The following is a 144,179-nucleotide window of genomic DNA, read 5'->3' as shown; positions in this document are numbered from 1 at the left end:
TATAAAAAAGAAAAGCTAGATTAATGGACGCTTTTGCCTTCTGCATTCTCCCGTTGGTTATTAGTCCAACCATGTGGGTTGTTTAACACTGGGCAGGACTTTCAGAAAATTGTGAGAACTGAGGAACGAAGTGGTGAAACAATGTTATTGTTAACTCATAAAAGAACATATTCTAAGCATCCTGCTTGGTGAATTTGCCAGAGATTCAATTCCTGGGCATCGTTCTCGAGATAAAAAATACCTGATGTTGACATGCGAAATTGAAGTAAAAAATGGTGTGATTTCATAGACACACACACTGAAGAAATCTGTTTTTCTGTAAACTTATCCAATTTTCTTCACAACTAAAATGCACTGATAGCAACTGAATACTCAGGGGCGGCGATCTGTTTCAAATATTGGGGGGACATTTGCTTGGATGCAGGCGAATTACTATCAAAGTGGAGCGCCACCATCGGTTGGCGCGCAGCGTACAAGAAAATTTCTGGTTTTGATACCCCCCAGATCACCGGAAATAGCACTTCTCGGGCTTGAAAATGACCAACCAGATGTACACTTTTGCCTGAGAACCAAGTTTTTCCTAATAGTTTTTTTTTTTTCATTCATAACCTTTTTTCAAGATTGTCACCAGTCACACATCATGTTCGACCTCATTGCATCTCCTGTGGATCATTGCTTTTGTAGGTAATTCTACGTAACGCCCCACAATACCCGCCAGCCCCACTTTTCAAGGTTTCAAGCCTATTATTTGTTCAGAATTTGAATAATAAATTCACTTCAAAACATACCCATAATGTTGCACAAAATTTCATCTATGGACAACCAATATAGAAAAAAAAACCCTCAACCCCTAACAGACCGGTCAAAATTGCACGAGTAGAGGGAAGTATGATGAAGAATGTTGGTCAAGGAATTTTCGAATATTCAGACACAGTTAAATTATTGGTGTACAAATATGAAAACCTCTTATAACGGCTACTATATAAAACTTCGATATCATAGAAAGTACCCCAAAAATATGCTCGAGGGGGAGGGCGGTCTCCACCCTTCACCCCCCCCCCTTCACCCCTCCCTTGGCTACGCACCTGCGGTTAGAAATCTTGTAGGAAACAGGCCAAATGGAAACCCAGTGAACCCATATCGATGTGGATCATATATATGATTGTACGTACTTACACTCATACACAAGATACAAACCAAATTTCATTACGGATGCGGTCCGTCTAGCTATTCATTTCGAGAAAAAAAAAAGTAAAAACTACTTTTGGTCATATATAGTAACAAATTGTGACACGGTTAGACAGGCGCCTTGCGAGGAATTTGCCAAGGGAGGGGCAAAGCTTGTACCCAGACTTTCTAAGCGTAGCGCCACCATATAAGTTGGCGCGAAGCGCAAAAGAAAATTTTGGCCGAAAATGCCTCCCAGATCGCTGGAAATGGCACTTCCCAGGCCTTGTAAGTTGCATCTAAGCATTTTCTATTTTGAAATTACTAGCGATATCATAAAAAAATACAAAACATATGCTTAAAAAAACTATGCCACCAAATATTGATTGGGGGGGGGGGATATTAGATACTATATCCCCCCATGATCGCCGCCCATGTGAATACTATATAGTCAACGGGCTAGCATTTGATAACATAATCAACTGATGCCAAATAGGAATCCTGTCCAATAAATTGAAAGAAGAAAAAATAATAAGGAGAGGCTAGCCAAACATTTGCTGTAAGTGTTTTACTATGACATCATACATGTTTGCTTCCAGTCCTATGGTACAAGCCGTGACAATTTCAATATCAGTATCTCGAAAATGCATTGCACAAGTTTCACCAGTATATGCTTAGTATATGTTCTTCTCAAATCAAGTAGGACAAGTAAGCTTTAGTCCCCATCAAGGATCGAATATGAAAAAAAAGACAAAATGAAGACGGAATTTTAAGGAGGAAATAAACACAGGGCCAACCGGCTAATAATGATTCCTTGTCGTATTTCATATGAGAAATTTTAAGGAAAATGCAGACGACATTTCAAACAATCAGATTTATTGGACTGTTTAATTATTCACAAAGTTTTTGTACTGTGACGTCTGTTGACCTTAAAATGACCTTTGATCCGCACAAAAACGTTAATCTTTTTAGTGATCAATTATAGGTGGGCCTGTACCTACCAAATTGGTGATCGTCCAAGTTTTACTTTAGGAGTCACTGTGTTTAATGTTTATCTCTCTCTCAAAACTTTAACCTCTTGTGACATCAAATGGCCTTTGACCTCTACAGAAACTATACTTGGTTCTTGTAATCAATAAGCTGAATTCCATATTTTAAGTATCAAGTTTATCACACAATAGCAATTAGCCTCTTGGATTTATTAAGTTTGCAAGGTTTTTATACTTATATGTACGGTGCCAAACATTTGAGAGTAAAGTCAAAATTCGAAAATGCACATGGTACAGACTATATCATCAAAAAGAATAAAAGTGTGTTAGAAATCTCGCTAAACTGAGTCTACGATATAGGCTCGTAAACGTATAGTTATCGTGTTAACAAGTATTACAGAATTTGATCAACGTAAAAAGGAATAATGATGAATAATGAAAAAGGAAAAGGTTTACAACCAGCTCAGACAACAATTTCAATTAATTCAGAACCCTAGGTGAACGGAAGTTCTAGTGAACATTTCATTTATTACAAAATGTCTGCAACTTAAAAGTCGTTGAGCATAACTGCTTATATTATATACTGTTTGTTCTTCCGAACCTTTTGTTCACATTAAACCACATCCTAAGCTACCGGCAAAACACGTATAGCCAACGAGAACGATGGATTACTTAAGGATGACGTCATCACAAAGTGTTATTCTTTGGTTGATGGACACCAAGTGAAGCAAAAAAATTAATTAAAGTTCTCTCTTGTGTTGCAATCTTTGGGTCACTGACACGTTAAGCCATGTAGCCGATTATGGCACATGATTATAACTCGGCACAAGTCAATCTACGTCGATAAAACCGTTTGAATGTTTTTTTATTTAGCTAGTTGTTCAGTTTACTCCGATACAGGGGCGCAACCACGTATACATTTTGTGTTTATATATATATATATATATATATATATATATATATATATATATATATATATATATATATATATATATATATATATATATATACATATATATATATATATATATATATATATATATATATATATATATATATATATATATAAATATATGTGTATATATATCCTCATTTTTATTTTTGTAATTGTTTTATTTACCACATCCTAAGCTACCGGCAAAACACGTATAGCCAACGTATATAGCCTATAGTCTGTAGACCCATTAAAATGACAAAATATTGTTTCTTTTTTGTTGATTAATCGTTTGGAAATTTAATCAACTTGAATTCGATATTTTTTTCATATGAAATGTTTTTTGAACGGTAAACAATATTAATAACTTTTATTTTAGTCAAAATTGTTTCGGGCAGGGTGATTATATTTTTGTTAAAATTATTTCTGCTTCCGGCCCCTCGTCGATCGTATGAAATGGTTCAGGTCTAGGGATTTGTGAATTTTTTTCCTTCAATTTTCCGCCGTGAATTTCAAGTTGGTTCCACCTATTTAGGTTGATATATTTGAACAGAACCACAAAGTTAGTGCGGACCCCCCCCCCCCAAAAAAAAACACCGCAGATTGGTTCAAGGGGGTACTGTAATACTCAACTGAAAATTAACTCATAACCACGCCCCTTGCCCTAAGTAAAACATGATCATATTGTTTTTAACGTATTTAACTGACAAGGAAGACAAACAAACTTAAACAAACACCGTTTTTAATAGCTTTAATTGGTAAGACTCACTTAATTAATAAAAACCTTACAAAACAACATGGAACTCATTCCTACTGAAGTTCACATTTGACTCGCGTTATAACCCAATGGATGTTTTGAGTTCACAATATGCAGGGTTTTCCCCTTGAAAGACACCAACAACGAAACACAGAAATCAAACCGAAACTAAAAGAACACCCCAACAACTAAATAGGAAAGCATATAGTAGAAAACGTATGGAACACAAACAAAGCATACATATGACAATGTGTCGGTTATCATTAACTACATAATTATGGCATATGTAATACACCGTAGAAACCTGTTTGTGTGTGTATACGTTTAAGATGGACTTGTCGGGTACTTTTTGACAATATTTGAACCTAATGTTATCTTCCACTGTTCACTGTGTACGAGAGAGCCTAACGTTAAAATGTACGAGAAAAAGAGTTCTTGATATTTCTTAAATACTATTTCGTTTATAAATGAAACACCATTTAATAGCCATTAAATGATCATATAAATACATTAATATTGAAAACCTAAGATAGAAAGGAAGAAACAATGTCATGAATAAGAAATGTAATCGGAAAAAACGATGTTTATACGGAAGCTTATTATGTCCATTATAGTTTACATGTTTAATTTGGCGGACGGCTAACCCTGTTAAGCTACTTTTGTTGCGTATGTGTATAGCTATGTTTCTTCGACGGATAATCCCAAATTAGTGAACGGGATTGAACCAACTGTGAGGAAAAAATGGCTGCTGGTTGGTTGAAAAGTCATGGTAGTTGAAAAGGGTGCAACAGGAATGGAGTTCTTCCTCACCTCGGCTTGTCTTTCGTCGGTGAATTGTAAATTTTGTCCTTGATCATTCATGTTTAATGTCAAACCAAAATCAATCAATTTAAATTTTGAAGTTTGGATTTGACTCGGTAGGATATATGTGCTGAGTTGGTTCCCATGATGCAACACTGTCGACGTCATCCCAGAGGTTCTCAGTGTCGTCTACGACACGCGATGTCTGAACACAGAATGTTGTCCGATTTGATGTCACAATGCAACCAATATCTGTCGTGCATGTCCCTCGGAGCCAAAGAGATATCTATCGCCACCTGTAAAGAATTATCTTTCGTGATAAGACGCTTGTCTGTGGCATCATAGAGTGACGTGACAGTGTACGATTGGCCGTTTGTGACGAACTCTTGCACTATGGCTGGAAAAGGTACATCATCTGGGACGAAGTCACGCCGAAAAATGTTGGAATGTACTCTAAGCCTTGTAATGCTTTCAAAACTCTCACCTCTCGTGAAAAATTCTGAAAAGAGACGAGGATATTACCATACAACGGGGGGGGGGGGGGGATTATAACAGCTTTGTACTCAATGTTATGAATGAAAAATGCAATGAAAATTTTCTCAGGTTGTAAGAGCATCTATCTTCCAAAAAATCCATAGCAGCAACAACAGCAAACTTGTCTCAAAACTCCTTAAATTGTTGTATATTTTGTAAATTATGACTGATAGCCAGTGGGAAACTGCCTTAAGAAATACTTTTTAAGAAAAAGTCACCCAGGAAAGAACCTGGGCACGAAAACCAAACTACCAAACGACTGATCCGCTCTCAGCCCCAGTCCCCTTGCATCGGGACTGTGACTGTGTGATCATCGTCAGGTGTGTATCACCATTCCCTTAAGAAATATTTGATGAGATGTTTTGTCATCTTATAATTGTATTGGCATTATGACTGGTATTATTCACGCTGTTGTGTTAACGAACCCAACTTTACCCCATCGTTGCTGGCCTAGACTAGTCACAAACTTGCCAATAGGCCTAGCCAGGTTTGTTCGAACTGTCCCATAATCATAAACGTGACGAAAGACGAACGATACTTTTATGGCCTAGCTATGCTGAAACAGGTCGAAGAGACTGCATAACTTGAGATCAGCAGCCGGTCCAGACTCAGATCGTGAACTCAGTACCAAACTAAGACCGTTTTACACAATTAATTCGCATTGAGTTTGGTCATGGTCAAAAATCTAACTAGGCGACAGTTAAGTTTCGTAAACGGCGCATGGTCATTTCCCCAACGTATAACAATATCCAAACGTGAAGTTTTCATTTGGCAGTGAATCTTGACAACTTCGAAATACGAAAAACTTCCAACAGCACCGATCTATGTACAAAAGTACACCTTTTTTGCACGCAATGTATTATATATATATATCATGTTTGATCTCTAGAGTAAGGCAAAATATGATACCATACAAGAATGTAACAAGTTCTGTACAAGTTTCCATTATGATCGATACTGTATTAAAAAAAATATAGACATATGCTACCATGTATAGGCCTACCTGGAATATAAATATAGATAGCCTACCTGGAAGCTCATTTATAAGTTCAAGATGAAAACAATTTTATGCATAAGGCCAAATATTTGAACAGTAACAATAACCCTTTGGCATACCTTTAGTTTTGGCTTAACGTTAGGCCTATGCCTAAATAATTGATTACTCCTTGACTAATCTAATTAGCCTAAAGCATAGGCCTAACATACTTAGGGGCATAGCTATACATAATAGCCTAGCCAAGGACAGTTTCTGCTTCGAAAATAATTAGGCTAGTCCCTTATTGCCATTAATGAACTAATGTAACTTACCGTTGATCCCGAACCGTCTGACTCGCACAAACTCCGGATTTGGATGGATTGTATCCGATCTATACTATATTTAGACCATGGGCTAGCTACGTACGTAACGATCGACGTTTACGTACTGCTAGCGATACGGCCGAAAGCGTAAAGTTATACTGTAGAGGGCGGGCTACTCATCGGTATAAGATACCGTACAGTGCAATATTGGTAATATATATGCATTTTCTTGATTGTTTTCTTAGAGGAGCTAATTTATTCTTCCTTTTGGTAGCATGTTTCATAGGGTGATTTTATCAATAAATATATACATATCGATTTTCATAGAAATGGCCTAAACTACAATGTTTCCGAAAATGCTATTTACTATATCAGAATGCCTATCTTCAATGTATATATCCTACTTTACCAAGGTTTAATTAATTTTAAATGAATGCTAATAAAAAGAAACACTTCTCATTTCCCCTTTACTCTATTTTCACAATACTTGCAGAATAAATGTATGGTTCCAAATTAAAATAAAAAGCAACTAGAAGGGGCCAAAAGACTTTTGAGTACAAAAATAATAAAATGGATCCATGAACATTCATATCATCCAGGTAGAGTTGTTAGCAGCTTAAATGTTATACTCAAAATAAGGAAATTCGCTTTTATAAAATAGTAAGAAGTTCCATTGTAGTATTGATAACGATGTTCTCTACTTGGAATGAAACCTAAAACCAATGTTTAATTGACGCTCTTATTTCAATTCCATCCATTTATCGGATAACTACAAAAATATTCTTTGAAGTTTCAACTTTTTTACTAATATGATAATCTTTTGTTGCCCCTCTCTCCTTTTCTCAAGAATTGCTATCTTAAAATATCAGGTCAACATAAGACATTTATTGAAAGCCGTTATACAACTTGTTGATACGCGGCACGTTGATAATCTGGATTTGTATACCTCTCTAAGTGCCATGGAAATATATATAAATATTTTAAATTTTGTGCAGTTTATACATAATTCTGGCAACAACAGGGTCATTAAAGTGAAGTCATCATGGTAATAATATAGTGTACAAAGCCTTATCCATTGAGCATAAGATGATGACATCACGTATACGCTGTCAACCTAACCATTAAATTGAAACAACCGTATTAATAGAGTTAGGAGCAAGGTATTGAATTTAGGTTTTCAACTGACAATGAAGAATGTGTTTCTCTTCCATAAAAGTGTCTCAGTGTCCGCCACCGCAATTGCATGTGTGTTTCCGATTGACCGTTGTTCTCCAAATTATTCGTAAGTGTAAACATAACGAATGGTCGCCTTCTAAACATGAAATTCGGATTACACAATAGCTACTAATTTAGAAATTTCATCCCTACAACAAATTAAATATTATTACTTTATTATTATTATTATTATCAACATTATTATTAGTATAAGGTTTATCTTCCGATGTGGACATTTCTAGACAGTTTCATCGAAGTATCGACAAATTAACTTAACTTCCTTTTTTTATTACAGACTTTAACTCTTGTGTTCCATTGTACATTAATTGGACGTACATTAAAGGAATCAAGAAAGCGGCTAACCATGCGTATAAACGTCTAAAAAAATTAAAGACTACCACTATATGCATACGCACTATCAGCTCGATATTATTATCTCGGATGCCTGCCCCGTGACGTTTTTAACCTCCCTGCATTTGCTTTGAAAAATGACGTCACTCGATGAGGCTTTGAAAGATGTATGGCCACTGCATCCGATTTTGGAGATTTAACATATTTTCTATCTCTCTTTTCGAATTTACGGCTGTGGTGCATTGTCACACCGATACGTTTAGCTAATATACCCATGAAGACGTCCTCCAGGAAAAAATATGGCAACGACATGGATTCCTCATAAAACAACCGCGGTAGATCGCCCGACATGACGTAACCTAAACCACACATATAATCGGGGTATACGGGGGCGATATATTGCTCTTTCGAGACGAACCATTTGTTGTTGGTGTCACGGACTGGCTTTGATTCGTGGTATTGCCATCCGATCATTATCTTCACTGTGGTGGTTAATCCTTCCAGAAGCGCAACCAGTTGAGCTAAATCCACGTATACGTCATCATCGACCTTCATTACCCATGATGCATTGTTGCAATATTCACTTGCCCATTTCATTCCCATTAAAACTTTCAAAGTCAAGTTGTTGTAAGTGTCGTCAAAATCCTCCATTAAAATATCTTGATATTGTTCCTGTTCTGCTTTGATTTCTGCTATTAATTTCTCTTCTTTCGGTTTTCCCAGGAGGAAAACGCTGCGAACATTTCTTCCTCGTGCTACTTTCACACTTAAACACGATTCTCGTTGTGCGTTTCTTTGCGTAATAGAAGACGCTCTCGATAACATTAAAACCAGAAGATATGGTCCATCATGGTTTCCTTTGTCGAAACGAAAATCGGCAGGTCTGTGTATTATTCCGAAGTTGTGGTTGTTGGCGGCTTTCATGGCTGGTGCAAATGGAAAATATGGGATACTTTGATTGAATTGAAAAGGAAGTTTCGTGCCGTTTCCATTTTCATCTTTGTCAAAAGGATGTTTCTGTTGTTCATCCTTTTGTAAACCTTTGCTGTTGTTTGCCCTGGTATTGGTTACGTTCGAAACGTACAATGCAGATGATCCGCGATCAACATAACTAGTTCGTATTACGTTACTCGAAGGGTGTTGAAGAGTAGTAAAAGAGAAAGTTGCCACCAAAGCGCTGATAGGGATAAGAAGAATGAACCATTTTCTTCTCAAAACCATCATGTGTTAGGATCTGCAAGTAAATGATAAACGGTTTCTAGATAGCGATAACAATAAGTTTTTGTTTACAATAAATATATATATGGAGAACAATGAAGGTGAACAATGAGTACAAGAACAATGGAAACAGGGACACTGAGTATAGGCTACACTATAGCCTAATGAGAACAAAAGTACTGTAAAACGATAACATTGAGAACAATAGAAAACAGGGATACTGAGTATCATGAGACCATTAGCACATGATGAGAATAATAGTAACTGAAGAAAGAACATTGAGAAGACCGAAAACAACAAAAACAAACCGATAGTTACAAAGATACTGTCGGGTAAAGACAGCGATAACAATGACGCTGCGAAGACAAACACAGCAAAACACTGCCAATAGAGAGATAGAAGGGTAAGGACATTACAAGAGAACAATGACGCTGAGTAAACAACACAATTTTGTACACAAATTTATATTGCGCTAAATTATACATTTGACCTTTAATCTTGTGACCTTTGACCTCGGTTCCAGTAGAGTACGAGAGTTTAGGACACTTAATTCGTTATGCAAATGGGTATATTGTTTACGGATTAATTTTTTTATTCATTATTTTGTTTAAGGATTAAGTGTTAGTGAATATTGAAGAGGGAGGTCAAATACTGGAGGACATGTTCTTTTTGATTTCTTTGTTGTTCTTTTGTATAAGGAAGTTGATGAATATTTATGAGGGGGAGCAAATACTGTAATTCCAACAAATCCAGTTTTTTTTGGGGGGGGGGGGGGATTACACATATCCTCAGTTCTTACTGTAAACCTAATAGCAAATGCTACCGATTTGTCAGCACGATCCAGTATTTACTGTGGTACACAACTTTAAGATTGACAGTAGTCATTGTAATCTCTGTGAGAATCGGCTGCACTTAGGGGCAACGTCAAAATGTAAATAAAATGTTCACTTGCCGTTCTCTGTTACAATTTACGAAGCTCTAGAGAGGACATGGTAATTTTTTTTTTTTTGATTACGTACGTACGTAATAATACTACGTACGTACTTAATAATTATAACGTACGTACGTAATAATTATCACGTACGTACGTGATATTTATTACGTGCGTACGTAATATGCATTTCGTACGAACGTGTTAATTAATACGTACGTACGTAATAATTATCACGTACGTACGTGATAATATTACGTACGTACGTAGTATTATCACGTACGTACGTACGTGATAATTATTACGAACGTACGTAATAATTACTACGTACGTACGTGATAATCACTATGTACGTAATAATTATAGCGAAGGTAGACATATGTACGTGTTTTTATTACGTGATATAGCCTATGTTAACACTTGTCTGACGTAAGCGAGACTAAGTGATAAACTGCGGGATTCATTTTCATTCAAAGATGGAGAGGGATGAACTTGTCCAGATTTTTTTTACGCTTCGGCGCAATCGTTAAACTAAGCTTGAACTCTGTGGTTGGATGATTGATGATGCGAGGTACAGTGAACGAGAAGTATTATTTTATCATAATATAGTGAAACCGTACAGTATACAGTACTTACAACGTACGCAACTTGCATATTAGTATCTACGTACAGTGGCGTAGGAAGGCACTTTTGAGTGGAGGGGCTGAAGACTGATGGCCGGCCTGGGGGAGGGGTCTAAGGGGAGGGGTTGCCCCTCCTTTTTTTTTGCATTTCCAGGTGGCTTCAGATGCAATTTGGTGCAATATAGCACACATCAACACCCTCCATTTTGTAAATAATTTTTCATGGCCTTAGATGCAATTTGGTGCTCCAAATGAGATTTTTTTCTCATTTGGAAATGAAAAAGGGGTTTTCTGACTTGCGGAGCGGGGGGGGGGGCGGAATGATACTTCAGCCCCCACATTTTTCACTGGGGGGCTGGCGCCCCCAGCCCCCCGGTTCCTACGCCCTTTTCTACGTACTGCTACTTCTTAGGCAGTGAACGTTAAATTATCACGTACGTACGTAATAAATAGTACGTACGTAGATTTATTACGTACGTACGTAATAAAATGATTTTTTCGCATGTCCTAGCTAGAGCTTCGTACCATTTAACTTCCTACTATCTTGTGTGGGACTTCGCCGTTGTTAATCGGAAACTTAGGAAAAACGCATTATGAACAGCACTATATGCAAAACCGCACGCACTCAGTGCTATAACAGTAGCTACATTTTGTTTTGGAATTGCTCCAAAAAAAAAAAAAAACCACAATGAAGTTGAATGAAAAAGCGAGGAGTTGATATGTATGAACAGCACTATGCAAAACCGCACGCACTCAGTGCTATAACAGTAGCTACATTTTGTTTTGGAATTGCTCCAAAAAAAAAAAAAAACCACAATGAATTTGAATGAAAAAGCGAGGAGCAGATTTTAAAATGCAAACGTAGAGTATAATGAACTGATATAGCTGTGTGATGACGTGAAGGGGGATGGTAGCCTAGGGACAGTAGAAATTTAATGTTAAGCCTTAGTAAAATAGTTGGAAGCAAAAGGTATAGGCCGATGTTGCAGCAGAAAATAATATATATATGATATAGATATATATGAAGTGGAATAAATATGGTATATATTTCTTTTGGACAAATTATGGGACCGAGCATTTTAATATGTTGATATCTGTATAAGAGTGACATTACCATTGTATTGTTGACGGGTATGAAAGTTAAATAATAATATAAATAAATAATTTGGAACCGAATATATGACAAGGGTGCAATTTTCCAATCAGAAGCTAGTAATTGCACGACACATTAAATAATAATGAACATTAAGAAGTATGATTGGTTTTCATGGTCAGATGTAAAATTGAGCCAATGAGGTTTGAGCAATACGTTGAAGTCATGGTTGCTTGTGTTTCATTTGGCTTCAACAGCCGTGACACAGTGTATATCTGTCTGTCTAACTTTCTGTCTGTCTAGCTATCTCTTTGTCTGTCTGTCTGCCTGTATATATATATATATATATATATATATACAAATTTTGATTTTTGCAACCAAACCTCTACTCAGAGTTTCATGCTTACTAGCAATCGTCAGGAGGAGTACACCTCCTGACGATTGCTAGTAAGCATGAAACTCTGAGTAGAGGTTTGGTTGCAAAAATCAAAATTTGCATTACGCTCTTCTTCATAACGTGGAATTGAGCACTCTATCGTGTTCTACTTGGAACATTTTATAAACTATATATATATATATATATATATATATATATATATATTGTAGCGGAAAGCTACGACTTTTCCTTAGTGAGATACGTTTCGTTCCCTCAGGGGTTACATCTGTTGCGCTCCGCGGAGGTAACGAGAGATGTTTATCCGGAACAGGAACTGATTACGTAATTTTGCTATATCGATGTATTCCCGTGACTGGTATATAATGAGGTGGCTTAGCAATAATTTTGGGGCTTAACGTTACTGGCCGGACAAAAGTGCCAAATTTGGCATGGAGTTTCTTTTCGACCTATCTATCGATTTTATCCGTGGAACCCACTTTATCGGTTCCGATTTTTTAAGATGACGGCCAAAATCCAAGATGGCCGCCAGAAAAAAAGGAAATGTCATATATCTGGCTGTAAAAATCGTAGATGAACAAATGAGGGGTCAATTCAGGTGTTTCCGGGGTCACTGAAACAGATGATGATAATGGCATGTTGCTTGCGTAACCCGCTTCCAAGATGGCGGCCAGAATCCAAGATGGCCCCCTGGAAAAAAAGGAAATTTCATATATTCAATCCCCAGACTGTGGCTAGACACTGTCGCAAAGCCCGTTATTGTATGGGAGTTACGAGTGTCGTGTAAGACTGATAACATTGAGTCAACTATATAATAGGATAACTTGAGGGGAAAACAGACCAGATGTGAATACCGACTCATTGAGGGATTTTGTACGATTGTGCACCCTTCATAAACACAACGTCAATTGTGCGAACAACACACGCTAAGTCAGGTCACTAGTCATATGAGGTATTTGGTCATTCTTTTCGAGCCTGTATTTCAGGGCTGCTATTAGCGAGGATCTCCAGGAAGACTTGTTGTCTGGTATAGACAAGCCCCCCCCCCCCTTCATAAACACGTCAATTCTGCGAACAACACACGCTACGTCGGGTCACTAGTCATCTGAGGTCAACCAATAACACTAATAACTAAAACAACAATAACAACCAATAACACCAATAATGAAGGCGTGAAACCATCATTCCCACACCAACCGGACAAAGGGACACTCCAGCAAAAGGTGTTGCATAGTCCTGATGGCTTTACAGCCCACACAGGGACAAATCCCATAACCTAATCGCCACCTGACTAGGCAAAAATGGTTAGTGATGAGGACCCCATGTGCAATCCTCCTCGCCAAGTCCCGGAGACGGCTATCTAGTGAGTTACAACACACAGAACACCACACATCTGGAGAGATGGCGGTTTGGCAAGCCGATGGGGCCACGTTCAGCAGAACATCTGGCCCACCCTCCTCTTTGATTCTACGAAGTGAGTCACCAATCGGAGTATACACCCCCGAAGCCGGTTGTTGGAAAGGATCCGGGCCAGTAGTGGCGAAAAAGAAAACCACCCCAGAACCTACAAAAAAGGCAAATGAGGGATTCTCAAACGGAACGTAAAAACCTTTCAAAAGGAGAAAGGGCAGTTAAGATGGTAGGTGGACCAAACCATGCCCACCTGCTCAAGAGGGTCTTTTACAGAACGGTCCTTTTGAGAAAGTTTGGTTAGCACTTTCCCCAAATGAAATAAAAATGATCCTCTCCAATCGCACCAAGGCATAATCTGGTGCAGCGATCACCGTACCAGGATACCAAAGGAGAGGAACAATAAAACGATTGACAACTGTAACCTTCCCAGGGAGGGAGAGTCACCTCCGATTGAATGTGTGGAGCCTTGCCTTCCCCTGGTCAGCCTTCTCGGCTCAAGTGGTGGCCTCCGGGGCACCATAACCTAGCCAGATGCCGATTACCCTGATCATGACATCTGACCAAGTAGCATCGAACGGGAGGGATTGGCCACGCCAACCTCCTGAACGCAGCCCTTTGGTCTTGGACTTGTTAAGTCTGGCACCAGTAGCCTCTTGGAAGGTGGCCAAAACCTTCGATAAAGGCTTGAAGGAGAAGAGGTCTGACACAATACAAGTGACGTCATCGGCATATTGCATGCATTTAACTCTAGCCCACCCGGTACATTGAAAGGCCGAAACCCCAAGCATCTGTTCAGCGAGGTACTGAGCGTTTCGCTGAAGAGAACATACAACAACTGGGAGAGGGGACAAACCTGACGGACTCCCCTTCGAACCGGGAAGGGACCAGAAGTAAATTCGTTAATAGTGACCATGCTCGTGACGTCCTTACATAGTAACGAGACCCAACGAATAAACATTGAGTTCAATCCGAAGGACTCGCACAGCGCAAGTCTGGAGAGGACCTACAATATCCGGCATCACATCCGCTAAGCGATTTCCTAATGCTTTGGCCAGGATTTTGTAGTCCCGATTTAACAGCGTTATTGCACGCCTATTAGGGTCTAAAGGGTCTCCCGACTTTGGGAGGAGAACAATATTTTCAGCCCTCTGTGTTTGGCTCATGTAATTCAACTGGAAAGCGGTAGCGAACACGTCTCTAAAGTCCCCACCGAGAACCTCCCAGAAGGTCCTATAGAACTCAGCATGGAGGCCATCGGGACCGGGGACTTTCCCTTCTTCATCGCTGCTACCGCTGTCCAGAGCTCACCAACGGAGAGATTCGAACCCAAGCTATCGTTTTACTATGAGGGGGGGGGGGGCCTTGTCTATACCAGACAACAAGTCTTCTTGGAGATCCTCGCTAACAGTAGCCCTGGAGTACAGGTTCGAAAAGACTAAATACCTCAGATGCCTAGTGACCTGCTTAGCGTGTGTTGTTCGCACAATTGACGTTGTGTTTATGAAGGGTGCACAATCGTACAAAATCTCTCAATGAGTCGGTATTCACATCTGGTCGGTTTTCCCTCAGGTTACCCTATTATATAGTTGACTGAATGTAATCAGTCTTACATGACACTTGTAACTCCCATATAATAAGAGGCTGTGCGACAGTGTCTATCCACGGTCGATCACACCTCAAAGTTCCCCAATAAGTCCTAAGTGGCTTCCTGAACCAAAGTGACACAATTAGAATAGCAGCAATAACAAATAATCAGGGTGCTGGCCCGGTTTCATTTACACGTTTGAGGATGGAAGGTTTGATGGTCCCGATCAGAAAAGGGCACAGAGGTCTGGGGAATGAATATATATGAAATTTCCTTTTTTTTCCAGGGGGCCATCTTGGATTCTGGCCGCCATCTTGGAAGTGGGTGGCCCAAGCAATATACCATGACCATCATCTGTTTCAGTGAGCTCGGAAACACCTTAATTGACCCCCCATTTGTTCATCTCCGATTTTTACAGCCAGATATATGACATTTCCTTGTTTTCTGGCGGCCATCTTGGATTTTGGCCGCCATCTTGGAAGTGGGTTACTCAAGCAACATGCCATGATCATCATCTGTTTCAGTGACCCCGGAAACACCTGAATTGACCTCTCATTTGTTCATCTCAGATTTTTACAGCCAGATATATGATATTTCCTTTTTTTCTGGCGGCCATCTTGGATTTTGGCCGCCATCTTGAAAAATCGGAACCGATAAAGTGGGTTCCACGGATAAAATCGATAGATAGGTCGAAAAGAAACTCCATGCCAAATTTGGTACTTTTGTCCGGCCGGTAACGTTCAAGTTGCTAAGCCACCTGACTAATAGGCAGGCACGGCGGTGGGTGTGTGAGTCAATCCCATTGGTCGCAGCTCACCGTAGTTATATACAGGTAGTCCCTGATTGGTCTAAGCCTTTTTTACAGTTTATGTACGGACGTGTGTAAACGGGGGTTATTTCCGGGGTATTTATTGAAGGGTTCTTTCGTAAATGAGTAAGTCGGAGAGTCGGTCGAGTGCAAGACGAGGAACTTTCCTTCCGGCGGCTCGTGGTAAAACCTTTGATATTTGCCTAAGTCCAAACAAATGTGTTTAAGCATTTTAGAGTGCCCGCATTTCTGCGCTGCCCGAGTCCAGCGGATTGCCCGACACCTGCGCTGCCCGAGTTCAGCGGATTGCCCGAATCCAGCGGATTGCCCGACCCCTGCGCTGCCCGAGTCCAGCGGAATGCCCGACGCCTAGGCTGCCCGACACTGGTGGATCACCCGAAGCCTGTGCTGCCCGACACCGGTGGATTGCCGACGTCTAGACTGCCCGACCCTTGCGCAGCCCCAGTGTTATGCCTGCGTATCCTTGGGTTGTGCCCGACCCCAGTACGTTATATTGGGCAAATGTAAATATTGTATATTACACTGTAGATATAGAACGAGATGAGAAATTATACTTTTATTAAACATATAACTCTGGTGCCTGCCTATTGATTTAGAGTTAATCTGTACCCGTCCCTACCTCCCCTACCCTCCTCCAGTTGGTTTCGAGACAGGTTTTACACTACCAGACGTTGGCGGCGTTACAATATATATATATATATATATATATATATATATATATCTATCTATATATATATATATATATATATATATATATATATATTTATTTATATATATATATATATATATATATATATATATATATATATATATATACAGATATAGATACAGATATAGATACAGATATTTATTGCGTGAATTGTGTTTTTCCCCATACCCATGTTTACATATTACACTGCATGTTCATGATAAGCTTCCAGTATAAACTTCATTTAGCGTTATATACAGCCAGTATCAAACTGTAAACTACTGTTAGTTAGTTAACTACTAGCGCGAAGGGGGAACACATGTGAGGACGAAGTAGGTTTCAATATAGGACTTGACTGACGTTTATGGATAAACATTGAGACCTGTAAATGTCAAGATCAAAAGTAAAAATTTCGATATGAGCCGTTGAAATTTCATAGAACAAAATGTCTGAACTTTTTCAATGTCCTTCTGGTACACCGTAATTTCGTAACGATAAAGCAATAATAGGCAAATTGTTCACATTGTGCTGTGAATCCCTGGTAGAAATTCCAGTAGAACCCAGTTAAAAAATCAACATAGGTTCTACTAGGGCCTACTATGTTTAACTGGTTTTTAACTGTGTTTAACTGGGTCTTACTGGGTTCCAACTGGACTATGCTGTGCATGAGCTAGGTTCAACTGGTTTTACACAATGTTCAACTGGGTTTGTTCAGGCCCAACTGAATTTGAACTATGATCCATTTGGGCTTCAACTAGGTTTCACTGGTTTTTGCACTAGCCCAACTGGGTTTGAACTATATGTTGACTGGTGAACTTGCCCTAATCGGGGTTGAACTAGGTTTTTTTTATTGGTTTTGCACTGGCCCAACTGGGTTTGGACTATTGGCTGGTGTACTGACCAAGCTGGGGTTTAACTAGGTTTCACTGGTTTTCACAAGCCCAACTGGGTTTGAAAACTATGTTTACTGGGGAAATTGCCCTGTTGGCGTTGAACTAGGTTTCATTGGTGAACCAGTTGGGAACCCCAGTTCACCCATTTCAACCTAGTTCAAATATGGGACAATTTCCATATAGAAAATTCCAGTTGAACCCCGGTTCAAAATTTCAACACGGAACGTCACGCGTGGCATCATTTTAAAAATAAATATTGTTTTCTTTACATGCATAAACGCAACTGTGATCGGGTTTTCCATAGCCTGTTACCATTGTTCTATTCCTTATAGATCAATATACAACATTTGCAAGAAGGAAGATTACTCCCTTATTGTTTTTCACCGTGTTCATCCAGCGTGTCCCACACGTTTGTGTGACGGAAATATACCGAAATGACATTGTTTATAGTACAGGTTAAATAAGTTAATTCGCTCAATTCGAAACTGTATTCTTTGAATGTGTTATATTGTCTACACTAGTTTAACCGCATCCTTGTTAAACTGTTCAGTATTCTATCATTCTAACACGAAATGACAATCACATCATTATAGTTTTGTAAGAGGCGTTGACTCAATAGGTAGCAGTCCAAACCACAACTTTTTATGTATCAGAGTTTGATTGTTAAAAGTGCAACGGTCGTTGCATGACGCTTTGTTTACTTTGGGTGGGACTTCGGTTGAGGGGAGAGGGGGGGGGGAGACGGGGACGGGAGATAAGCATCATACATATAAGGATATGTTAATGTTCCTCGAACGGTATACATCTTTAGAGTTAATATTTTTTGGGTTTCCTATCCTAGGGTTCCAATTCATTGACTATGGTTTGACCACATTTCAGAGTGGAAATGGAAATCAATACCCCAGCATATAGCCTAATGTAGAGAAAGACTCAATATCTGGTCGCGAATACATCCGAATAATGTTGGTTTGTTTTATACTGAAAACAAGGATGTGTTTGTTGAATTTTGTTCTCTCGACGTCTGCGAAGAAGTGGCAATTTTGACAAGAAAGTACATCGTCATGATTGTGTGATTATGAGTATATACGCAAACCAGAAAAAAAACACAGAAAAAAGATTGCTTAGAACATCAACATTGAATGCATAACGAGGCTTTAAAATAATTAGGCCCTGCACTGTCGTTATCGAACTTGGCCTTGAAAGGACCATTCATTATCAAACATTGCTATAACCATTCTTTTTCCCCTTTTCTTTCTCTCTTGGACTATAAAGTATCAAAACTAAGAATATGTCCAAGGTATATTACTTTATGCACAGTTAGAGGAAGGAATGCAGGAAAACAGTCGTATTTAGACTACCATCTTTAAACTTTGCTCATTTTGTTCAGGCAAGCAAAATAATGACGGAAAATATATATTCACTGGAAGAATTAAGAATTACACATATACCAATTTATGGATCATATAAAGGGCATAGAGAAGCATGGAAGTGCTGCTTCCATCATGAAACCTATATATTCACATGAATTCACCTGCAGGCTCTGAAAGCTGCATGCCGCATGTAAATCCTACTATGAAAAGGCTGCACATTTTGTCTGTGCATGAAAGAGGGCTGCCTTAAAAACAAAACAGGGGAGGGATGGGTGTGAGTTGTTACCCGTGTTAACAAAAGGGCAATTAAATTTATATAATGGCATGATCAAAAACTTGGTGGCATTTTCGCACCCTTCCTACCCCCCCCCCCCCCCCAACAGCTACGGCTTCGTCACTTAAATTTCATCAAGAGGGCCGTTCGCACTTTACCAGATAGCAAGCCTTCTTTTTAGTTATTTATTTCTTAAGAAAGGGGGAAAAGAGTATATTTCATCAACCGAAACAAGCTGTCAATGTGGAGGACGTTTAATTTATGGATTAAGGTGCAGCAGACCTGCCGCTGGGGAAACGGGCGCCAAAGGCTACGTTATCCTCCGGGTGGTAGCATCGCCCCACCGGAGGTTTTCACAAAAGGCGGCACTACCCTATGCGTCCCTCCTCCTGCTTCGGTGCATGTTCATAGTTTGAGCATTCTGTTTGTTCCCAGATCATTGCTTATACGTAATTCCCAGTCTTGACACCGTGAAAGTAGCAAGTTTTACATTGGTTCTTACGTAACCGATAAATATAACCTTGTGAAGATCACAGAAGAATCCATTGGGTTCTTCATTAATTGGCCAAACATATATCTTTATTAGTTCATACAATAAATTTATAGACGAAATATTGGCCTGGTGTTCCTTGAAGTACACATTGCAATCATTAAAATGAAGATAATTTTGTTAAATACACATCCTAAGAAAATCATTAAGACATATACTTTAAAAAAGACAGCCAGATGTGCAGATAACGATATTTGTTCTAAGGCCACTGCACATCTGGCTGTCTTACAAAATATGAAAGTTTAAATTGTCCGTCAGTTTATTGTCAAATGTATTAAAGTCCAAAAATTTCACAATAAACCAGAATTATCCTACAATAAACTTGCTACGTGGATACAGTAGTTCGTAATGTGTATTATTGCGTGGGGTTATATGCCACTTTGAATGCCACAATACTATGTTTACACCTAGCACCAATACACACTGTACAACACATGCAGAACAATTATGTACTGTACACACAGTATATAATATATATTGTTTGAAATTCATTTATAGTAAAGTCTTTTTATTAAATGAACTAAAGCAGACGAGTAAATTGCAAATAGTTTATACGACATTGAAATCTGCACAGTATTGAATTGAATGACCTTGAAGTACAATACCCAGGCTCAAAACATGTGGAACATCAAAACAGGCAAAAACTCTGGTTAAGCGAGTAAGCAACTGAGTATAAGTTATCTGCTTGATAGGCTACATAGAATACTAACTACAAAAGCTATGTTAATGTAACAAAGGTGAAAACAACAAATTTTCAACAAATTATATTCGACGACATAGTGAAATTACCAAAAAAATACAGTGCTCCCCCCCCCCCCTGGATCCGCCCCTGATGACGCGTTTTGAGTTATTGGCTGTCAAAGACGACCTCTTTTGTACATCGGAGCAACTTAACAATTTCATAAATTAATATTGAGAATAGCTAGAACCCAGAAATTTGTCAAGGTGTAAGAACTTTATACTTATCATTAAAGGATAAAATCCTTACAGCTCTAACATGGTTACTTTGGTAAAAAAATGGAATAAAAACCCCTTCCTCCCTCATGCTGAATCGCAGCATGAAATAGCAACTTGAGAGCTGCACAACTTGCAAATATATTATAGGAAAGCATTGTAATTATTATTTTGTATTGCTTGTACTAGACATAATAACCTCTGAAAGAATCAAGTACCCTGAAGCAATGATTTAGGAACAATTTATCACTAAACCTAGCACATTTTGTAGTGACAAATATAAAAATCGAATATTTTGACACTCTTAAATTGATCCAACTCCACAAGACAATGTTTTTGTAGCCTAATTATTCTTATTCGTGTTTTATGGGATAGACTCTATAGGCATATGTGATAGAAAGGTAGTAGAATGTTTAATTGCTGAGAAATGAGACGTCAAAAATCAAGAAAAAGCCAAAATACACAGTGCAGAACTAATGTCTTTAGAACAACTACATACCCCACATATACTGTGGTTTGGTACGTTCCAACTTAGTCGTTTCGCCGTTGCTTCGCGTGGTCAGAAACAGGTTCCAAAAGATACAGAAAATGCCACTTTGGAGGTATTATTTTCAACCGAAATTACAATAAATTGAATAAAGTCTTTCGAAATTTACTGAGAAGTATTTTGAGTTGAATCTAACAATAACTCAGGATATCACGATAAATTGAAGACAACAACAACACTACTTGACTGTACATTCACCAATGTGTGCCGAGTGCAGTACTGTCACGTCATGTCGATTGAGAACAAAGGGAAACAAAAGGAAATATCCCTCCCATATATCCCATAATTGCTTTTTAATTTGCAAATTGGCGTAATGTTCTCATTGGTCAATTTAGTTAAGAATCGGTAGAAAACGTTATGAATATTTATAGTTTAATTCACCGTTTGAACTGGGATTATAGGACTTCGCATACAAAAGTTACGGTGCCAAATAGCACCCACAGTGCAGAAAAAACTAGTGTTTTCAAGTGTACTCTCATTGAAAATGTCCTAAAATCACTTTTTTAATTAAAAATTGGCGTAAGGTTACCGAAATATATATGGATTAAGGCATACACCACCTGAAAGCTAACAGTTTAAGATTTCAAAATGTGGATGGTCCAAAATGATTGACTAATACCCATGAAGATACAGGTCAAAACACAAAAACAGGCTCTTGCGCTACACAGTTAAGGACCCTCTTGGAGTGCGTGAGCGCTATGTTCCGTTATGTAAATAAAATCAATGGCGTAGGAAGGTACTTTTGAGTGTGGGGGGGGGGGGCTGAAGACTGATGGCCGGCTTGGGGGAGGGGGAGGGGGAGGGGGAGGGACACCCCCTCCCCCTTTGGAATTTTTGCATTTCCAGGTGGCCTCAGATGCAATTTGGTGCAATATAGTACACTTCAACCCACCCACTCCATTTTGTATATAATTTTGCATTTTCACCTGGCCTTAGATGCAATTTGGTGCTCCAAATGAGATTTTTTTCTCATTTGGAAATGAAAAAGGGGTTTTCTGACTTGCGAAGCGGGGAGGGGGGCGGAATGATACTTCCGCCCCTCCATATTTTTCACTGGGGGGCTGGCGCCCCCCAGGTTCCAACGCCCTTGAATAAAATAACGCAGCATGTTATATTTCGTAAATCAGCTTGCATCTCTCGATGGGTTATGGCCAGTGGCGGAGCGTCCATACAGCAGTGGCGGCGGAACCGGGGGGGCTTGGGGGGGCTCAGCCCCCCCAATGAAAAAGTTGAGGGGGCAAATGCATGATAAGCCCCCCCAATATTTACCAAGGCTCCGAAACGTGCATCTGCCCATTTTTCAATGCATACTTGTCGATCTGTCCGATGCACACGTATACTTTATAGGTGTAATAATTTTAGTAATTGCTGGGGGACCCTGGTCTCTCAGCCCGTCCCCTGGCTATAGACCACATTGTCACCCCAACCGCGTCTTCACGCCCCGTGAAAAGTGGAAGCAGTGAGTGTGAGTACCGGTAAGCGTAACACAACTTCGTCTTAGGCCAATGACTTGCCTCATTTCAGCCAGTTCTCCAACATCCCCTTACTTAGTGGCGGAGCGTCCATATATACAGTAAGGGGGCGGATCCCCCCCCCCCCTCCTGACGGACTCAAATGGACTGCTGGCGCCCTTTTCAGCTTTTCACTACTTTTAACTTATTCGCGATTATTGACTATTTTATTGCGCTCTCATATACAGTACCTATTGACATTTGTCATATTCTGTTGGTGTAATTTTCCGACAAAATGGCGACGACACCTATTTATTCTCCGTTTATCTGCAAATTAGCAAGGCCCGGAAAGGGTCATTTCCTGCAATCTAGGGAGTAACTTTACTCAAAAATTTTCTGTACGCTCCGCGCCAACCTGTGGTGGCGCTCCGCTTAGATAGTGTCAAAAGCGCCCCTACAGACTCCATTCTTGCCCCCCCCCCTGACCAATACCCCTAGCTCCGCCACTGCCCTTACTACGCTCAAAAACGTCTTTGCGAGTACACTACGAGTAATAGCTACTCTCTTAAAACACCATCGAATATACAAATTACAATGTTTTTACAGACTTTTACGTGCAATCTGAGAAATTGCAGGCTTGAGACCCATATTTTAGGGCTAGGTATTCGCAGCATAAAACACTCGGGAAGTGCCGTTTCCGGCCATCTGGGGGTTTGAAAAAAACCAAATTTTTTTCCGTGTACGCTCCGCGCCAACCGATGGTGGCGCTCCGCTTAGATAGTCTCCACACATTAGCCCCCCCCCCCAATAATTTTTCCGTTCCGCCGCGCCTGCCATACAGTTCGAGGGGGCGGATGCAACCCCCCCCCCCCCCGACGAACTCAAATGGACTGCTGGCGCCCTTTTCAGCTTTTTCCACTTTTTACTTATTCGCGATTATTGACTTTTTTATTGTGCTCTCATCTACCTATTGACATTTGTCACATTTTTTTGGCGATGACACCTGTTTATTCTTCGTTTATCTGCAAATTAGCAAGGCCCGCAAGCGAATATTTTTTTCCCAAACTGAGCATACGCTGAAATTATTTCCTCGATTCTGATTGCGGAAAGGGTCATTTCCGGCGATCTAGGGAGTATCTTTACTCAAAAATTTCGGTACGCTCCGCGCCAACATGTGTGGCGCTCCGCTTAGATAGTGCCGGATGCGCCCCTGGCAGACCATTCTCGCCCCCCCCCCTTGACCAATACCCCTAGCTCCGCCACTGGTTATGGCACAGCAGGTACAACGTCGGTAGTTGGAACAACCATTTACGTAAATATTGGTACTAATTTAAACATTATGATAAACTGACCAAGAATCATTAATTTACTTGAGCACCCTTAAATATGTTCTTTCCATTTGAGACGGTAAATAATTAATTTCTCTCAGATAAATAAGCCTACTTGGCTTCAAATTGCATGGCAGAAGTTCAGTCCCACAGGTGCTAAATTATAGGTACAACACTTGGGTGGGCGTTGGAGGACATGGCCCCACCACCCTCATCGTCAATCGGGCTCAGTCAGGGGGATTCTGTTTTATATTTTAGCCGGGAAAGAATAAGAACACTGCTACGGGTAAACACCTTCTCAATCACACATGCAAAATCAAAAAGTTGAGTTTATATCTAATTATACACCAAAATGTTTGTATAACTATTGGGGCGCTGGTGTTAGAATTGAGTCGCCTGAAAACCACATTACGTTGCACCCATTATTGACGCAAGTATGGCGAGAAGCATTCAAGTTATGACCTGCGAAAAGCTAAAGGAATATTACTAATATTAAAGGTTATTAAGCTCAAGATTCCAATGTCAGCTCTAATGACTGCGTGTTTTCTAAATGATACGAGATAACATTCACGGGATATATGACATTTAGAGGTTATGTAATCCACATATGATATACTGTTATAACACGTTATAACATTATATCGATGCAAACATGCCGATGCCAGTTTACACAGCCATTACCCCCCCCCCCCCCCTTTTTTCTCTCATCTACCTTCCTCATCAATTTGAAGTCATCAAGGTTACCACTCGATGATGTGATTTCCCTTGGCCATTTTTAGGAATATGATGGATGAGTGTACTATGCCAATTCTGGTAGCAATTCACTTTCTTCTAGTCACCTGAGTTCAAACATGAACATATTGTAACCGGGTTAACTCCAAACTTTAACCTTGCAGGAACTTTACCATTTCGTATGATAATACACGTAGATTCACATTAATAAGAACAAGAACCAGGTTGTTTTCTGTGAATGTCAAATGTCAATTGAGTAGTGGGCAACTTCTGAAACCTTATTAACGTGATAACTTTAAATTTAAAGCTTGGACGAACTTCAAATTTGGTATGTGGATCAAACTTCTTGTTTACATGTAGTTAGGAAACATGAAACATGAAAGGGAATCACCACGCCTGTTGGTTTCCGGTTTTGATAGCCATTTATGTTTTACGCTGGTAATACCTACCCCCCCCCCCCACCCCCTCCTCTTGCCCCGAGAAATCCTGGGTCCTGATTTAATGATGGTGGTGTTATGCCAGTGTTTATAGTATACTACTATTCACTCCTTTATGCAATTTTGTCTATATTCTCTCTTTATTATGCCCCATTCCAAAACTTCCTAATCTGGTCTACAAACTGCAAAATTCCATACATGGGCAGCCTACCTCTAACATACAGACACATGCACACACATGCACACCCATAACATCATGGTTGCAAAGGTTAAGATTTGCATCAAAAAATTAGAAATGAATAAAAATATACCATTAAATGTCATAATCATATATATTTGGAATGGAATTTTAATTATATACTCAATAAGAATAACTATTCCACGAGTGTTAACTTTCTGATTTCCAGATATGACTGAGTCAATCTTGCAACATTGAAGATACAGGAAAATTTTCTTGTTCAATCACACAAGTCTGTTTTCAAGCAGTTTGTGGGCAGTTGAAATCATGCAATTTGATTTACAGTAACATAACAGACACTGAAATAATGAGCAGAATAGATTTAACTCAAAATTTACGTTATTTTACATGATGCAGATTTTCATCTTCGGTGGCAGGCAAAAATATCAGCAAATAGTTGAACTGACTTAAAGATGAGGAAATTCTGGTTTCTAGTGGGTTTTACACCAGGAAAATAGTAAATGTTCAGCAGAGAATGTAACCACTGCAAAACAGTTCACCTGTATTAGTGAATGAGTATACTAGGAGTTGGAATAATTACAAAGGTTTCCATCTTGAAATGCAATATTTATACCTAACTGTAGTATGGTGTAATTAAAGCAACCACAGTTTAGAGATAATTGATGCAAAAATACAACTGCTGGAGACAACTATAGTGTAGAGTACAAAACTTTACAAAACATTACAAATCCAGTCTCCATTTGAAGCAAAGTACAGTATAATCAGTAAATGGTTAACACCCTGCACACTTTACTCTCGTCATTAGAGCAGACATGTTGGATGTGGTATACGCTATTTGAAATGAAGATAAAACATGTGTACACCGATATGTAAATTTTTTTATGAAATGTAATTCCTTGGAAAAATAGGAACAGAGACAAACGAAGAACAAAGTTTACAAGAAAGTATTAAATATTTCAACCTCGCCTGGGTTGGTTAAAAGAGATGAAATTCCCATCCCCCTCCCTCTTTATGACCCCTATTCATTGCACTTTCCCACTAACTTTCCACCTCTTTTAAACTTGTGACATATCCCTCGAATGCTGTTTACTCTGTACCCACTAGCAGTATATTTAGCATTGTCTGTTGTGTTTCTAATATAATTTTAATAATCATTACTGCAGATGAAACCCCGGTTGAAGCAGCAATATTTGATACTTTCTTGTTAGTTTCTGGTTTCTTTTTCTAAGGATCTTCATCTACTGTAGTAAAAATAATAGAACTGTGTGTTGCTACTGTCCCATCATTGGTCAACTCCAGTCACATGACCCATCCTTCCAGCCGTCCTTCCATCTCTCCTCTACCTTTGAACAATCAAATTCTGGTTTTCCTAGTTTCACGTTGACTATATTATGCATACGACACATCCATTGCTGCAGATTACTCCTGCTACTGGTGTCAGGTGGATGCGACTTCAGACTGCACGAAGATAAAACAAAGCAAAAGATAGAGCATCTAATCATTAAAAGTGGTAAATTGTTTATTGATTCTACAATGTGCTGTTCTCAGGAGAACCATAGGGTCTACTTTCTAGATGGTCAATGAAATTTGTTGGTCCTGAATGGACAGACGAGTTGTAGACTGACTGTCCAACGACACATGACGTGGCATCTTGACGGAAATTATCAAACTGTTTGTACGCATCATTTATTTGATTATGTATAATTTATGTATCATTTTATTTACGTATCACTTATTTACTTATCATGGACGTTAAATATGAATCTAAGAGACTGACTTTGGTCAGCTTGCGGCTTTGGTTAGCCAATGAGACTTCTTTGCGAGTTCCTGCTTGTAGGAGGATCTAGAATACATACATACATGTATACATTAACAGGTTGCCAACTTAAGTACAGGCAAATCAGCAAGTCAATAATTTGACAATTTTCATCAAGATGTAATTTCAGCATAACTTGCCACCTTACTAAACATGAAATTATTTCTAATATTGAAAACTAAATATTGAAAATTTAACTTGTTCAACTTACTCTTGCCTAAGATCTGCTGCACAAAAGTCACATGGGTAAAACTTTGAAAATAGATGAATAAACTGATTCATATCTGTCTGCTGATTTCTACTTGGTTCATCTGGATAGTAGGCCGCTGTAGTATGTAGTAAGGACCAAGTGTTACGACCTAATTCATCCTTGTCAAGAGGACATTCTCTGGTTGGTTCCTTTGGTACCTATTTAATGTGAAAGAATATGTTATAAAGAAATCTAAACTTTACAGCTGTCAAATTCAGGCAGCAAAATTTCTCCTCTAGATTTGATCATCATCTGTAATACCCACTGATCTCAATCGCCTAAAAGTTTAAAAGTCAGAATTTTTACACCAATTCTACAGACTTTAAGGCTGTTTGGCACATATTGATTTTTTTTTGGAATAATTCAAGAATATCCCTGAAGAATGGTTCTTGAAATGAAAGTCCTTTACAATTAAAGACCTGCCAACCTGTCTTTCATTAAAATGGGGGATTTTCAAATTTTTCACAGCCAAAATTGGGAGAGTGAGTAAAAATTGGGAGGAATGGGCAAACTGCAAGTAAAACCAGATAGTGATTTGAAAAGTAACAATTACTTCTTCATTAATAACGTGGGCTACATAAAGTAAATTCTCTAGTTAACCCCATACAAAAAAGTCCTGCAGGAATCTCATAGGATTCCTGTATATGGAACAGGAATCCTTCCAAACGTACAAGAATCCTTCATATGCATGCAGGATTCCATGATGCATGTACAGGAATCCTTCATAAGCATGCAGGATGTGGCCAAATCCTGCAAAAAATCCTGCAGGATCCTGCAGGATTTTATGCAGGACTTTTTTTTGTATGGGATACATTAGAGCTGTAAAATGCCATCAACATTCTATAAAAAGTAAGTCCCAAAATAGGTTTTAGATTTTCTCCAAGTTCCTAATGCAGTTAAAACATATGTGCAGCAGATTTCTGATTAAAAAAAGGAATTAAAAAATCAAATATGCAGGGAGATGAGCAAAAAAGCAATAAAACCTGAATAATCATGTTGACACTTCTACAGAAACCTGCCTTTCCCAATGTTCTTATCTTTTAGCAACCAACTTGGCAAAATTTGGCAACACTGTTCACTGAAGCATTCAACAAAGATTGCCTAACTTTAGACAAACCCTAACTAGGCCTATAGCCCTAGTAGTTTTGACATCTTAACTTTCGATTATCCTATCACCATTTCATTTGATACAGCTTCAGTCAAACCCACATTTATGCCTAGAGCTCTGTATGTGCAACTGGTAACTGGGTGGTCATAGATTTAAATTTAGGATAGGAACGTTATTAATAATAGCCCTGATATGTAGGAGAGAATACATTAATCATTGTTAAGCTTCTCGTTAGGCCTCTAGCCTAACCATTTTCCTGCACGGTATAACGTTAGGTCTAATGGGGGTAACTTTGAAAGACAAGTACAACGAACTTTCTCAACTGGTGTATCTGTCGGCATTATGACGCCTCGAGCTTTCGCAAAACTTTTAAAATCCATGCAAGCCCGACATGGTTTGGTCTTCTTTCCTGCATTCCCTTTTGCGTTGTGTTCTCGCTCTGACGCGAAGAATGCATCCATGGAAGCAGCCATTTTCTTATTGCGCAATCGTTTCCATTGGACGCCAGCGTTGCTACAAGTTGGCGGAGATCGTGACCGATGTACGGAGAAAGCTCGTTTGGTACCCGCTTCGAAACTGTGATTTTAATCATTTAAGACCAATATTAAAAATTCGGACCTTCTTCAATTCAATTAGGTCTTAAGAGTACTGAATGATTAGAAACAAAACTAACCGGAAAGAGACACATGGTAGGATCGAGGACGATTCATGTGTTTTGCCTATACTAAAATCCAAATGTGGGAAACATATACACCATAATAATCATCAATTCCTCAGCAGCACCCTCCCCCACTTTCAAAAATGAGTGAAATAACATTTGTCTTTGGTCCATAAATAGGGGGAAAATGCTACAATGGTCCAATTTGAGTGCGTTTGCACAAATTTTGCTTGCCTGGGCAAACATCGTGGCGGAATTGATTAAGGAAGGAGCTGGGGGGGGGGGGTGGTGGGGCGATGATAGGAGTTGCCAGGGTGGTGTTAAAAAAGTTTTTTAAAATTATTATTAAAGTTTAATATTTGAGCAACGATCTTCACTTAAAAGTAACCATAGAAACAACCAGGCGCGAGGCCAGCCTTTGTGGTGTGAAGGACAAAGCCAAATTGTTGTCACCATTTTTTAAACCCTTGTATTGATATGACTTTTCATGCATCCACTTAGGCTCTACCTGTAATGAATTCGAATTTTAGGAGGGAAGGAGGAGCAGGGGTATAGTAGTTACAAATTGGTGCTACCATTTCAATCATGTTAACTACATCTGTGTGCACTTTGTGTGTTATCTTATGTTAAACATTTGGAAAAAAAGTTTGTGGGATGAGAGGAGGCACGTGTCCCATGCTCCTAAATGGCTACAGCCCTGTATCTTGACAATATCAAACATTTAAAAATACATACTAGAACGTGTTGGTAGGTATTTCATATCTCTATATTGACACAAATGGCAATCAAGGAACTTTGACATAAGTTTCATCACTGAATCAAATGTTACTCGTTCAGAGAAATCTCATTCTATGCTTAGTATGGCGAAGGAGGAGAGCATTCTGAGAAGCAGATCAAGCAAGTCCCAAAAACACAAACTTCAGAGAAAAACAATCTCTCTGAAAGAATTCGGGCAGAGACTAAGAAACCTTTCAGGGAATGGTCAAACGTTCTGACCAACCAACAAGATGTGGATGTTAAGTTCAGGAGAGTAAATAAATGAGTTTAAAAATTGAATAGTGCATAATTTTAATTTATCATTTTGTGCATTGCACAAAATTTGGTAGAAAAATTGTATTATTTGGGCACTAGAGTTCTGCAGGCAGACCCAGTCAAAATGACATATTTTATTAAGGCCGAACAAGTCTCCAATTTGAAGTTGAAGTTAGCTTAGAAGAAAATAAATATATAAACTTCATCCAGTACCATACAGTATATATCATATCATATTTTGTCAATTTTTGGGCTGTACCCATTTAAGCCCTGAAAATTTCTGTGGTGGTGGGGGAGGTGGACATTGAATGAAGAAAAATATGATGCTCTCAAATTTACTTGTATATTTGTAGAGTCATTTGCTATCTTACAGACATTAACAAAATATTGAACAAAAACTTTACTTTTTAAGAAAAGTCACCCAAGATAGAACCTGGGCACAAAAACCAAACTCCTGCTTGACTGATCTACTCTCAAGCCCCAGTCCCTTTAAATCGAGACTGTGACTGGGTGATCATAGTCAAATATGTATCTAGAGCACCTTACAAAGTGAACAGATACTACCCATGATCTTTAGCCAACCTTCACGTGGTAAAGCTTCACTAGAATATGGTTCCATTCCGACTTTCAGTACAGCCGCTTGTAACGCTTACATATTAAAAGTATTTGTATTCTGAAGCATCCACTTTTGAAGTAGAAATATATAATCCAAATTTTCAAGAAAAACAAAGCATATTAGAGTAGCTGTGTATCTATAGCATCACAGTTACTGGCTGTTTTTCACTGTTATTACAAAACAATACAAATGTCAAATGAACATTTCTCAACAGGTGGTGCATGTAGGCAACTAGGCATGGGACTGGGAATTTCACCGGGAAGCTTAGAAAATAAATAACAAAATAAATTTACTTCTGAAACATCACTTAAACTATGATAGAGGAGTACTGTACATGGTACAACTTCACTGTTAGAATATTTTAGAGAAACTAGAATATAAGAGTACTTTGTTACGATAATATAGTACTTTGTAAGAAGCATAGAGTACTTTGTGGTAAGGCTGTCTTATTGTAAATTAATAAGCATCATATGTAGGACAACCAATATAGAAGAGAAATGCAAGAAAGTAAAGCAGGCAAAAAGACAGTAATGAAATATCACATGATAATTTGTTAATATTGTGCTTAATTATACTACTCTCTGTGCCTTGTGGACAGTTGAACGGTTATATTGCATTGAAGACTCGCCCCAAACCGTGTGCGACCATCTGAAAAAGTTAACTTTCCGTTGCTTGCAAATGACGTTTTGTTCGTGCCGTTACAAAATGCAGATAGTAATGAAACGTGATACCTTGTAATCTTTTATCTAGATCTGAGATGTCCATCGCTGCTATTATATCTTCACTGTGTTGTGGGTATTGACCGTAGCTGTATGTACTGACTGTGCACTAGTGTCTAATAACCGACGGTAGCAAGCTGTGTGTGTATTTTCTGGTATCGATGGTGGTGTCTAACACTTCTGTTACACCTCATTCGAAACTAGGTCAGATTACAGGCATGAGACGTTTCTTTGTGCGCAAGTCTTCACACCCTATAACCCTATGAAAGTTCAACAGTTTTATTGTCATATTGAGAAGATATCCATTGAAACTTGCAACTGTTTTCATTACCAAGGTGAAAAATGGTCCCAATAAACCTCTTAGGAGGGGACACATGAAGGTCAGTCTATTTACTTAAGGGGTCAAAGTTAAGCCAGTTTAAGTGACCCTGTTAAAAATGAATAAGCGTGCTGTGTTGTGTACTTATAGAGCCTTTATATGACAAGCAACGAGGAAAAGAAACTGCATTTCAACTAATACTGCTAACAATCTGGAAATTATTGATAGGTGAAAAAAGCCATTTCAATATCAAGTGTTCTTACTCTAGATGTGGTATGTTTTTTTCAAGGCTACTCATATTTTGCCAAATCCTTCATAACTCAGACCGACCGGTCACAATCTCATGTTCTTCTAAAGCTTTTTATTTCCTGGTATGATCTTGTTAATGTTGTGCTTGACATGTGGAATACTCACCCACATTATGTATAGCACCGAGTTCAACCCCTATAATCTAACATGTCATTTGTTCTGTAGCTTCAACAACAACATTTCAAGACGATTTCCTCAAAGGGTGGCCACATTGATGTCGACATCTTGCTTGTATTAGTTATTGAGCTTGTAACCATGGTTGCCTGCTATCAACAGTTCGACACAAAACAACACAGATTGGTTGTGAACACAATCGCTACTTTTGCAAAGAGATATCAAGTCCCTGTAACCAGGTCAGCCAGGCATCAATGGACAGGTACCCAGGTCAGTCAGACATCCAGGGACTAGTGGCCAGGTATCAAAGCCCTCTGTCCAGGCCAGTCAAACACTAAGGGCTCTCCCTTGGTTTCACTTTATCAGGTAACTCGTCAGTCAGGGAGTAGATTCAAGTTAAATAGATGTCTCATGGTTGGTCGGCCATGTGGACAATTCTAAACGGAAAAAGGACAAAAATTTGTTTTTCGTAATGAAACCAAAACGTAAAATATCTAAAGACTACTAAAGATCCAGTCTTTCTTGACAAGAGTTAGTGAATAAAGATACAAAAAAAATGTGCATACCAACCATTAATTTGGTCTATTCCAAGGAAAGTTAAACAAAAATTGACTATTTAATTCAGGACATCAGTCACAAGACAAGAGTCTAAAGTAGTTAACAGTCCAATTTGCATGATATTAATGGCATATCTATCTATTCCCTGATGGACCCTTAGACCCCGGTTTTCAAAGTGGGTGTTCTCACCTTTTTTTCTTCTGGTACACAAAACAATTTTACAGGGTTTTCCAAAAGAAAATTGGGAGGAACAAAAAAGTAATTGTAGATATTTGTAGAATATATAACAACATTTTGCAACTAAGCATCCTAAATCATATTAAAAAATTCTCAAAGTGGAGGGGTTATTTCCTCCCCGGTTGACACCTTCCTCAGGCCTACAACATCCACAACTAGAGGATTGCCAAGATGAAGATGGTGAATTTTGGGGTCACCAAACAAAAACGGGGTGGAATACCTGGGCTTTAGAAAATGCCATTTTTGAGATGAACGCAGCATCTATACTATACAGGTAAACTACAGACTTGATACATCCACCCACAGGAGCAAGAAGTCAATTTTTGAGTTACTGTGCAAATGAGAGACGTTTCATACAAAATTATCAGCCAGTATTGTCACATTCAAAGAATAACATCTTTATTGGAATCTACAAGGAGGCTAACCAGATATTGAAATTAACCTTAATCTCATATCTTAGGTTTGCAGGTAACATTGATGAAGTCAACAAGAAAAAAAAAAATCTAACATACCCTTAAAAATAAACCTTACAAGATTTTTACTTTTTATGTTTTTGTGTTTGTTTATTGATTAAATTTGATTACTTGTTAGATGAGACAAATGACAAACAAATGACTATTATGATATAATATCTACAAATTCTGTTGTTTTACCTTACAGCATAAAATGACATTAATAGCAAGAACATGTCTGACTCACCCATGGTTGCTCAATCTCACCCATGTGCTTCACTAACTAAATATTAAAAAGAGAGAAAAACAGTCACATTATTAGATTCAATATTGCATTAGAAAAAGGAAGTTGATATGAGTGGAAAGTAGTAGTAAGAAATGTGATAATATAAACAAAAAAATAACAAAATCAACAAGTGACAAGGAGTGAAGAGAAAACACACTGACTTGGACAGATTTTGTGGTTGAATCCAGTCACAGCTGAAATTTTAGAGTTTTTACTTAAGTACTCTACCAAAAAGATCTGAATTTAGTAATGTTGACAACCATTGATAGATGTGATTGCCAGAAACAGGACAATAAATCGTCCAGAAATATGCCGAATGTAGCAAAAACATGGGAAATGTTGCTTATTGTGAGTTGAAAAAGTGAAAAGTGAAATGGGCATCAGAAAGGGGTTGGAGCAAGTAAGAGATTCATTATAATCAAAATTTTCAAAACAGTTACCAGGTTATTATCACAATATAACTAGATGTATTTATAAAGATGGTCTATAAACTTGAAAGTTAACTTTGATGTAAACCACTTCTAAAACTTTGATGTAAACCACTTTATGTAAACCATTTCTAAAAAGCAGCCAACAATCCAAACCCCCTCCTCCCGCTCACAAAGAAGAAAAAGCAAGAGACAATACATGTAACCTCTAAAAATATACAATAGTTCTAATTCAGATGCGGACTAACGATAATACTACTGAAGTACCTTTGTCATATCCGCTCTGGAGAGTGCTGTGCCAATCATTACAGACTTGCGGCAAGCTCGAGAAGCGAACATCTGTCTCACCCTCGACGGACGGCAGTGGACTCCCTAAAAGTGATCGTGCATAGAGTATTGAGTTAGATACCTTTACATGTAGTGCAGTTAGATTAAAGTATTGTTACATGAGTAACATGACCATAAATGAAATAATATGAGATCAAGAGAGTAGCATCAAATGACAAATTATTCAGATTATGCAAATATCCAGAGATGTGATAGGAATCTTGATCATACCATTTACTACTGTAGTAATGTTCATAACTCATGTTAATAACCCCCAGTCACAACACCATTTCTAAAAATGAAAAACACTGCACACTGCATTCCTTGAGAATGGCTCGCTCAAGTCATCACTTTATTAGATTGTTAGAATACACAGAAACACATGATATAAGTATGTTGAAAATTATGATTGATGACTGCCCTCCATCCCTAGATGTCTACCTGCCCCCCCCCCCCACGGAGTCAGTGTTATTATCCTCAGATTATTTAAAGACCTATCAGCTCATCAAATGACGTTAAGGTTTATCAAAGAACCTGTTAACCCCAGATGTCTACTTACTGGGGCATCGCTGAGCATAAAGATGAGCTCATCGACATCTTCCTTACTGAACGTCCAGTTTCTGCTGACCGGTACAGATGTCAGCTTTACTTTCTGAGTGGAGGGAGCTACAAGGATCAAAACATCACAAATATCACCGTTCAAGCAGCGTTGTAACCAAATCATCATTAATGATCAAATCAAGTCACAAGTCATTTGATTTTATCACAAATCAATTCAAGTCAACTTTATTAAAGTCAAGTCACAAGTCATTTGATTTTACCACAAGTCAATTCAAGTCAACTTTACTCAAGTCAAGTCACAAGTCATTTGATTTTATCGCAAGTCAACGTTTCTCAAGTCAAGTCACAAGTCATTTGATTTTATCACAAGTCAACTTTACTCAAGTCACAAGTCATTTGATTTTATCACAAGTCAACTTTACTCAAGTCACAAGTCATTTGAATTTAAAACAGGTCAATTCAAGTCAACTTTACTCAAGTCAAGTCACAAGTCATTTTTGATTTTATCGAAAGTCAATTCAAGTCAAAGTTTCTCAAGTCCAGAAAGGTCAAGTTACAAGTCATTTGATTTTATCGCAAGTCAATGTTTCTTAAGTCAAGTCAAGTCACAAGTCATTTGATTTTATGCAAATCAAGTTACAAGTCAGATAGAAGTTGGGAATCCATGGAGTTGCAGATTTCATCCCAAAATGTTGGTATATGATCAGTATAAGAGTTCCTTATCACTCTGACTCACAAAGTCTGAATTCTTGAATTTAACTGACCTGACTTTTGACACTTCATCTTGATACGCTCTAAACAGTTATGCAAACAATTCAATCATACAGTCATTACTTCCTATATGGATCCAAGCACATTGACTCGAGTCAACAACAACACTGCCCTTAGGGATCGCAGAATTGTAAGAAATGTTGTGTGAAGTGTATCAATCAATTACAGAGTGCTGAATACACAACAACAAAGAATAACCACAGTTACCTTCTTCATTGATTTGGAAGTCAAACCCATTCTTCTTAAATATGTTGATGTTGTCCAATAGGATGGATTCATTCACAGCTGTTAGTTCTAGTGCCATTGGCCTGTATCAGATATATATATAAACAGATCAGGAATAGATTAACAACTCTGTTATGGGTTTAGGCGAACTATGTGATTCAGCATCGTAAGTAAAAATTTCAAGCTGAGGGTTGATAAATCAAATACAATAACTCTGTTTCTTATACAAGAGGTATCTATAAATTTAGTGATTTACACCCATCAACTAATGGAAGAACATTTTCTCATATAAAATAAAGTATGTGTGGAAATGATGAGTAAACTTACTGAATAAGTTTTTGTCCTTGTAAGACTGTATTTTTCTGCAAAGTTTCAAAATTGTATTTTTCATCTGTAGCATGCTGACAAGAAGAAAGAAGATAAAAAATATTAAGGTTAACCCAACAATTTACTTGCACCCCCCTCCACTCACCCCCCCCCCTGGCTACCATGACACTTTTACCTTCATGATTACACAGTCAAACAATCACAACCAATTCTCCATAGACAATTGCTTATCCCTTAATTTCATTAGCTCTAATTGCACATACTAATGTCATAATACACATAGAGGCAATAGCATACTGTAGTATGCAACAATGGCATGAACCAAAATAAGAGATTTCTCCTAATATTAAAGAAAGTTTAAATACCACAATTGGTACTTTCAGAAAGGCAATACTGCTGTAATTGATAGCATTTTCAATTGTAATGTCTCTTTGAAGATTAAATTATCATTTTTTCAATTTATAAAATAGTGCAATATAGTATAGCAGAGTGTATGCATGTGCCATTCAAGGGCACACTAACCATGGACAGACACTATTATTAACGTATGTATGATTAAACTAAAATATCAATAAACCTTATTGTTCTGCAGATCCTTACCTGATCAATAATAAATAAATCATCGGCTAGTCTGGTGATGATGAAACCGAGGTTAAACTGACCAAGAATCTCCATCTTACCAAACATATCTTTGCTGGAAGAGAAATAAAGAAAGACAACAGCTAGCCATAAAAACACAAACACAAACTAAAACTTTCCTCGAGGACGACCCGTTGGCATCCGAGAAGGATATAATCATACTATCGATGACTTTAGATGGTACAGCTACATTTTCCATTAACGTTGCTACAACACTGTGTTAGCATACAGGAATGTCTTCGGAAGATAAGGTAATTTAGAGCAATTTGCTAACCGAAAATCTTACTGGTGAATAATTAATTATGCGGAAAAGGTTTCACGGCTTGCCAGGGAAAGACATTAAACACATTAAATTGTGGGGTGCAAAACTTTCTGTATTCAAAATTCTAAATGGTTGTACTGTTAAAAAAGCGGACTATCTGATAACTCATGACCATGAGGAATTCAGGTCTGAAGCACCACGACCTTGCGGCACCTGCAGTGACTTGGACCCAGCAGTACACCAGTTCCCAAGCCGGTAGGCCAATCCACCTGTGACTAGTGAGGTGTTTGACGACTAACCTTATTTCCTTTCTGAGTTCATTCTCTGCAGATGCGTTATCAGAAGGGGCAATCTTGGCCTTGAAGTTAATACCTCTAACGACCTCATCGTCAGAATCTGGTGAAGAAAGGAACGGAAGACTTAAGCATTAATTAAGCATTAATTAATGCTGATGACTCAACATTACATCAGGATCATGTAAAAGAAACACACTGGCTGTAGCTATGCCAGCTGGTTTCATAACAAACTTTTCACTCGAATCCTTTTGAAAGAATACCCTTTTGAAAGAATACCAGTTTCCCCTATTTTTTCTAAATTTCTTATTTTAACCAACTTGCAGGTTGAACTTTAATGTATCTGGATCCTGGAAGTTTCCATTAATTTCGACAAGACATATCGCTTATTCGACACCACAGGTAAAATGATATACGAGTCTGATATCTAATTGGAAATGTTACTGTCAATATAATAATATTGAGGATTTATAAAACGCAGATATATCAGACATATAACGGTGCTCAAGGCGAATCACTATATTACCCTCGTCAGCGATAACCTGTCAAACATAGAGACAATCCCTCCACATGGCAGCAGCTAAACAGTGCCAAACTGACAGTTTATCTCACACGTCCCCATTTATAACACCTGGGTGAAGAGAGGCAATGGCGATAGAGTGCCTTGTTGAAGGACTCAACACAATGATATGGCCAGGATTTGAACCTGCAATCCTTACATCACAAGTCCACTGCCTTAACCACTTGACCACAACACTCTCAGGAGATGACTCCCTTAAAGCTATATGCTGCATTGTATTTGCTAAGGGCAGGACAAGGTACCTGAAAAATATTTTGATACATAATAAACTTGACCAAAATCCCACCAGGAATGGTATAACCATAAAAGTACCCATGAAAGAAATAGAAGACTACCATAATTATGTGGGACACAGAAATTTGCTGTACTGCACTACACAGGGTTAGCCTGACTTATTAAGAATACATGATATTACCTTATATGATTTAAAATTAGCTAATGGTTAATTCTTCTTTTTCATATTCATGATGGTCCCCTCCATTCTGACTGATCACTTTAATGTTTAAGATATGCAAACCAACATACTCTCTCTACTCATTCTTATCCAATTATAGCGTTTTTAATATGCACTCGCTGACCCCTTCTTGCGTGGGTTACTTTTTCTAGTAGCTAGATTTTATGATTTGGGTAGAATTCTCTCGGGCAGGACAAGGATGAGGTCGTGCTTGCAGGACCCTATTGGGTGTTTTTCATGTAATCAACGCCTTCATCTCATCATCAATGTCTTTCTGATGGAGCTCCTAAATTCATCTATAATTGTCATTTCATTCCCAAAAATATCTGTGTTTCGAACTTTTTTATTTCATTCTGACTCCTTGAGGCCTTTAGGTGACAACGCTACTTGACCCAAACCCTGAATTCCTGTTATTACAAGAGATTATTTGAAGAATGGGCGTGATCCAGGTATGAGCCAATACGACATGTCTTGGTCCAGGTGACACAAAACCTACTACCTAACAAATGCAAAAGACAACTTGAGCGCATCTGATGGAGCTAGAGAGCTAATTACTATATTTTACCTTTTTCCTGTCTGTCCCTAAGTGACATCAGACCTGCGACAGAAAATGGAAGGCAGACTTCCTTCCTCTTAGTTGTTGCCACATCCTCTTCTTCATCCTATGGATGAGTGAAAAAAAATGTGTCTCTTCATTCAGTTTAATCCAATGTTATAAATCACACAATTTAATGTAGTGTCCAGAGTGATAATTTCAAACAGCTGCAGGAGTGCAGGACTTTACTGTCCAGTCAAGCCAGACTCTGTGAATATGCTTTATGTATGTATAAGTAGCACTAGATACCATAGCAACGATAGACCAAAATGCCTGTTGCAGTTTAATAAATTGGTGTGGTAAACAAGAACTTTATGCAGAGACTTGTGATGTAAGCTGAAGACCTTCATTACGTTGTTGCAAAACCCAATCAAATTAGTGCTAAATCCCTCTCATACTCAGTAAATATTTGCAAAACACATCTGACCCTCCAAATCCCCCCTTCTCCCCCACCTCTCTCCCCCCTATCGAATCCCATTGAAGGTCTATTAAAGGCATTGAGGACTCGCCCCAAACCGTGTGCGGCCATCTGAAAAAGTAAACTTTCTGTTGCTTGCAAGTGAAGTTTTTCTCTTTTCGCTACAAAATGTAGACAGTAATGAAACGTGATACCTTGTTATCTTTAGCTGGACCTGAGATGTCCATCGCTGTATCGTTTCTACACTGTGCTGTGGGTATTGACCGTAGATGTATGTATTGACTGTAGACTAGTGTCTAATTACCGACGGTAGCAAGCTGTGTGTGAGATTTTTTTGGGATCGATGGTGGTGTCTAACACTTCTGTTACACCTCATTCAAAACTAGGTCAGATTACCGGCATTAGACGTTTCTTTTTGCGCGAGTATTCATACCCTTTAAAGAGATTGTGCAAGCCGTGTGGCCAGGGTAAGGTTGAACCAATGAGTTTCATTTTGTAATACTCTGAGTTACATAGTGATACATAGCTTTTAACCTGGATTGACACAGCTGTGATCCTTTCAGAGCTAGCAACTGGTTATAACTGGCAGTATGACTTACCGTTTTGTGTATTTTTATCCTCTTGACTGCTGGATCACCTGGTAAATTGCAGCTTGTAGCTTCAGTTGGCAGATGGAATTCAATGTTAACACCACAGTCTGGACTCGCTGAACCATCAGACTTTTCGTTAACCAATGACTGTTCCTGACTGGAATCTATGGGATGGCTATCATGGCTTCCATATCCACTACTCTCTTTTTCAGTTAAGTGTTCTGTAACCGTGGTTACATTCCCTGTCTGTTCTATTTCGGTTGATTCATCTCCATCTTGCCTGGTTTCACTGGTCGTATTAGAGAGCAAAGAATTAACCTGTATCGTTTGAACGTTAGACCCATCCATTGATTCGATTGGCTCAAAGGTCAAAGTTGAACACGCAGAGCTCTGAAGTTCATTGGCTGTCTCATCACCGCAGGAATTACTAGTACTGAATTGACTAATGCTAGAAGGCTGTTCATTGCTATCATTGCTTGTTTCTGTTTTAATCCTCTTTGAAATGAACCTGTCCAGCTTTGGTTCTGAAAATCAAACAAAAAAAGAGATAAAACAAATATACACAATGAAATACAAATGTGTTTACTTCAAAACAGGTCTAAATACATAACAGAACATATTCAATGCCCTACTAAACCTAAAGTACCTAACCTAATATACAAATAATGAAAGGCTATGAGTGCAATAGTGCAAATATTTCATGAGTTGAAAGATGTAATTTGTTCCATTCAACTTGCACGAATGGAAACCATTCATTATTTGTTTTATACAACATATTATATTAAGATGGATAAAATGCACTCATGCAACAGATTGTTTTGAACAGAAAGGTTTCTCTGCTCTCTTACCATTGAAAAAAGTGCTACCAAAAAAGTATAATCCATGGTTCTATTTCATAGAGTGTAATAGAGCGGATTTTGCATGCAATCAAAGAGCAATTGACCAATCAAATGACCAGAATACAATTAGGTGTTGTATAATAGAACATATTCAACGCCCTACTAAACCTAAAGTACAACCTAATAGAACATATTTAATGCCCTACTAACCTCAAGTACAACCTAATAGAACATATTCAATGCCCTACTAAACCTAAAGTACAACCTAACAGAACATATTTAATGCCCTACTAAACGTCAAGTACAACCTAATAGAACATATTCAATGCCCTACTAAACCTAAGGTACACCCTAACAGAACATATTCAATGCCCTACTAAACGTCAAGTACAACCTAAAAGAACATATTCAACGCCCTACTAAACCTAAAGTACAACCTAATAGAACATATTCAACGCCCTACTAAACCTTAAGTACAACCTAATAGAACATATTCAATGCACTACTAAACCTTAAGTACAACCTAATAGAACATATACAATGCATTACTAAACCTCAAGTACAACCTAATAGACATATTCAATGCCCTACTAAACCTTAAGTACAACCTAATAGAACATATTTAATGCCCTACTAAACCTTAAGTACAACCTAATAGAACATATTCAATGCACTACTAAACCTCAAGTACAACCTAATAGAACATATTCAACGCCCTACTAAACGTTAAGTACAACCTAATAGAACATATTCAATGCCCTACTAAACCTCAAGTGCAACCTTATAGAACATATTCAATGCCCTACTAAACCTTAAGTACAACCTAATACAACATATTCAATGCCCTACTAAACCTAAAGTACAACCTAATAGAACATATTCAATGCCCTACTAAACCTCAAGTACAACCTAATAGAACATATTCAATGCCCTACTAAACCTCAAGTACAACCTAACAGAACATATTATATGCCCTACTAAACCTCAAGTACAACCTAATAGAACATATTCAATGTCCTACTATACCTTAAGTACAACCTAATACATTCCATCAAGTAACTGCTCTTTTCTCATCTCAATCATTAGCTGTATAGAAATTCTGTGATGAAGGACAAGCTTCCCCTCTCCCCAACCCCCTTCCCCTATTACCCTCCCACCTTGGATAAACCCAAACTGTTTCATTCCCTATTAGCTGACACTTCTAATCATGAATCACTTTAAATATTCAAACCCTTTTTTTTTTTGTAAGTACCATTATGCGTAGTTCTAGATCTTCATAACAGAAAGATTAACCTCGAACATTGCTGTTTGATTTTTGACCTGCAATTTTCTTCTTTTTTTCTTATAGCAGGATGAAAATAGTTCTTACTTCACAAAAAAATTCTACTGTACATAGGAAATAACCACTGTCATGTGACGTGGGGTTAAACCAAAAATTGTTCTTACGTTGCCGTTCGCTGCTTTGGCCTGGTGTGTTAGTGACTCTTTCATTGGAATAGAAAGCAGCATTTGGATTGGAAAAAGATCTGTGTATGAAATCAGGAAAAGTTACTTTGATTAAAGTTGAATGAACAGCTTGTATAAAGCAAGGAAAACACTTAATTCTAATATATGTAATTAAAACAAATAGTGTTTAAACTTCTTGGGCAAAGTTGGCTGTCCTGACTAATATTGTATTAAGTAAATCATCAATGAGTGCTTGTATTGCATACAAACTGGCCATCTATCAGAATAATCATTGATAATGTTGGTAATCCAGGAAGACACACATATCTTTTCAGACCGCCAAACAAAACTTTGTCCTGTACAAGTATTCAATTTTTCTAATTTAAAAATATCTCGGAATTATTTTGGGATTTGGGAAACTCTGCAATGGAGTACGTTCGAAACTCTTTTGGAAAAATACTGATGACCCTTGAACCTTATCAACATCACCGATGTATATTGTTCGAAACTCTTTTGGAAAAATACTGATGACCCTTGAACCTTATCAACATCACCGATGTATATTGTGATTCAAATCTATCTAATTCCCTAACCAATTGCTGATCCTCTCAAAGAGGCATCTGTGACTATTTATAGCCACAGCTAGACTGTAATGACCAGACATTATGATCAAACTTATCGCTAATAACAGCACCACTCTTCTCTAGACTTAAAGTAAATCCGTTACCTTTTCAAGCCTGCAAGTGTGTTACTGATGCAAGCCTTCTCTGAAGTGTTGTTGTCAGCCTCTGCAGGGGAAGAAAACCTCCTAAGATCCAGATTAGTGTCTGACTTTGACCTCGAAGGTAACGATGAGAGTACGGTCTGGTTCATCTGATAGGCAGATGCACGAGGTGCAAAGAGTGAAACCAAAGAAGACTAAATAGTGAGAGAAAAGAAAGAGAAGAGGAATTGGCAAGACTGAGTCTGAGGGCAATAACAAGTCTGTGGGAATGACAGACTCAGTCTGACAGCACAGGCAGACCGGGTCTGAGAGAAAAGACAATGACAATATTTAAGACAACAATGCATCACAAGCCAGGCAACAGGTTAAATATCTTATTAACATCAGTCAGACTCAAGTAACACTTGTTGAATTAATGAAATTTGGAAATGATGTGACATCCCTTTAAATATACCTAATCTCTTTGTTTTGGGTTAAGAACTAGAGTAACTAAGTCTTTGTTGGGATATTCTCAGTATTTACAACTGGATAATTTATAAATAAAAGAGTGAATGGTGACTTGAGGGTCAAAATTGCTAACTTAATTATTGATTTCACTGTGGTCCATTTTGTGCAGGCAACAGAAAAGTTAGTCATATTAGGAAGAGACTATATCAGGTTATAACAACAATACTACTTTCTGGTTGCTACAATCACAACGTTGGATTAGTTTGGAAATTATAATAGTCATGAAACTATACAAATGCAATAGCAATCATATTTAAGAAACATGACTTCAATTACAGGATTGCTAATATTAAAACAACACTATCACAAAAGCAAAGAACAATAGTGCAGACATCTTTGACAGCTATACTACCAATACACAGGTCAATGCATTGAAAAAAAAAAAACAACTTCAAAGCAAAAAGTGCAAGCAAAACTTTTCAAACTGACATATTCATGAGATAAATGATGACTCACTTTAACAGTTGCTAAGAGCAGTTTTTCTTCCTGAACCAAGACTTTCCTCTTATCTGGGGTTAAATTGACATCGACTGCATCTGTGAAAATAGAAGGAAGGTAACCATAGAAACAACCAATCACAACAGCTGTTTTTGGTAGACGGGAAGAAATGTAAGGAGACGATTTTAGTCCTAAAATTTAGAAAACATTCCAACTAAGTGGTGTATAAAATAAACCATTATGCAAGAGATGAATAGATATAATGACAAAAGACAAAATCCATACCATGTTACTTCTATTCTTCTGTTAAACAGAGATTACCGAAAGTAGGCTAATTTACAGGTTTTTCAGCTAGAGGTAGGTATGGAAGGTTATAATATATAATAAAACTCAGGGGAAAGTTATCTTCAAGAAAGACAGATACAAGTGACCTACAGTACTGTTTCAAACTACATTCAATGCTCTACAACTTACCTTGCGATAGTGATATATCCAAGACACACATTGGGTATTGATGTCTGTTATAGGAATGGTAAACCTCATTCACAAGTTTGGTTAGCTGTAACAACACAAAAAGACAGTAAATTATAGTCTCATACAGATTGTATTATGAGAGACTTGCCTCTGAATAAATCCCTGTTTCTATGGAAACATGCTCCCATCATGATTTAATACCAAACACTCTTAAGGCCAAATTAAATTTACAGTCCTAAAATAGCCTCTATCCTTATTATGCACTGCAGACATATGCCACAGTGATGTCCATACACAGCAGGCATGCATCGCAGGAAATTAATTTATCCAATATCGCATCACTAAATGCTATACAAAATGGTCAAGCTGCTTTACAAGTGTAAAGATGAATATCAGTTTTCTACAAAGGATCTACAGTGTTCAATGAGAGATACAGTTCAGAGCATTCGAAGATGCTAAAGAATATTTGAACATCCTTGAAATCTCTATATCAGGGGTTGCATGAACCCCCCCCCCAGGGGGTGCGTGAGTCCATCCCAAGGGGTTTGTGAGACCTTTCTGAAAGTCAAAACTAGAGTACTTTTTGTTGAACTTAAATCTGATATATCAATTTAGTTATGTACAAAAGTCGTACCTATTGACAAACGCTTTTCACGTTCCATACGCATATGTAATTGCCATAGTAGTACCCTACCGTGCATGTGATAAATAACTGAATTATGAAACAGACACAGGCTGTTATGCGTGTTATAGTATAATAATGACTCAGATCGTGTCTCGAAAAGCTGGGGGTTCGTGGACAACTCTGACATCCACAGGGGGTTCGTGGGGGGGGGATAAAGTTAGGGAAACCCTGCTCTATATGGACTGTCCATCATGTGCATAATGACAGACAAGTTCTATACAGGTGTTGTCAGTGCACCTTCAGTCTTTTATACAGCTCAGCAGTGGTATCTATCCTTCTTCAGGCTTGCTACTGGTAATATGTACTAAAGACATCCTCAGGGAATTATTTGGAAACCAGTTTTGGCAGTATATCACCCATACCTGATCTTATTAGGTCTAGAATATTGCTTAAATTCTGAGATCTGTTGAAAGGGCATTTGTATAAAGTGCATATGTACTCAAGAAATGCAGGTTAGTACTTATAAAATAACTTTATGAGAAGTATCCCACCTTTGGGAAGTCACATGGTCGTTTATTGATGAATAAATACTGCCGGTCAGTGCTGCTCCTTCCTTGACCGTGGTCAGGCTGTGATATATATCCTGATATCCTAGAATACAAAAAATATAACAAATATCATAGCTTGGTGTTGTCGGTTAATAAATATTTTCATATCCTCGAAAACAAACAAATAACCACATCCGATATTTGTGTTATTGGTAAATATCTGATATCCTAGAACACAAACAATCAAAAAATGTTTGTATTATAAGTAAATATATATCCTGATGATTTGATACAAAAAATCAATAAATATCAGATATTTGTGTTATCAGTAAATAAATATCTTGATATCCTAGAACACAAACAACCAATAAATATCATATGCTTGTATTATCAGTAAATATATATCCTGATGATTTGATACAAACAATCAATAAATAGCAGATATTTGTGTTATCAGTAAATATATATCTTGATATCCTAGAGCAAACACAATCAACAAATACCATATGCTTGTATTATCAGTAAATATCATATCCTGATGATTTGATACAAACAATCAACAGTATTGGATATTTGTATTATCAGTACTACCTGTAAGCAACAATGCATGTAGTCAAATGACCACTATCACAAGTGACAACATTTCAAGATGATTTCAAAACATGACTCAATGTTCGTATAAATATTATGTGTTGTTTGACTTATAATTGCAAAATATCTTATGGGTTTGATTTAAATTCAACAGAATATTTCAAAACCAATCTTTTGCAGCACCCATTACATGATACATAAAAAAAATTGGTGTATCAAAGGTGTATTACACTCTGAGAAATTGAAGGCAATGAGACACATGAAGAGAAACATAACCTATCCAGAATCCATTCTTCCAAATAGTCCCAACAACAGACTTCAGCAGTTCTTACTTTAATATCTAAACAAATGTTCATTTTGCTTTACCTGAAGAGATGAGAGAGCTTGTCCATTTGTAGATTGTATTCTTGGCAAACTTCTTCCAAAGGTTCAACTTGAGTAAACTCCAATAGTTTCTGTATCTAAAAGAGCATCATAAATAATACCGTACATGAGCAAATCAAACCAAAAAAGAATACTGACAAGAGTTTGATGCTATCATGACATCTCTTTGAGGTGACCAGCGATAGTTATCTCAGGTTCAAATAGCAGGCGCGTATCCAGGGAGGGGGCGTTGGGGGCGCGCGCCCCCGGGTAAGAGAAAGAGGAGAGAAAAAAAAGAGAAGAAAAAAGGGAAAAAAGAGGAGGAGAGGAAGGAAGGGAAAAGAAAAGAAGAAAGAGAGAAAAAAAGAGAAAAGGAGGAAGTAAAAGAAAAACGCCAAGACAACTGGAAGAGGAGGAGAAACAGTGACATCATTACAGCGATGATCCCTATTATATACACAGGGTAGCCAGTGACGGATCAAGGATTTTGGAAGGGGCGTGCGCCTCACTCACCCTACCCCTAACATCGTCAACTCCATTTTTGACGTTTCCGTTTTGTCCTCTCTCACTAATGTATATGTACATATATACTAAATATGGTCTATCATAACGCGTGTGTGTGTGTTTATGCAGGCGCGTAGCCAAGGGGGGGCAAAGGGGGCAGCTGCCCCCCCCCCTTGAGCATATTTAAAAAAAATTTTTTTTAATGTTTTTATGATATCGCTACTATTTTCAAAAGAGCAAATGCTAAGATGCAACTTACACGCCAGGTGGGAAGTGCCATTTCCAGCGATCTGGGAGGCATTTTCAGCCAAAATTTTCTTGTACGCTTCGCGCCAACCATGGTGGCGCTACGCTTAGTTAGTTTGCAATGCCGAATCTACAGTTTCGCCCCTCCCTTGGCAAATTCCTGGCTAAGCGCCTGTGTATATGAAACCTGCTATGAAACCAACTGTGGCTGGTCTCAAACTCGACCGTGTCGTCAGGGAACATGACGCATTTCGGGAAGGGGGTGACCGCCCCCCCTTGAGCATACTTTTTTATGATATCGTTAGTAATTTCAAAATAAAAACTGCTTAGATGCAACTTACAAGGCCGCGGAAGTGTCATTTCCAGCGATCTGGGAGGCATTTTCGGTCAAAAATGTTCTTGTATACGCTTCGCGCCAACACATGGTGGTGCTACGCTTAGATAGTTTGCCTAGAGGCTTCGCCCCTCACTTGGCAAATTCCTCGCTACGCGCCTGCTCGAATTTGTAAAGCAAACAGCAGATATCACATCATATGAATGAGCATGAAAATGACGTTCCAGGATGAACAGCCTCAAAACTGTCTATGTGTGAAGTCACAGGCATAGGAGCACAATTTGATTTGGGGGCTGTAACGACTTGCCCGAAAAAATAACCAAAAATTTTCGCGGGCCTCGCGCGCGTTCAGCATTTTAATGTCAGTATTATATAAGCCAGCATCAGTTATTACATCGCATGCAATCGTGTACCGTACGATCCGTGAAAGTTGCACCGCGGGATGCTAATGTAAACAACGTAATGTCTTATGTAGATGGGGGAAACCTTGAAAAGTGGGGCTGACAAGTATTGTGGGCCGCGAAGTAGAATCACCTACAAAAGCAATGATCCACAGGACATGCGATGAGGTCGAACATGATGTGTGACTGGTGACAATCTTCAAAAAGGTTATGGATGGAAATAAACTATTGGGAAATACTTGGTTCTCAGGCAAAAAGTGTACATCTGGTTGGTCATTTTCAAGCCAGAGAAGTGCCATTTCCGGTGATCTAGGGGGTATCAAAACCAGAAATTTTCTTGTACGCTGCGCGCCAACCGAATGGTGGCGCTCCGCTTAGATAGTAATTCGCGCCCCCCGGGTCAGAAAATCCTGGAAACGCCCCTGAATAGGCTGTGTTTATACTGTAGTACGACACATACTGTAAGTAAATTACATTGGAATATGCAGACTGCAACCACTAAAGATATCCTCATGTAGATTAAGAGGCCAGACAAATTTAAAAATGAACTGTTTTGGGTACGGATTTACAAACTCAAAGAATCGGTCAAAAATTCTTACCTGTTTGGAACCAAAGACACTGGATATATTTTCCCTGAGTGATGTGTTCCCACTGGTTGCTACCACCGTTGATTTTCCACTAACAAATAGGAGATATGAGAGAATGAGAAAACCTTCAGCAATAGGAATGAATACATACATGTACAGTACAACATGGGAGAAGGTTGACCGATGGTGTATCTTGAATTAACGATGTCAACTTTTACTCTTTCTGGATTCAGCATTGATGAATTTCCACTGGTGAGATCAACATGCACATTAAGTTACTGGTTGTCAATGCAGAACTTGACATGTAAATAATTTTAAATTATATTTTTACGACTGGAGGCGGGGGATGGGGGAGTAGTGGGGATTGGGAAAGACTTTTGAACCAAATGGTATAATATAAACTCCTTTCTGATCCAAATATGGCAAGAAACTGGAGGACTTTGCGTTGTAGATGATACTTTATAAACACAACCTGTCGCTATGACGACATACTAACCCTTTATTTATTTGGTTGGAACAGGTCAGTTTTACACCCTGAGATATTATGCAGTAACCCTGGAGTATGTGAACCATCTTGGCAAACTCCTGAAATATGTGAAAGAAGAAAGACAGACAGAAAGAATTACTACTGGACACTCACCAGAGTTTAGCAACTGAATAAACACTGAAAATCAACATATCACAGCTGAGTCTCAATATAAGCAGGTTAATACTTTCCTGCGAACACTTCTGAATAACACTGCAGAATCTCTTGCTTTTTTTGCACATCTCCACAACGCTACTGAATGCCTGTCACGTTAACTTCTCCTGCGAACCGTTTCCATAATTACTAATTAAATATATTTAAGTAAATTAATAATTAACACAACAAATGTATTTTAAATCATAAAGCCAACTCACAAAGAATGACACACATAAAAGCATGCGATTCAACAACAGAACAACATTAAACCAACGAACCCTAAAAGGCTAAAACATAACAGCCTGTTTAATGTTACAAGATGCACTGCAGATAATAGGACAAAAAAACAAATACATAGTAAAGAGATAGGAAGGGATTACATATGAAATGATACACTACTGACCTTCTTAATGTTTCGTTGGAACTCCTTGTACCGCACAGGAAGAGTTGAAAACAAATTTATCAACGTAACTGTCGTACCAGTCTTCGTGGAAGGAGAATAAATAAGAACGATTGTGAAAACATGAGCTCAATAAAGAACTAACAGATGACATTAACAGGAGCACTGAATGATCTGAATTTAATTAAGATATGAGTGCACAGCGTACTGTTATGTTACTTTGGAACATATTATATGATTATTCTGCATGAGTTCAACATCCAAAATATGCCTACTGTAAGCATAGGTAGATCTGTTTTATAAGTATTGATATTTCGTTTGGAAATGTAATTGATATTCTCCACATTTGCAATAAACCATGAAATAGACTCACAATCCATGCTGTTGCTCGAGGGGAGGAGCAACAATGCAAACACAACGAGGCGATCTCAAACCAAAAGACGAAGACTTACTTGACGTGGACAGGGAGTCTGCTTCATAATTTTCCCGTCGTGGTCATATTCCAGCCTGGTTCCAACATTAGCAGATTTGTGGTAAGTCAAAATACTCAGATTACTAGAAGCAAAGTATTAAGAGATTGACAAATTGTAAGTTTCAACTCAGTTCCAATATCTCTATACATGTGAATGGTCAATTAAACCTTAACAAACAAAGCAGTGTCTTGGAATCAGAAATGATACAAATAACCAGAGTGTAAAAATGCATTGTGGTTTCGATGATGTAACATGAGCAGTTTTCTTCATGAATCTGACGTAATGTTTAGTGAGGTTGTACAACTGTACATGTTTACAAAAGTTTCACGATTTGACCTCTGATGACCCCAAATGACATTTGACCTCCACCAAAAACAATAGGTTTCTTTAACTCAATGTGGTACTTCTACACGCTAAAATTAGAGGCCGGCCCAAGCTTCCAGAATTGAGATATCATGATTACAAGGTTTTCACAATTTGACCCCTGGTGACCCCAAATGACCTTTGACCTCCGCCAAAAACAACAGACGTTTTGTACTTAATGTGGTACTTCTACACACTATCTTGAGATATCGTGTTTTACAAGCTGGGCGTCACAAACGCACTCACACACAGACACCATCATGAATGCATAGGTTACAATTATCATCGAAACCAAAAACGGCTGAAAAGTACAAATAGTTTGTTGGCTTCATTTGGTATCCTTAAAGTGATTGATTACACAGGATGTAAATGAGTGTCACTCACCTCAAAGCACACAACGAGCTAAGGGCTTCCCCTCGGAAACCAAATGTGTCCACGTTAGTCAAATCGGAAAAATCCTGTAGTTTTGATGTATGGTGCTTCAAAGCTGGATTGCAAAGAAAAAGATGATCTTACTTGCCTCATAAAATAGCACATAGTATTTAAAGGAGAAGTGATCAAAAGAAAACTGGTTCCCAGGAGAGCCTGATGACCCTAAAGCTCAGCTTGAGTTCTTAGTAAGTTTTTAGAGTATTAATATATTTGCCACTTAGCACTTGAGCAATGCATGCTCCAGTTGTCAAACGTAAGAATATCAAGTTAATGCAAAGATTTTTTGGGTACATTGATTATCAAAACAACTGTTTACAACAAACGTATATCTCTTTATGATGCAGAACAAAGACATTTTACTCGAAGACCATGGCTCTTGTGCATGCCTCATGTCTTGGAGCTGTCCTTTGACCTCTTCTTCTCACCTTTGCCCCTTGACCTTAGGGGTTATGATCCAGGCTACTTTTCTTTCTGATTCCCAGGAGCCATCATTAACTCTAAGATCACTGATCAAACATGCCTTGGCAAAACTTTGCAAATTCCTGTCCATTTGGAAGGGAACCAGGGCTTTCTAACTTCTTCAAATGTACAACTTTGACAACAAGATTTAAAATTTCTATGACTCTTTCAAGAAGAAATCTTGCCATTCCTTTCCAAGGCGTTCAGAACTGATGTTTACAGAATACCAACCAACCATCTTTTGTTGAATCAAACAATGATATCCCACTGTTGTTGAACTTTTTTATCTTCCAGATAAGTACTGGTTAAACATCAGTTTAATAGTATGTAAATATTATTCATTCTTTTGTTAGTTGATTGTTGAGTTGTAAAAAGATTGAAATAGAGGAATTAGAGACGCTTTCACCTTGTCCCATTTGATAACTATTTAATCTTCTTTGGGATAAATAATTCTAAAAATACTGGTGTGTGATCATAGCGTAGTTACACATGGTAACTAATTCTAAGGATACTGGTGTGTGATCATAGCATAGTTACATAAAGTAACTAATTCTAAGTATACTGGAGTGTTAGCTCAGTGGTTAACGCCGGTGCCTTCCAATCATACTGTAAGGTCCCCAGTTCGAGTCACTCCAAGATTAATGTATGTCGTCCAGTTACAGAGTTGTTGAATAATTGAAAATTCATAATCATGGACGTTAAATTTGAATCTAGGAGACTGACTTCCGTCAGCTTGCGGCTTTGACAAGCCAATGAGGCTTCTTCGCGAGTTCCTGCTTGCAGGAGGATCTAAATACATACTGTACCAGGTGTGTGATCATAGCATAATAACATATGGATCTAGATACAATTTAATACATGAGAGCCGGGACTACATACTCAGAGCCTGGAAATTGTCTTCCTTGACACCGCTACCATTGTCAATCACTTCAATTGATTCTGCACCATATTCCTTCAGTTTGATTTCTGAGAAAAGAAGCAAGTTATTGCATAAAATGAAAGTTTTCATGTCCCAAAAAGATAAAAGAGTTAAAGTCACTTCAGTCTCACATGCAATTGACTTGTCTTCAGTTCATTCATTACTTTTTTTTAAATATCCAACCAAAGAATTGGCTGTAATGCAAGACGTCACTCTCACAGTAAACTCACCTACGTTGGTTGCACCGGCATCTAAACTATTCTCCACCAATTCCTTGACAGCTGTTGCTAAGTTCAAGACCACCTGACCCGAGCAAATTTGATGTACAGACTTCCTGTCAATGGCTCGTACTGTACCTGCCATGGTTTCAGGTTCTGTGGTCAATATCAACGAATGATCTTAACTGCATGTTTCGTTACATGCATTTGTTATTTATAAATTATGCCAATTACATATCAGTCTACAAGAAGTATTTAGGTTGAAACTTGCAATACATGCTTTGTACATTAGTGAAGCTACGGCTGTACCGGAGATGTTACACCTTACACCATGATATGTCTGCATTAGAAGGCTCTGAGTCTACATGCATTTCCTGAACTTCAGAGGGCTGAACATCATATTAATGTGTTCCTTAAATTGAAGATTACTGAACTGCACTTCCATGGTTGTATGCATGATACTAGAACCAACAGGAAACACTAAGGTACTTTTCAACATATATGTACATCTTGGAAAGTTCTCCCTACACTGTGCATCACTTTGCACTAATCCAGGTCTACTTAACTTAAAACGAAATGAAAAATTCACTACATATCTGCCAAAACAATAAATCAACAAACATGAACACACCTCACTTCTTAACTGAGACTTACAAGTTTTATTTACAGGACCAACAGCAACAGTTTATAAGCAACAGGCTTTGACCAAATTATAGGATCCACCTAAGGACTAAATCATTTCTTTAGCCAAACAGTAACCATCATTTCAGTAATCAAATTTATTTCATTCGTTTTATTCCCTACATTGACTTGTCATACTCCATGCAAATTGCAATGCATATACCAATAGTTGGTTCAAATTAGCTCTTATTAAGCCAAATTTACTGCAGTAATAATTACCCTGATTATTTGTTAAACTAGCAAGGGTGCATTCGTTATGTAACTGTTTATTTAATTGATTATATTATTTTTATTCTATAGACTTGTAGCTTTTATATTTCAGGGCCTCAGGGAGATAAGCTTTAGGTTAACCGAGTATACCCTTTAACGTTAAATATATGAAACTATCATTGAGTACATAGGCACCAGACTACAGTAGTGTTATGCACATCAAACCACTGTCAGTTAAATAACCACTGGCACTAGCCTAAGTAACAGTAACAATAACATTATCATTGACATTAATATTATTATTTAGCTCACGGTCAGTTAAATAACAAGTGCGTCACCCTCGTTTAACTGTGATGATCGGGTAAATAACACAGACTAACTTTTGGCCATGACCAAGACAAATTGTTAGTGGTTTGTGAAAGACCTCACCTGTTTGGGATATGACAAACTATAATCTCCCCATACCAGGCACAACAAAATACTGTAGCCTAACGTTAGGCCAACTACGTTTCGGATAGGCCTAAACGAATAGCTACCATGAAATATTTATAGTCCTGGGTCTATCGTGTTATTGTACGGTATTATTTCAGTGTACTCCATGTAAGTGTACCCTCGCGTAGTAACTTTACTAAGCCAAAACTAGTAGTAGTACTGTACTAGCAGTCCCACGTTTCTAAGTTTCTATTTCTAAGTAACACCAGGGATACATTGTCTTTCCCGCCGTTCCGTCTGAGCTGTGTTATTGTGTACTCTGGCTGTCACTCGCAGTGCAGTGCCTGTGTGACAGGGAATAGTGTCCGGGCGTCTCACGGGCACTATTCCACGGGAATTGTGTCCGTAGGACAACTTTCTCGGGGGGAATTGTGTCCGGCGGACAGTATTATCTGTCCGGACGGACACTATTAACTAGGAAAAAACGTCCGTGTGTGGTGATTTTCTGTCCGCGCGGACAGGATGAGAGAATAGCACGGATAAATGTATCCTACAAGCTCTTCTGTATGGAAACGTAGTGCAAAAACATCAGGACAGCAAGGCTTCTTTGGAGTATGCCTTTTCTTCTTAATTGCATTTCTTAATGGCAGGATTTATAGAGGAACTTTAGACCAATTTCGCTACATGATGAACGGCTGAAATATATGGTCATTAATGATTTCTTGCATGATACTATTTGGACAGACACAAATGAATGGAAATATCAATTTAATTTAAAATTTATTGCAAATTTAATTCTCCTTCATTTTCTCTGCTGCATAAGATAAATACATTTCTAAACAATGACAAAGGTGCTGCAAGACTCGTGCAACATCCTACGTCTATTGTGACATAGAACAACTGTATCTGTTTCTTTATTTTTAGTACAAGCTGTTTCAAATACTTTGTTTTATAAAAATCATCCAATTTCCCTTCTACTTTTAATACTAATGCTTGACAACCATTGACAATAACAGATAGCCTCACATCTAGTAACTTTTGAAATCTTGGGGATCTCAAGACAAAATGACATTCACATGGGAAAAAAGGTTACATAAATCAAAGTAAACCATGCTTTGGCGTCCACAGTTGTAGCCTAGCAGTATTTGTTGGTCAGGCAATCAATTAAAGGTAGACTATTGTTAATCCAATTATCGACAGGCTGTGAATGTTAACTATGGTGAAAATACTTGGGAATTCCTTTTCATGTGATATATTTTAAGATTGGGCAATGCCTAGCTGGTTGGAAATGGTACTTTGGAAGCAAAATAAAATCATATGGTATAGGAGCAGAGGGTTTGTGTAGGGTGTTTTCGTGTGTTCATGACATGTCAACCATCGAATCATGATATATTGCCTGCAGTCAGGCAGTGCATTATTCATTAGAAGGTATTTCCAAACGAATATCTCACCATGCACAACTGGTATTGATAAACACCAAAAACGTTTGTTGCTACGATGTATTGTTAATGGGCATAAAGGCCTCTAAGCTATATCAATTATTTTCAACAAAAATCAGCTGAAAGTTATGTTGCATTGGCTTCAAATATGCCAGATACTAAAATATGGTCACCTATGGTCAAAATTATTAAACTGTTTTTGTACCACCTGTAGGAAATTTACCTCACTGGGACATTCTGTCCTTTTGCATGTTCTTTTAAAATGTCTGAGAAAAATTTGGAGATTATAAAGACCTCAAGGAAAGTACTTCTTGATGTCACAATACAACTTTGTGGCCAATACAGACTACCTTCAAATGACATGCTGCTGGTCACACTAAGTATCAGGCTTAACATAAATACTGGGAAAGGAGGCTGTGTAAGAACCAGTTCTACTACACTCAGATTGTTTAGTGTTAGTCAAAGTATCTCAATGACTATTGTTCAAATGTTGGAAAAAAAAATCAATTAGGGCTAATTGGGAAATGCAAGCTGAAGCCAGTAAAATCATATTTGTACACAATTCACACAACTTAGTATCAGTTAACATTTCTCTTGCTTTTGTCTACATATTTGGCCCACCTTTTCCTTTGACATTAAATAAATATTCTTTGCACTAAAAGTTTGGTCTTGACACAGTCAACAGTATAATCACCTGAATCCTTTACTGGGGAGCATCCAAGGCCAGTCAACACTGAAAATAAAAATACACATACATACACATACATATACATATATACACACATATACACACACATACACCCATACATATACACACATATATATATACAAAACGTACAAGTGCAGCTGTCTACAATAAATGATCCAGATTACCATTTTGTAAATAAAATAGCAGCAAGATAAATAAAATAATTATACTATCTATACACATTAATTCTGAATTTTGGTGTTATTGCTTTGTTTCTCAGATTATACCTAGTAGTTTCTCGAAGTAGAGAGTTAAGTTCGGTATGCAAAGAATGTCTGTCATTTCTCTGTATGCAATTTACACTTCTAATGAACTCATTTTTAGCAGCATTGTTTACAGTACTCATTAGAAAGTTAAAATCTATATTAAAAATTCTAGAACAATACTTTAAAAAAAAAATTCTCTTATTATCTTTAATTAGTAAAAAGTGATACCAAGCAGAAACAGCATATATTAGGTGTGGTAAGATATTGGCAGTAAAAACTCTTTTGCTTACATCAACATGAAAATATGGAACTATATACGATAGAGTTGAGACTATGAAGTACACCCGTTTAAGTATTCTGCTTATATGACCAGTGAAACTTAGTTTGTCATCAATACAAACACCTAGATATACTGTATGATGAGTGCGTTCTACTTCTGCATCTTTAATTGAGATTTTAGTTAACTTACATGATACAAGACCTTTTCTACGAAAACACTTATTCAGTTGCAACAACTACATAATGCATCACAGATAAAGAAACTATATCCCAGTTGTTACTTGCCTTGATATACTTGAATGGCATATGAGGACAGCTGTCAAGTAGCATGTATGCATAAACCAGACTGTGGTTTCTATGATCCAACATGAGTATCCTTTCATATGAATGGGACATACTGACACACTTGATCTTTAGTAATACAGCAAGAAGTGACAAACAGTATATTCACAATGACAGATGCTGACACAAATGACCACTGATAGCCTGCTTGTACTCACTCAATGTGATACATACTACAGTAAATATGAGATTTCTTCCAGCTTCCTCATCTTGAGATATCAAGTTTTAAAGGTTTACAAAATTTGACCACTGTTAATCTCCACAATAACAAAGGCCTCTTTTAGCCATGTGGTATACTTACAGACTAAATATGATATCTGTTCAGCTTCCTTTCTTGAACTTATAATTTTTACAAGGTTTTCACAACTTGAACCCTGTTTACCCTTTGACATCCACCTCAAAAATATAGGATATAATCAATATGATTCACATACATGCCAAATCTTATATTTTCCAAGCTTCCCTTCTAGAGATAGCGTGTTTGAAGCCAGGTGTCATACCGCACACACAAGTATTAACGCATAGGTTTATTAAATCAGCAACAAATTAAGCATTGATATTGAGATGACGCAATATGACAAATCATTTTTTTCTAACCCATACCGTCACGACTCTAAGTTTATGCTTAGAACTAACAATGAATGTATGCTATATCAAGTGAGCTGGCTTCCCTCATCTTGGAAAGATAATTGTTCTGCTTGTTTTAGCCAGTTTTCTGTTAATTAGTACCTATTCGTGTGACCAAAGCAAAGCATAGCAGAACAGAATTTTAAAAATTAGATGGTGAATGTAAAAATTCCATTTACCTGAAGAAAGACGAACTAACTGCCATTTACTGTCCTGGATGTGACACATGAGTTTATAGATTACAACTACCAATAGAACAACTTAATTTCTACGTGTGGTAAAATATATGCTTGTTATGTGAGACTTTTGTTAGAATTTTGTCACCTTAGAGTCCTTTGAACTTCACAATCAACAAAAACAATCCCAGGATTTACTTATACCATCATTCTGACTGGAGTTCTCTGGGAACATTGCTCTTGATTCAACCTTACAATGCCATTACTAAATGCATTATAAGATAATAGAAATACTAATTCTATTCAGTATACTAATTGTGTGCACATTTTCCTCCTTGCCAGGGGGAGAAAAACAGACCCTTTGATATATATGGAGGGGGTGGAAGTGTGTGTGTGAGGGGGGGGGGTTATGAATTGAATTGAAACCAATCTAGTGTGGTTTGAACAGAGGGAATGTGTGAATTAAATATTGCTTAATATAAGGACACTTATGCCGGTTCCAAAAAGTGCTATCTGAAGGCATTTATGCTTTGTTTTTCTTGTTGCTTGCTGTTTTTAATCTATCTTGCACATATAAACATACTTAAACTTTAAGCGGGATTTTTTTTTCTGGAATTGTCTATCAGTGGGGGTGGGGGGACAAACAATAACGATATGCACGAAAGAAAGAAACCTTTTTATCATAAATTATCAAGTTCTTGTCTTAACCACTGGTTGTTATACTCAAACACCTGATTATCTCCAACCTCATCATATTCAGCTTGGATAGCCTCCCTTCATATCCTGGTGAAATGCTCTGATCACCCTTGGCACCAACCTATACCTATACATAAAAGTTTAAAATTATTGACTGAATAGAGAAGTTAATAAGTAACCACATTCAAGCTGAAAAAATGCATGTTTACACCACATATCATATTGAAGGTGGTACAAGGTGGTAGAGATGGTCCACAGCATGAGAGACAAGAACGTCATTGAGGTAACTCAGCCTGCAAAAAAAAGGACGCATGAATAGTAAGCATTGCTTCAAAGTTACAGAAATTAAATAGAAAGTACATATTACTGTGAAAACATGATTTCAGCAATCATTACGAATGGGTACTTCAAATTAATGTATGTTGCAGCATTCGGTAATAACAAGGTGAAGCATTCAGACTAGCAATATTGTTTATTGCCACAAATACAGATCTGATCCTCCATGAGCATGCGAGCATTCAGACTAGCAAGTTGATCACCTCATTTGTGGGGTCTGCTTGATCCTCCTTAAGCATGCGATTATTCAGAGTATAGCAACTTGAATCCCCAAGTGTGGGATCTGATCCTCCTTGAGCATGCGAGCATTCAGATATACAGTATGGCAAGTTGATAGCCTATTGAAGTCTGTACGCATTCCTGTGTATTGTATCAAGGCAAGGTTAGGGTGAGATCTGATCAAGTGTGACCTATGTGCAGCACTAAGGTCACGTCTCGACGTAAGTCAGTGTTATATTCAAATTTTCTGGCAGGACGGGCCAACAGTTCAAGCACTCAATCACAGAAAGTAAAATTCATGACAAGGCAAGGCTTAGGGCGATAAACTTACAAACAATGATATGACCAGAAGGACTGGATCCCATTTTTCAATAAAAAGTTCCTTTAAATGCAGTGCTTAACCATTGAAAGTATACATATCATTACTATATAGCACAACAAAAGTTTGCAACAAGTAGCGAAACATCTCAAAGCGTTTGGCCGAGCGATGATGATAGGTAACAGGTAGAGCACCTTTATCATTAATATTAATCAATATTTGTTTCTGCTTGAATTTTGAGAGTTGCTTAAGCACTACAAAATTTTGCTTGTAACTGCCAATGTATACCACCGAGGTTGGTATCAGTAACTGCATGATTATGGAGTGCATATAATCCCACTTTAATAAAATATTTAACACTTACTGTACTTCAAACTTTTTGAGTTTCTTCAATTGGTCATACAACTGCTTTGTGGAACTTGAAGAAAAACTGTTGCAAACAGATCTCTGTTGAATCAAAGCAAAGAACACAATCATAGCACACTGGAAACTTACTTAACCATGAATTGTAAAAATAGGCCTGGAGGGGGGGGGAGTCTTAAAAAACAAATTTCCAGAGGACAAGAAATTCGGGCAAAAGTCCTGAAAATTCGGGCAGCCTAAGAGGAGAAACTATATATATATATATATATATATATAAATATGCAGTAGCTTGCCCAAATCTTTTTCAAATTTTTGCCCGACAATTCATTGATTTTCTTTATTTAGCATCATGATGCCCGAATATTTCCGTGTAACACCACCGTAAGCACAGCTCACCTGGGCTACCACGCTTTTTGCGCGATCAATTTTTTTTCTAACTAGTCAACTGTATACCTGGACATCTCCGACATGAGTGTATATAAGAAACATTTTCTTTTTGATGGAATGGATGGTGGGGGGGGGGGGGGAGTGCCTACAAACCTAGAAGTACAGGTTTATCATATTCTTTGTTACATTTTATACTGTTTTGTGAGACAAATTGCAGTCTCACCCGACACAGCGACATTATCCCGCCTACGTGTCGTTGAACAATGTATGTTTTTCTGGAGGTAGCTGAGTACTGTGTTAAAATAATAAATACGGTAACTAAATATGAGCTTAAAAAATATACTGTCCTATTTTTCCTCTTCAAAGTGATGTAACCATTTTTTCTTCTTCTAATTTGCCAAATTATTGGGGAAGTGTAAATTTCTAAAATGTGAGATTATAAAATAAAGAATGTTTATATGCAACTTGCAAGGCCTCAGATGTGCCGTTTCCGGCAATCTGAGAGGCTTTTTTTGCCAAAAAATTTTCTTGTACGCTACGCGCCAACCGATGGTGGCGCTCCGCTTAGATAGTGTCACGGGAACTTTCGGGCACAAAACTCTCTGCCCCCCCAAACTGAAATGGTCCCGTACGCCTATGACCTCGGCCCACAACATTAGGCTTCTGTACTAAATGTGGTACAATTACATATCATAGATGCGATCGTTCCAAGCTTCTGAAATATTATGTTTAGGAAGGTGCGTTAGTGTAGGGACAGGTTAGAGGGGAGTGAGGTAACTTTGGCATTTTTTGACTTCAAATGACCTTTATGACCTCCGACAAAATCAAACAGTTTCTTTTACTCAATGTTATGCACTATCTTACCAAGTACGAGATCTGCCCAAGCTTCCAATATTAAAGGTGGGATCGCTCGTAATTTCCTCGTTAATTCTGTCCTTCACACCGACCGATTCAAAAATAATATCAATACTACCCTCTACCGGTTCGTCGCTGTTGTTTCGTAATTTCTCAGCAATCCCGTATTTACGGCTAGTAAGCAATAAACGGGTTTGGTTACCTGAAGCGGTGGCCTTGGCGAAATTCCTGCATAGTTTCTTGTCTGTGGCAGTGTCAGTACAGGGAGTTGTTATGGAAAAACTCCCTGGTCAGTAGTATGCGGTAAATTATTACGTCGCGTTTTCGTGTGTGTTGTGTGATACAAAACTCTGTGGTTTTTTTTTTACGTTCATAACTTTTCACAACTAGTGGGCTGTACAGTATAGGTGTAATAGTTTGACCAGGGAGCTGCTACTCTAGCGGTTCCCTGCTTTTACTCTTTTAGGCCCACATGGTGAACAGTCGAAGTCCGAACTGTTCGGATGCCCTGGTTTCGTAGTTGATTCACTGATTTGGAAAGCTCTGCATGCTTTTATGCTGTATCGAATATCAGAAGTTTAGCCTATAGAAGTACAGTAACTTAATGCTATTTTACTGTAAAAAACCAGTGTATTCCAAACCTTTACAGATGCGCCAGTCTTGTACTAACCTGAGTAAAGTATTTGAAATATTGCAACCTTAGTTGCGAGCCGACATTCTTTCACAGCTCAAGAAACTTATAGTGAAGTTTATGTCTGATACATTGACTCGTGTCACAAAAAGGACAGACGCGAATGAGTGAAAAAATTGACTGAAGTGATTTCAATATTGGGTATCAAACGTATGGTCAAGTCCATCATATGTGAACAATTGGTATTTCAGCCAATTTAGGTATTAATTACACATATAGACACAGTCACAACTTACATTGTATTTTGTATATAAATGTTAGTTATATATCAGGAGGATTTTATGTCATAAAACATATATAGATAAATATGTATATTTAATTATTTTTGGACTCCTGACAACGGGCTCTTTAGGCGATCACAGAACACTTGCTCTAGCTGCACCCCATCCTCCTAACCGGTGCACGTAAACCCTGTCCTTGCACCCCTTTGACCCGAATTAAAAATAACGAAATTTGAACGGAAAAGGGAACGAAAATACGTTGCCATAAGGGGCAGCTCCACCCTCTTTAGAAAGGATTGGCAAAAAGGGAATAAGTACATGAACAATAAATTAATAGTTATTTCTATTGAAAAGTGACTCGCTGAACATCGGCAGTCAAGGCAAAAAACTTTTTTTCTAAATCACGTCAGTTTATTGCTTTCCAGCGTACTGTACTCCAGTATTAATTATCCTGCCTCTTGGTCCGAACGGCTCCCAAAGAAATGCCAAAAAGTCGGCAACGGGGTTGGGGTGGGTTACCCAGCCCCACCACGGGGCACCTCATCACGACTGACTCGAATTACAACTCGAAACTATAACTCAAATTGGATTGAATTTTCAAAAAGAAAAAAAAAGCTGTCTGCATGGCTCATACTTATCTATACTATTGTGTGACCATATAGGCGTACAGGCTCTAGTCAACCAGGAGGGACACTGGGGGGGGGAGCTTTTTTTTCTTGCCACAGAAAATTAAACATTGCCCGGAAGTTCCTAGCACGATTAATTCATTTCAAACTTCGACAACAATGAAGGACAAAGAGAACCATATAGGCCTATGCCTGACTATAAGATCATTGAACCGTCCACGAACAACTCCGAATAATCTTCCATTTGCCGATTCATGACACTGGGAAGTAAGGGGTGGGGGTGGGGCTTTCCATTTGATCCGCAAGTATAGTGAACGGTCACCACAACAAAGGTGTATAGCTTGGGACTAGCATGGGGAGACTTGTCAACCTTGTGAACATTTTTTAGGGGGGTAAGATGTAAGGGGGGGAGTCGGCAAACTAAAACATACACGGTAAACAGAGGGAAGGAAAGAAGTCAAAAAAGAAAGAGTGACAGACAGATGAAGGGATGGAGGAAGAAAGTAAAGAAAATGTGGAGATGGAGGTTAGGGGTAGAGATAGATATGATATGAAATACAGAGAAAAGAAAACCAAGAGCAGAAAATGGAGATCACTGGGATACTGTCAAATACACAAGAAGAATATACAATCTCAATACTGGAATTAAATAATGCACCACATAAATACAGCTTATGACATCAAGAAATCAAAGGGGAAGGATATAATGTTTCAAGGATGCTGGAAAATAAGACACAACAGAAGATGATCATGGTTTCTGATCTATTAGGCTTCTTCTCCCTACTGCTACAAGGATGTAAGAGACCACAGGGACTCACACAACTCTTTAAGTTGTGATGACCTCTGACCCTTACTATGCCTAACTGTTATGTTGCCAGGAAATAAATACACCAGTGCATGAGAGGAGGTGAGAGACAGGACTGATTGGTCGTGTCTATAGGGGTGTTTAATATACATGTGATTCAAGAAGATAGATGTAAAATGTAGCATCGTTTGAACACTTCAAAGGGGACCCCTTCCCCACCCCCCACACCCTCCCCACATTCAAATCATATCCCCTCCTGCCTCCTGGCAACGGATATGAACACCAGTATAAATAAACCGATACAGATATTTACACCCGCTGTGTGTGTAGGCCTATATACAATAATACAAAGCTGGCCATTCTCTGATTGTTACTCCTTGATTGAATTTCCCCAACCTTGCCCACCTTGACTTAGAGGATGGCCAAGCTTCGGATTCACAGTCATAGCTACTATCGAACAAAATGGACGAAAGCAATTTATCTCTATCTGGTGATGCAGATGTATCAATAGCTGCTAATCCAACGTGAATGTCGCACAACCTGTCAATAAAAGTATGGGAAAAGTGCCCCTGCCATATGTATGATATCTTTTGTTCAGGATCATGTAAATGTGGCAATGTGAATTTGTATGGTCTGAGGTTTCTCTCCCATGCTGCTCCATATCTAATCCTACTGGTGACATTGGACAGAACATGGCAGATGGCTTCTTGAGAGGTGTTGAAGTAACTGGATCAGAAGTATCTGTAAAGATTACATAAAACATTTGTTACTAGATTGCAAGTATCCTGCTATAGCTACTATGGCTGTGACTAAAAATATACTTTTGTTTAGAACTTATCACACTTTCGCAGCACTGGAAACTGATATTTCAATTTAAATGGTGTCATTGAGTTTAGAGGACATTGAAGTAGAAGATATTGAAGTTACAAGTATGTTGGTGAAACCAAGACCACCCTCAATAAGCAGTTCTAGTCACAGGTCAATACAATGAAAATGGAGACTCCAGTATGGGAACACTTTCAGTTCCCCAATCATACCATTAAAGTAAGACATGTCCCAACAGGTAACTAAATTCGTAGACTAACCATCTCAGACATAGTACACCACAGCAGAGATAGAGAGAGTGGACGGAATGCCTTAGCACCATTCAACTGAATGGGCTCAATATACAAGAAGGACATAACTAACTTACATAGGCATAGGAGGCGGGGGGGGGGGGGCTGCAGCCCCCAACCAAAATTTTTGGTGAAAATTCGGGCAATATGCTGAGAATTTTTCGGGCAATATGCTGAGAATTTTTCGGGCACCTACTGAAAAAGGATAATTTTCAGTGTGTTTTTCACATTTTTTGGTGAAAATTCGGGCAAAATGCTGAGAATTTTTTGGGCACCTACTGAAAGAAGAATAATTTGCAATGTGCGGTGAAAATTCGGGCAATATGCTGAGAATTTTTCGGGCACCTACTTAAAAAAAGAATAATTTGCAGTGTGTTTTTCACACTTTTTGGTGAAAATTTGGGCAATATGCTGAGAATTTTTCAGGCACCTACTGAAAAAAGAATAATTTGCAGTGTGTTTTCCACATTTTTTGGTAAAAATTCGGGCAATATGCTGAGAATTTTTCGGGCACCTACTGAAAGAAGAATAATTTGCAATGTGTTTTTCACTTTTTTTGGTGAAAATTCGGCAATAAGTTGAGATTTTTTCGGGCACCTACTGCAAGAAGAATATTTTGCAATGTGTTTTTCAATGTTTAAACTTATATTGTTATGATCATTTTTGTTTTACAGATTCCCCAATAATTTTAACCAATATGGAAGGCTAATAAGACACAAAATGATTGTATGTTATTGGCATGTGATGTAATAACCGATGAATGCCTATATGATATGCACAACAACATGTTGATCGCGCGCGGAAATTTCGGTTATATTTTTCGGGCAAGTCGTTTCAGCCCCCCACAAATCAAATGAGGCTCCTACGCCTATGCTAACTTAATCCTGCTCCATCTCTGTATTCTGCCATAGTTCATTCCCCCTCTCTCCTTTCTTAATCCTCGCTTTGTACTCCACAGTTTATCTAAATACCTCTGCTTTCACTGACTCCTTTTGTTCAATACACCATTAACTTCTTTCTTTGTGTTCACCATGTCCTCTCTGTTCCAGGCTCTATTGTGTCTCTTGAATTTCCTGTTACTAGTAAGTTTGCCTCTAAAGAAGATCCTCATAATATCAGGCCCACTGACTTTTATATAAATTCTCATACATATGTACGCTTTTTAGTGGATGAGCAATATGCTACCATTCTTTTCTTTTCTTTAGGAATTTCATGAGATTGAAATTGTATTATTTTTCTGATCACATCAGATCAGATATAAGATTAGCACGCTCTTCCAGTCTGTTATTCATGCAAGGATAAACATATAAATTTACCTTCTCCTTTCTGAGTGTCAACTGATCTTTCTGTGGTGACAGCTGCTGAGAATGCCTCTGTTTGACTTTCAGCATCTTTCCGGAAAAGATGCATTTGAAACCTATACAATGAAACAAAAAAAATGTCCGTAAATCATATAACTGAAATAGTAATTTTGCTGTACACCCCAAGCTTAATTGTATGCGTAATGAATCTGGTAATGACCAAATCATTACAAACAAACATGTTTTGATCATACCTACCCAAGAAAAAATATGAAAGAGAAAAGTAACAAACAAACACTTTGGCAGATTTCAATAATAACATATTGTTAACCCACAATGATTTAAACCCAGATAAGGATGATATATTCTTTCATACTCTTCTTCAACATATCCTAAAACCGTGGTACCTTTCAAGAAAATTGTGAGGATAATTTTGTGTTGCCCAACTGCTTGCTCAACAACCTGAGCTCACATGTCAATGTACAATTTACTATGTAAACTTCCTGTCTAAGTGAACTGATTGGTTTCATATCACTAAAAGATGTCCAGTCTTTTGATCAAAGTTTGATGTACACTCATTATTTACCTACTGTGTAAACTTCCTGTTTATGTGAGCAGTTGGTTTCATGAGTGAGAATTGAGATGCTAGCTTACTCCATGACATAAGCCCACCATTGTGAAAAATTCCTGTTTACATGCATAGCTAGTTTTCAGACTACCAAAAATAACGCTAGATTACTCTCCACAAGAGATAGTTACCGTCACCAAATTTAATAGATTATAATTTTTGAACACTAAACATCACATCATTTAGGGCTCTTAAAATGCAATCTGGATTTGGTTGCTAGACGGGGCCGTATCCTAGCAACCAAAAAGTTTTCCAATTTTTTTTGCCCAATTTCATCCTTTGAGACATATTGCAAGACACCATATCAATTTCAGGCAATTCTGAGAGGGTGGGCGTGAAGGCCACTGTTGATTTGGCATGGATGGACCCATATATAAAAATATGATAACTTATCACAACATTATAGCATCAGGCCTACACAAAAAAACTGGTACTTTCTTACATCCAGGCATGGCAATATAAAGGTTTATATAGGTGTAGCTATATGTACTAATATGTTCCCTCAATTTGTGAGGCTAATTTACCTTAGTTCTTGCATAGCAGTTGGGTTCCTTCAAAAATCCCAAATGCAGAAATGTACACATGATTGAGTCAGTAGATAACATATACACCACGTTGCCCAAATGAACCATTAAAACTTGATTGCGTATATGCTGGCTGTGGCTGACCTTAGAAAATCAGTTAGGAATCAGTTAGGAGTGATTCTACAGTATTTATGTAGATGCATTATCTTTATAGGAAAAACTGCAGGTCCATGTGGTTGTACTTGTACAGCACAGTAGGCCTTCCTCACTGGTGCATATTACAAAATTAGGGGATGCAGTTACTTTGAACACTAAATTCAGATACTTATTACTATAGGCCTTAGTTCTATATATGCCTAGTTAATTATGACTGGGCAAAGATGAGGCTTCAAACTTCTTTCTTTTTTTTCAAATGCTCATTCACAAGAATATCTTCTTCAAACAAGCACAGCTGATAACAATTTAGAACCTGGAGGGGGGTGGGGATGAACAGATCACCTAGGCCTAGTGGTTAGAAAATATATTTCCATCAATTTGTTGAGGCAAAAACAGTTTAGGTTTTGGTGATGAGAAGGCCCAGCTTTCCATTGCATAAATATGAGTCAGTCTTCTTTAGAAAGGATACTTTCATTTTTAACTGTATACAGTATCTTCATGACAAGCATTCACAAACAGTGATGATGCTGACTCAGTAATACAACTTACTGCTATTTTGTGCTAGGAGAAGTATGATAAGGTTAGCATACGCTAGGCCCATTGGAAAAATAATGAACGATAGGCCTAGTTACATAGCCTAGGCATATCAAATCATGTATGTTACAAATACAATAGCATACTAGACACTGCGAAGTTCGAACACCTAAGCCTTAAAATACCCCAAAACTCCTATATCTTCATTTTATTGACAAATATATACGTACATACTTGCACACAGGTCATTTTGGAGAGGAAATAACTGTAGCTTCGTAGTGTTTAGTGATATTGGCTTTTGCTTGTAGGTTATCATGGTGAAATCGTGTATTTCTTAGGGTGTCCGAACTTCACAGTATTCTGTACTTCGCAATACTGATAGGCTATACATGTAACCTAGGACAACTACCCTATACAGTTTTAGCCTAGCTTAGCAAATCATTACCTTTTTGTGTGATCCTGAAGCAAATGTCCTGCGAAATATACGTTGCTCACAGAAGTCAAATCATGGACATGTTTGTAGAGTTCTTTCTCCATTTGCCAGCTTACGTAGGAACGTAGAAGATAGATCTTCGTGGCATCTCTTCGTCGCTGTTGTTCCTTTGCACTGCTGTTTTTGTCAGGTCCATGCAACAAAGGCCTTCCTCCAGTTAAACCTAGCCTAGGCCTAAGCTCGTACCAGGATAAGGTCGTTTTATTTCACCCGATTCTCCTTGCCCTGATCCTTTCTCCATGATTGTCACAATACTCTAATCGAATGTATTTGGACGAAAATCGTACAGTATTCTTTACTCAAAAGGCACACAAACAACAAACTATCGAGGACGAAAGTCCTATGCGGTAAACTACAGTAAACTGAAATGCTGTGTTATAACAGTATGTGTGCATGGGTACGGACTTGTTGCGCATACGCTTGCCTGTGCTATTCACTGATCTAAATTTGCCATCGGATCACGTGATTAATAGGGGTCCCATTAAACCTCGCTGAAACCTCGATAATGCCAGCGCCCTCAAAAAAAAGTCTACGAGCGATATCGCCTTTAAGATACCATGTTTACAAGGTTTCACAATTTGACCCGAATGACCTTTGACCTCAAACAATACAATACGCTTCTTGTACTCAACAATGTACTCTTTTGCACAAACTATGGGATCAATCTAAGCTTCGATTTTTACAATGTGGGCGGTACAAAGACACGCACACACACGCCAGCATGAATGAATAGGTTACGATTATTATCAAAGCCAGGAAAGCTGCTCTTCAGAAGTTGAACATTAAATTGCAGAGTTTCAAACTGACATCACATAAAATTATCTTCTCAAAACTAAAACAAATGAAATTTAATTTCTGAAAACAATTGTCAGGAAACTGAAGTTTTCTTCTAATTAACTTATTCCCGTCTTTATTATTGTTGGCAATAATGGTTAATTTGTTAGGCCATTAAGTCGAAACTGATTTATTGTGTGAAGACAGCTACAGCACTTTACCCTCACATAAGCCACCAAATACTCAGAACTGATTAAGTTGCTGATTATTTTTAAGGAAATTCTGGAGGAATCATGCCAATCCTCCTCCTCCCCCCCCCCCCCCCTCCAAAAAAAAAACTGCAAAGAAATCTTACTTGTGCAAAATTCTTTAAGTAAAATTGAATTGAATTTCTTCTTCTGAGGAATGCCTGTGATACTGTTAATAAGTGTGTACAGTACTTTCTCATTCACAGCCTTCACTTCATACGGCCCAATTAGCCAAGAGTTCTCGAGCTTCCCTCCTCTTCGGGCATCCTTTCTAGCATTCCGTACCAGAACACTGGCACCAACTTCGAAGCTCTGAATAAAATAAAATCCAGCAGATATACGTAAACATCATAATACAATGCATATGTTGCCATTCATTTAATTACAACTTCAATGTACAACATAGCATTATATAATTACCTTTTTTGGTGCCTATTATCCAAATTCTTTTTTTGCCGTTCTTGGGCTTTGCCAATATTTTCTTTCACAACACCTTTGATTATGTCCCGCGACTGTGACATGAGTTGAAAAACCCTCTCCCGCTGTGCATCGCTGCAGTCTGTAGTAGGAGCTTCTGGTTGGACAATGGAGTCTTCCATGACGACTGGTCGCAATGGCTCTATGGATATATGAAGATAAATTAACATTCAATTATTCACAACACTTTGTTGACTGAAGAATAAATAAATTTTTATATATTTTATTTTCACTATTAAGACCATTGAACCAGATATTTGAGTCACATCACATACTCAAACCAGCACAAATATAAATCCCTTATATATATTCTGTGCTGTTATAGGTCCAACTTGCATACCAGTCAATTATGATAAATATATAGTATATGAAAAATAAAACCAATGTCAGTGGCATTAATTGCATGTATCTTTTGAATTTAATGGGCATGTATTTACAGTTTAATGAATGTTCATATTTTGTACTTGCTGCAGAGTGTACCATATACAGGGTTAATATTTATTTGTTTAGATATTATAACTTAAATTGGGTTATTGATGGTCCTCTATTTAGCGTTTTTTCCCAGGACCTGGGATGTGTCAAATTAGATTTTATCGTACAGAGGACTGGTGTAGCTATGCAAGATTTGTCCAAACTCTCTTATACCTGATTGCTTTTTCTCTGTATATGGCCTTAGCAAATGTAAATATCTATTCAGCAATGGCAGGTTTAAATTATTACAAACCTTCCAAACATCACAGCAAAAGGTGAAAGACCTATTGAACCATGTTTGGCTGTATGGTACCCCATGAGAATTGAAGACAGCATTTCATCTCAGTCATGTTGGTTTTCATTGACAACCTTGATGAGTGACCTTTGCAGAGTTTGGTTGAATCTTTCATCAAGCCCATTGGTCTGTGGGTGGTAGCTAGAGGATTCTCTGTGGTCTACCCCTATCATGTCAAACAGGGACTTGTTCAGAGCATTAAAAAATTCTCCTCTCTGGTCTGAGATGACAATTTCCATGCACCCAAATCTAAATAAATGGAAACATTTAAATAACTATTGTTAAAGTATTGATTACGAGTAATGTAATGAACTACTGGCATCTGCAGAATGGCTACATGGTTTAATCAGGAAATCATTTCAGCACTGATTTAAAAACAAAAGTAAGTTAAAAGCACTGACCATATCCCACTAACATTTCATTGACATTAACTTAAGAAACAACTTCTATAAATTCCTGTAACCATTTGGCCGCTTTCTGGGTCACAGTTAAAACAGTGCAAATGCAGGTCTGCATAACTAATTCCATGTAAAGTAGAAACAAAAGTAGATGGATATTTACCTGGCCATGGTTTCAAACAGAAAGTTTGCAACAGTTTTTGCTGTTTTGTTTCTGTACAGCAACAGCCTCTGGCCATTTTGAAAAATAGTCACATAGGGTTAATATGATGTACTTATTTCCATTGATGGTCTCTGGAAGGGGTCCAATCATATCCACACCCATCTAAAAAAAGAAGTAAAATGGCATTCAGAACCATACACAATCTAATCATACGAACTGATGTTCAAGTGATTTATATCTGAGTTTTGTAAAGTGCTAAACATTCAATTGTTTTTTTATTTTTTATTGTAACTCACACTGGAAGACTCTGTTACCAATTTTTTTCTTCATTACCAAACCTATTACTTACTGACTTGTCAAACCCAGCTGTTATATGGAAGTCCAATGGGAAATCTCTGAAGTGAGATGCAAGTCACATGCAGTGATCTAGCTGACAACCTAGATGGTAATTGTCACTAGGGACTATCATAGGCCTGGTAACCATTTTCATCACCTTTGAATGTGGGGTGGGGTGGGGGACAGATGTATAAGTACCTGGATGAGTGATTGATAGTTAGTCAGAAAATTGCCTTGGAATCTGTCAGTGAGATGACAGGGTTACACCTAACTGATGTAGGAAGCATACATTGGTACAACCTATACTTTGGTATCTATATATTGTAAGCATTTAGAAATGTTACAAATTAATCTTTGAATGGAATTTGCAGAATTTTTTATATTAATGACAGAAATTCACACTGTAGAGTTACAGTATGGAAGGAAAGACTTCTTGGTTATTAACCAAGTAGCAAATTTTACTTAAATAGATGTTGAAATAAGCATATGGGTTCATTGGGGATGAATTTTGGACAAAAGGCTATATGGCTCTGTTGGTACTTTAGTTATGAACTGCATATGAATGTACTACCTAGGACATTTTCTCGGATACTTCTTTATGACAACAATTCAAGTACTGAACTCTGTTATGTTCATGTGTCATTCTTGCTTCATATTACAATTCAGTTTTCTTTTCATTTTGAAATTCATATCAGATAATTATGAAGTCCTATGTAAAGGTTTTCCTGTTGCTTTAATTATACGCAGCTAAAAAAAAATACCAAAATGTGTTCTTAGCGAAATTTGTGTTTATGGCTGCAGTACATGAAAATTCCCGACAGTACTGCGAGCCATTAAGTCTACTGAATGTACCACCATCATGATCATCTTTAATATATGCTTAGTAAATTATAACTTTAAGAACAAATGAATGAGCTAGATCTTTCATTCTCTGGACAATCTCCACACATGCTCCTTATACTCTTGCACTGGCCAACAAAGGGATGCAAACTTTAAGCATCGGTTGATAACTTGATATGGTGAATGACTTTGCAGTTACAATCATGCAAACAAATATTGCTTTTAGATGACAAAAAAAAAGTGATTTAGTGATAACTGTGCTGCTTGTGAACAGTATTTTCGACCCAGGCCTAGCATTAATAAGCTGAACGCATAAGGTGGTCCATATGTATTCCATTAACATGTAAGGCCTATGAGCTAGGATAGGTATTTGAAAAAAAACATGTTACACAACTTCCATTGCAGATTCCATCAAAATCAGGTGTACATGTGCCTCCTGCTGAAATGCAGATGAAAATAATACTTAGGTGGTGAAATTGTCACCACTCGTGTCCTACAAGGACTCTTACAGAAATTGAAGTGAACCTGATATTTCTATTGATTTAGCCACCTTCTCAGATCCCTTTCTTTCAAATTAGGGTCTTATACCAAAATACTCCTATCATTTGGTCAAATAAGTTCATGATAACATGTGGGATAAAAACGAAAGCAAATTGTTGTGCATTTTTATTTGCTCTTTTTTCAATTGTTTCTCTCCACAACCAGCTATCCTCCTGAATAGAAATTTATTCACCCACCCTCAAATTTGTCAAAGAGATTACACTAGGCCTATATTAGTTTTTTAGGTCCATTCTGGTCACTATTCTAGCAATACTACAGTATATCACCAAGCAGTGTCTACATGTGATAATACATTGCAAATTTAATATAAATGATATAAACTTGGTCCATGGAGCTACTGTATAATCCCAGGTTTATAGCTCCATGGTTTAACCTGCACTAATTTAATTGCAATATTGTTTTGTGCATATATTAACAACCTTAATCATGGGCGGCGATCATGGGGGGGACGGGGGGGACATGTCCCCCCCAATACTTTAGGTGGGGGGGATATAGTATCAAATATCCCCCCCAATATTTGGTGGCATAGTTTTTTTTAAGCATATGTTTTGTATTTTTTATGATATCGCTAGTAATTTCAAAATAGAAAATGCTTAGATGCAACTTACAAGGCCTGGGAAGTGCCATTTCCAGCAATCTGGGAGGCATTTCGGCCGAATTTTTTTTGGCGCTTCGCGCCAACTAATGGTGGCGCTACGCTTAGAAAGTCTGGGTACAAGCTTTGCCCCTCCCAAATTCCTCGCAAGGCGCCTGTCTAACCGTGTCACAATTTTTTACTATATATGACCGAAAGTAGTTTTTACTTTTTTTTTCGAAATGAATAGCTAGACGGACCGCATCCGTAATGAAATTTGGTTTGCATCTTGTGTAAGTACGTACAATCATATATATGATCCACATCGATATGGGTTCACTGGGTTTCCATTTGTCCTGTTTCCTACAAGATTTCTAACCGCAGGTGAGTAGCCAAGGGAGGGGGGATGAAGGGTGGAGACCGCCCTCTCCCTCGTGCATATTTTTTTTTGTATTTTCTATGATATCGAAGTTTTATAGTAGCCGTTATAAGAGGTTTTAATATTTGTACACCAATAATTTAACTGTGTCTGAATTTTCGAAAATTCCTTGACCAACATTCTTCATCATACTTCCCTCTACTCGTGCAATTTTGAACGGTCTGTTAGGGGTTGAGGTTTTTTTTTCTATATTGGTTGTCCATAGATGAAATATTATGCAACATTATGGGTATGTTTTGAAGTGAATTTATTATTCAAATTCTGAACAAATAATGGGCTTAAAACCTTGAAAAGTGGGGCTGACGGGTATTGTGGGGCGTTACGTAGAATTACCTACAAAAGCAATGATCCACAGGAGATGCAATGAGGTAGAACATGATGTGTGACTGGTGACAATCTTGAAAAAAAGGTTATGAATGAAAAAAAAAACTATTAGGAAAAACTTGGTTCTCAGGCAAAAGTGTACATCTGGTTGGTCAGTTTCAAGCCCGAGAAGTGCCATTTCCGGTGATCTGGGGGCTATCAAAACCAGAATTTTTTTTTTTGTACGCTGCGCGCCAACCAATGGTGGCGCTTCGCTTTGATAGTAATTTGCTTGCATGTCCCCCCCAATATTTGAAACAGATCGCCGCCCCTGACCTTAATTACTGTGGAAGAATGTTTAATGAATATTCATACCATAACCATGTACATGTTTGCATAATTAAAATATCACCAGCAAAGAGGCCCATTAAACTTATTAAAAATTATTAGCCAACACAGCTAACCTTCTGACAATGAAGTGATGGTCAGGTGGCCAACTGATTACCTATTGCATATATTCGACCTGCTGCAGTGTCTGTGCACATCCCGGCACCAATAAATTAAAAAAATATGGGAAAACCTCTAAAAAGAAAGAGATAATAAAGTAACACTCATTAATTTAATTGATCCTCCAAATGGACAAGACAGGGACCCCCCTCTCCCTTGCTACCTTGTGTTTTAACTAGTAAGGGGACTAATCCCAGGACATATCTTTCAGAAAATCTGAAAAGTCCTATCCTGAAGATTTCTTTGTTTTTAACCTAGCAATTCCAAACACATAATCATTATTGAAATTAAAAGCTTGTATACTCATGGTAGCATGGGTACACAATACACAGCTGATATGTAACTGACAGCTGATCTGGGAGTTTTGGCAGCTACCAGAGTAACAAAAATTATACCAAGTAGGCCTAGGCTTTATTTCAGAGATTGCCAATCGGAGTGGCTTGAATTTGAATAAAGCAAATTATTTGCAAATAGGGTTACCTCTCGAAGTCCTACACCTAGGCTACAGTAGGCTAGCCTATAGTAGCCTAATACTATTCGTGTCTTGCCGAATAATTATGCATTACGATATTCTCTACCACTAATAAAGTTTTGACTTTTCAGTTCTACTCTTAGTCTTAGGTGATTACAAATAATAAAATATACCTATAATCTGCAAGGCCCAAATGGCCAATGCACTTAGTTCAAGTTATATGCATATCTATGGAATCATTTTCTTCAGTGGAAATAATTCCTAAAAGTTTTATACAAATAAACAAATAATACACTTACCGCCAAACCCTTCTTGTAAGCTTTAATTTTGTGGGCTTTGGCCAAGGGCCTATCTTCGTTGCCATGTGGGCCGACGTAAACTAGATCGGCATCTCCCGTCAGTCTAAAACTCTTCGATCTTCCCCTTATCGATCTTTCTAGATTTATCGTAGACTTTTCAGGGTACAGTCCTGACGAAAGATATTTTCCAATGATAATGTAGGCCTACTCGTCATCGGTATCCAGGTCAGGAGAAGTCATCTTGTAATATCAGATCGGGGTAAGTAAGTTAACGGTCTCAACTATTAATGCAATTACTGTGCGTGCATATATGCAGCTACTAAGAAATTTTGGGCCTGCGACATGTAACGACGTAGACGGCACATTCGGCTTACTTCACTGAGTAAACAGCAGTATACATTTTACAGTAGAATGCAAATACGCATGTCACACCTAGAACGTAGAGCGGGAGATTTCCACATTTCCCGCGTACTGAATAAAATATATTGACTCTGACCAGGGAGTTTTTCCATAACAACTCCCTGCTCTGACCCCGGATTTGACCTCCATGCTCCGGATGGCGGGGAACTATCACCGCCGCGTATCGGTTAAAATACATTTACCTTCGACCTACATGGTTGATCTTTCTCCAACGTTTAGAAATTCCGACCTTCCAAACAACTACCCTAATGGTAGTAACGATTGATAAGCAGCAGAGTCAGACAGACATGACTAATTAGTTCGGAAGATAAGTTTAACATTCATTATGCAGCCTTCTGACAGTCGACGATCGAAATAGAGCGGACAGCGTCCCTCTGGAGTGTAGTCTCCATGATAATAATAACATTTTGCCGCCTCTTCCCACAACAGTCGACACTCGAAGTATTAGTTATACTTTAACCGAGTTTTGAGGGTGATGCTGACCGATATATAACATTGTTATGTTAAATGGATGTGTTAATGGAAACACGTTAAATGGATGTGTGCCGAGAGATTGGCTTCGGTCAGCTTGCGAGTCTACAAGCCTCCATGGCTTCTTTCGCGAGTTCCTGCTTGCGGGAAGATCACATATACATACATACATACATTGTCAACCTGGTCTTCGCTAGTAAATTACCTCCTTTTAAGCAATAAGGGAACGTAGATAGGGCCAGAAATGTTTGTCACTCAACAGAACCACGTTAAAGCTCTTTGAAGAGAACCCGGACACTTTCCACGGTGGCGTAGAAAGCAAGGGAAAGTGTCCCTGAGACACTATTCACGCAAATGAGACACTATTTCCTAGTAATAAGTGTCCTACGGACGCCCGGACCCTCATTACTGCCACACCTGCAATTCTACTTTGGAAATCCCCCACATTACGTAATCATATTAATTTGCTTTAAGTTGCAATGAGTATAAAATAATGCCTTCATTTTTATCGGTAAACAGCAACAAATATGCACCTAACCATTATAATTTCTATTAAACACATTTTCATACCACAATTTTATTAACAAGATTTAAGTATTAGATTTTTAATTGAAATTTTACCATTTATTATTTTAGAAATTATAGTACGTAGCAACTGTTCTCGATCTTGCCCACTGAAGTAAAATAAGGTAGCTATCATCATCTGTTTATTGGTTCCAACACTTCATTCAGTCTGCATTCCAAAATTCTGCAGCAGGTGGTTCTCAATGAGATTAGTTAGCAAATACGAATCGAAAACTCATCCCGCACCGTCATCGGGTACACCTCTCGACAAAGGGTATTTAATTCAGGTCAGTCATATCAGGATATATTTGTTATGTTGTTAATTTAGATGTTGAACAACCTAGCTAGCCTAGGCACTAAGTTAGCCTAGGCTAGGTAGGAGGTAGGTCTATGCTACTGATTTGTGGACTAAATGCCTATACAGAGAAACATTCCTCTAACAGATTCATTTGTCTTGCAAGATGGTAGATTATTGAAGCTACTGAACTACAATATTCCACCATCATTGTTTGAATACTCAACACTACACAATACTAAAACTTTATCCAGATTCTGTTACTGTGTTAGATTACATTGCGCCCAGTGCTTTAGACGTCACTCATTTTTTCAATGGCTAGATGTATTTCTCAAATCACAGACTGGGATCATGTCCATTAATGCAAGAACACCACCCTTATTCACCAATAAGCTGGCAAAAAGCCAGTCATTTCTGTGATTGCAACTGTATAAGTTTCTGTCTGGCAGGTCAATATGCAAACTATGTTTTGTATTTTGTAAATTGTAATGATGATATTTGAAATGTTTAGCATGTTAAGTAATCACCCAATTAATACCTTTACTAACTGATTTAAGAAGCTAAGAACTGTCATGTCATTTGGATGCTGCAGCACAATATGTTTGTTCTCAAAATTTGAGAGTAAGGATTTGCTAATTTTTAAAATATGTCACAAAAGATCTTGAATTAAATAGTTATGAAAGAAGTATCATTTGCAATTGATTGTACATACATAATCCATTTTTGATAGAGAGTAAATATTCCTGAAGTGATCCAATACAGCATGCAACCAAAAGGTCAGGACAACTTACTTTTGCACTGCTCTAGCTATCAGTATGCCTACAATTACCGTTGTGTCAATCAGGGGCACAACTTCCATTGCTGCACCTCTTATGTCAATGGTCACTCTTCCACTTCCCATAGTGCATGGCACATTTTGTAAGATAGGGCAGCTGATATTAGTAATGGATTGTCAGTGACTTTCATTCAAGAATGGTATTGATAGCTGTATTCATATCATCCTTGAATATGGTTTTAATAAATGGTTACAAGATACTGTATAACTGTATATGATTACAAGGAGAAACATGCTAGACCTTTTGTCTCCAAGTTTGTGGAATGCATCCCAAATCAAAACTTAGAGCAACTTGGTGCATAGTTTTGTGGTCAGCTTTCTATTCAGAATTTTAATATTTTAAAAGGAGAAATCGAGCTCATACATAGACTTCTCATTTCTTCGACAGTGGAAGCATCTGTTCTCTTTAATGAACAATGGCTGACAGCAAACATCAGAAGACTTCCAAAGAAAATTTGTCAGAAAAGAAAGAAGAAAAGGTTTGTCTTTACCTCTCTTTATGTTTATTATTAAATATTGTAGAAATATCAAAGTATCACTACAAGTATTTAATAACAGTAACAGGTCACTTCTGCCGTGCACATGTGAAGTAACTTTATACCCTTTCCACAGGACCACAAAAAATTACCTGTGTGAACCATCACAATGCATTTTTCAGTGCAAGAGTTTTATGGATTTACTTGTACTGCAATACAGTGTATCATTCAAATATTGCTTAAAAGGGAAGGAAATCTACTTGTATATACAGTAGAAAATAATTTGGAATGATCAAAATTACTTAAATATTTCATCATTGCGCAAAGAGAAGTTGGTCGGTAAAGTTAATTGCAAATTTGAATTTGTCAAAAATGTTTAAAAAAGCTACCTATAAAAACTAATGTTGGTGATCTGTACAGGTGTCTGGCTTTGCATCCATGCACAGTAGCCTACGTAGTCTTTCTTGTAACATGTACCAATTACTATTGTCAAAATCACTGTGCATTCTCTGTACTTTGTATTTACATTCTATTTTGGTCATTATTCAATTTAAGCCACAGAATCATTCAGACTGTGGTAGATTGCCTTTATTTGTACTGTAAATTTCCAGTAAAATGTGTATGTAAATTGTTAAGTTGTTGTCAGTCACTATGTATGTACAGTATATGTAGTTGCACGACAGAAGAAGCTTTCTCAATTTGCTTGCTACTGTACTATTGCAGCCCTGTTTAAATTTGCTAAGTCATGTTATTATGCAAGAGGGACTTTCCATCAGGGAATAGCAGTGGTATGGTAGTATAAAATGTAGGTCTATGGTATCAAACTAATGCCAAGAACTATCAATGTGTTTGTAGCATAGCTGCTGTGCTTGTTGCGTACATGTACCACAGGTCCAAAGACTTTGATCAGCACAGTTCAGTAACTGCATTATGTCAATCTGGGGTAATTCCATATCACCAAAATAGTCTGAGCATAGCTGCCTTAAAGCAGCTATGTCATATTAAACCTTTTGTAATGCTGTACCATACAAGTGTACTGGTGAGTTACACTAGAGACCTGTGCTGTAAAAGAACTTTGTAAGGACTGTATGTCGATATTGTATGGATTTGTTGTGAGTGTTAAAAACTCTTTAGTTTAATTATCTAAAGTATTACAAGAAGAATTCATTGTTTTGTGGCTTTTATTGACCACTTGGTATATTTCATGTTGCTTTGGAGTTTGGACTCCTTACAGTACAGTAGTAGGAAAGTTTCACACATTCAGAACTTTTACTGACAATATGAAACTAAAAATGTATTAAAATCTATGTATAAATATACACATATATATAAACATATATATGAAATTGTAATGAGTTGGAAAATCCACAACTGTGAGATAATTTCCAGGCTCCATTAGGATTCGAATCCGGGCCTCCCCCTTTATACACGGACACCGTAACCAACTAGGCCATAGACACTGATTTTATGTCTAGTTAAAAGAAGGTCGTCATTCCACTGTAGGCATTGCCACCTGTTTCAAACAATGCTAGTCTGTTCGGTGACATATCTTGCCTTACTCTAGAGATCAATCACAATGCTAATCAACTCGAAATCATTTGTGAATCCTTAGGCCGGATGTCAAAAAATAGATACTTAGAAAAGACTGTTCAATGAAATGGAAATAAATGACCAAGGTAAATGGACGGATAAATATATACTTGTACTTATTGTTTCATTTACATATATCCTTTCATTATGGTCGTTTGAATCAATTTCCAGCTTATAACATTAAATTCAATGGTGAAACAAAATGTCTCAATTGATCAACAATCAATATGTAATCATGTTTTGTGTAATGCAGTCTGTAAGTTTGGTAAAAGATTTCAATCATATGCAAAATGCCAACACATAACAGTACTAGTTAATGTCTAGATGTCTATTTGTTGGTTGTTTGTCACGTTTAGTTGGCAATCATTGACCGTGTGTAATTTTATCGTCTTTCTTCTAGGATATGCTGACCAAAGTGAAGTGCCATAGTAACGGTGCCTTATCCGAGAAGCTGGGAGCATTCTTCAATGAGAGCCATTTCCACGATGTAGTATTAAAGCTTCCTAACAAAGAATACAAAGCTCATAGATTGGTTCTCTGTGTCTGGAGTGATTACTTTAAAGAGAAACTGCAGGGGCCATCGCGCAGTAGGGCTCCCTCTACGCTTGAGTTGAGCAATCTGTCGATCGGAGAGTGCAATGCTTTTGAACATCTCTTGCGTTTCATGTACACCGGGGAAGTCACCCCTCAGGACGATAACGTGTTAGACATATGTCGACTGACAGAAAAATTTAAGGTCAAAGAATTAAGAAGACTCTGCGAGGAGTGGATCGGAAGCAACGTCGGCGACCACAACGTGATAGGTGCATCAGCACGTCTCAGAGATGCCGAAAAACTCGGTCTGGTGCACCTGACGTCAAAGTGTCGAGAGATATTCTGTCATTACTTCACCCGCTTGCCGGAAAGTACTTGGAATTCTCTGTCGGCTGATCACGTGGACGAAATACTGAAGTCCTCCGAGGTGGTCGTCGGAGATGAGTTTCACGTCCTCAAGAAACTTGAGACGTGGGTCCAATCCAACGGAGGGTTGGAGAAACAGACCAACGTCCTGGTCAATACTCTTCTGCCGCAGATTCGTTTCAGATTCATGTCGGCTGTGCAGCTGAAGCAGGTACGGGAAGGTCCGATGGGCGAGATGCTCAAGCAGAGACTGCCGGGGGTTCTCGAGGATGCATTTGAATTCAGAGCCATGGCCGGCGAACAGGCAAAAGTGTCGCATAACCGAGAAGAGAGTCAAAACACTGATGCCGAGAACTGTGTCTCTTACAAATCCCCACGGCTGTACTTCGACTTTGATTTTGCAGGCATCACCCAGTCGAGGTCTTCTCCCTTCCGATCGTATCGCATCAACAATTACAACAATGAATCTCGCCCGGCGGTCTTCTTCAACAAGGACGGACACTGCCGGCGCGACAGCCCAGATTGGCGCTTCGAGTGTAAGGCATTTCAAGATACGTCCGGGAAAGACGATCCTTGGAGACTCAAGTTTGTCTTGAGTCCAGGCGACCATGTTCAGCGTAGTTACCATATCGCATTCTTGATACGGGAAGCTAAAAGTGGAGGACAGCAGCCATCCATGGGTGAACCGGAACTCTTAGTGTTAGTGCACAAAGGAACTTTGACCAAAGAAGAGGATAATGATACTACAAAGAAAATAACTCTAGTCACTCCTCCTATCTTTGATAAAAGCCCCAGAGAAGTTGAACTCTGCTTTGTATGTAACTGTTTCAAGAATTGATCAGTTGGATGGATGGATGGATGTAGACGGTGTTACACAGTACTTTTGAACATGAGGATTTCACCAACCAACAGATCTTTCTCGATCAATCCACCTTTGTTTGCATCGTAATTAAGAAACAATGTCTGCATGGTTGACCAAGATACTGCTGCTAATTTTTCTTGACTATATAAATGACGGGCATAGCATTTGTTATAGCATTCGTTCGGTGCAAGAATCTACAAAGGATGACTCCACAGGAAGATAGGATCTGTCTTGGTATTTCTTCTCACAGTTGGTGGTTGCTATGTAGTTATATCTTAGGTTGCAAACAAGATTTTATGATTTGTAATTTCTTGTCTTTTCTTAGGCACTGTCTATGAGGGAACATTAAGCATGATAACTTCTATTTCCTGGTTTCCAAATTATCATCTGTCTTGAAATAGCTGTAAAAAACAAGTTTCACAAGATTCTAAATGCTGAAAACAAAACTGTATAGAAGCTCATGTGTTAGCATTTTAAAGTTATTGCAATACATTTTGAAATATAAACTGATGTGTAACATGTCAATATGTGAAAGTTTATTCATCTTTCAATTAAACCTGTGTTATACTGTAGTAATTATTCTCTTCAACTGAAGCAAGTTGGTCTTATTAGTCTGGACTAAGTACTAAAACTTTCATGAAGTAAGCATTTTGTGATAGTTTTATAGTTAAGTATAAATATGAAAGTTAGTATGATGTATGATATTTGACTTGAGGCTTACAGATATGTGTCTGCCATGTATACAGTTTCATGTTTTACATGTTATACAGTATGGGTAAGTTTTCATATACTGCACAAGAGACACTGGAAAAAAAATCTTTAATTTCTTGAAACTGAAATGTGCATTTTACTATCCAACATAACTGTATTCAGAATTATGAAAAAAGTGAGTTGTAGGCAGCCTTAAAAATGAATTTTCAGTTCAAGATATCAACTTCACTTGACTATACTAGAAACACATGGATATATTGACAAAGAAACAAAAATACACAGATGACTAGTTGTCAAGAAAGGAGGGGGGGGGGGGGTTGTTTTGCAGGGACTAGTGCTTTGAGCCTGAGGGGAGGATCACCTTTCTGTTATTTGGCAAAAGTACATTAGAAAAGGATGCAATAGTTTGGGCAATTTTGAAGATGTGGTACAAACACATGGATGACTAGTTGTCAAAAAGGAGGGGTGGGGGGGGGGTATGCAGCAGGGAGTGCTTGGAGGGAAGGATCACCTTTCTGTAATTTTAGAGGGGCAAAAGTACATTAGGAAAGAAAGCAATATTTCCGCCAATTTTGAAGATGTCGTACAAGTTTAGGATCAAGTATTATGAATATCTGCGTAGGTAATTAGGGTGACCCAGTGCCTACCCTTGCTTGGACAGAGGGCAGTACCCTCTCCTCATTACTCTCATGCTTTTAGTATTTGTTATTCTCACCTTTTCATTTGGGGGGGGGGGAGGGGGTGTGGGAGGGGGTTGATCAATACTCAAGTGTGACAAACATGGTATTTGATATTTGCATAACTAATGTCTGAACAAGAGTTTTTATTAAAGTTGCTAAATGTTTTCAAGTTATGATTAGTAGGGATAACTGCTTGTTGACCTAACTTGTGAAATGTTACTGAGTCCATACCAACAATGAAAATCATGCAAAACTCTGTACAGTTCTTGTTGTTTGTGAATTTGGTGTCATTGTTAACTCTTAAGTGTTGTTTATTGATGTTAGAATGCATCACCAGCTAGAATTCCACCTCTTAACATAGTCTATCATTCTACCAGCACAAATCTTATACAAACGCTGCATTTTTCTCTCTCTGATTTAGAAAGTTGGCAAAAGTTTGAAATGGTAAATTATCTTGAATGAATGATAATAACAGCTTTGGCTCTGATTCATACATGCAGAGTATTGGCTAGGCTCTGTATACCCATTGTATGAGTGTGTTAGGTTGACAATGAGTGCTGGTGTCAGTTTGGAAGGACAAGGCTTTCTATCATACATTAATAATCTGCTGTGAAGCCAATACTGAGCTTTCAACTGTGTTGAGTGAGAGCGTTTTCAGGATTGTTAATACAATCTTTCCAAAATTTGTTTACATAGCTGGTATCATTTCTACATTTAATTAATTCAATCCAAAATAAATATAAAATATTTATTAAAAGATGTCTTCCATAGAGAAACCATGTGCACTAACCTACTAGGTCATAAATGGCTTTTAAGAACACACATCTCTATGGCAACATGTTCAAATAATTTAATTAGATTCTTACACTGTAATTCATGTTACATGGCTTTGGAAAGTCATTTTTTTCTTACTGCTGTTTCTGCAACAATGTTGGGGTTTAGACCATACTTAGGATCCACCTCGTTTGGTGGAGATTAAATGTAATATCCAGAACTGAGTTAATCTGTCTCAAGGATAACAACCTCGGCATTACCTCACCCTGCAATACAAGCAAACTCCGAATAATGACAAAACCAGCAATTACCTTCTGAAGTTACATCTGTATTTCAAAATATTCCGAAGATATTCTTAAAAGAGCAAACACTGACACTATCGAAGCCTTTTATTACAGTATTACTTTGAAGTAATATGTGATCCAAGACATCAGGGGGGTTCACTCCAGCAAAAAAGATCTTTAATTGCCCCAAAATATATCGCATGTGACTGACAATGATCACTTGGAGAAAAAAAATGTTTCCTTTATCACTGCGGAATTTGTTGGAGTGAAACCTCTTGCTGAGATGGAAGTTACAGTAATAGATGTCATCTAACAATATTGCTTTCACTACTTTTCAAAACATTGGTCTTCTTCAGGTTGGTTGTTTGAGGGATACTGAGTTTTGAGTTTCACAAGAAACTCAAGCAAAACTAACAGATGCAGATTGTTATCAGACCCTTCTTTTCTGTTAGCAAATTCTGTTTCATACTACTATACTCTACGTATCTAACTATAGACCGTACTAACTAAAAAGATTTAATCAAAGACGAGAAGCTCTAGAGTATCGAAACAAGGTGAAGAATGCGGAGAAGAAAGTGAATTATTTGACTTTGAACTTTTCAGAAAGAATGAATAACATTAATAGATTTAATTCACTTAAATAGATTTAAGTCCTTACAACTAGTGTGACCAAGTATTCTGTACTTCATAACATTATTTGGTACCTAACCAGAAAGAACTACAACAACATTACAAAAAACCTGTTCTCAGATGAGAGCAATCTATCATGTGTGGTCGGTGTGTTTTATGTACGACATTGATTTTACAACAAATACTACTACAAATGTTATTCAAATGAAACATCTTGATAATTTATTTAAAGACAATAATTTGTGACTTATTGAGGAATTATTGCATTCTGCTACAACAAATTTACAGCAAAGCAGATTTGTAAAAGGAGTTAACATATTTGACTGGTAGAACAGGATCAAGCTTTACAATATCCATCCCCCAAACCCTCCCCCCCCCCCTCTTTCCCCCTTTGTTCGTTTCTGTGTCCTCATTTGTAATGAAAAGTTGCTCACTTGTGTTAAGTGCATTATAATACTTGAAAAAAGGGTGTGAAACACCAGACAATTAAACTTGTTACCTTGCTACAACAGTCGGAACCACCATTCCTAGTGTTAGCACAAATTTCGTTTTTGGTTATTGACAAGGGTGCAACAACATGTACAGTTCTCCTGGTTGTTTTTCAACCCCCCCCCCCCCCTTGCCAGACAGAATAATACAAAAATTCCTAGTGTACAGTAAGTATATACCATGTGTTTGCAGTACAACCAAACAGAAAATTCTTCAACAGTTTCAAAAGTTGCAGAATGCAGCACCATTTTACCCAAAATTTTGCAAGGGTAGATTTTTCTCAAAGGAGACACCTTCCCTGGGGCCTGGACGATGTAACATTTTATCACCCATCCCCCCCCCCTTGTTGATAGTAATTAATTGCTGTGATTTATAAAGATAGATAGGTGGAGACTGGACCACCCAGTCATAGTAAAACAGTTTAATCATTCCAAAAAACTATGAATTTTAATCTTAACAGTGATAATCTATATAAGTATGAAATTATGAATGTCTGTTACTATCATTATTTTGGCAAATGGCATAGCAGGTTCAATTATTTAGAAAAATTCCATACAAAGCGAGTTTAAATTTGAAAGTTACAAAGTACAAAACATTTTGCCATAGAGTAAATATAGATTGAGGGCAAGCAATGAAATAATTCAAATATTACAAGTTGAAACATCCATAATGACTAAAAGCTTCTAAAAAGTTAGTGAAATAACCCCAGAATCGAACTGGCGTGAAGAACAGTAGATCATATGGAACAAACCCGGTGAAATGTTCTATTTTACGATTTAGGTTAATAAAATCTTAAAAATATTTTTCTCTTCTGTAATCTGTACATAAAGAGATGTTGCTAAGGATATTCAAATTCATCCTACTGTACCAGTGACGCTGTCAAATCTTAAGAGCCTCTTTCATTTGCACTCACCTTTGATTCCCTGATAAAATGAGCATCTCATGCCTCTAGAGACATTCCCAGCCTGAATAAATTTCAACCTTTTTAGCTCTTCATAGGGAAATATACTAGCATGATTATTTAGCTCTCTCCAAACTGACCATAACAGCAGTGTTAAAGCAGCATTTTGCGTTAGGTCGCTTTTTTCCACCTTTTTAACATGTGCATCGATTTTTTTAGATGTATCAATCATAAAACAGCAAACTAAGATACCATCCAAGTTTCACCCTGCCAAGAGCGTTAATTAGCGAGTAATTAACGATTTATGTCGATAACGAGTAAAAGTGTCCTCGACAAAGTTTTCATATCTCCAAATCCACTAGTTTGAACTCCACCAATCAGTGAATAGTATGTTTATTCATGAGCATTTTGCGTTTGGTCGCCGTTTTCTACTTTTTTGACATGTCCATCGAGTTTTTTACATACATCAAATCACAAAACAGCAAATTAAGATATTAGCCAAGTTTTTCCCTGCCAAAAACGTTAATTGGCGAGTATTCCACATACAAAATTAATCGCATTCAGTTCCCAAACCCACTAGTTTGAATTCAACCAATCAGAGATGCTGGTTTAGTTATGAGCCGTGGCTAAAAATAGATTCAAGACTTTGCGTTGGTACAACCAGGGAGTTGTGATGCAACTGCCTGGTACAACTGCCATATAGACTGTACACAAATCAAGCGTGGTGTTATATTACGTATCTGTCAATGACGTTCGTAGTGTTTAAATATTCATATTATGGGCGAGGTTTATTGGGTTCCCAACGGAAAATATCTTGGAGAACAACAAAGTTGAAAGTTGCAATTTTTTCGACTTTTATGCCACCATTTGAAGTAAAATATAAATAGATAAGCTAGTTATGTATGTCGTTATGGCATAGTGGAGTCAGTGAGGTTGAGAAAAATCATAGAAAAGGACGCAAAATGCTGCTTTAAGTCTCTGTAGGTACATCAGCTTCGACAGTAAACAGATTCTGAAGATGAACAAAGTTTAACCATAATTTGTTTTTCAGCTCATAAATATAATGATTTTTAAGAACCAATGGTGGAGGAGGTGTTATCTCATAGCTTTTTCAATGAATGACTGCCACTGCGCAGGGACAAACTTTGTTACATTATATTCCGAATTGGAAATCTGTAACAGTAGAAACTTGGATAAACTTCTCTCTCTCCCCCAAACCTCTGTAGAAGGTTGTAACTGGGCAAGAGTCACACAACTGTAACCGAACCCTCTTGCAATATAGAAAGCCCTTCTGAAATCCTTAAAGCCCCCCGCCATCAAATTCTGACCAAACCTTTCCTCTGGGTCGGCCTCAGACTCTTTCCATGTGGAACATACATGTACACCATCAGGTGAGCCGAGAGTCCCTTCTCACCTTCTACGTGCACGGACCCTGGAACAGAGACACGCACCTCTGGGCTCTTTCCCTTTGCGCCCTTTTCAACCACCCCAGAGACAACTTTCACCCTGCTGGTTCCTCTCCTGCGGTTCTTCTCATCTTCGACATTCATGACTATCTTGTACGGCCATCCGCATTGATCGGCTTCATGCAAAAATACAAACGTGACCATCTTTTTAGTCTCTGACTTGGGGACATTTGTGAAGATTGGACGGAAGGTCCAGGGGGAGCTAGAGGCTCCGTCCACACCCTTCTGACAGAGGTAAGGCTTGTGTTCGCTGACATAGAACACTAGTTGTACATCACGAAAGAAGCTGACCGTGCTCATCAGCTTGACGGGTTCGGGCTTCTTTAGCATACGTTTATATCCTATATGGCTGCTGTGCAGGTTATACTTCAAGAAATGGGCATTGTGGAGGTACAGCCTGGGCGGTGGGATCCCCTTGGGTAACTTGCTGGTACACTCCTCGGCAAACTGTGCCCTGTAGAGGAGAGCCTGCTCCATCGCACGCTCGCCGTGGACTCTGTAGATGTCGGTCATAAAGTCTGACGCGGCCACGATGTTCAGTTGACTCGCCGACATCTGATGGAGTCTGACAAGCTTGATGAGATGTTGGAAGATATCGTTAGGGTAGCTTTTGTCCTTCTTCATCTCGGCCAGATACTGTCTCAGTTTCAACCACAGCTGGAATTCGTCCTCTGCTACCACATCCGAACTGTCCAGTAGCATCAAAATGTCAGTGGGCGCTATTTTCATCATCATTTTGAGAGTGAAATGCATAAAGTTTGCCCTTAAGCCCCTCAGTGCTACATTCTTGACCTCTTCCACCAAACATGACTCCGCATTTTTCATCACTAGCCAGAGCTCCTCCAATGATATGTGATCGAGCTGTCTCTTGAGGAAATCGACGCAAACCTGTCTCAGGGCAGAGACCATGTACTTGTCGGCAAGCAGAATGATGGGCCAGACGTTCTGTAAATTCAGAGCAATCTCTTCACTGTAGAGATACTTCAAGAAGTCTTCGAAGACCTCAGCGCACTCGGTCGTCTCCGTCAGTTCTTGGAATATGTCGTGGCGGCGGGAGGCGTTTCCCCGTTTTCTGCCCGTACTCCAAACAGGGTCATCCAACATCTTACTGAAGACTTCGCTCCAGGCACAGAGGATGAGGCGATGGCACGCATACTGATTCTTGCCGACCTTGAGGGTCACGTCTCGGGTCTGTGGCTGGTTGAAGAAAGGTATGAAGCTGCTCGAAAACTGATACGATGTTAAGCGCGGCTGGAAGCAAGTCCCCGAATCTGACCAATCCTGCACAGTAAAAGAGGAAGGATGTAAAAGAGGAGTGATGACGCTACAATGGCTTATTGATAATGGACCAAAACAGAAGGAATAATTTACTCGCAATCAGCCAATAATGATCTACCGTATTCGTCATCCAAGGGTCGCACTATCAGCGTCTGAATGTTCCATTAATACCCAGACACCTGATATCAAATGGAAACTTACATTAAATTGAGCCTTTATGACATAAAGATGAACTACACAATAAGAAACTCAACTTATATCATTTATTACAAAGCTGTCATTCCGGTTATCTTGTTCACAAGCTGAGGCAGGAAATGCACGCACACATCACAACCACATTGATTAATTCTGCCTTGAGTAAACATATCACAATCCTTGCCTGTTAAATATCCTCCCTCTTCCTGTTTTTAACTTTTATACATACAGTAGGTATTTTGTATCATGAATGCTAGTTCTGCCTAGTTTTGAAACTGAGTTTAATACTCTGTCACAGAATGTACTGTAGAAATGCTCATAATAAAGTTTTTGATTAACATGTATCTTATATAGTGGATAACCCTTACTTTAAGCCACTGCATTCTTTCCCGTAATAGTGGTGAATTTGGGTTATAGTGGTAATCATCATCGGTGTCATACAAATAAGAATCACTATAGTAGCTGTCGTCGTATGAATCGTCATCATCTTCCATGAAAAACATGGTGGGATCTGAAAGAACACGAGACCAACATATGCATTACTGTAAAGGTTTGAGTTCAATTCATGATTGTGATATTTAAATACAGTTATCTACTCATGTGCAATGTTGAGAAGTTTTCACTTTAGAAATATCTGTCACATTGTACTCCACAGTCCACTGAGAGTGTTAGCTCAGTAGTTAACGCCTTTCAATCATAAGGTCCAGAGTCACTCCAAGATTAATGTATGTCGTCCAGTTACAGAGCTGTTGACAATTGACATTCCATAATCATGGACGTTAAATATGAATCTAGGAGGCTGACTTCGGTCAGCTTGCGGCTTTGATAAGCCAACGATGGCTTCTTCTCGAGTTCCTGCTTGCAGGAGGATCTAAAATACATACACTGTAATTACCGCAGACATTAATTTAGCTTACTTAACGATCCATGTTTTTCCTCTACTTACCACTGTTATTAGCAAACCAATCATGGCTTATTTGAACTGTAAGTGCAATATTAGAATATCCAGTAGCAGTGACAGCAATATTTTGAATGTCATGGTCTCTTTTCTTTTTGCAGTTCCAGGGAATAAAATACGTTTTAAGCTACGAAAAAGGCTAACTTGATAATCTGAGGCTATTTAATTCTCAAGACAAACTGTATAGATCTATTAATTGTGGCTATAAATTTGCCACTAATTTCACATCCTGTCATTTTTACTGTGCTTACCTATTGTCAGACGTTTGTTCCAAACCATTCATTTACAACCATCAAGATTACAATTTTCAGTCAAATGGAATATCTGGCCAATACACAGGAATAATTCTATTTGGCAATGAGCATCAACAATTATATTTTTGCAATGTCAATTTTTGGTTCACTGTATAGGCCTACCTACTGTAGCTAAAGTAGCCTAACAAGTAAGGCTAGGCCGACACAAATTTTGACAGCCTATTCCATATTACTATTACACAGTTGTTTGACAGTCAAGTTGTTTCATCTTCTTTCTGTCACTTTTTTAATTGTGAGTTAGTAAAGTGTTTAGGCGTTGATCACTCATTAGCCTATGGAACATAGGCACAACGTTAGCATTGTGACTTGGCACTTTCACAAATAAGTTAAAATAACATCCTAATTCCTTGTATAAACTTCTAAATTTATGAGCACAGTTTCTTTTCCCATCTCAATATTTTGATTGAATTTGCAGGAAATTTTAAATGTTTCATCTGTTTCGATCAGTGGGAAGTGTATATATATTTCTTCCCCGTACTCTGATATTTTGACCGAAAATGAATTGAGCGTATATTTGCGTATATCCTGTAACTACTTTGGCTAGTTAGCTACCTAGGCTAGGCCTTTACCATTACTATTAACACTGACTAGACTTAGGATAAATATGAGTAACTTGTCTTAGCTAATGCCAGGCTTGGATAAATATGAAAACAATTTTTCAAGATCAGAATGTTCTTGACGTGTAAGCATACAGTAGACCCAATTAAGTGAATTAACCAGTGCAATGTATTGCATAATTTACCTCATAATAGCATTATCAGCAGCTGGAGGTGATGAGCATGAGCACGGACACTTCGCGCCAGTACGTGAATATTTGATGTGTTGACGAGATTGCAGCTTTGTGAGGGACGCAAAGTCAACGTTCTTCGTGCCCAGGTGTCGAATTTTCACAAACGAAATGCCTTTTATCCAAATCCAAAGTCACCGTTTGGCTCCCCAAAAATGGGATGATCGAATATGCCAACTTAATTTCTTAAACCTTAGTGACTAACGAATCACACAATTTTCTTGTGATAACTTTTTACATCCTTGAATCTTGATATGAACCATGAAACAAGGGTATTGTGAAAGTGCTGCTCAAACTCAACCAGTGTAGGTATGATGTTAATGAGGGACGAAAGAACCCCATTGCTTCGCCATTTCATATGGGGAAATCCGCGTAGGTGGCACGGGACGGTGTAATGTTGCAGTGTATCTTGCCCAGGGAAATTACAACCAAAAGATACTTCAAGATACTGCAAACAATAATCAAAAATCGAATAAAAAAAATCATGTTTATTCGAGGCTTCAAGTTATCAATGGGTGATATTGAGAAATTTAGTTTTTTCTTTCGGAAGTTACAGGAAGAAATGGTTATTTAACGTGGAACTATAGGACGATTATTTCTAACATCGGCATGTTTCCATCATTCTTAAAATACCATAATGGGGGGGGGGTGGGGGGCAATATACTCTTGATCTTGTCATGAGCACGAACCCAATCAATATAACACTTGTTTGAGAACTTGCAGTGTACGAAATTTGGGTCAACCCAATTGAGGTGACCATGATATTTTCACCTTCAGTGCATGGTGTAAACGTGTAATACATCTCAAAATGTCGAAATTTCGAGGTAAAACTTCGAGTTCGAGATAAAGCATCAAAATATGGACATGAAACGTACTGATTTCATAATAAAACGTCAACATTTTGCCGAACTTCAAAATTGCGAGCCTTGAAATATCAAAATAGTGAGATAAAAACCTCTAAATGATAAGTGATAAAACGTATAGGTGTCATAATTTAGAAGTAAAACGTTATCATTTTGAGATAAAACCTCCGAACTGTGTAATACAAGATCAAAATTTCGTTATGAAACTGAAAAATTGTGAGAGAAAATAACAATGACATTTTTGGGTAAGGCATACATATTGTGTGGGTAATAGTCAATACTTTGGTCTCATGGACGTTCGCCAAAGAAAAAAATTAAGAGGAGAAAGGGGAGGGGGGGGGGTGCATGCAAGAACAATTCGGTTTCCAATAACCGGTTAACTGTCCAAATTGATTATCTGGTTAACTGTAAAAGAACCGTCTAAATTGAACCGTTTTTATCGGGTGTCTGGGGATGGGGAAAGTGACCTAGCAAGGAGAGATGCAGCAAATTGATGGTGATTTGCTGCCCCCTCCCCGATGCTTTTTCTACTGAACGCCGGAGCAATATATAAACAACATTAACAACTTAAACAGCTTTGAAATCTAACTGACTGGACAAGAAACACTTGCAAAAGCAACAAGCTATAGCTAATTGTGACAAATCATTACATTTGAAAAGATAAAGAACATATATCATCAGTGCAATAATTTCAATTAAAGTTGAGGCCATCTTTTTCATGTTTGAGTGCTTCGGGGGGGGGGGGGGGTGCAGCGTTAATTGTTTGTGTTCACATTCAGTGTATACGAAACTCAGACTTGTACGACGAGGTCCAGGGACTAACATGAGTTTATCATCCCAGCAGTAGCCTGGTATACTGTCGTCCTAGTCCGACAAGACTTTTGCATGGCTGTGCCAGACTCCAGTCAGCTCCCTACATTGACCAAATTGGCCACCGTTGACCGCAGTGCACTCATAAAGTGCATGTATACCAAACCGGGCCAAATTTTGAGCAATTGGATGAAACCTGGATTAACAGCTCATGGTTGAAGTGTATACTTGTTGATAAACTTGAATTATTACCATGACTTGTGGACAAGTGAACATGAATTTCCACGGTAAACTTCAAATCCGAGCGTTTTACACATAAGTTATAGGTCATGTGATACATGTATATCGAATGCTAGGAACGGATAACTTATCATACCGACAGATTATTGTGCTCTATACTAGTTGAACATATATAAACGAAGATAACGAAAATATCAATCGAAGTTCATCCCTACAGATTCATCGAACGCAAATGTGGGTATGGAAGAATTACCAAAATATTTTCCTGCCAGTACATTTGGCTTGCCATAGACAAGCCGGTCGCACCGCACTATAACAATTCACAAAACATCGAGGCAATAGCAATTACCGAAGCGACAAAACTATCGACGATAAGATTTAATTTCGTTCGTTTTCCATGAAAATTTGGTATTTGATTCAATTATTATAACAGTATTGTGATTTTTCTTTATAAAGGCCTATGTAGGATTACGTCCACGCTCTGCATATTATTTCATAATATTCTTAGGCCTCGCCAAACTCACACATATGAAGACTGTAGCCTAATTACTAGCGGTAGCCATTCCGCGAAAATGTTGGACAATTTTCACCCGGTCTAAAATGTTGAATCAAAGCATGGTTAACATCCTAGGCGTTATTTGTGAATGCGCTTCCTTCATATGATCTAAATTAGGCCTTTTGTTATCTGGGCAATGGTACGGCGACTTTAGTGTAAACTTGTACTTGTACTAGTTTTAAACTATCTGGGTTTGCACAGTATTCACCACAATAAGGCCATGGGAAGTTTGAGGTTTGCACCAAGTGAATAAGAAAGGTATCGAATAGTGATTGCTGGTTAATTCACATTCAAACTTATTCTATATATATACTCATTATAATACTCAAAAGAACCAATAGAGAAGCATTTGACAAAATTAGCCCTATATATAGCCTTTGTTATTTATTTTCTTCCCTAGTTATCTGGTTATTTTCTTCAGGATTGGGACCGGGGGGGGGGGGGGGGTGAAATGGGAAGGTTGTGTGGGAGAGGGTATGAAGAACCCAAAGTCATCTTCATCCTTTTGAGAATATTGTTTTACAAGTTCACAGAATGTTGTGAGGAATTCGAGCTACAATGTCATAAACAGATATGAGCCACACCCATTCTGTTGCTATTATTGTGTCTATTTATTACCAACCCTTCTCCATATGGATCATGAATATTATACAGTAATGTTTGATAGACTATGTATATATGTTCTACGTCAGCAGTTGCATAACTGATATAGCCTAAAAAACACAGTACCCTGCACTTGTAATGTACTTATCCCACTGATTCAGTAATTTTTGGTATTGTTCACTGTACGTGTAAATATTCTCATAACGGAGTTACAATATATTTTTTATTCCATACTAAATGATGCAAACATTAAGAGAAACTTTACAAAGCTGATTGTTGTGACTATTTTATTTTCGCTTCTATGTAGTTAATAAGATGCTCCCTTCTAGCATAAATTTAAACAATGTTCTTCTTTAATTTTTTCTTCAGTAATGTTTGTGTTAGCAGAGATGACCGATACAGTGAGGATTGAGCCTTGGCTCTTTCACTTGAAGCTGAATGATGCCATCAAGTTTGAGCTGCATAAGAAGTTGGCCAATAAGGTAAAGGCCTATGTCTCTGAGTTTTTCTATTGTTTTATTCATTCCTTTGTGTGATGGATGACAATAAGGCAAACATTTTACTTAATAACTTTTGTCTTTCTTTGGCCTTGCAGGTGGTGCATAATGTTGGGCTGTGTATAGCTCTACATGATATCACTAAATTAGATGATTCACATGTGATACCGGGCGATGGAGCGTCGCACACCAAAGTACACTTCCGATATGTCGTCTTCCGTCCGTTCATTGAAGAAATCCTGGTGGGTCGTATTCGAAGCTGTAGCAGGGAAGGTGTACACGGTAGGTAACTTTGGGAGGTTAAATATTGTCTACTCTAGATGCCAACTCTTCAGTATTGTCTTACTGAGAGCATTTCTAACAATTTCATCTTTTGCATTGTTAGTTACCCACACTACAGTACCTCAAAAGGTCAAGCCATTAAGCAAATTCTGGCTATGAAATGGTTAATAACAACATCATCGTTACTGTAGGGTAGCTAGCCTGATCCTCTTATGTTTGAATTAGTTTACAATTTATGTTGACTGCATAACTATGTCATATATCATAATCATGTTTCCTTGTTTACTTGTTGGATATGATCATTACAAAACCAAATGCCCATTTGTTTTTTGTTTTTGTTTGTTTCAGTGTCGTTAGGGTTCTTTGATGATATTCTCATTCCTCCTGATTCCTTACAACAAGTGTCCAGATTGTATCCTTTCCGTTCACTGTGTTGAATTGTACTAATGTGAGATCTTCTGACACCACACCACAGCATTGACTTCATTGAAAAACTGGATTTGTGGAACAATGTTTGGGAAATTATATAATGGAAATTACATACCTGTAACAATGCATGTTGTTTATGATTCATGTTGGTAAAATATTAATATGGTGCACACTGTTTGTATGTATGTATGTATGTATGAGAGTGTATGTGGGGGTGAATTTTTTTTTTTAATATATCTAGTAGAAGATGGCTCATTAGCAGTGCACAAACTATATTTATGTTGCTTTATACAGCTTTTAAATAGTATTAATATTTTTTTTGTCTTATGAAATAGGCTGATAAATGTAGAAAGTGCATGGTTTGATCTCAAAGAGAGTGAGTGTGTTCTGCAGTGGGAAATTACAATTTGTTACAGTACAAATCACCCAGAAGTGAACATTATATCAAAACAAATTGTTAGTAATGTTTTAGAATGTTTTCATTGTTTGCCAGCAAACTGCAATATTTGCTATATAGAACATCCAACAACGGAAAGGATGAAAACATTACAGAATAAAACTATAAGAAGTTCAAGCAAGCACAAATCAATGTTTCATTTAGAATTCATTTGGGGGGGGGGGGGGGCTCATATTTGTTACAACTGATATCTCTTAAACACATTCAGGGAATTTGTTATTAAAGATAAGATCTTTCAAAGTATCGGTATTCCATAATTTAGTTCATGATGATGGTTAGATCTTTTATTATCATTTGAAGCCTTTTTGTGTAAATTACCTTTTATCCCTTTGTGCCATGTTTCTCTTTAACGTCATCGCATCGTCACTCAGCGATGAGACAGAGCAGGTGTGGGTGTGGCAGTATGAGTCTGAAGACGGCACGCATGACCTATTCATGGACATCAATGAAGAAATCAGATTCAAGGTAGTGGATGAGGTGTTTGTGGATACTACACCCGTCGGACCCGAGGACCTAGCAGAACCCGTACAGGATCCCCTCCTGGAGAACCAACCGAAGAAGTCACCCTACAGCCTTGTGGTGAGTGTCACTATTGTACAGATTAGCATGGTGCAGTTCATTGGCTCTGATAAGGACTGAATTGTTAACAGAATGGCCGTGTTACCGTATACAGTTGGTTTGTTACTCAGAAATTAAGATTGAAAGCCTGATGTGTAGTGGATAGACAACACCTTTAAATATGGTTCAGACACAGCAATGGTACACTTAAACCCTAGGTTTTGAAATAATGTTTGAAGCCATTAAGTCATGTGAACATGAATAATGATACAGATAATTTATGTACCTGTTCTGCTTGGATAGAAGAAATATGCTGAAGATGTAATATAATTTTGACCACTTTGCCTTGAGTGAAATGAAATTTGTCCATGCACACCTGCTCACATATGATGTGCTTTACCCTCTTTCTTATTCTTTGTGCGTTCAGTCTGTATGTTGATCCTGAAATAAAAACCCTTTTATGAGAGAGAGTCCTCTTCTTGTTACCTCATTGATAATCATACAGGTCTTGTCTCCACACTCTTTGTGTTTCAAACAGTAAGGCAGGTCTTTTATAATCCATTTCGTCAGCTCTATTCTCAAACTACCCTAGGTCATGAATATAACTCATGTTTCATTATACAGTGAGCATAGCATGGTCTGATACTTTTAAAGTTATCATGCATTTATATTGTTCTTCTTAAGCTATCTGTTTTATCTAGCCAAAGTTAAAGCTGATTTGTTTCTCTCCGGTAAGGTTTAAAAACTTGTGTAGTAAATAATGTACTCTATATAAGCATTCGGTACTTCAGACGCTGGTTTTCAAGGTTGTAATTATTTCATTAAATGTATCGCTTTCATTGACTCTCCACTCTAGGGATCAATTAGTGAACCTGGTCTTGGTCTTCTGACGTGGTGGACTTGAATCAATTCATCCTTGACGATCGCACGCTCGTTACGAAGTGAGACAGAAAAGTATAGATCATGAAGAATTCCAGAGCAAAGAGTCGAGGCTCTCCTTCATATCAACAGAGGGTAAACTCTCAGCAGTAAAAGAGGAATGCCTTGCCATGCAACAGTGGTCTGGATGAGTCGTTACAGTACAGTACGTTGCCTTGAGCATGTGACACCTTGACCTGGACAAGTCATTTTCTGCACTTATCAGCTGTGAAGATATGGTGTACCTTCAGGAAGTGATGTTTGGCACTTGACAGGTGACAACTTGTCATACCCTTTGAAAGTAATGTTTTGCACTTGAGAGGTGAAGTCTTGCCATAAGCTGGACAAGTGATGTCTTGAACAGATATAGACTTGCTATACCCTGAATAAGGACTACTATGTACATGACAAGTCAACTATTTCGGTCGCCGAAGTGTATGTACATTACACATGAATGTTTAAGTGAAGCCTTGCACTTGGAGTATTGACAAGTGAACTATTCTGTAGCCTCAGCGATGCTATGTACATGACAAGTGAACTATTAATTTAAGCCTTGCACTTGGAGTATTGACAAGTGAACTAGTTCTGTAGCCTAAGTGAAGCCTAAGTGATGCTATGTACATGCCAAGTGAACTATTAAGTGAAGCCTTGCGCTTGGAGTATTGATTTGCCCTGGCCAAGCAATGGCTGCACTTGACAGGACAACCTGGACTAGTGATGCATTGAAGTAGACAGAGATTGTTTTTGAGGTAATAACATTTGAAGTTGACATGTTCTTTTACAAGACATGAACTTGAAGCAAACAGGTGTGATGTCATATGACTTCACACCTGATTGCTTCAAGTTCACGTTGGTACAAGACATGTCAACTTCAAATGTTATTATCTGAAAAACAAATACAAAGGAATCGAACGCAAATGTCACCAGGATGTTTAGAATATGTTCCTCTTTCATCAGAAAATCCATTTTACAGTTGATATTATAGATTAGAAAGGAATCACTAAACTTAAGTTGTTTCTGGTTGCTATAGAAGCCCATTACAACCTCAATGAAGCTGGCAACGAGTATCCCTGCATAAGACGGTTGTTACTAGATGTTGTTGATGGTGGCAGATGTACAAGAAAATTTCTTTTCTTTTTCAAAGCATATTTGTATCACAGTATGACTGTGTCAGTGAATGAAAAGTACAAATACAAGTATAAAAACATATCTCTTTGGTAAACCTTTGATAAGTTTTAGGTTTTTTCTGTGTATTTTGTACGATTTAGCTACAATGATATATGTGTGTGTGAGGTGGGTATTGGATTAAGTGGGGGGGTGGTTGGTTTTTGTACCCCCGTGGTAATAGTCTAGTTCTTCCCTGTCAGGAGACTGCATACTCTAAGAGAATATCAGTGACAGGGTAATCCAGATATTGAAGTCATCACTGCAAAACGTTTGAAGTATAGTACATTGTAAACTGTTTACTTGCAGCCATAACAAAAACACTGATGTTTTGTGTGTGATTTCTGTGTTGCTTATGAGGCGGAGCTGACACATGTGTTTCTCTGATCAAATTATGCAGCCTAGTCAGTCTTATTGAATAAGCGTCTGATAAGTTCTGGATGGGGGAAAAATAACCTTTTTTTTAAAATGTAAATTCACGATGATAGAATTTTAGATTGTTGTTAGCACATCAACATATACTTCGTGCCTAAACTGCCTTTCTGTGCCCTCATATCCCTACAACATGGTTTGTTTAGGAGCTTCTGGTTATGTTTAGCTTGTAAAGATGACGGACGCCCTCAAAATTGGCACATTTACACTACAGTTGATTGTCAATGGGAAGCATGTCACAGGGTTTCGCCTTGTCAGACTCTGAGATTATATTACATAGGAAGAAATGTTCTAAAGGAAGCGAACTAATAAAAATTTGCCCCCTACAAAAAGAAATTGATTCGTAAATTCAATCTTTTTGAAAGTTTCTTTCCCGTTCTCGTCCATGCCGTTGTTCGTTAATCGTTAGCGAATTGATTTAACGAATAATCTATTTTTGCCTTACAGAGCTCTTATTCAGTTTACCAAATTCAATTTCAAGAAAGAAAATTCTATTTCCTGAACAAAACCTTCGTTATTCGATTTATCGAATCCATTTATAAAAATTAGGTTTTTTCAATGAAACGTTTTGAGTTCAGATGTCACAGTAGGCCTAAGCACCCGTCGATATAGAAAGAGAAAATTGTGCACTTAGTTTTTGAAATTACGACGGTTTTGTTTCTATTTACATTCCTGTCTAGCATTTCTCGTATTCAGCTTCTATCTCTGAAGGACATTGTCTGGACCACCCTCTAACCACATTACCATCCTATTCAACGACCATAAATTAAAATATTCTCTGCCCCATAAACTAACGATCGCAATAACAAGTTCAAGGAGGTAGCCTTATCACATCATCATTGCTAACCCTGCATGCCACAGTTTTCCGATCCACGGCTTCGCTACCGATTATATTCTCGAGGCTAACGTTTATGGCAAGCCATGTGGGACAAACACTGCATAATATATCAGCGTATTAATCGTAATTTATACGCGTATTAATTGGAATATATACGCGTATATATTATTAGCCAATCATATGGCCCAAATATATCCGCGTATTAATTCGAATATATACACGTTTTAATTCGAATATATACACGTATTAATTCGAATATATACACGTATCAATTCGAATATATACACGTAAAATAGAATACATATGGGGATTTAACTTTGCACGGATTAATTAGAATATACATGAAAACACATTTCCGCTCTTTGCTGTGTACATATACCAACGATAAATGTTTTGGCGGGCTCGCGAGATCGCTTCATAAAGCGAAACTTTAGTCTTTACACATGTACAACACATATATATTCGAATTAATACGCGTATATATTCGAATTAATACGCGGATATATTATGCGGTGTTTGTCCCACATGGCTTGCCATACACGTTCCCCTGCTACTGTTTCCTGGTTGGCAGCCGCGCGACTGACTTCTTTATCGCTGCTAATTAACGCTGCCACTTTCTCCCGGTCCAAATCACCACGGCTGATCACATTATCGTTGCTAAACGATCCACGACTTCGTTACCGCGATGACATTTTCGTTGCTAACCACCCTGCCACTGTTTCCTGTTTGGCGGCCTCGTCACCGTCGATTACATTATCACTACATGTATTACATTAACGGCTGGCTATTCTATACATGTTTGCGGAATGGGCAGAAGTATATAAGCAACAAGTTTATGAAAGAGGAGAAATTGGATGGTCGAATCTGAACATATCTTTGTGTGTTCGTTTGGTAAATCAAGAAATGTTCAAGAAACGATTAAGAAATGTTAAAGCTTTACGCTGTATCTTCAACACTACCGAATTCAATTATTTCAATAGACAGAGAGGCCCACCATGAAGTAACATCCGGTTGATCGAACAAGTTCCCTGCGAAAACAGTGCATGTGATGATGAAATACTAAAGGCAACGATATAATTTGCAATCTTTGAGGCTCTCGCGTATAGGTCTGTTTTAGCTAGATATTAGACACACCTTAAGAGAATAGTCTAAATGAATACATATATAGCAGGCTGATTATAAAAAATATAAAAAATACATAATTTAAGATTTCAGGAGAAAGTGAAATTATTATTATTAACCTTTAAAAGGGTGACTCGGTTAGCCGAAGCTAATCTTCCCCGAGGCCCTAAAATACAGTCAATGTAAAAAGAATAATATTATAAAACAATAAACAGAGAGTAAGACTATTAAACATACAAATATACAACAGTAAATCACAAAACTGTAAATATGGGTATAGAACATAAAAGCGTAATGAGATGATTAAGACTTGAAAAATTCATTGACTAAACGTTTATAAATAGGTAAAGATTTGGCATGCTTGCATTCAGCTGGCAAACTATTCCATTCTTTGACAGCTATAGTATGAAGGAAAATCTACGCTTGTGATATTCCGTTTTACCATCTTTCAGGTATAAGTTACTTTGGGTCGTGGATCTCAAATTGTGATTATGAATTTCGTGTGTAAAGTTGAATAACTGGGTTAGATAATTTGGGGGAGAGGCCATTCATGGTCTTGTACATCATGATCAATCGTCGTATACGTATTTGCGTATCGACAGAGTGCCACTTTAGCATTTTAAATAATTCTGTCGAGCTTTCATATCTTCCCGAGTTCGTAATAATACGCGCTGCTGCTTTTTGTTGTTGAAATTAAAGCAAACAGGTGTGATGTCATCGATTAGATATTTCCTTCTTATTCAATTGTTGCAAATAAACTTTTCCAAGCATAAGTCATCATTAGTTTCTTAAATTTCCAAAGATCTGCATGGAACTAAACTCCAGTATTATATGAAAAATGGATACATTTGTAAGTGGGCATTTTTACTGTACAGTCATGTCTGTCAACAGCACTACCCTGACTAAACCCTATACTCCTAACCCTACCATTATGATTACACATATACGTTGAGCAATGAACGATTGTTTATTTATTAGAGATAAATAAACAATCGTTAATTGCTGGGCATTTGTTCAATAAAAATATGACATTTCAATTTTGTACAAGTTGATATGCCGCAGCTGAGACGCCGTGGTTTAATTTATGTAGAAAGTATAATTGACTGCAGAACATCACGCTTATATAACTAGCATATATGAGCAGCTGTAAATGTTGTAGCCATTAAACCAGGTCTGCTATTATTGATAATTATGTTAGTGTGCGCTGGAATATCACCTAATGTCCTAGAACCTGCACCATGCACGACGTGTCTTTGATACATACTACTGTTTCTTGCTCTAAGCGTCAACCAACACATGGTCGTTTCCAAGGTAACTAAGTGGGCAATATACCATTCTACCTTGCGGAGATAGCATTATCGTCTGCTGACGGAGCACAGTTCTTTCTATTAAAACTCGCGACTACAGACAATCAGGATGTACTTTGCTCGGCTGGACGCATTTGCTTCATCATCATCATTATCATTCCAATGACGTCAGCCACTTTCAAATATCTGAATTTTACAGAGACTCATCTAGCTCGTGCTGTTGCATGCAAATGATGGATATGTTTTCATTTATTCTGCGACAGTAACTCCATGTAGCTACGAACATGTTCGTACATGTCATTAACGCAAACGAAATTACCATCGCTTTTCAGCAGTAGGCTGCCAATATTTAAATAGCTTGTCTGAATATTTCAAATCATTTGTAAGAGAACGTGGTATATATTGACATTATAGTTCACGATGAAAGCTCCATCATTGGCGCCGAAAAAATATCGCAAGCCCCTTCAATGTATACAGCCATGAAACCCGAGCCTCTGTGAGGTTGGAATTGATTGTCAAACTCTCAAAAGCGTCTTGTCGAATATTAATGAACATTCCAATGATATTTTGTCAGAGTGGTGTGTTGGCATGACGTAATATGGAAGGACGAATCATTTTGGCTGACTAAAGCTATACAGCAGTAGAAATGTGGCCGTATCTAATTACTGTTTACGATTACACATGAAGCTAGAAGAATAGAGGGTGGCAAGAATTGATTAAGAAATGATTGCTATTTCCAATTAGATCACAACAGAAGTGCTAACGTAAAAATCTAACAAAATAGTCTCAAACGTGATGTTGTTTGAAATAACATACGTTTAATGTGTTTCAAAATAAAGATGTTACAAAAACCTCTGTATACGGTGAAAATATCCGGGGTTTGGGGGATTTAGTCACATAGGATAATTTACAACAACTATTTTGCGCAATATTATATGTTAATGGAAGTTAGGCTACATATACTCTTGCTGAGTTCATCCACACGTTTTCATCGAGGAATCCGAAATGCAGTTACAATATGGTATATCGCGCTTATTTGTTCTTTTCTTTCTTGGAATAAAGTCCCAGTTGGCGATCAAAGATTTAAGATTTAAATAGATTTCACTTCAAACATGTGTAAACCATATGACATAATTATGATGGTAGATAAACAAATAAAAAAACATAGCAACATATAAAAATAACAACAGTGAACAAGAGAATATCACTAACACCCATTTATTTTCAACATAATATTTTCATAAAAGATTGATATCTTATAAACATTGATATATCTATATTTATGCTCACAAATTGCTTCTTTATTTTTTTTCTTTTCTTGTTTAAATTCTGATATGACTATCAGGCGAATGGGTTAATATATCCTGCCCATAGCATATCTCAATAACCATTGCACTCTCCCTCAACTTGTTTGAAAAAGCATTAGTTTTCTGTTGGTATTCCGACTCCATCGTCTTTATATATCGTATATATATATCGTATATATATATATATATATATATATATATATATATATATATATATATATATATCGCAGCCTTGCATAATAAATAAATAAACAAACAAAAGTTAAGAACATCACTTAAAAAACAAAACAAAAGCTATTTACCTGGAGTGGAGTTTCGATAAGAGATTGTATAGCCAGTAGCCATGCCTTTAAGATTCACATTCTTATTAATTTATTTACTGCTTGCATATGAAAACAAAAACAAAATATATGACTCAATGAAAAAATAAGAGCCAAGCAGCGGGGGTGCAATCCTTAGTCAGTATTACTCACTCTCGCTAAAGGCTCTTATGTACACTATAGGGTTCTAAATCCAAATTATAAGTGCCAATACTAGCTCCACAATGAAAACAGCGCCTACACTTGGAGGAAAGAAAGTTGTTAAAATATCAAAACTCATCACAAATTCGATCTATGAACTTGCTATGACGTCATCAAAATTTCTGCGAAACATGACAAGCTTCAATCCTAAAAAAAAATAATAATGAAAAAACATTAGATACATACACGGGTTATCCACTCATACAAAGGGTTATTTTGCTTATTGGGAAATAGTTTAAATAATTTGGATACAGTGCACAGCCTACGTTTCTTGCACGTAAACAGACACTGGATACTAGTTGATGCAACTTCTATACAAAAATATTTCTTATGTATTTTTTACTTTTAACTAGAAAGATATACACATACGGAATCTACACTCACAACCATAGCAAACAGGTCAGCACCAGTCTATATCAAGGTATACAGCACATCACATTCTGGGATTTTATTTGTGAGTAAACTAGAATTTTATGACACTTTGCCATTTTTTCAATACAGCTCAACATTTGTTTCGCTAGATTACCTGGAATGCATCACGGGTTGCCGCTAGACCTATACCAGGCGAATAAGGTTGCAGTGCGAGCGTATGGAACACCATTTAAACATTTATCCAATAATTAAATATCTCTAATTCCTTTCCAGATATCTCTAATGATATCTCGAAATCAGTTTCGGATATATTTCAATAACCTTACCCTTCTAGGTATCTTCAATTTATTTCTTAAAAATATGGAGGCTTTAAAATCTTAAATTCAATTTGAGAAATCTTAAATAAAATTCAAGATATCTCAAATTGAATTTAAGATATCTAAAGTAGTTCTTGGCATCTCCAATGTTATTCGAGATATGTGAAATAAATTGCAGATATCTCGAATTAAATTGAAGATATCTTAAATTCTCGAATAAATGTTAATATGGCGTTCCATGGCACACTTGCATAGTTTTTACTCTTTAATTCCATCTCCCTTTCCATTCCATGACACTGGCTAGCATCAGTGCGACAATGGTTTCGGTTCGGTGTCCAAAAAGTGATACATTTTAATTTTATTTTAGTCTTTAATGGCTAGTAACTTACTCGATTGGCCTATGATGTGGCCTGCTGTTAGTGCATATATAACTGGCATTAAACCTAGTCTCGGGACTGTACAGAGTAGTATTGTATGCTTCTTCGTCTCCATAGCAATAAGACCAACACCATACCATCCATTGTAATCGTTGCTAACGTTTTTATATCGCTTAGCACTTGTAACATAACTTTGCGTTCTCTTACAACTTTGAAATATTATATTTCCTTAGCAACAGAAAGTCTAACAGCTGTGTAAATATCTCAAAATAACATATCGCATATATTGCGAGACACGGCAAAGAGAGTGTACACACACAAATTTTGTCTACCAAGTAGAAACCAAACATTGCATATTGCCATAGGAGTTTGCAGAACTGGTAGAAGGTTAACATCATGTTTTAACTTAAAAACATATAGGTGATGATAAGATGAAACTCATTAACATAATCCTTAAGTACGGTATTACTAGAAGCACAGTCACACACTCTTTGTATACAGACTTTAACACACATAACGACATATCCTATTAAATTAGCTTCGTACATGTTTACACCAATCAATGGCCATGACTCATGACTCTTCGCTTACGCATACTGACCGAAACCGCATAGCCGAGATGTCTAGAGTAATTAATGTAAGCCATGATTGAGTTTGAAAGAAAAATGCTAACTGCGTGATAGGATTCAACCTGCAGTATACACTGAACCTTCCGTGCTTATGTAATGTTGACACTTCCCTGACAAGGGTATTCTGAAATGATCATTCCTCATGTTCTTCTGAGGAATGATATCTCAGAAGAACATTCCTCCGACTCTTTAAAACTGGCTACAAAAGAAGTGCAAACTCGATGTTTTTAATATAAATATAATAACTCATTTCGTTATTTCTTATAACTAAGTTAGTTTGTTTTTAGTTTTTTGTTATGCGACACAAACTATACATGCGCATTAACTTACTAGTGTTTTGTGTTTGCTATGTCATTTATATAACTTTATTAAATGCGTCATTGAGCCCGTCCATGTGTTTACAATATAACTTTGCGACATTCTACAAGTACAGTAAAGATGCTGTTCTATATATTTAGTCATATTTAGACAAAATTGATCAGAATTGTTTGATTGAGTTTTTTGTATTTTCATCTATCGAACGCTTTAAATTAACAGTATTGTTGTAATATACTAAACAGTTCGAGATCTTCACATAGTGACGAATTACTTACGTCATAAATAAGGGAGACCAGGATAGTCTTGTTACTTTCAAGTTGGTATCTTAATGGGATGAGTTCTATGTAATCTAGTCTATAATCACCTTGGTTGATTCACATGCAATGTTAATAGGAAAACTTCCACAAAACAATATAGAGCAGCGTTGAAAATTAATAACATACAAACCTACAAATCCTGAACAAAGGTTTCTTCATCATTATTATTATCATTATTATTACACAGTGGCCTTGCTTACTATACATGCCTGTTGTTGATTATTACGAAGGGCAGGTATAGGTTTAAGGTTTCCTGTATTTACATCGATTCTTCAAGCAAGTCCTAACACAATGTTTAGATTGTTTAAAGTAGTTGGATGTGTGGATTTATATGGTTAGGCCTACTGCTATAGTGCTATACTGCGAGTTGAAAAACGGTGCTTCTTTAATGCTTCTATAGAACAGTTCAAAATTAACCACCAAAATAGAACGGGAACAAGCAGACGACATTATGTGAACTGGCATTATACACTCCTAATTATACAGGCCAAGGATGCATGGTGCTAAACAAGGGACTAGTCTGTATAATAGCCCAATGTTCTAAGTGATATCTATTTACCGTAACAAATTACATATAATCGTGTTAATAATTTTAAGAATGATTCAGTCTCCCGCTGTTGCTGCAAGCCAAGCTGATTTTCGTATGATCGTGGTTGACTTTAAAGTATACAACAATCTTCACCACAACAACAAGTAAATTTGGTCACACTATAAATACAAATTATTTTCAGATGCTAGTGATGAATCATAAACATATCGAACACAAAATAGATGTTGAGTTTAGAAATATCATGAATTCATCTAGTATATACAAGATCACAATTTGTATAACATTGTAGAAGGATAAGTATTTTCAGTTGGTTTCTGTTCTAGCCATGTCGATATAGAAACAACCTAGAAACATATTTGAAAGTATTCAAACTCCATTTCTGGTGATTGTATGGAGGACTATATGACGTAAGTCTGCTTGCTAATATCTCGACCGATACTCTACATAGTTAAGCTGTGGTAATGCAGGACTGCAGTGACCAAACTGTGAGTAAAGTTCTTCTATTCGTAGACAGTATACGAATCAATGAATAACTGTGCATTTTGGTAAGCTTTTCTTCAAGTACAGCATCAATTCTTCGGAGGCTCCGGGACAGTTTGTAAGTTCTAGCTCTTCAAGCTGTTTGACCTGGGCTAGTCTAGATAATCCAGCCGTTGTTAGCAACGGACAGCCTAAAAAGAAAGAAAAATAAATAAACCATACTATACTGAACAGAAATGATTAAAATTACAGGGAAGCTGTTAATATTCTTGCCCACAAAATTGGTCAGTTGGTACACCAGTCCATGCACAACCTTCTCATATTATGATACTGGGCATCTATATATTGTCGTTAAAAGTAAAACTCATAATTTAACCAACGGAATCTTAGTAATGTAATTGTTGCTGCGAGACATATTAAATCCATTTACTGATATTAAAAAAAAAAATTCCTGGCATGTTTGTTGGCCACACATAATTTGCACTAGAGACGATACGAGTGTATATATATATACCTGGATTATGATTTCACTGGGGACAATGCAGGGAAGCATTAATTAAATTTGTCATAAATTGTTACAGGCTACATACAAGAATAGTATACTGTGGAATGCGGTGTGATAGTATGGTCTCTGTGATGGTATTCTACACATAACAGTGTATATAACTGCGATGCTTACTCAGGGAACGTGTTAGCCTACGAGAATTGATCATGCAATTGATATCAATAAGTTCGGGGTTTTCATTCAACGATCGATCAAAAGGAACTAGTTTATTTGGTGATAATTTCTGGCAAATCTTGGTTCGTGGGGCAACAAATGTCTGCACAAACATTGTATCGTCAAATAATGAATTTAAATACGTTTCAGTTTACTTCCGACCCCCCTCACTCAAACCCCCCACCCCCTCATCTAAATGATACTCTTCTTATCCGAACTCCCAACGGGTTAAAAAAGCAAACTGGTCTGGAAGGCGACCACAGCTAAATGGGGACCATGGAGAAATAATATAAAAAGGCCAACGAAATATGAAGAATAATCTGACATTTATTTACATCACCTTGATAAACATTAAAAAAAAGCAAAACATGTCACGTGCTTCGCAACCAAACACTTTCTCTCAATTAATGTTGTATACCTGCATGCTCCAATTCAATGCATATGCGATTAACTAAGGTTTTGTATCACGATTCCACATCATTTACCACGATGGCAAAGGTGGCCAGGGTATGGACACTTGGGTTAACAAGGGACCAAGGTTTCTCAAATCAAGCGGTTTCTAAACACCCCGACCCATCCGATCCCATGCTACACGAAATGCGTATACTAATGAAATAAGAAGTTCAGTGCATGGGGAGCCCGTACACCTAAAAAAACACAGAAGCTTGTTCGCGAAGTTTCCATGCAAATGAACATGCTTGAAATGAGGTGTTATCGTTAGTTGCACGGCAAAACACTATCAATCCTGTTAGAGGATTGGGGCGGGGTGGGGAGGGTGTTGGTAAAAGTATGATACACACATATTTGTTTTGCTAATATTGTGAAACCGATGCGATGGTATGAAGTTTGGGCAAATCTTTGACACTGTGTTGAAAAATTTTAACACATTGCTCTTAAACATTATTTTGTAAATACTCAACCAGACAGCCAAATTGTTTTAGAGAAAGGAGTACCTCTTTGTAGTGTTAATGTAATTCAGAACCTTTCTCTATAAATCAGTGTTAAAAGAGATATGGTTAGGCCGTCATGATTTCTATCGGGCAATCCTTGTTAACATATAGGCTTATTCGCAACGAAAGAGGCCCACTTATCTTAATATGAACGGCTTCTGATCTGCTTAAATCCCACTTAAACCATATTGCAAGATTGTTAGGCTACAGATGGCCATGTTGCATTTGTTACATATATTTATAGGCATTGATATACTACCATTTTATCTGATTATATCTTTCATTTCTGTCGATAAATGTTATTGCCTGCATGTGTCATATGCTATAGTGATTTCTATCACTGTCTTGTCGTTCTGTTGATTTTCCGTTGAGCTTTAATTACTAGTTCATTACTCTGGAACAAATCCTTCAGAACGTTCTCTTATTTATATTTTCTCCTATATGAACGTTTTCTGCCTTAAAGGGAGTGAAGACTCGCGCACAAAGAAACGTCTAATGCCGGTAATCTGACCTAGTTTCGAATGAGGTGTAACAGAAGTGTTATAGACACCACCATCGATCCCAGAAAATACACACACAGCTGTCGAAAATTCGACACTAGTGTACAGTCAATACCTACAGCTACGGTCAATACCCACAACACAGTGTACATATAATAGCAGCGATGGACATCTCAGGTCTAGATAAAAGAGAACAAGGTATCACGTTTCATTACTGCATTTTGTTACTGCATTTTCTAGCGACAAGAAAAATACGGCACTTGCAAGCAACAGAAAGTTAGATTTTTCAGGGGGCGACACGCGGTTTGGGGCGAGTCTTCAATGCCTTTAAATAGTGAAATGTGTGGGACGCGAAAGGATCAGAATGTCAGACTTACCTGCCACAGAGAGAATACGAAGACTAGGAACCTGCAGGAGATTTTGTAAACCAAAGTCCTGTACCTGCGAGCACCATCGCAAATAGAGGGCGCGTAGCCGACCTAGGGTGGCAAGGAATCCCACTCCAGTGTCGGTAATTCGAACGCATCTATAATGTAAGACAAGATACACAAAATATACAATTAAAAGGCAATCGTGGCATATTATTACGATCATTTAGTACTATAATTATGGAGTGTTAGCTCAGTGGTTAACGCCGGTGCCTTTCAATCATAAGGTCCCGAGTTCGAGTCACTCCGAAGATTAATGTATGTCGTCCAGTTACAGAGTTGTTGACAATTGACAATTTATAATCATGGACATTAAATAATCTAAGACACTGACTTCGGTCAGCTTGCGGCTTTGATAAGCCAATAATGGCTTCTTCGCGGGTTCCTGCTTGCAGGAGGATCTAAAATACATACATAATCATGACTTTATAATAACTGTTGAATTTTATATAAAATTTGAGGTATATGAAAGTATGTGTTACACATTTGAAAGCATTTTTTTTTTGGTAACTTTTCATTTTGAATTTAAATTCTATAGGGCATTTGCGGTGGGCAGGTAATGAATGTAATATTAATCTGAAAGCAAAAAAAATGTTACACGCTGAAATTTGATAACCCAATTTGCTTGAGATAAAGTTGATTAAATATAACCAATTTTGAGTCTGTCTAAATCTCTATTCTTCCAAAGAGTGCACAATTTAGACCAGGGTTCCCCCAACGAACCCCCTGTGGTTGTCAGAGTTGTCCACGAACCCCAACTTTACGAGACACGATCTGGGTCATTATTATACTATAATACGCATAACAGTGTTTTGTAAAAGATCAAGTTCATAGTGTAATATTGTAATGAAAAAAACAAAAGAGATAAACAAATATTTATTTGGAAACTTGAAGATCAGATCAGCTCTTAATCTTTCACGACGTACTGTCATGCGTACATTAACTTCACCAAAGTCATGCGGCCTGTGTCTGTTTCATAATTCAGTTATTTATCACATGCACGGTACGGTACTACTATGGCAACATATGTGTATGGAACGCGAAAAGAGTTTGTCGATAGGTACGACTTTTGTTCATTACTAAATTATATGATATACCGGTATTAGATTTTAGTTCAACAAAAAGTACTCTAGTTGTGACTTTCATAAACGTCTCACGAACCCTCTGGGATGGACTCACGCAACCCTGGGGATTCATGCACCCCAGTTAGGGAACCCCTGATTTAGACGGTCTGTGATGCCATCCCAGTAAATGTTCTTTAAAAGCGTTACTTTACTTGTAAAATATCTTTGTTGATTCCTTCTTGAAATGCGATACCTTTGTTCTATAAATAAGTGAGCTATATATTATAAAGCAAAACAAAAACATTTTCAGCTGAATTGACGTAATTAGCGTCATACTCTCTTCGGCTGCCAGATGTTTTCACAAAAGAAAAATATATTTGAAAAGGTTTCATATCTTTGTCAACCAAATGCTATGAGGCTATTGAATTTGACCTAGAAAATTTCTAGCATTATTGTTTACATATCAATTTTGCCCACCGGAATAGGCCATTATAATGTCTGAAATCCTACAAGATACTCTAAATATACATTGAAAGACAATGGCTTTGAATAATAAAAACAATTCTTTCCACGTCAAAAGTATCTTGTGTTAATTTCTGTACCTTTGGCATCTTTTGAACTGCATTCAAGTATCATCAAAGTATTACCATTAGGTAATCACTATAGCTTGTTACAAAACAAGGCCCTCTCAGGCTCTCACACGACTTTACAAATTAACCCTGGTCATTGGTAACTTGTCACACCCACACACAAAAGTATGGACAATTCAATCAATCTCTCCTGGGACACCACATCCACGTTTTCCCCCGGGGACTCCCCATAGGATGCATCCACAAACCGGCGCACATAACTATATTTACAAGTTACCTCGCAAGTCCCAAATGATATCATCTGAGTGAAGAGAGGCAATGGAGATAAAGTGCCTTGCCCAAGGACACAACGCAATCATCTGGTCTGGTGACCCAAATGACCTTTGACCTCCACCAAAAACAATAGGGTTCGTGTACTCAATGTGGTACTTCTACACACTAAATATGAAATTGCATGGTCTGACCTTACCTTCTTGGGATATCGTGTTTACAATCTGGGCGTCACTAGCGCACTCACACACACACACGTATATATACACCATCATGAATGTTAAGGTTACGATTATCATCGAAACCAAAAATGATGAACATTTTTTTGTTATTTTCAGAGAATTCAGTGACTAGTATTGCATGCCAATGTGAAATTGGGAATAAATCATTAATGTCAATAATTTGAAGTACCCGTTATTTTGGGCCTACTCATTAACAAACTGGCATTAGAGACAATACATGCTGCCGTGTACAGTTGGGTGGGAGTGAAGATACTGCACTTCTCCAGGTTTTATAATATAAAATATTAAATATAATATCATTCTGGGCAGAGTCTGATAAAATCTAGCTTATAAACTTAACCACTATTACCGTGAACAGCTTGAACTCTCAGAAAGAGTGGTGGGTCGCAAAGTTGTTTGCTTAAACAGTTATAACTTTTATCACGCCTACACGAAAAAATATGTCGTAAACAAAGGGGACGAAATGAGTAGGAGTAAGATCTATTTTGTACCGCTATACATTTAGCTTTACTTTCAAATTGTTGTTTATTTTCATATTTTATGTTGATTTATTTATTTCTTTTATAATACTTGTACATAATGCAAGCAAATACTTGCATCAGATATTATCTGTCACGTGTTCAAGCATAACGGGTATAGTGTATACGTGCATATTTACCACTCTTAAAACTTGCATTAGTTTTTCCACCCACGTATTTTTAATTACGGCTCGACAGCAGGGGTTTTTTAGCCTTGCTCGTGGGCATGGAGAAAGAATAAACAATCGTTGTTTACAATCACGTCAAAAGTATCAAATCGTGATTACATACAACTATGAAACAGTATAATACAGTTGGATTAACGGGTTTAAGGTCGTTGGATAAATTAGATATCGTCCATATCACTAATCCATAACACGCGCACCCAATTGACGCATATAGTTGTAAAAACTATTCATTACTGTTTACTGCCATTGTCTCTTATGAATATTAATGAGGCTTACGATGTACCCTTTTACGTACATTGTAACCTTCAGATATACCCGCCGCGGAATATTCTATTAATACCCCTTTACAAGTCAATGTGTTGCCATATCGGCTTTGTAACTCCTTCGGGTAAAGACTTACACAGTTTCGTAAATGTCAAATTGGGTAGATTGTAGAAGATTCTCTAACACACAATTAAAGGTTAACTACCATATAAACCGTGTTTATACTGTTCAACCAGTAAACACCTTTTTTTCGTAATATATAAGGTCTAGAGTCAGAAGACATTTTGTTTTTTTTTTCCAAATAAGGTTGTAAGACGTCCTTTGTGTGTTAAGTAGTTCCGTATTTGATCTATGGAAACAATACGCATTTTTGTATATAAAACAATGGGCAGTAATGATACATCGATTGGTTTCTTCTTTTTTTAGACGTACGAAGAGAAGGATAACCGCTTGTTAAATCAAATGTTACGAAATTGAACATTATTGACCGTTTATCGGAAGCAAAGGGATAATTATAAATTGCTGGAGAAAATATTTATCACGAATATGAGTTTTCAATTGTTGAAAATGTCAAATCGATAGGTAGTACAGAAGCTAAAATAAAGTTCAGCATTCAGTTGTGTTCTGAATTGGAACTTTAATCGAGAAATGTAGACTATATTAAATCAGCTTTCGTACAACGGAATGCTCGCCATTCCCCACCCCCTACCCGTTGACCGGGGGGGGGGGGTAGGAAGCTTCCAAAAAGTGGAGAGGCACAACATCAGAGGGGCACTTTTCTCATTCCACAACCACTACTCGTTATGCTATAAACCGATACACACCGGCCATATCACTTAAATATATATATGATGTGTTAGTATGCTATCAATACTATTATGGTGCACGTGACTCTATTTAAAATTAACAAAGGCTTAAGATATCCAAAAGACAGTTCTTCATTAAATGGACAAATTTTATTGGCCAGTAGGGCACATTTGCTATTTTGGCAAAGAGTGGGGCCACGTGCCCCACCCCCCCCCCCGGCTCATACCCCCTGCCATGACCGGTGTCCTGATGGAGTCAATCTACAGCACAATGGTCGCTCTGACTGACATCACTATACATTATTGACAAACAGCTACATCCCAAACGCACATAGGGTCCTGAACATAAATGCATATAATTAGTGCTATGACACGCATGGGATCATATATACTGAGAAACTCTCATATTTTGTGGTGAAAATGTTATTCCAAACATTAATTAATTAATTCGTTTACAACATTCAACTTTCATGGGAGTACAAGTTACAAGTTATGTGATACACTCTATGTTTACAATAACTTTATTATAACTGATCATGAACGTTGTCTACATTATTTGAACCAGAGTTAAACCACACAAACCTATGGAAATCTCCCTCTGACGATAGTCTTTGACTGATTATAGGTTTTTCAAATCATATAGGTATTGGAGTATTATAAAATTCAGCATCTAGTTTGTACAAAGTTCAAAAAGAGCTCACCAACGATTACTTGTTTACTCAAAGTTATCAAATTATGCTGATTTCTTTGTTTCTCTATTAGACTATAAATGTAAACTTCCTCAGTAAGTTTATAAAATATAAACATTATAATATAAATATAGTACATTGGTGAGAACGAAAATCATCGTTGAGTTCGTTATCGTCAATGCAAGATAGGTAACATTAAACTCAAAGAATTATGAAATTAAAAATAAGTTCATCAGAAGATAACATTTTTGTGTTAACAAGAGGAATAAGCCAATTTACGTAAAAGCGTGGTATAAAAATAGCTTTCCCCCCCCCCCATTTTTTGTTTTTGTAGGTTTTCATAGCGTAAAAAGTTAAACAAATTAAAATGACATGGTTGTTGTTCCACGCTGGAGGTTTAAGTTTAAATGATTTAGATATATTTTAATAATTTAATATTTTCCCGTCTGTGCCGTCATCTATAAATAAACTACATTTGATTGCTAAACATTTTAGACGTAGCGTTTGAAAAAGAAATAATCCCAAATGTGAAAACAGCCAAGCGTACCGAATTGAAAAAAAAATGAATTTTGCGTAGAAAATTTCATTTGTCGAAATGGTTTTAAGTCGCTCCTTTTTCTCTGTGTTGTACACTAGGGAATGCTTCGAAACCAAGCCGACGCCGATATTGGCGTGTTGTTACTGTCGTCTGTTATTGAAAACATCCGCAATTGTAGAATGAAGTGAAAAGGAGGCGATTGCGAATATTCCCACAAAAAAAAAATAATAACAAGTAATTAAGGCGCGGTATCTGTCGTACAATTCAATAGTATGAAGGTATGAGTCATGTGTTAATTGAAACAGGGTTATTATTTAGTTACACTGAACTAATTTATCCAGATATACAGTTACGTGTCTCAGTCACGTTTACAATCACGTGTCTGTGCTTAATAATCATATTCAGCTGCAGGTTCGTCTTTTATTTTATTTTTGTTTCACCCGACTTAGCCTCCCCCTCATCCTCCTACGTACCAAACGGTGCCGTTATGTTGTTAATCTATAAGATTAGAAATCTTTGATTCTATAACAGGGGCAAGAAATGCCTGTGTGTACATGCATGTGACCGTCCAATTCGGCCATGTTTTGAATCCTTCGACGTCAGTTGTGGCCTCCTTTTCTAGATTATGGTTATGTATCCTTGTATACTTGTTATTGATGCCATCATTAATACTTTCATTAATTCCATCATTAATCCTTTATATAGTCCCTTTATACTGTTCCGGATGCCTCTATACATCAGAAACATATAAAGTTTGATGTGAATTCTTTTCAAGAAAACCAAAACTAATCCTTCGATATGCTATCACACTAGATGATAACGTGCTCAATGTATGCGGAGTTTGTAAACACCCGCTTCAGCAGCATACTATTCAACGGTATACTGCGTATATAGGCCTCACAAAATGCAGTCCAGTATTATTTGCCACCTTTTTAAGCCCACGCATGCACGGCAAGATGCTGTATCGTAGGGAGAATATTCCATGTTCTAATTCCGCTAAGAGATCCTCATTGTCTAAATTTGCCACTGAAGTAATTAGAAGAAACGTGTATAGGATTTTTATTCACCATTGCACTTCTTGTAATTAAAGGTTTCTTCTTTTTTTTCTGGAGTTGCCAGTATGCGTTTGTTTATGATGTAGTTCGTATAACCATCCATAGATTGATTAATGCAGCATTGTGTTGCGGGAATTATCTCATCTATAGGCTATATGGGTTCGAAAACTGCTGCACTTGAGTGGCAAAATGAGTCAAGTTATTTGTATGATAAAAAAGGCCATATTTGTAAGCAGGATAAGGAAGGCCATAATTGTATATATGTATGGTTAGTATATAAGGCCATAGTTGTAAGCATTGCGTTATAAATCGTATTAAACGGGATCAGATACGTTGTATTATTAGTTGTATACGGTTGACAGTAAGGTGGTATAATAAAAATTGTATGTCAAGCGTGCTGTATTTCTGATGGTACCGTTGTAAACCTATATTTGATATCTTTTTATAATATTAATTATTTTAATGTTAGCTTGTAACTAATTGCTTCGTATTTATTAACATATATTTTTTTTACAAAAATATTCTTTCTCACAATTCGTTTTCTTGTTTATATTGTTAAAGCAGGGACCTGATATCGTATATTCTAGGAGCCCCTTCGTTAAAGTGTGTTTTGTATAGACATGATGTGGATACATCATGGTCTTAACTTCTTGTTTCACAAAGTTAAGAAGAAATCCTGAAAAAGGTTGTTCATCTTTGAAATAAATAGAACCTTATAAAAAATATCAATAAATAAAAAATAGCTTTAATCTGGGTTGAAATGTATATCTCTTATATAAAGGTTAATCTTAATATCATGTTGTAAAATCTTGTGTTCGTATGTCATCATGCAGAGGAAAATATAAACGGCTCAGTCGCTATTGGTTACTTACTGTATGGGCTTGTGTTTGCTTTCATTTGAGTAAACAAAGTAATTTGATATAATCAAATTCTTTAATAGCATTTACACAGAGGATACTGTATGCATATATATTTAGCTGGCTATTGACTTACCTACTGTTTAATCTAAAGTAAGAGAGAGGAAGTGACCTACATTGACGATACCGATACAGCCCCGGGGAGGATAAGATGATAGCCATCTTTGCGAACTCAGCCTCAATCGCGACAGTCCCAGGCCATTAACTATAGGTGACTTGGATCGGCATTGTGTGGAGATGATTAATGTTCATCGCCTACACACAAGTTTGACGTCACTTCTGCTGAAAGCTTACGTAGGAACCTGCCGTATATATATACTTCAACAACCCAAGCATGAGTATAGGTTTGCTGGATACATGCCAGTCGTGGTTTGACTAATCAAATAAAGACAAGCATATAAAGGACTTGATGATAACATGTCAGTGATACTCTCTGTATGTAGCAGTGCTTCGAGGAGTCTTCATTCCAGACGATTTAGTAATAATATATTATACACGGCATGCGTGATGCTGTCTTCAGTAGACAGACGCTATACATAGCAGCTCTCTTGTCTCACGTAGAAAATATGTCTGAATATATTAAATTACAACTCCTCTGTGTATATCAAAACAAAATAGTTGGATGGAGTGGAAACGTACCGCATTGCTTCTAGTTATAAAATAGTCAAATGTGATTTATGTATTAATATTATTAATATAATTGTGAATATCCGCCGTACGTGGTTTCGATTGCATTAGTGCTACTATGGCTTTACGATATAAAATACAAACATATCACGATTAAAACTTTGAAGGGGATTAATTCTTTATATATATATATATATATATATATATATATATATATATATATATATATATATATATATATATATATATATATATATATATATATATATATATGAGCCTTGTCTTATAAGTAAATATTTTAGTTGGGTTTATGGCTCCTTTAATGATATGAGACGCAATATTTCATGATTAGATTAAAGGGCTAAAAGCTCACTGATCTGGATGATTGGAATGATAACCCCATAAACCTCCCAGTTAGATATAGAGGCATCGAATAATGAGTAATAAATTTATATAGCAAACACATTAACGTGTCAATAATTATCCCCTTTCACGTCATTCTATGTTAAGAACACATTAAATGAATCGTTCGGAAGTTATTAATTAACCACGATGTTCCAAACTGCTCGGAAGGTCATCTCTTGACAAGAAGAATATACAGCTATAGCACAAAACTGTATTATCATTATATCTCATTAATTATCTACTTTACAGACTTTATGATAGTTGTGTGAATTTTGTGTGTGTGTGTGTGGGGGTGGGAAGGGTGGGGTGGGGTTGTGCTGAACTAAGTATACTGAACAGTAAACCTTCAGTCGTAGTGTACAGTATACTGAATTCTTTCATATTGAAGATGTGACAGTTCAAATTACCTTAATCTCCTTTCATGAATGTGCTCTGATGCATGAAGTACAGTGTAGTGAACTCCTTTATTCGGATATTGTATCCCGTCATAAATCACCCCTTCCCCACCCCACTACACCCCACGTATTCTCCCCTCAACTTACGTCTGCCACGTTTACATCACATAGTAGGTATAGTCCATGTGTTTTCGTGTCTAGCTTATGTTCTGTTAACCCTGTTCCCTATTCCTTAAGAGGGTGTGAAGACTCGCGCAAAAAGAAACGTCTTATGCCGGTAATCTGACCTAGTTTCGAATGAGGTGTAACAGAAATTGTTAGACACTACCATCGATCCCAGAAAATACGCACACAGCTTGCTACCTTCGGTAATTAGACACTAGTGTACAGTCAGTACATACAGCTATCACATTTCATTACTGTTTGCATTTTGTAGCGACAAACAGAAAACTTCCCTTGCAAGCAACGGAAAGTTAACTTTTTCAGAACGCGGCTCGCAGTTTGGGGCGAGTCTTCAATGCCTTTAATTCAAGAAATTACTTCCCTATAATCTAGAAATCCTACGACGTGTCCTTGTGCCTTGTTCGGAGGAATTCTAATCATTGGTTTGCATGGTATTTCAGGGTAATATTAATTAATGCGGTTCGAGCTATACTCACCTATCCAAGGTCAATTCCTCCAGCTTTGAGAGATCACACGCCACATACTCCAGAGCTGCATCAGTGATTCGTGGACACCATGATAAGTCCAGACTGACTAGCTTACCCATATTAGCTGCAATCATTTCAACGCCTTCATCCGTGATCTTACTGCATCCCGAGAGAGACAGTGTAGTTAACTGTGGCAGACAGTGAACAAGGTTAACCACTGCTTGATTGGTCAACTCCCAACATGACTTTAATCTCAAAACCGAAAGGGAACCACCACGAAGCGCCACCAGACATCCCAAGACGCCGTCGGTGACATGGTACGCTTGGAAATTCAATTCCTGGAGGTTTGGTAACCGCTGTGCAATTGCTGCCACGCTTTCGTCTGCTACATTTATGCAGTCACTTATACTGAGAGATACAAGTCGGGGTTGAAGACTTGCCCAGAGTCCAGCCTCGGTGAAGTCGTTACAACCGCTTAGCTCAAGAGAAGATACAGCCCCTAATTGTTCGAGCATGACTTCCAACCCAGCGTCGGTAACTGTTGAGCGCCGCAGTGATATAGCCTTCAATGTTCTTTTGGTCTTTGGACAATGGTCAATGAATTCACAGATGTCCATATCGGAGACACTCACCAGACAAACGGATTCAAATTCTCTGAGTTCAAAGGTGGTCAGAGATGTAAATTCTTTACTTCCATCAATGCCATCCTCGTACAAGTCTCTCTTATGAAGTATCGGCGCCACACTTCTCCAGAAGCATGGCTGGTTGAGAATTGTCCGCCATTGTTTACACACTAAAGTTAACAAGCTTCTCGCAGGGACGGAAAAATGATGAAACATAAGAATTAAGAAATCCTCCTCCTCGAGGAGTTCGTTAAAACTTTGAGCTTTGAAGAGTTTTCGAGAGTCGCATTTCTTGTTAGTCTCTGTCGTACCGTTTGCTATACTCTTACCGTTACTCACTATGCTGTTACTGTTGTCTGTTGCTTTCTCTGACGTCACAGTTTGGTCCACTTCGATCATTTTTGGTAATAAGGCGTCCTTGAGTTCCTGTAGGCAGTTGTGATTAGGATCGGACAACTGCCTGGCCGGTTTGGCGGGTGAGTTAGACGAAAGGTAATTCCCTCCACTTATTTGATCGTTGACCGTGTTAGCGACACTCATTGTGCCGGTAACTGTCTGAGTGGCCGCCATATCAGCTTTCAGCTTATTCAATTGCAAACATCCTGTCAAACGCTTCCGAAATATGTAATTAATCAGTACACGCTAAGGGCTTCTGTGGACACAAAACCATGCTATCGTTGTTGCGTTTTAGTTGTCTCGGTTTCAGTGTTGTGTTTTCCGGGATCTGATTTCTTCGAGATGACGTATGGATGGATACAAGCTCATTAGCGTTGTATAGTAACGACTGCAAAACTCGGCAACGGATTAAGATGATTCTAGAAAATATGAAAGCAGACCAGAAAACGATATTAAGCGCTGCAGGAAAAAAACAAAAAATAAATGTTAAGACTGACATTCTTATTCTGACGTAACTTCATTTGAGAAATCCGAGTCGCTTTTGTCTCTATTTGACATTACAAATAATCTTTCGATATAACACTTCAGGCTAAATATTGTATAACACGCAGTAGCAAGACTTGGAACATCCTAACTAACAAAGCAAATGATAACAAATTCTTAACATAAGTCAGTCACCTGAAATGACTTTCGTCGGTGTTAAGTTACGCATTGTGCGCATACACTTCAGAACGACTGCATATTCACGTCACATGCAAGAAACTTATTAACATGTATGTTGTTCTTCAGCCAACAACTAATTGATACTTTGGACGAGACGAAAACATCATAGAGTTGACAAAGAAAGTTGTTACTATAATAGTCATTATTTTGAGCGAGATGTGTAACGGTCATATAAATAACCAACTAGTTTACACCAAATTCTCATTTATTATCGATAGCTGGCTTTACCACATGAAATCGTAGCCTTGTTATCAATTAACTTTCAATAAGGCCAATTTCAAACACCAATTTTGTTTAAAGTTACACAAGGCTGTACAAAATTGTAGTTTATAACGACAGAAGCGACGAGAAAACAACTTTTGAAAAATGTGTTCGTGTGACAGCTTGCTGAGTTTTCCTCATGCAATAAAATGAAATTACGAAACGGAAGCAGTTAAGTTATTCAATTTAAGTGATGTGTAAATTCTCATATTAATGCTGGGAGCATTGCTATCGGCAAGGTTACATTGGGGAATTTATCCTCGTATAATCGTTTGAAGATAGCGCGAAATAAAGCAATACATGGCTAGTGACGTTTGTCATACTTTCAACGTGTGACCTTATATATGCTGTAAAGTTCCTTGTGTATTGCAGACTGCCAAAATGGTCTTAACTCTCATTATACAACACTGTGTGGGAAGTGATAACTTTAACTATACATGTATTGAACAAATACAAAACATGAAAACATTAATGATCATATCGCAAATTAGTTATTGGTATATTCTTATCAAAAAATAAGTTACAGAATAGGCCTATACCGAATTCTGAAATTCTACTTTCTGAAAACGTTTCGACTATATAAGGTTTAAAAAACACATTGCAACATACAGAAGCTGCAATAAATGCAATTACCGGGATGGAGTCCTTCACTTCGTGAACGAATGTACAATACGAATAAGTCTTTACGAGCAAGGTTAGTACGTATTACGCACAGCTCACGTATATACGAAGCCTAAACAATTCATTCACACGCAAACGCACTGATCCCTTGTATAGCCTATACCTGTATATTCAAATACCTCAGCTTACTTCCCATAGACCTACACTGAAATAAGTTCAGTCTCGTTCATAGTGACGCAGAAGTGATCTTTACCCTGTCTGTAACTACGGATGACGTCAGACCGTGATTAAATGCATATAGCGTCTCATTCAAAATTCAAAATCTTTGCTCTTCTGCTGTGACAAACAGATTGATAGCTTCCTTTTTCTTAGAAAATGAAAGCGTTTCAGAAGAGGATTTTCGAATGAGGTTGAAGAAAAGTTGTTTCATTTGCTATATATATTTATATATATATATATATATATATATATATATATATATATATATTTATATATAGATATATATATATATATTATTATTATATATATTTTAACTAAAAAAATTCTATATCTATACCATATATACTATATATAGATAGTGCCTATGTATATATATATATATATATATATATATATATATATATATATATATATATATATATATATATATATATATTAATACAACAGATTTTGGATTTAAGTAGATTCCAGTTCATTCATGTGTTAACCATATGACATAATTATAATGGTAGATAAAAAACACATGAAAACACCGACCTAAAATTAACTAATGCTTTTATAAACAAATACTATATCTACTCTAAAGTTTATTATAGCGGTATTCCCAGCGTTATAGGAACACCCACACGCTAAGTCTCATGTAGCATGATAGTAGTATATATATATACAGTTACCAATATTCATTGATTCCACTTAATAAGTTACACTGTCTGATTTTTAGTGATTGGTCAATCGATGACCATATGTATTGAACGCAGTGACTATACAGTACACATACTGACCAAGTGGGTGGTATTGGTCAATTGATGCATATACTACATGTACTGACTGGATTGACTACGGGAATCATAACTGAAGATTAATATATATATATATATATATATATTTATATCATATATATAAACATTGTTCACAAATGATTACTTTACTTGAGATATAGCCTAACAGTGATACAGTGAAATAACAATAAAACATTTAACAAAAGACATGTGGTGTAACACTGTTATGTAGCATACATCTTAATGAGATGGACATTGTCGACAATGTTAGTAAAGATAATTGGTTAGCATTATTACTTTAAGGCAAATGTCATTCGGTAGGAGAGCTGAAACAGTTTAAATGTAAATATTCATACAAACATAAATTCATATAGTCGTACGTTATCGTCAAGGAGATCGGTAGCCTGTGTAAAGATATTGCTACTCATAATAGGTATACAGTTTTATACAGCTTGGTGGGTGTAGGATGAATCCATTTGCCTGAATAGGCCTCCGTCTGATATAGGTAACAGCACTAAAAGGTTGTAAGGTAAATTATCATCGAGTAGTTTCAACATTGAATTTACAAGAAGTGTGTATGAATGCCTGTTGTCAACATTATTCTCTAAGAAAGTATAAAATAACCGAAGAACCTTACCTGAGGCTATTCCTTCATTTATTCCATTGTAAAATTATACACACACAATTTAATTGTTAAATATAAAAAGTGTATATATATATATATATATATATATATATATATATATATATATATATATGTATATGTATATATATATATATATTATATATTTATATATACATATATATATATATATATATATATATATATATATATATATATATACTTTTTATTATTTAAATAATAAGGCTTTGTCAACAAGCAAACATCTCACTGCCAATTTGATGATTTTCTTGAAAAAAATATATATAAATTACATGTTTACCACAATGTTCCCACGATATCAAAACCGTGCGTGAATTTCACTCAATCTTCGTATCCTTATATAGAAATGGTGACATCTTTGAATTCCTTGTGGCGTGATTATTCCATCTTCTCCACCAATATAATACTTCAATGCAAACACAATAACATCCTCTTTGACACCATGGCTTTATCCGCCCTTCCTCATGTAAATGTCACACGAAAATCCACGTAGATGTAAATGCACAACTAGGCAGCTTTCGTAAGTGAAAAAAGCGTTAGCATCCACGTTATGTTTTATAAATGCGATTCTTTCTTAGTCCAAGTAGGTGCGTCATTGTTCAAAATGTGTGTGGATATTACTCGGCGTAATGAAGGTGAAAACCGAATATACGGAAGCTCATAAAAGACGTTAACACATTCAGCGTCCACGACATTATCGTCGACCGGAAGCTAAGAAGAGACAATGTTAGCGAGCAACAATATTAGTTGTACTTGTCGTTTTTACGAATGAATGATTCAACTAATGAGGTCTAATTTTGTGGATTTATAAAGTAGAACACACTAATAATCAAGGTATGTTTTAAGTTAATAAAACGAATCAACCAGCGAGACGAGACGGATTGACATCTTTAAGTAGTGAATTGAACAAAAATAAAACAAAGGTTAAAAAAGGCATTCAACTATTGCTCAGTTTACGTCTTCTTTTTATCTTTCGGCTTCATTTCCTTTTGGGTTTGGTGCAATATGAACGCCCAAATATAGAATACTGGCGTTCCAAGATAATTCAAAACATATGTAATTTTTTCTCGGAATATGAAATATTCTTTATTTCTGTTTAAACCGACGAGGATTTTTGTTATGCTTGGTTAGGTGCTACTTATTTAGCCGGGACTTATACAAATATCACATATAAAATGGAAGGTCTAAGTAAATTCTATCCGTCAAATGAGTGTAATTGTATGAAGCGGATATATGTTAGCCAAAACATGGCGCACCTTATCACAATTGTTTTCGCATTGTCCCCTTTGGGGCAGTTTCTAGATTAAATTATTCGCAGGAACTTCACCAAACCTCCCGACCCGCACAGCCCGCCGATCAATACTACAGCATGCCCCTCTCCATCTTTCTGGATAATCATTGTACATATACATGCGTGTGTTTGCAATGGATTCACACTGTCAAACAGACTGATAAATGTTTCTCCACTATCGAACATTCTTGAGCTTATAGATCGCATGATCCTAACTTTCAAAACAATTAGTTAATTATTACGGCCACTCAGCTGATGTTCATTCATCCTGTCAGCCAATAAGCAGGAAAATACCGTTATTCTTTTCCTCGACAATAAATGATCGCATATTGTTAACACTGTAAAATTAAACAGGTGATGACGCACCGACAATGAAAGTCACCACAAGGCCACCGTAGGAAAATAATGAGCATCGACGTTACACATTATATCAATGCAACCACGAAAAGGAAATTATTGACGTCACCGGGGAGACGGCTTGACGTAAGTATTGAGAATATGAGATAATTTCATCGATTCCTACGGTTATTTACTTGGTGCTGATAGCACTCTGCAGAGTGATGGGAATAAAAATAAGGGCTTCTAACAAAAAAATACCGCCGTTATTAAAATTACTTAAGAATAAAAGGCTTGGAAGAAAAAAGAAAGAAATAAGAAAGGATTGTACAAAGTCAACATAAGACAAGAAATATTGCAGGGTGGATGATTAACTAGGAAAATTAAAAAAAAAGATTTGAGTTTACTGATTGGAGGTAACAATTATTAATTGGAAAGTCGGTTGTATGCATATATTTCAATTGACTGGGCAAGCGCTATAAAATGCGGTGGATCAGCCAATTTCAATTGACTGCTTCTAATGTGTCAAAGAGTTATAAAGTTTCTGAAACTCGATATGGCCATGCAGGCGCGGCGGAACGGAAAAATTATTGGGGGGGCTAATGGAGACTATCTAAGCGGAGCGCCACCATCGGTTGGCGCGGAGCGTACAAGAAAATTTTGGGTTTTTTCAAACCCCCAGATGGCCGGAAACGGCACTTCTCGAGTGTTTTATGCTGCGAATACCTGGCCCTAAAATATGGGTCTCAAGCCTGCAATTTCTCAGATTGCACGTTAAGTCTGTAAAAACATTGTAATTTGTATATTCGATGGTGTTTTAAGAGAGTAGCTATTACTCGTAGTGTACTCGCAAAGACGTTTTTGAGTGTAGTAAGGGCAGTGGCGGGGCTAGGGGTATTGGTCGGGGGGGGGGCAAGAATGGTCTGTAGGGGCGCTTTCGACACTATCTAAGCGGAGCGCCACCACAGGTTGGCGCGGAGCGTACAGAAATTTTTTGAGTAAAGATACTCCCGAGATTGCAGGAAATGACCCTTTCCGGGGCCTTGCTAATTTGCAGATAAACGGAGAATAAATAGGTGTCGTCGCCATTTTGTCGGAAAATACACCGACAGAATATGACAAATGTCAATAGGTATATGAGAGCGCAATAAAATAGTCAAAAATCGCGAATAAGTAAAACGTAGTGAAAGCTGAAAAAGGCGCCAGCAGTCCATTTGAGTCCGTCAGGGGGGGGGGGGGCATCCGCCCCTGACTGTATATATGGACGCTCGATCCGCCACTAAGGGGATGTTGGAGAACTGGCTGAAATGAGGCAAGTCATTGGCCTAAGACGAAGTTGTGTTACGCTTACCGGTACTCACACTCACTGCTTCCACTTTTCACGGGGCGTGAAGACGCGGTTGGGGTGACAATGTGGTCTATAGCCAAGGGACGGGCCGAGGGTCCCCCAGCAATTACTAAAATTATTACACCTATAGAGTATACGTGTGCATCGGACAGATCGACAAGTATGCATTGAAAAATGGGCGGATGTATACGTTTCGGAGCCTTGGTAAATATTGGGGGGGCTTATCATGCATTTGCCCCCTCAACTTTTTTATTGGGGGGCTGAGCCCCCAAGCCCCCCCCCCCGGTTCCGCCGCCACTGTGGCCATGAAATGTAAAGATATAAGTCGCTTTTGATAGTTAATAACATAGCAGAATTAATTTTGCCGATCGAGCCGTACTCTGATCAACCGAATGACTTTAAATAAAAGCAGACAGTGCAGTAAATTAATATTCAGTCATCTGAATTGCGCAGCAGTATAGTAAAGGACGATCTTCGTAACTATAATACGTCTATAGTCTGTTAACTTTATTTCACTACTATATGTGTTCCAAATTCCATGACAGTATTGAAAGGACTTTAGACTAAATTTGAATTCGTGTACGATTGCAATGTCCACGAATGTACGAATACAAATTTAACTCTATAGGCCTATCTATATAAGCTGCCGAGGGAGTTCAGTCATTAGAAGCGAGATGATATATTGTAAAAGTGTTTGCCTTTAAGATTGGAGTATGCTGCTAACTGCACATCTTGTTTTACATAGGTTATTAGATATACACGTATACCGTAGCCTATAGTTTGAACATCAAACGTGACGTAAAAGATGATATATTGGCTACAAAGTTTGGTAGAGTATATAAACACAAACAAACTGAAATGAAGGAATCGATTTCCCAGAAGGAAAAACAAAATATGCAAATAGGCATAATGGAGATAAACAATGTCGGTACGTAACAGCCGTAGGCGAAGAGCTAGAACGATATGTTTACATATGTGATAAATTAACCGAGTTCGAGATGCTATATAGCGTTTAATGTCCCTCCACTTAATTAATGCGTAGGTGTATTTAATCGGTCTTCTGGAATTCCCTATATACAGTACATAGGCCTAGCTTCCAATGGTAGTTTGAGACCTAACCACAGCTTGTACTAATGGCAGACAGACAAACGTTAAACGTAAACAAACATACTTCTAAATATCGATAACAAGGATTGGGGTGACTGAAAGTTCCGGTATGTTGCCCAAACTGATATGGTGTTCGACAATGAAGATCAAATTGCTAGCCTATTAATCTTTATGTAATTCATCTGTTGCATGTAGGCTACGTCCATAAACAAAGGTAGTGGTGCTGTGTTGTACCAAGTATCGCCTACTTCAAAATCTTAGGATGCCTTTTACATTTTACAGACTTTAAATAGACAACTTAGCAATCAGTGCAAGAGATGCCGTACCGTACATTACCCCCCCCCCCCACCCACCTCCCTCGCACATGCAGGCTTCATTATATGTTTACTGGATGAGCCGAAATTGTTCGCATTTCATCCGCATGGTATAGTTGCAGTAACTTCAGGGCCAATCACAATGCTTCCTGCATAGCCAGTACATATTGTTTCATTACCGTTAACTGATATACATTGATAAAATGTCAAATAACTAAATAAAATAATCTAAATGCTCTTAAATATTAATCAGACGGCATTCTACTGAAGATTTGTAATTAAAAGGGTTTGTCTTCTGTGTCTTATCTTCCAATAAGAACTTTCCAGACATACCGGTTTTCCATAGTAAACCATACATCCATATGTCACGGTAAATTAATGCATTAGTCGTTGTATTTAGCTGATGCATATACACGGTGATGTGTTACCTTCATGGGGGGGGGGGGGGACCATTTTCACATGGGAATGAGGGTGACATGATGCAGGGAAAGATTTCGTCTACTAATTTTCTTGCCTTTTGTTTGATACCAAACAGAAACTAACGCTGTTCTCAGTAGGTATATACTAGACATATAGTCACACATAAACACAGTTTGACAATTCAAACAAACCCCCCCCCCCCACCCAAGAATCATGACGTGTCAATAGGCCGCTCTCATTCATACAAAACTAACACTATATAGATAAATTAGTTTTGTAATGATATTAATAACTGCTAAGAACCGACACATTTGGAAAGCATTTACAACACTTGAGAGTAATCAATGTAAAAAACAAGTAAAGGTATGACACACAGACACACACACACCAACCATCACATACTTTCCTTTTGCCTTCAGAATGGAATAAAATATCAGCTGGCTGTTAAAAATCCATCTCAGTTATCTAATTGTCCCATCACATCACCCTCATACAATTTAGTGTCTCTTTTCTAAAAGTTGCAATTGGGATACAAACTTCCTATAGAGTGTTCTCCTGGACATTTAATTGAAGATTCTTGATACTCGATTGGTATTAACATACATCATGGAAGGATACTTGATACTCGATTGGTATTAACATACATCATGGAAGGATACTTGATACTCGATTGGTATTAACATACATCATGGAAGGATACTTGATACTCGATTGGTATTAACATACATCATGTAAGGATACTTGATACTCGATTGGTATTAACATACATCATGGAAGGATACTTGACCACTCGATTCGTATTAACATACATCATGGAAGGATACTTGATACTCGATTGGTATGAACATACATCATGGAAGGATACTTGATACTCGATTGGTATGAACATGTTCATCATGGAAGGATACTTGATACTCGATTGGTATGAACATGTACATCATGGAAGGATACTTGATACTCGATTGGTATGAACATGTACATCATGGAAGGATACTTGATACTCAATTGGTATTGATATGTACATCATGGAAGGATACTTGATACTCAATTGGTATTAACATATATCATGGAAGGAGAGTCATGTGACAAGTACTGTGACAACTAGTTTTATTGTGTTTATTGCATCCACATATGATATTTTAGAATGATTTCAAACCAAAGAACCACATTGCTGGCAATCAGTATTAATGAAATATCACCATTGACTTCTATCATTACGAAAGCTGGAATAAAGTTGCTATAAAGGTATCTATTTATGAATTAATTTTTAATAAATAAGTTAAATAAGACCATTCTTTTTTTTTTATCAGATGCTTAATATGGCATGCTTGTGATTAATAAAGACAAAATACTGGAAAATTTTGGGCTTGTACTGTTGCAAATATTGATTGCTTATCATAAAATAAATATGTATGGACATGTTTAACATGTAATAATCTTTCAAAATATCATTTGACTTATAAGATATTAAAATTACATATTATTCCATATATGTTAGTGTTTATATCAGCAATGTAATTGGGCAAATATTTGGCAAATAGAAATATGTGTACATAATGTTATACATACTGTTAAACATAATGTTTAGCATTATGTACACACAATTGTTATTAAGAAACTTAGAATACAAAGATTTTCTTAGAAACTGTTGCACATAATTGATTGCACATCAGTCTTGTTTAAGATGTAATGACCTTTCAGAATATGATTTGACTTATAATATAGTACTGAAGATTAAAAAATATGGGATCTCAAAACTGTAATTTGATCTTGACTTGACTGACTGACTTAGGTGCGTAGGACGCTGTGTCCCTTTGCCCTCTGGCGAGTAATCCTCCTCCAATCTGGTCTATCTGCTGCGCAGCTTTCAGCAGCTTGGGTTGTCATACCTAGGTCTTTCTGGATTAGGTCCTTCCATCTTGAAGGTGGTTGTCCTGGAGGTCTTGGCTTGCTGAAGTTATTCTTGAATGCTTGGTATGGAAGCCGATGCTCCGGCATCCTAAAGATCTTAATTACACATAATTCCATAAATATGTAACTGCTGATATCAACCACTGCCATTTCTTTAAGAGATCAAATTATTTGGCACTTTGAAATGTGTAAATACAGTAAATAACAATTAATTTATAGTGGTTTAGATGATAATGAGCTTTAAGAAATTTAGAAAAAAAACAGAAAGATTTTTTGGAAGCCTGATTATATTTGTACAGTTATTTCTGATGTTGATATAATAGAAATTGTTACTTTGGTCGAATAAATAACATACGACCATCTATACAACCGTCTCTTGGTAGGTATAGATTTTATGATGCATGAATAATTTCTTTGATCGGTTCTAGCATATTGTTCTTTGGAAAGGACAAAGTCTCTTTTAAGATATTGTTTACAGTATAGATAAATAATTTGCATGCTTTGTTTATAATACGTTTGGAATGTAAACATCTTTAGTCATAGTGACATACTAGGCTTAATGTAAAGCAACTGAAGCTGAATTGTAAAAGTAATATTGTTTAAAAAAAAAATGTTACAAAAATGTAAAAAAAATATGTTAAAAATGACTACATGTCCACTACATAGAACTTAAAGCAAGCAGTTATGCAACTTAAAACTATGTGTGGTGTCATTGCTTATCAATATACCACACACAAGTATGCGAACAAATTACACAAGTCTGAGGTCATTATTGAGGTGACTTTTGAGTAGAATTAAAAAAAACCCAAATAAACTCCACAAGCAAAAAAAACAAAGAAATGTCAGAATAGTGTAAGCTTTTAATCAATGTAAATACATGTGATTCAAGTCTCATGTAGAAGTCAACCTGTAGCTATTAACTTGTTTATCTAGGCATGTATCTATAGATTATCACAATAGATGATCATAAAAGATGTAATCAATAACCAATAACTGATTTCATATGAATCATAGCTCATACGATGTTCACAGTCGTGTTAAATACCTGAATGTAAGTGCTGTTACCAGTTGATTAAGTTTGGATGTTTACATAAACACGACAGCACCAATTATCACTTAATTGTATAAACTGACTAAATCATGATATTAATAGACCTATAAGCACCGTCAAGAATTCACACCTTAGTGAAACATCATTCACGAAAGACATTGCCTGAGCAGCAGGAATACCTAGCCAGGCTGAGCCCACCAGTCGCCTCTAGTAATACCTAGAATGCGATTGCCATGCCATCCGCTCTAGGGTCTGAGCCTGCCCATAGTACCTTAGGATTGGATGACCGTAAACCTCCAGGCTGAGCCCACCAGTCGCCTCTGGTAATTATTTGTCCTCTCCCAAACTCTTGCCTCTCTGTACCAGTGATGTTACTCTTAACGACATGCCCCATCCCTGACAAGCATTCAATCGTTTCTGGAGGAAACCCTTCCTCCAGGTACAGAGTACCGTCGAGACCTTCCAGTGAAACCCCTACTCTGAAGCGAGGTTGATCAAGAGCTGTTTGAGGCTCCTGTCCAAAATGGCACATATTCATCACCAACTGTATAAAAAAAAATTAAAAAAATATTCATAAAATTTGCTGAGCAAAGACCACATATAAATAACTGTGCAACAAAACACTTTGGAGTATGTTTAACTTGCAAACAGTGATATAACTTCAGAAATCACCTACCAATGAGTTGTAGCTCTGTACAATATACGTAGGGTGGATCGAATAGTATGAAGATACGATGTTTGCAATTTAAGGATGAAACCATCGGTATATCTTGTAACATATAAACAAATCATTCATACTTTTACCTCTAGTGGCTTATCTGCAAATGGACGGTTCCCCATTCATGAGAAAATCAGAGAAAATGATTTGTTTCTGGAACATGTTAATCCCGAGCATCCATGCCAACAAAACCTACAAACCCATACCTACATAGCTGCTGTTGAGTTTGATATGAAATTTATACAGTACACTATCATAGGTTCATTTTATTTTATTTATTTATTGATATTATTTATTATTGTTCTTACCTGCACTTGACCTTGAGGTTGCATGAAGCCACCCATGATACCATAGGCTGCTAACAGAACATCATCTTCATCTCGAGTTAACATGGACGGGATGATAGTGTGGAACGACCTTTTAGAGCCGGAAGGACAGTTAGGGTGGTCCTCTTGTAACTGAAAGAGAGTCCCTCTATTCTGGAAGCAGAGGAGGTATCTTTAACAATAGGTAGTTGGATGTTTTTCTAGGGGCTATAACCTAAAATAGGTACTGGAAACTTGTGCATTTTGGAGGAAGGATGATGAACTATTGATGATCACCAGTATGTTAACTCTCATAACATGAAGACATTTCCATTCCTCTGATAGGGGTCAGGTCTGGAATTCCTCATGTCCTACAGCTAATAGGGCTACTTTCTTTTCAGTTATGTGTTCTCTGTTCTTTATGCCTGGGGGTTGCAACCCATTTTAGAGTTGCAATTCTTCTTTACGTGTTTTAATTTCATTGCTTCAACATTTCCATTATTTTCTTCCATTTATCAGAGATCACTTGTCAGACTTTACCCATTGGTCAATTTACTCCTAAAAGATATTTCAAGGGAGAAAACCAGTGATCAGACTGCTTATAATGACTACAAAGAGCAAGTGTGCATATTTAAATATAAAAGTTAAAGAACCTGATGTATTCCGACGGAGGCAAAGTGAAGATCTTTAGAAAATCACACAAAACTTCCGTGGCTGCAAAAGTGATTCACGAGAAATTGATTCACAAATTTCCAGGTAAATCAATATTATGCATTGTATCTGCTATTTAACCCATCTCATAATAGTGGTAAGTTCTAACATCAACAAACCTACCTGTAAAGTAAATCCACAGTTCTTTGGTACAAGGCCCGACCCAAATGCATCATAGGTACTGTTTGTGAAGGAGCATGCGTTACCATGACAATCCACAGCACAGAAGTAAACTGTATCTCCTCCATGGCCGGGACTCCCGTGGCTCACCTTAGACGCTCTGTAACATAACGACATTGTCATGGTTATATTCCAGAAATAACCGATGGATGGTCGATACATTCTACTGCAATCATTTCCAAGTAAAACATGATTTCAGCTATCTCAGTATAACTCAACACCTTATGCAGGGACCTCTCATAAACAAGGTTTAAGTCTCTTCAGTCTTTGTGAAGAATGGATTTCGAGACTTCCTCCTATTGGCATGTACGGACTTAGATGTAGTTTGATCGATCGCCTCTATTCAAGAAGTCCACAGACGATGGAAGGAGTTTATGCTAATAACAAAACAACTATCAGTGCAATGAAGGCACATAGAAAATGGTCTCCTAATTCCCGATCCCCTTCCGAGCATTCAAACACTTACCAAAATTTCTTCTTAATTTTATTACAACTATGTATTTAACATTCTTTATATTTCCAATAACCAATCAAAGAGTCCTTTGTTTACTTTAAATAGTAAAACAATAATGAAGAAAGATGACAATAGTCAAGGTTTCAATGTTGTAACTGGAAGCAAGCTTACTTTCATCATAGTGAAATTTCATAGTGAAATTCAACATGTAGTGGAATGGCCGAATATTTTTTTCATATCTTCCAGTGCCAGTCCCAAGTAGGCAGAAAGTATATATATATATATGTATAGAAATGTCTAGTACTTTGTTCAGGAAAATATCCCGAATTACAGAGAAAAAATTAAATCTGCATAAGGAACTCATTAGGATAAAACTTTTTGTCACTTTGACCAAGCCATGTTATCTTCACAGTTCACTGGATGCACAGCAATCGGCAGCCTACTTTCAGTTACAAGTTTTGAAGAAAACGAAATACCCAAGAAAGAAAAGAACCATTTGGGTAAGGAACTGGTTACAACAAAGGGTGATATATGAGCATTATGAGAAGCTTCTAGCAGAACTCAGAGCAGTGTAGTGCGTCGAGTCTCCGCGTGTTGAGTGTGGAATGGCGATTGACTAGCTATTTAATACAGGCGATGTTATGTTGGCAACGTGGTAGCATACAAAAACATGTGTGTAGTGTGTTAGACCGTAGCGTAACCGTAGATACCGTGGTACAACCGTAGCATATCCGAAATATATCAGAAACACAGTCGCAGCATACCCATAGTATAACCGCAGGTACCAAGACACTGTCGTAGCATATCCGTAGCATATCCATGGTATATTCGTAGCATATCCGTAGTATATCCCTAGCACATCGGCAGTGATACCGTGGACACCGTGGTACGACCGTAGCATATCCGTAGCCTCCCCGTAGTGCATTCCTGGCTACGGTCAATGGCAGAAATGCTACAGTACCGTTGTGCTACGGTCGCCACGGTTGTGATAAGGCAAGCTACGATTGTGCAACGGTTGCCAGCGGCAAGCGGTGGAAGAAATTTAATTTTTGAACATTTCAAAATTCGGGCTGCGGAAGAAACGAGGCTACGGAAGCGCAACGGTCCACCACGGACTGTTACGGTTATGCTATGGGTTTGTTACGGATGTACTACGGAAAGTCGCAGAAGAGAACCGTAGCGCTTCTGCTGCCCAAACCGCAGAAGTGTGACAGGGGCATAATACATCGGTTTAGTGAAATAGAAATTTGTGTCCCACACTTTTCTTGTAATAGTTTTATTCCAATTGTTTGTCAAATGCAGGTTTGACGGTTACGGATTCATTAAAGTAAAACGGATGGAAAAGATGTTATGATCTTTTACAAATTTTAATATGAAAATGTTAAAAAGATTGACAAATATTTTGGCTTAAAATACTCACTGTTTGTGGTTAATCAGTGTGCTTCTTTTTCTTGCATATTCCTTCGATAAGAGACCTTCCGTAGGAACGTGGACAACGGCAGGATCGGCACAGAACTGAAGAGAATCGGAGAAACTCAGCTTCAGAGCTTCAGCAACGAGATGGATATACTCTGGGGAAGCTGGTCCTAAACCTAAAGAGAAAATGAACAATCTGTAAACGAAATATAACTTCTTTAATTGAAAGCAAAAATGTAAGAAGTAATTAACACATCTGTAAATTCTGCATTTGAAGATGTTGTTTATCGTAATAAGTCCCAATTAATATACCAGTTAGTTTACCAGAATGAGGGCGATCAATTGTCTTCAGTGTCTGATTGATTCATATAACAGTGCTTTGGCCGAGTGGATAAAGGTGGTAGCATTTGAAGCAATGAGGCTGTGTACATATATATATATATATATATATATATATATATATATATATATATATCGAGAACTTTCAATCTCTCGGCCTCAGCATCACAGTACAAACAAATCTAGAATCAGCCAACTTCCTTGACGTCATCCTAAACCTACCAACCAGCAAACACCAACCCTACAGAAAACCCAACGATGAACTAATGTACCGAAATGTACAGTCTAACCACCCACCGGCCATAATCAAGCATATTCCATCCGCAATAGGAAAGAGAATTTCTATGCTGTCATCAAACCAAGACGTTTTCAGCAAGGTGGCACCCGCATACGAAAAAGTAACGGCTACACAGAAACCATCAGGTTTACTCAAAACAAGGATAATACAACAGAGCGACACAGACAAAAATATAATTCGCAGCAGAAAAATAACATGGTTCAACCCACCCCAACCACCCCTCTACAGCAAGAATGTGAAATGAACTGATGAAAAGGTGAAAATGAAGTAGGATGCTGGATAGATCACTCCTTGCCTGATGATCGCCGTGAAAGCCACGAGCGTAAAACTATGAGTCGCAAGACCAATGTTGTTAATATTTTGTGATATATATGCAGATATATATATATGTATAGCAATAGATATATGCTGGTTAACGGAATACTTATTACCAAATACAACACCAGTATTCACAGTTGAGTCTGTGCACTAATATAGGGAGAACCATGCAATTCTGAGAATGAATAAAATGAACCTTTGATTTTGCGTTGAAAGAAGCAACTTTTCTTCATTTGCTCAGAAGATTTATCTTGCAAGAAAAACCCTTGATTTGCTTGCTTTACTTCTGATAAGCTTCTCAATGCCGACTACTTTTTTTACTTACAAGTACTACCGAGGAGTAAGGAGAAACGGCTTTTAATGCTCACGAGAATAAATGTGTGCTCAATGAATTTTACCGTCACTCAATTTTCCCTTTCTCCTTGGAATTTCCTTTGTTTTCACACCGGAATTTCTACTTTCCCATGTTTTCTCTTGCAGGTACTAATGAGACATGCTTGCAATCCATATTGTTGACTTTATATACTAACCAGTTATTACTTTCACTACCTTTTTTCACTATTGAGTATATACTAGCCAGGTTTAAATATGAATTAAAATTCATTTGGGAAACACTACTTTAAAGTATGTAAGGCTAATGTCAGTGTAAATCATCCATTGTTGCCAGTTCTGACTAACCACTAAACATCACAACACCTAGTTTGAAAAATCAGTTAACTTAAACTGGATTCATTCCTAATTTCATGATAGTTTACACTTTACACTGCGCCAGTAAAAGCCTGTGTCTCGTTTTCAAGTGAACTTGAATATCAAAATATTTATTATAATATTGTTATATTTATTATAATATCATATTATTTATTATAATATCATTTATATTTATTGTAATATCATTATATTAATTATAATATCATTATAATATCTAAATATTCTGAACCACCCTGAATACCTACCGTCAAGGTCCAGTTCTTCTAGAATGTTCAAGGTCAGCAGAGTAGTAATCCCTTGACCGTTGGGTGGACACTCCCAAACTTTGATACCCCGAAAGCATGTGCAGATAGGGTCTTCCATGGTACTATTGTGTCTTTTGAGGTCATCAAGGGTCATGACCCCTCCACCAGCTCTGACGCTCTCCACGATCGCCTCTGCTATCCTCCCCTCGTAGAAACCAGCTTTGCCTTTTGTTGCAAGTTCCTGAAAGAGTATATTTTGCAAATTGACATTTTTAAGTTTTTTTGAAGAGCAATGGTCAACTGTATGACAGAGGACTTTGTTGGCAAACTTGCTGCGATGTGAGATCAATGTCATAATTTTCAAACATATGGATCATTGTTCATGGTAAAAGCACTTCTTACTCCATGGTAAAGTTTCCATTATGATGGAAACAATATTGGTATGGTTAGCTGCACATAGCAGTGGTACAATCATATCATAATAATAATACTACTACAGCCAGTGGCGGAGCGTCCATAACATTCAGGGGGGGGGGGCGGATGCTCTGACTGACTGACTCAAATGGACTGCTGGCACCCTTTTCAGCTTTTTACCACTTTTTTACTTATTCGCGATTATTGACTTTTTTATTGCGCTCTCATCTACCTATTGACATTTGTCACATTTTGTTGGTGTAATTTTCTGACACCAATTTATTCTTCGTTTATCTGCAAATTAGCCAGGCCCGGAAAGGGTCATTTCCGGCGATCTAGGGAGTATCTTTACTCAAAATATTTCTGTACACTACGGGCCAACCTGTGGTGGCGCTCCGCTTAGATAGGGTCGATAGCGCCCCTACAGACTATTCTCGACCCCCCTAATCAATACCCCTAGCTCCGCCACTGACTACAGCTGAATGGTAACTGTTTGGTCCAGTGGCCATAAGTGACTCCCTTCCCCCTACATACATATTTCAAGCTTCCATACATGCTTGCCTATGAGGTTCACACAGTAAAGCTATACTGCTACCTGTATCATGCATGTATATACTATGAATTTTCTTCCTTTTTTTACTTGTTACTATCATATAAGTAAGACAGCCTAACGATTGAATCCTAGCAGGGAACACCTTCAGACGCAAAACCAAAATGATAAAAAGAAAGAAAAGAAGATAGATGGAGAGACAACTTAATTAGACCAATGAATAGGTGAAGATATAGACAAAGCAAAGGGTTATTAGAGATGAAAGGAAGCGGGGAAGATGAAAGTGCAACAGGGGAAGAAAAGGGCTGAATATTGACAAACTACGCAGAGGGATGTTACAAAGAGAGTTAGCTTGTAAATGATGTTAATTGGGAGTGAGAAACAAAGGGAGGTATAGGAAGAAGTTATGTGTGAGTGTGGATTAACATGATGTGTGATTAAGAAAGGAGAAGATGAAGAAGGGGTGGGGGGTGGGGGGTGAAATAAGGAAGCGGCAGGGGGAGGGGGAATACACTGTTCCCTTCTCTTGAATGCTGAGACTGTGTTAGATTGGTGAGAATAAAAAAGTTGCATCCAAAATTGTTCCCTTCTGAGGCAAAATGTACCTGGGTGGTCACCTAAAAATTCAATGCCTTCGAAGAACCATGTCCAATGTGTCGCCCAGCTGGAATTTCAGTCCTCCAGTCTCAGGCTATCTAACTTTGACATATTTACCGAGGCTTGCGGTAGTTAAGGAGTTTGTAAACAATTTTTTTTTGCCTCGCCAAATAAGTGGTCAGATATAAACTTGATGGACATGTATCTCTGGAATTGACGCTGCGAGTATACATGTATTCTATCAAAATCTATATGATGACCGTTAATATTGGAGTATTGGACAGGTGGAGTTATTTAAAATCTTACAAATATATAAAGTAAAGTATAATCTTCCAATCATTTTGTGTTACCCCTTTTGCAGGCCTCCGGGCAATAGACTCTGATACAGTATACAGTTTTAGCCTTTAAAAGTGAACCAGTTTTGTGTGTAGGAATTGGTGTATAGATATATTCCACTTGGGGGCTTACCTTGAGGGTATTAGCTGGAGTAGGGCTCCAAGCATGTACTGAAGCCCTGGCAGGTGGGGTCGTGGGGGTCAAGTGAGATGAGGGATTCGTCCAGCCATATGGGTTAGAGGTTGGAATGTTAATGAGATTAACTGGGGAAGTAAGTACAGTGGAAGTAGGCAATCTTTGAGATTTTAGGGTGTGACTAGCAGTAGTATAAAAGAGACCTTTAGAGAGGAAGGAATTAATCAATAAAAGCTTAATACAGAGAGCAAAAAAACATTTTCCTGTCTATATTTTCTGATGTCATTCTCGGCCTCCAGAACAAGTATGTTGCCAGATAGAATATATTTAGTATATAGCTGGGCAGTACCTGAAATGTACTTGCTAGATTAGGCATCTTCATGATTTCACCGGCTCTGGGTGATTCCCCGTTTATGAGCATCTCCCCTCTGTTAGGATTCTCCTCTCTGATTAGTTGGTGTAAATTATCCTTCCATTGCGTTGCTGTTAAAGGAGATACAGGGAAGCCATTCGTTGCTAACTGGATTGCTGGTTGGAGAATTTCACTGAAAGTCAGCTAAAAAAGCAAAAGAGATCAACAGTACTTGGATTTGTTTTTTTATAAAGGCAACCCAAAAGTTCTGTGATGTAAGATATTTGTTTCTGTGGAATAGATTTAAATTCACATGATCACCAATAAACTAGTCGCTAGAATTAATAGATTTTATTGAAGTAGCATCTGCATCCCTTATATTTCATTTGACATATATTTGGCTATAATTCCTGCCCCTCCCCCTCCCCCCTTGTTTTTATCTAGTTTCATTTAAAGTTTTGTTTTGAAGAAGCAATAGGCAACTATAATTACAATTAATTAGAATCTGAAATTGATCTTTAGAGAATAAGAAATAATCTCCCTTAATTCCCAATAATACATGAATTGACTGATTGTCTTCATTCAAGCAATATAGTAGACACATGCCTCACTATTACAACACATTATACACATTACCTAGTAACATTTCTATCAACAAGGTTACAAAGAATATACTTGACATAGTCAGTTATAACCAGAAGTATAGTTTACCAAAGCTAGTTTAATAAAAATATTCCTGTATTGGGTTTTCGATACCTCCACAACTTTTACTGTGACAGCCTTTTTCTGACAGAACATGGGTCAAATTTGGAGAGATGAAAATCAATGAAAAATTGGGCTAGAATAGGATTTCAATCCCTGTGCCAGCCATATTTTTCCCTTCCAATTTGTTGATAATTTTTCCACAGGCAGTTAGTTTTCCCTAAGCTTGTTTAATTTATTTAAACATATAGTATTAGTATTATATTTATAGCATATGAACATACATCATTCACTTCAGTTTAATTAACAGTTCATTGACAAGGCTCTATGCTGCTCACTTGACAATTATTGACTTCAAGAACACCAAATCTATATAATGCATTCAAAGTTATAGATATCATCTCAACAAAAATGTCATAAACAGGGATTGAAAGGAACGACGATATTTGGCCATCCTGAGATGCAGTGTATTAAATACAAAGGTGAGATACAGTTGAAATATCATGAGTTCTACAACCTTGTACTATATCATACAGCAAGAGTAAGAACTCATAGATGCTGGGAACATCCGACAAATAGGATTGCTCTGTGTCATCTGTTAGATCAGGGTTTCCCTAACTTTATACCCACACGAACCCCCTGTGGATGTCAGAGTTGTCTACAAACCCCCAACTTTTCAAGACACGATCTGAGTCATTTTTATACTATTAAACTCATAACAGTGCTTTGTAAAAGATCAAGTTCATAGTGTAATATTGTAATGAAAAAAATAAGAGATGAACAAATATTTATTTGGAAACTTCAAGATCAGACCAACTCTTTATCTTCACGATGTACTGTCATGCGTACACCCTTCACCAAAGTCATGCGGCCTGTGTCTGTTTCATAATCCAGTTATTTATCACATGCACGGTACGGTACTACTATGGCAACATATGCGTATGGAACGCGAAAAGAGTTTGTAGATAGGTACGACTTTTGTACATTACTAAATTATATGATATGTCAGAGTTTAGTTCAACAAAAAGTACCCTAGTTTTGACTTTCAGAAACGTCTCACCAACCCCGTGATGGACTCACGCACCCCAGTTAGGGAACCCCTGTGTTAGACAATTATTTACAGGGAATATGTGAACTTACCCTCTGACGTTAACTTAGCTGGCTCAACAATTCTACATAGGACTCAGGAGATATTTGTAACAGAGTATAAATCACAAAGAATGAAAAGGAGTTGAGTTGGACAGTTTTTTTTTTTACCATCATCTATAAACTGAGTAAAAGGGATCTTTGCATTAAAAAAAAAAACAGCCTTTTGCGATGAATTTAACAAATTTCCCCATACAGTATCGATTAATAAGTTTCCGAAACCACTCTTTTGACTTTTACGAGTAATGATAGATAGGCAAATTTCAAAATTCTGAAAAAGATCCATTTTCCATTTTTATACATAGTTATTTTTATACTATAGTATAATTGTGAGATGAAAAAAAAAATGGCAAAATTAATATATGGAATTGTTCATTACTAACTGACTAGCTTTCATCTGGTGAAAACGTCTACGCCTAGTAGATTTGCCTAAAATTAGCACAAATCAGACTAAAACTTAAAGGATGACTTTATGCTCAAAATTAAGTTTGATATGGATCTATCAATGTTGTATTTCTGTACTACTTCTAAGTTTTTTGAGGAATGATCATTTTACACACCTGAGGATCATCAATTAAAGTGACTGGACTACTGAGCCTAACACACAAACCATTAGATCAGTTCCACAGATGCCGTACAAAACTCAATAGGAAAACATAAGACTTTTATGGCCTCAAACAACATATTTCCAAAGCATTACTAATTTCTAAAGGACAAATGGTGCTGTATGTTAGCCAAGGGTGCTCAGTTGTGTATGTCACGGTATCAGAACATGCTTCAGTTTTATTCTTAAAAAGTTATAAAACAATGGACTAACATTAGCATTCAGACCTGCACCGAGGAGACATTATCATCTATAAGACAGCTTTAAAGGGTGTGAAGACTCGCACAAAAAGAAACGTCTAATGCCGGTAATCTGACCTAGCTTCGAATGAGGTGTAACAGTTCTAAGTGTAAGACACCACCATCGATCCCAGAAAATACACACACAGCTTGCTACCATCGGTAATTAGACACTAGTGTACAGTAATTACATACAGCTGCAGTCAATACCCACAGCACAGTGTTCAATCAATACAGCGATGGACATCTCAGGTCCAGCTAATATAACAAGGTATCACGTTTCATTACTGTACTGTCTGTGGTTTGTAGCGACACAAACAAAACATCACTTGCAAGCAACGGAAGGTTAACTTTTTCAGATGGCCGCATGCGGTTTGGGGCGAGTCTTCAATGCCTTTAAAGGAGCACTCCAGAGAGTAAGCATATTTTAAAGACCCTGAATATCTCAAAAACTGTAATTACTGTAGAAGCACTACAAGCATGCACTTGTTTCCCCTTCCTTCCTGAACTATAATATATCACAACTAAAATTCTGCCTCTAAAGTCTGCCTTTAAATTTTCAATAACAAATGTGTCTTTGAGGATCATGCAGTGAAGCATACTAGTCTTTATGGTCAGTGTGGATACATACCTTGCCAGATCCAAATAGTTGATGGGTGTCCACCCAGGCAGCAGCTGCTCCTGGGACCGTGATGTTGAGAGGGTGAACCTTTGGCGGCGGTTTGTCTCTACTAAAACCTGCCTTGTGGAACTCGTCAAGACTCAACGCCCCTGGGGATCGACCACTGGTAAAATAAAGAAAGTCATGTGCATGATACTGTATGAACTGACATTGAGCTAGTTTTCAAGGTTGACTTCAATGAGTATAAATAAAGTAGGATTTAAACTAAGCAAAGTACAAACTTTGAATAAAAAAAATAAACGACTCATATTCGCACATGTTTTACAGAGCTCTTTCAATACAAAACCTGAAATAATATACATTTTAAAAATGTTCAAACAATAAACTGAGCTTAAAGGGTGTGAAGACTTGCGCAAAAAGAAACGTCTAATGCCGGTAATCTGACCTTGTTCCGAATGAGGTGTAACAGAAGTGTTAGACACCCCATCGATCCCAGTAAGTACAGCTTGCTACCGTCGGTAATTAGACACTAGTGGACAGTCAGTACATACAGCTGTGGTCAATTCCCACAGCACAGTGTACAAACCATACAGCGATGGACATCTTATTTCCAGCTTATCATAACAAGGCATCACGTTGCATTACTGTCTGCATTTTGTAGTGACACAAACAAAACGTCACTTGCAAGCAACAGACAGTTAACTTTTTCAGATGGCCGCACGCGGTTTGGGACGAATCTTCAATGCCTTTAAGTTTGTATTTCAGCAAGTATTGACACACAAAACCAATGAAGGGAAACAATATGTAGGTAACTATGAGGTGTCCTATGAAGGATTAAATTGTAAAATGACAGAACAAAGCAGGTTTCTGTTGAACAGCTGCAGTCTGTCTGACAGGAATTTGTATAGTGCTTCTCTAACTCACATAACAGGCTTGCAGGTACATTCATCTCTCTCTGCAATAAATAACCAACCAATGAAGTAGGGGGATGTGTCAGCATCACCTTGCCTGATCTTTAACTCAAGTGATTTGGAAGGATTGGGGAAACAAGCAACGGAAAGGAGGATGGGGAGGGGGGGGGGAGTGGGGTATTTATAAAATCAGAATAGTAACACAATTTCTGATACAC

The 144,179-nt window shown here is 37.6% G+C and overlaps 10 protein-coding genes across 21 annotated transcripts in view; 2 read left to right on the top strand and 8 right to left on the bottom strand.

The window, feature by feature from the left end:
- LOC139959912 (prefoldin subunit 5-like) overlaps window positions 1–12 on the bottom strand; it is an 11,725-nt gene extending 11,713 nt beyond the window's left edge. The window contains exon 1 of the mRNA XM_071957839.1: window positions 1–12. This exon is cut by the window's left edge and continues 146 nt beyond it. The gene's annotated coding sequence lies outside the window, so the exon portion shown is untranslated.
- A 6,922-nt stretch (window positions 13–6,934) lies between these two features.
- LOC139959910 (beta-1,3-galactosyltransferase 5-like) lies at window positions 6,935–21,632 on the bottom strand. 2 transcript variants are annotated; one of them, XM_071957838.1, is made up of 3 exons: window positions 21,362–21,632; window positions 12,551–12,996; window positions 6,935–9,281 (listed from the first exon to the last, which is right to left on the bottom strand). In XM_071957838.1, the coding sequence occupies exon 3, from the start codon at window positions 9,269–9,271 to the stop codon at window positions 8,129–8,131; it is 1,143 nt and encodes a 380-aa protein (XP_071813939.1). In that variant the 5' UTR covers window positions 9,272–9,281; window positions 12,551–12,996; window positions 21,362–21,632; the 3' UTR covers window positions 6,935–8,128. The 2 variants fall into 2 exon arrangements, with proteins under 2 accessions (XP_071813939.1, XP_071813938.1); XM_071957837.1 differs by lacking the exon at window positions 12,551–12,996 and having other exon boundaries at window positions 21,362–21,631.
- Window positions 21,633–26,757: 5,125 nt separating this feature from the next.
- Window positions 26,758–29,226, bottom strand: LOC139960366 (FAD-linked sulfhydryl oxidase ALR-like). Its single transcript, XM_071958680.1, has 3 exons — window positions 29,045–29,226; window positions 27,584–27,780; window positions 26,758–27,014 (listed from the first exon to the last, which is right to left on the bottom strand). The coding sequence occupies exons 1-3, from the start codon at window positions 29,201–29,203 to the stop codon at window positions 26,846–26,848; spliced, it is 525 nt and encodes a 174-aa protein (XP_071814781.1). The 5' UTR covers window positions 29,204–29,226; the 3' UTR covers window positions 26,758–26,845.
- A 910-nt stretch (window positions 29,227–30,136) lies between these two features.
- LOC139959897 (mismatch repair endonuclease PMS2-like) lies at window positions 30,137–54,715 on the bottom strand. 2 transcript variants are annotated; one of them, XM_071957813.1, is made up of 24 exons: window positions 54,394–54,715; window positions 53,086–53,229; window positions 52,816–52,902; window positions 51,430–51,532; window positions 50,662–50,764; window positions 50,213–50,293; window positions 49,624–49,712; window positions 49,140–49,218; window positions 47,059–47,153; window positions 46,105–46,204; window positions 44,929–45,013; window positions 44,473–44,552; window positions 43,513–43,703; window positions 42,786–42,865; window positions 40,510–41,024; window positions 39,463–39,559; window positions 37,870–37,966; window positions 37,270–37,363; window positions 36,670–36,743; window positions 36,325–36,425; window positions 35,345–35,451; window positions 34,726–34,830; window positions 33,992–34,027; window positions 30,137–32,934 (listed from the first exon to the last, which is right to left on the bottom strand). In XM_071957813.1, exons 2-24 carry the CDS (start codon window positions 53,216–53,218, stop codon window positions 32,872–32,874), a joined length of 2,595 nt encoding a protein of 864 aa, XP_071813914.1. In that variant the 5' UTR covers window positions 53,219–53,229; window positions 54,394–54,715; the 3' UTR covers window positions 30,137–32,871. The 2 variants fall into 2 exon arrangements, with proteins under 2 accessions (XP_071813914.1, XP_071813916.1); XM_071957815.1 differs by having other exon boundaries at window positions 54,501–54,715.
- An 855-nt stretch (window positions 54,716–55,570) lies between these two features.
- LOC139959898 (uncharacterized) lies at window positions 55,571–76,540 on the bottom strand. Of its 6 annotated transcripts, none has more exons than XM_071957820.1 (9): window positions 75,640–76,540; window positions 71,309–71,470; window positions 70,706–70,996; window positions 69,925–70,123; window positions 69,612–69,816; window positions 68,435–68,738; window positions 66,163–66,263; window positions 60,148–60,230; window positions 55,571–59,202 (listed from the first exon to the last, which is right to left on the bottom strand). In XM_071957820.1, the coding sequence occupies exons 7-9, from the start codon at window positions 66,235–66,237 to the stop codon at window positions 59,127–59,129; spliced, it is 234 nt and encodes a 77-aa protein (XP_071813921.1). In that variant the 5' UTR covers window positions 66,238–66,263; window positions 68,435–68,738; window positions 69,612–69,816; window positions 69,925–70,123; window positions 70,706–70,996; window positions 71,309–71,470; window positions 75,640–76,540; the 3' UTR covers window positions 55,571–59,126. The 6 variants fall into 6 exon arrangements, 5 of the variants coding, with proteins under 5 accessions (XP_071813921.1, XP_071813920.1, XP_071813918.1 ...); XM_071957817.1 differs by lacking the exons at window positions 55,571–59,202; window positions 60,148–60,230 and adding exons at window positions 60,278–64,472; window positions 74,826–74,943; XM_071957818.1 differs by lacking the exons at window positions 55,571–59,202; window positions 60,148–60,230 and adding exons at window positions 60,278–64,472; window positions 74,867–74,943.
- Window positions 76,541–77,216: 676 nt separating this feature from the next.
- Window positions 77,217–83,701, top strand: LOC139959604 (kelch-like protein 40a). Of its 2 annotated transcripts, none has more exons than XM_071957333.1 (3): window positions 77,217–77,381; window positions 78,613–78,703; window positions 80,691–83,701. In XM_071957333.1, exons 2-3 carry the CDS (start codon window positions 78,641–78,643, stop codon window positions 82,026–82,028), a joined length of 1,401 nt encoding a protein of 466 aa, XP_071813434.1. In that variant the 5' UTR covers window positions 77,217–77,381; window positions 78,613–78,640; the 3' UTR covers window positions 82,029–83,701. The 2 variants fall into 2 exon arrangements, with proteins under 2 accessions (XP_071813434.1, XP_071813435.1); XM_071957334.1 differs by having other exon boundaries at window positions 78,609–78,703.
- An 823-nt stretch (window positions 83,702–84,524) lies between these two features.
- Window positions 84,525–91,754, bottom strand: LOC139959603 (uncharacterized). Its single transcript, XM_071957332.1, has 3 exons — window positions 91,475–91,754; window positions 89,829–89,971; window positions 84,525–89,268 (listed from the first exon to the last, which is right to left on the bottom strand). Exons 2-3 carry the CDS (start codon window positions 89,961–89,963, stop codon window positions 87,838–87,840), a joined length of 1,566 nt encoding a protein of 521 aa, XP_071813433.1. The 5' UTR covers window positions 89,964–89,971; window positions 91,475–91,754; the 3' UTR covers window positions 84,525–87,837.
- Window positions 91,755–93,718: 1,964 nt separating this feature from the next.
- LOC139960361 (DNA-directed RNA polymerase III subunit RPC8-like) lies at window positions 93,719–98,941 on the top strand. 2 transcript variants are annotated; one of them, XM_071958674.1, is made up of 6 exons: window positions 93,719–93,840; window positions 94,961–95,073; window positions 95,187–95,370; window positions 95,719–95,782; window positions 96,628–96,835; window positions 97,671–98,941. In XM_071958674.1, exons 2-6 carry the CDS (start codon window positions 94,963–94,965, stop codon window positions 97,716–97,718), a joined length of 615 nt encoding a protein of 204 aa, XP_071814775.1. In that variant the 5' UTR covers window positions 93,719–93,840; window positions 94,961–94,962; the 3' UTR covers window positions 97,719–98,941. The 2 variants fall into 2 exon arrangements, with proteins under 2 accessions (XP_071814775.1, XP_071814776.1); XM_071958675.1 differs by having other exon boundaries at window positions 93,729–93,818.
- Window positions 98,942–103,797: 4,856 nt separating this feature from the next.
- On the bottom strand, window positions 103,798–124,755 carry LOC139960006 (uncharacterized). The gene is made up of 4 exons (XM_071958003.1): window positions 124,164–124,755; window positions 119,607–121,035; window positions 110,329–110,477; window positions 103,798–107,974 (listed from the first exon to the last, which is right to left on the bottom strand). Exons 2-4 carry the CDS (start codon window positions 120,788–120,790, stop codon window positions 107,826–107,828), a joined length of 1,482 nt encoding a protein of 493 aa, XP_071814104.1. The 5' UTR covers window positions 120,791–121,035; window positions 124,164–124,755; the 3' UTR covers window positions 103,798–107,825.
- A 5,034-nt stretch (window positions 124,756–129,789) lies between these two features.
- Window positions 129,790–144,179, bottom strand: part of LOC139959759 (glutathione hydrolase-like YwrD proenzyme) — a 16,642-nt gene continuing 2,252 nt past the window's right edge. For 2 of the 3 annotated variants that reach the window (XM_071957599.1, XM_071957598.1), the window contains exons 4-10: window positions 143,060–143,213; window positions 139,735–139,941; window positions 137,354–137,594; window positions 135,450–135,621; window positions 133,519–133,675; window positions 132,688–132,858; window positions 129,790–132,205 (exon numbers count right to left, since the gene is read on the bottom strand). In XM_071957599.1, coding sequence (XP_071813700.1) covers window positions 131,879–132,205; window positions 132,688–132,858; window positions 133,519–133,675; window positions 135,450–135,621; window positions 137,354–137,594; window positions 139,735–139,941; window positions 143,060–143,213 — 1,429 coding nt within the window. In that variant the 3' untranslated portion in view covers window positions 129,790–131,878. The remainder of the gene's footprint in view (window positions 132,206–132,687; window positions 132,859–133,518; window positions 133,676–135,449; window positions 135,622–137,353; window positions 137,595–139,734; window positions 139,942–143,059; window positions 143,214–144,179) is intronic. The other variant, XM_071957600.1, reaches the window with a different exon arrangement.

Source organism: Apostichopus japonicus, chromosome 19 (assembly GCF_037975245.1).
Source record: "Apostichopus japonicus isolate 1M-3 chromosome 19, ASM3797524v1, whole genome shotgun sequence".
Classification (NCBI taxonomy): Eukaryota; Metazoa; Echinodermata; class Holothuroidea; order Aspidochirotida; family Stichopodidae; genus Apostichopus; species Apostichopus japonicus.
The sequence above is the reverse complement of the archived record's forward strand: the minus strand, read 5'-3'. Positions and strand labels throughout refer to the sequence as shown.

Bases quoted from the DNA above. Each gene is read 5' to 3' on its own strand.
- LOC139959604 (XM_071957333.1), top strand. From the start codon at position 78,641: ATGGCTGACAGCAAACATCAGAAGACTTCCAAAGAAAATTTGTCAGAA. The intron at 78,704-80,690 runs GTTTGTCTTTAC...TCTTTCTTCTAG, and splicing joins CAGAAAAGAAAGAAGAAAAG to GATATGCTGACCAAAGTGAA.
- LOC139960366 (XM_071958680.1), bottom strand. From the start codon at position 29,203: ATGGCTGCTTCCATGGATGCATTCTTCGCGTCAGAGCGAGAACACAAC. The intron at 27,781-29,044 runs GTTCGTTGTACT...CACATTAAATAG, and splicing joins CAGATACACCAGTTGAGAAA to GTACCAAAGGAACCAACCAG. The intron at 27,015-27,583 runs GTAAGTTGAACA...ATCTTCGTGCAG, and splicing joins GCAGCAGATCTTAGGCAAGA to TCTGAAGTCGCATCCACCTG.
- LOC139960006 (XM_071958003.1), bottom strand. From the start codon at position 120,790: ATGGCGGCCACTCAGACAGTTACCGGCACAATGAGTGTCGCTAACACG. The intron at 110,478-119,606 runs GTGAGTATAGCT...CTTACATTATAG, and splicing joins GAGGAATTGACCTTGGATAG to ATGCGTTCGAATTACCGACA. The intron at 107,975-110,328 runs GTAAGTCTGACA...CTTTCTTTTTAG, and splicing joins TCGTATTCTCTCTGTGGCAG to GCTGTCCGTTGCTAACAACG.
- LOC139959897 (XM_071957813.1), bottom strand. From the start codon at position 53,218: ATGGCAGGTACAGTACGAGCCATTGACAGGAAGTCTGTACATCAAATT. The intron at 37,364-37,869 runs GTTAGTCGTCAA...TTTCTCTTCCAG, and splicing joins GAACTCAGAAAGGAAATAAG to CAAAGATATGTTTGGTAAGA. The intron at 34,831-35,344 runs GTAAGTAGACAT...GATCACTTTTAG, and splicing joins TTATGCTCAGCGATGCCCCA to GGAGTCCACTGCCGTCCGTC.
- LOC139959910 (XM_071957838.1), bottom strand. From the start codon at position 9,271: ATGATGGTTTTGAGAAGAAAATGGTTCATTCTTCTTATCCCTATCAGC.
- LOC139959603 (XM_071957332.1), bottom strand. From the start codon at position 89,963: ATGTTTTTCATGGAAGATGATGACGATTCATACGACGACAGCTACTAT. The intron at 89,269-89,828 runs GTAAGGGTTATC...TTTACTGTGCAG, and splicing joins AAAGAATGCAGTGGCTTAAA to GATTGGTCAGATTCGGGGAC.
- LOC139959898 (XM_071957817.1), bottom strand. From the start codon at position 68,526: ATGGAGAAAGAACTCTACAAACATGTCCATGATTTGACTTCTGTGAGC. The intron at 66,264-68,434 runs GTAATGATTTGC...TTCATTGTATAG, and splicing joins CTTCAGGATCACACAAAAAG to GTTTCAAATGCATCTTTTCC. The intron at 64,473-66,162 runs GTAAATTTATAT...TAATCTTTACAG, and splicing joins TGACACTCAGAAAGGAGAAG to ATACTTCTGATCCAGTTACT.
- LOC139960361 (XM_071958674.1), top strand. From the start codon at position 94,963: ATGTTTGTGTTAGCAGAGATGACCGATACAGTGAGGATTGAGCCTTGG. The intron at 95,371-95,718 runs GTAGGTAACTTT...TGTTTGTTTCAG, and splicing joins TAGCAGGGAAGGTGTACACG to TGTCGTTAGGGTTCTTTGAT. The intron at 96,836-97,670 runs GTGAGTGTCACT...TCTCCACTCTAG, and splicing joins AGTCACCCTACAGCCTTGTG to GGATCAATTAGTGAACCTGG.